Source organism: Plecotus auritus, assembly GCF_963455305.1.
Source record: "Plecotus auritus genome assembly, chromosome: 11".
Taxonomy (NCBI): domain Eukaryota; kingdom Metazoa; phylum Chordata; class Mammalia; order Chiroptera; family Vespertilionidae; genus Plecotus; species Plecotus auritus.
The window spans coordinates 11,467,713-11,589,608 of NC_137777.1; the positions used below are offsets into that span (position 1 = coordinate 11,467,713).

Here is a 121,896-nt window from a genome sequence, read left to right on the forward strand (position 1 = left end):
ACACATACCCCTGTTAAATTTCATCTTGTTTGTTTAGGCGCATGTCTTCATCCCCTAGAAATCTTTGGATTTCTTGGTTGAGAAGCCTGAGAACGTAGTCCAGGCTGTTTCCTATCAGAAAGTCCAGAAAGTCTGGGTTGAATCAAACCTGAAAGTTATTGGCCAAGCCAGCAGCTCACTCCACACTGAAGAGGCCCCTCTGACCTGATGCAGCTCAAAGAGGAAAGAATGAGGAGCTGCGGTCTCTGCAGTTCATGGTAGGAGAATTATGGTTCCTGTTAGAAAAACTGTCCTGATCCAGAGCAAGCCTGTGAGAGCCGATGCAGATGTGTGGTGTGAGTCCACCCAGCGGTCCCCTGAGGATGTAGGCCTCAAACTACTCAGAAAGCAATGCAAGAGGAAAGAAAGGAAATCAAAGAACTCAAAGAGTGGAAACAGTGAAGGGATAAATCAAAAGGAAAAATCCAGAAAAAGAAAGAAATTATCTAGTGGCAACATTTATTTTTACAAAAGGGAAAAAAAGGATGTTGATATATGAAACAGAAAGAAAAGTGGGACAAATCTCTGGTGCATTTCCTGCCTACTCTTGAGAATGCAAAAGCTGCTATCTATTTGGAAGACTGCTTTACAAGGCCCTCCTAATTCCAGTCCCAGCAGGTAGAGATTGTAAGGGTAAGGCTGTCTGATCAACTGATGGAATGGGCAGTATTAGGAGACTTCTGGGGAGCCATTTCCCTCTCTCTTCTGAGGGGACCAGTTACTGTTCTATCCCCACAAGAATACATTCTGAAGACCAGTGGTCTAAACCACACTAAACTGAAATTGTTCTTCATAGGAAGCCTTTGTACAGACCAAAGCTGCTGTCTTGGATCTTAGGGATCTCGCTGTTGGATAAATATCAAACAAAGCTTGACATCACATTAGCTCTTTTAGAAGCCACATCTACCACTGATACTGAACGTACTTACCTTCTGAAATCCTAAATGTGTCATCCAACAGGATTTGTTGATAGATGGGATATAAAGTAAGCAAAAAAGAGAAATCGAAATGAATCAAAGGATTTGGGGCTGGACAACTAGAATGATAGAGTGACCACTTACTGAAGTGAGAAGACTATAGGAGGAGCAGATTTAGGAGAGAAAAATCAGAAATGTTATGTTAGACATTAGGCACATACCTGGGTTGCAGGTTCAATCCCAGTCTCAGCTGGGGTGCTTGTAGGTTTAACTGCCAAGTGGCTATGTTGAAAAGAATATATAGAAGTCTGAAGTTCAGAGAAGGAGCCCATTGTCATTGGGTCTGACAAAATTATTTTCCTTATTTTACTTCATTTTTCACAACCACTACACTGCACAGCGCAGTTGCATTTACGTTGTGGTTTTTGTGAATAGTATCCCCTAGAATTAAGCAATGCACAGAGCAGTATTTCTTTTATAGAACTGTGCAGGATTAGGTCACTAGATACAGTGCTGATGTGCTAATCTTGGATGACCCACGTAGGACGAATTGAAGAGTCTGGGCTATGAATTGAGGAGAGGTCTACTGCCAACTCTTGGATGTGCATGAGCCTGTGTGACAGCTCTCGCCCAGCTGTGCTCGGACTGCAATGCCACCTCAAGTTCACAGCAAGAGATGGTAACAGGCATCTATTACCCTGCGTGTCCCTGCAATTTGGTACCCAGGACAGTCATCTACTCCCTGAGGCTCCACTCCATGCGTCCCACAGTCCTCAGAGGGGACACGCCTATCTCCTCTAATGTCTTTCTGAGGCAGTTGCTCTACAGCACCCATAGACACTTCCAACTGATGGCCTCTCCAATCTCAATCAATGTAGTGATGGCATGCTCTCCCAAGTTGATCTTAAGTTATGTTGGATGGCGTGGGATAAGGAGATGTTCTCGGGGGGAATGATATCACCCTTTCTCATTCCACTCCTCTCCTCTCCCTCCTCCTGGATGGCAGTGTGTGCAGGGCAAGGGTAGGTCAACACTGAAAGAAATCACATCCTAGGCATGCAATGATTACATCCTAACGTGTTCAAAAGAAGACTGTGTTGCTCTATGTTCATTCAATAAACTTCTGAATGGTAATTTAACATGACCAGAAAAGAAAGGATCGTTCACATTTCCCAGCATGCTCTGGGTGATACTTGCATTTGTGATGGTCGGCAATGAAGCACGGTAATGACCTTAGAGAGAGTCATTGGATGCTAGTATTCACAGGCAGCATGATGTTGCCGCTTCATGAATAGGATAACTGGGATTAATAACTGGTATGAAGGAAATGCAGAGGCAAGAAGATCAATACTGTTGTAATACAAGCAGGTTATGAAGAGCCCTGGCAAAGTAATTACAGCCTTGCTACCTTTTCTTATAATAGGAAATGTGCAAGAAGCCAAAAGCATCACATTTGACAATAAAAAACATAAAGAGATGGTCCCTGGATCTGAACAGAAAGAGAAATGGTGCCTGGACACCATGAAGACTCTTCACTCCCACTGATGGGACAATAAGTAAATACAGAACTTCTCTGTCTGTTATCCTAAATCTTCATCAATAAATCATTGTTAAAAAAATAAAAATAAATAAATCATTGTACTTCACATGGGCCCATGAATTTGAAATACATTTTAATCAGAAATTTTACATAGACTTTCCCTGGCCAGTGTCCTCAGTGGTTAGAGCATTGACCTGTACACTGAAGGGTCATGGGTTTGATTCCTGGTCAAGGGCACATACCTGGGTTACAGGTTCAATCCCAGTCTCAGCTGGGGTGCTTGTGGGAGGCAACCAATCGATGTGTCTCTCTCACATAGATGTTTCTCTCTCTCTTTCCCTCCCTTTCTCCCTCCTTCCTCTATCCCTTCCTTCCACTCTCTTTAAAAAAATCAATGGAAAGAATATTCTTGGGTGAAGATTAATAACAAAAAGTTTACATAGACAGAGGCACACACACACACACACACACACACACACACACACACACCACTCAAAATTGCAATGTCCCTGAGCAGATGAGAGGGGATTGGAACTTGTGCTAAAGTGGAAGTACTCACATGTTCATAGTTGGAGCATAGACAACTTATCTGCAGAAGATGGCAGGCAGAGTGTATAGACACACATGCAATTAGGTGGGTAGATATGGTGATGAAAACACGGAAATCCTCTTCTAATTGCTTCTTCTCTTCGTGACATAGGTAGCAAGATGAGAGTAAGAATTGTGGAGGAGACTTGAGAAGAGAGAAAAAGATGTGAAATAGCTCACATGGGGAGCGGGAGCGTAATGGACTAAGAAAATGTCCTGAGACTGCCAGGCAGCCATAAAGACCCACATGAGGTTAGTGGCCATGAATCGAAAGGCGTTCCAGTCAGCATGCACATGCACTTCTCTCCAGTCAGGCTCAGCTGAACAGACACAGAATCAGCAGAGAGCTGGATTAAAACAGGGTTTTGCCAAGAGAATATGATGAGAAGGAAAGAGAAAGGAAATTAATAGTATATGTGCGGGATCATATTCTAATTGCACCACGGAATCAAAGTAAGGTAAGGAGGGCGGTGAGGAACTGAGAGACTGCCGCAGACTGTGAAAAGTGGTAGGCGTTGCGTTGTACATGGCAGTGGTGCTGAAGCAGTTTTGTCATTGGGAGGCTAGAAGGAGTAAACTGCAAAAAAACATGAAAACTGGTATTGTGGACGTGGCATGGTTACTGGTAATGGCGAGGTCTAGCGGAGTCTGAGATAGGGTAAAGACAACATCATTGGAAGAAAGGAAGTCATAGAACTGAGGGGTGAAGGTAGTGGAATAGTTATCTGGATACCGAAAACCTCCAAGATTTAAAGCGAGTAGCATTATTCCTGATAGAAAGCATGACATTGAACATGCTTCAGGGAATGAGGCATAGGGGGAGGTAGAGCTGAAAGATGTCTGCAAAGGGAGAAATAGGGCTTGCAATCTGATTGAGATTCAAAGCCAGGGTTTTCAGGGAGAAAACAAGGAGAATAATCTGGAAGTGGCATTGAGGAAGAAGGAGGACATCAAACCCATCTCTAGCCTCTGTGTTATGTAAGGTATAAAAAAGAATGTAGCCACTGTGTGAAAGGAAGGCAGAGGGGGGCCAGGGTTGAGTTCTCAGAGATAGAAAGTGAAGGGAAATTTCAGAGAAGCTGGGGATGCAAGGTCAATGACTAACCTTGAGCTCCAGAAGGCAGAGTACAACTGATTTGAGAATTTGGAGTTTGGGGCAAAGAGATTAGGTCGGAGTGTCCTGGGGAATGAGGGATGATGAGGGAGGCTGAGATAACTAACTCCAGGATGATTCATCCTGCCGGTCTCCAGGCAGGGAGAGGCCAGAGAGCTGTGAGAGCTGCAAGGGGCGGGAGTGGAAGGGGAGTTTGCGGGGTTCTTGGGATCCCAGGTCTCTCCTGCCAATAGAGGAAAAGACTGCAGTGGGCCAGGCCTTACCTGACCATGTGGATTTGTGGAGTTCTTTATCATTCAATGGGCAGCGACACTACGGATGATTTAAATGCCCTTTTTGTTCATCTGATTCTATCATAAAAGCAGAATCCATTGGTGATAAGAACATTTTTTTCTAATCCCAGAACCTTCCAATTTTTTTCTACCTACTGTGTGACTTTGAACTAGTCATTTTTAAAATGTACAGATGGTCTTTATTTGTTTATTAAAACAAGAGTGAAATATTAAAGGGGTCCATATGTATATACAAATAGAGGAGAGTGTGCTGTCACTCACATAGACAAGGCTTTCACACTATGTAAATCTACATTCCAGAGTCATTACCAATTGGCCTAGAATCTAGTCTCTCCCTGCTGTTACTAAAATATGTAACCCCTAGAAGCAACAGTCCTCTATCTAGTCTTTAAGTGTGCTCATTTTTTTTTTTTTGTATTAACCCATGAAAGTCAAGATAATTGAACCTGAACAAGATCACAGAAAACCACCAGGAGGAAGCGATTCGTTTAATCCAATCAACCCTCAGGAAGCTGTACCAAGTCTCCCAGGTATCTTTTTCCCGACTCTGGGAGGAATTCATTTGTGAGAAACCAGCATAAGCCTCCAAATTATTTTTAAAGCATTATGAGGTAGATTATTACTAATACCAGGAGAAGCTATTCACGCAGCCCCAGCCCTGTTAAAGCTAAAGACAGGCATTTCCTTCTTAGCTAATGGCAAGAAGGTACACTGTGTTGCCCCGTCCCCTTGTGAATTCCTTCCCACCAAGAGAAGCCCAAAATCACTCCCGTAAAATCCATTTCCCGTATAACCAACAGACTACTCGACTCTCCAAATTGCAAAAAAGGCTTCTAAATGGGTCTTTTAAAATAAAATGTGTTTCCTGAAGAAGAAATTAGAATGGCAGCTTGGAGTATTGAAAGCCTGTATTTATCCAGGGAACATGAACTTCTTTTGAAATTACTTTCCCCTTATATGTTCCGTCTTGCTGCCACATTTTTTTAAAAAGAGAAAAAGAAAGGTAGAAAGAAAACCCTCTCGGCCCTCTATTTACTAGCCCGTCAGAACATTTACAAGGACAGCAATGAGGCCCCTGCCTGGACCGGCCGTCAGCGACAGGACACCAGTCCCAGGCTGTGTGCCATCTTTAAAAAGACCAACCTGACTTTACCCCAATTACTCCAAGTCATGACCCAAAGCCCATTAACCTCGGCTCCCTGTCAGGTCCACTTGGGCCGCATGTCTAATTCCAAAGGAAAGTGTTCTGGTCAAGAGATTATTTCCAATATTTCCTCTTTTTAAGTCGTCTAAGTTCACAGACTGATGTAGTTACACAGCGGGAAGGTCCCAGGGACAAGACAGATGCCCATCGGTCTAGTGAGATGTAAACGCTGTTTACTGGCCTGTGATTCTCGCCCGCACCCAGTGGGCCAGAGGTTACTTCCACAACATGCTTCTATTCTATTCCCTTGCTCAGTTTAATTTAAAAGGATCGGAGCAAGGGGCCTCTGATGCTTCCTCGGGAGCAAGAGTGACGCAGGTCTTATCATGAAGACTCTTCCTGCCCCAACCTAAGAAGTTGTTGGCTCAGCATTGATGCACTTTTCCTATATGTTTCCTCTTGGCGCTCAGTTAACTGTTTACCCCAAGCATTTGCAGGTGATTTATACCCCTCCCCCCATCCCTGTTTGGCTGCATTGTAAACATACCAAACCATTTCATTTCTTAATCTCCCTGACCCCTGTCCTGCCCCTATATCTACAGTATTCAACTAGTTGTGGCTTTTCCTGAATTTCCTGTTATTTTTTCAAGTTTCCTAAAATTTGATGACATGTAGTTGCACTAGCCGGATGTTGCTGTGTAACAAATAACCACAATAGCTTAGCACTGGCCTGCAGACTGAAGGCTCCCGGGTTTGATTCCGGTCAAGGGCACGTGCCCTGGTTGTGGGCTCGGTCCCCAGTAGGGGATGTGCAGGAGGCAGCCGATCTATGATTCTCTCTCATCATTGATGTTTCTATATATCTCTCTCTCTCCCCTCTCCCTTCCTCTCTGAAATCAATAAAAAAATATTTTTTAAATAAATAAATAAATAAAAAACAAAGATTGTGCCGTTCAAGTTGTCCAAGTAGTCTGGGAACCAGCACTCTGATGCTCTGTCCTTCATTAAAATGTCCTCCCCTATAGTGACCACTGAGGGAGGAGAAGAGGGTAAAAATTACTGATCTTGATCATGAAAACCTACATTCATTCTTTGTATCCATGTACAGTTTTAGCCTCCTAAATTGATCTATTATTTCCCACACTTTACTCTTGTAGAAAATAATTTTTCAGTAGGCATTTGTTATTAAACAACTACCTAATCCTTATACATAAAATACATCATATGTGCACATGTAAATGCATATACAATGCTTAGAAATAAAATCCTTCTAAATAATAGAAAAATACATTTAAAAAGACACTTAAAAAAAAAACACCTTGGAGGTCTCTTTAATGGTACAAAACAAGCTAGTTCCCAGAGGCTGTTTCTGAGTAAACATCTACGCTTGTTTTTAAGACCAGCCCACATCCTGATGTTCTGGTCATTTGCTTCTCCGAATCCAGATCAACTCCAAAACCAATTGTAAGACCACAAGTCAAGATGCAATGCCTGCTTAGGCAATTCCCGTAAACCCATCGTCTGCTTACAGCATTTAGAGTTGCAACAGATCCCCCAGGGCAGGGAAATTAGATTGTTTATGCTGGACTAATGAACAGTGTTGGAGTGTCAAAGAAGTAGTAGGCCACGGAGTACCTAAGAGCTGGATCCAGTTCTTGGCTGTTGTCCCGGGGGAAGTGGGTGAGTGCACATGTGTGTAAGCATGTTGTTGTTTTCCAGACCACAGTTGACTTTGGAGCAAGTTCTTCTAAGTTACATGGGACACTAAAAGCATCATGTGTTCTCAAGTCATCTTTTCCTGGAATCTTCAATAGAAGTCGTCTGAAATTCGTCACATACTATATTTGTCTCCCATTCACAAACTTTATTCAAAGTCCAGAAGCTGTTGCACAAAAATAGCACTGAGACTTGCTGTCCACACAAAGTCCAAAATCGATTCCTGCTGACTATCAGCTTAGCTGTACTTCAAAGCTCTGGGAGTGAGACGAGCTCATGCAAAACTGAGAGTCACAATTGCAGTGTTTATTTCTCCTAAAATCTTCTCTTATCCTGTTCGCATCATTTGTGGAAGAGGCAGGGGGAAAAACACTCCTGGGTCCTTGCATTCTAAACCAGGAGGTTCTTCAGAACTTTCCCTCACTAGTTAAGAAGCAGGTAGGGTTGGGCCAGTGTGGCTCAGTGGTTGAGCATCTACCGATGAACCAGGCGGTCACGGTTCGATTCCTGGGTTGCAGGCTGGATCCCCAGTAGGAAGCGTTCAGGAGGCTGCCGATGGATGATTCTCATCGTTGATGTTTTTATCTCTCCCTCTCCCTTCCTCTCTGGAATCAATAAAAATATATCTTTTTAAATTTTTTTTAAAGAAGCAGGTAGGGAACTGCTACCAGGTGGAGGAGCTAAGTAAGAGACAAAGGTAGGACTCTGGCAAAACGCCTGCAATCCGGAGATGTCGATTTCATCATGACCCTGCCAACCAGGTGCTATTTGACTGTGAGCGAATGACCTGTTTTATTTATGACTCAATTCACCTTTGTATAATCGGGCCTAATGTGTGGGGAAACACTTTGAAAGGGTAAAAGGCCATGCATATGCAAGGTCTGGTTAGTCCGGTTCCTTTATCTCCAAGCATTTCTCTGAAATCACTTTCTCCCTCCCTCACTGGCACGATCAGCTTGTGCCCCTTCCGTTGCCCTGCAGACTCACCCACAGGCCGGGTCAGGGGAGGCTAAGCATTCTTCCTGCTCCCACACACACAGCTGCACCGGTTAGCCCGCTGGTTGTTAATCCTGACTGCACATTAGAATTGCCACTGGTGCTAGGCCCCAGCCCAAAAGCTTTCATTTAATTGGTCGGGGCCAGTGGTGGGCAAACTGCGGCTTGCGAGCCATATGCGGCTCTTTGGCCCCTTGAGTGTGGCTCTTCCACAAAATACCACGGCCTGGGCGAGTCTATTTTGAAGAAGTGGCGTTAGAAGAAGTTTAAGTTTAAAAAATTTGGCTCTCAAAAGAAATTTCAATCGTTGTCCTGTTGATATTTGGCTCTGTTGACTAATGAGTTTGCCGACCACTGGTCTGGGCTATGAGTACTTCATAGTTTTTAAAACACTCCTGGCAATTCTAATGGGCAGCCATGGTATTTTTTTTAATTACTGTTTTAGAGGCTCACAAACTAAAATCACAATAATAATAAATATTTATTGGGCACGGAAAATGCCACATCCCTTGACACCCTTCCACGGCATTCCAGTCCAAAGCCAGCTGGGACAGTTTGTCATCCTTCTGGCGAAGAGGTTCTTGGTGGCTGGGGACATTGTGAAGACAGTGAACACTTCGATCACGTCTGTGGCAGGGTCTCGGCAGTGAGGGGGGATTTCCAAAGTCTTGATCTGAGTATGGAAGGAGCAACATAAATTTGCCCGGGAGGACGAGGGCATTCCTAGAAGGAGCAGCCTATGCAAAGGCATGCAGTTTACTCCGTCTGAGTGAACTAGAGGTCCAAGGAGCAGCAGGACGGCAGGAAGGTGAACATGGAGGGGTTTCTAATTTTGGAAAGAGATTTATAGTTCTGGAGAGAGATTTTTCAGTAACAAAATAGCAGATAATATTCATGTTCATAGGCAAGTCATAGTTACTGAAAAAAAAAATTTTTTACTGCCAGTCTAGAATAGCTAGGTTCTTGCTCCCATGTATTGCTGGAAATAATCGAGAACTTGCAGAATTCCCCACTATTCCCACGGGAGAGTATGGTCTGAATCAGTCTGACCTCATATTCTCATCCTGTTCGTTCCTACTGTTAACGCGAATAAGTAAGAAATGTGAAATGACTAGACACCACCACAGGCCGCACGGTGTAGCAAAAGGCTAATTTGTTTTTCATCTACCCCTTATGGGTAAACCTCTGACTCAGAGCATCTTGCCTTCTCTATGGGGCTCCAGTAGCTAAGTGCATGAAACACCTGAATATCATGCAGCAGAACTTGGATTCATTTCTTCTCTCTTCTTTTCTACCTCTTTGCGCTAAACATCTATTTTCCCTGTGGAAGCCTGAATTCAGCAGCAGCAGAACAACATAACAATCAGATATAGATTAGTTATAGATATAGATGTAGATGTAGATGTAGATATAGATATAGATATAGATATAGATATAGATACAGATAAATATAGATATAGATATATAGGTATAGGTATAGGTATAGGTATAGGTATAGGTATAGGTATATGTATAGGTAGAGGTAGAGGTAGAGGTAGAGGTAGAGATAGAGATAGAGATAGAGATAGAGATAGAGATAGAGATAGAGATAGAGATAGAGAGATATTCGTATTCTTGCCTATGAGACTTCCACACCTGTGTAGTGTTCTCCTACTCAGTATGGCGTCCTGAGCAACCCTGCTAATCAAGTAACTAAAACTAGTATTTCTTCGTGTGACCACAGTCCAGCAAAATAACTACCTACTTCTGCACCATAGTGACCTGTGCTGGCTTCGTGAGGCAGGCATTGCTGGTTGCCTACCAAATGCCTATTCTCCTTTCTTCCTTTGTAGTATAACCATTTGGTATAACACAGCCAAGTGCTTCAGGGGAAGTTGACTTCTGCGAAGGGCAATCCCACTAAGGGTAATGCCACTCCATCCCATATCCCAGATCTCTGCCCTAAAATTGCATTTAATCCGGTGCTATTAGATACTGAAGAGTTAAAGTGGCTAACACTCTCCAATAGTAGCCTGAATGTTAATAGATGTTGGGAAGGAAGGTTCTCTCTTTCCACCAAAGGATTTCCATGTATCCTTTTTTTTTTTTTTTTTTTAATGTGAACAAGAACTTTAGCTAGCCCCCTCTTTGAAGACACCTAATCAGGTCCCATGGTGCACCTGAAGACACGGGTGAAATAGAGTATTTCAGTGCAAGACTTACAGAACACAGACACTATCATTTGTCGTTTGTCCCAGTAACAAGCACTGTGACTGGTGTGTAGAGAGACAATAAAGAGTGACATTAAATGTGATTGAAATTAGTTGAGAATCACAAGTGACAGCTCAATCACTGCTCCTTAAGGTTACCTAACAGAAAAAAAAAAGAACTGCATGGGGCATGGCTAATGGACTTGTTGGTTTTTCTAAGTGAAAGAGTCAGTCTTTTATTGGAAAGTAGGGAAAACAAAATGATATTGTGGGGAAAAAAATATGATGGCAGAAATCCTTTCAAGTCCATGGATCAAAAAGCAGAGTATATATGATTAATCTTCAGGGATTGTGGGGAGAGGATATTTACACGTTCATTCAGCAAATATTTTTAAGCTCCAGTGCTATGCCAGGCTCTGTGCTTGGCACAGCCACACAAACATGCGTAAGACATTGCTCCTGGACTAAGGAAGCTCTACCCTACAGAAGAGATTGACAATGAAATAAAAAAACCTCCTGCCCGCTAGTGTGATGAAGGTGTGCTGTAATGGAGATGTTTACAAGGTGGAATGGGGTCAAAGAGGAAGGAGCAACTATTTAGGCAGCTCTGAGCTGGCTGCAGTCATTCGAAGGTGTGACTGGGTCTAGGATCCAGTTCCAAGAGGGTTCATTCACACAGCTGGCAGGTTGATGTGAACTGCTGGCCAGGGGCTTCCATCCCTTCCCATTTGGATCTCCCCAAAGGGTTGCTTGAGTGTATCCCTGTCTCCATCAACTTCCTCATTATTTGTATAATGTGGGAGGACTATGAAGGACACCATGGGAACCTACGAAAAGTCATCTACATGTCTGCTGACTCATATGACAGCAGCCCTCCCCTCCCCCAGCAAGTGACCTAAAAGAGAATAAGGTGAAGTGGTCATTCTTCTTATGACCTAACTTAGAAGCCACACACCACCACTGCTAGTATATTCCTTAGTCACATAGGCCATAAAAAAATGCACATTTTAGGAGGTGAGCATAATTGGGGGCATCTTGGAGCCTGACTACCACAATGAACAAGATAAATAGAGAAGCTGACTCTGAGATTTCTAGTTTGATGGGATTCAAGGATGGGATTGAGCAAGATACAAAATACAAGAGAAAAAAAATCAAATTAGGAAGGGAGGGAGGAGATAATTAGTTCAATTTTGGATCTGCCAGGTGGAGAAACCTAAAAGACTTACAAAGGTGCCTAATTATCATTTGAAAAGAGGAAGTTCCCAAGGAAGGTCAGAGTTGAGGATGTAGAAATCAGTATCAAGTGGTGGAGAAAAGCAAGGCAGAAAGAATATGACCCAGGAAGGGTGTATTAAAAAAAAAGGGGGGGGGGAACCACAAAATCAGGAACAAAAACTATGGGGAGAGACCTTTCTTTAAGGAATGGGATAGCGGGGGAAGGGTCAGCCAATGACACAGGGAAGAATAAATCGGGGAAGGAAGCAGAGAATGAGGGTTGTCTAGACACTGAAGGCAATGGAGGAGAGGGTTCAATGAGTTTCAGCAGCAGTGCCCAGCGATACAAGCAGTCAAGAAATGTGAAACTGAGGCCAGCCCATTGGACTTCACAGTTAAGGTGGGTGGCCATCGGGGAATGGTCTCAGTAAAGGTGGGATGTGGGGCTTGCCTAAATGCATGCCTTCACCCATTAGATTAAACCCCTCCTGTGATGCCAGACACAGCTAGGCTAAAATCCTTTCTGGAATAAATAGTGTTTGCTGTTGGTTTTGTTCCAGTGAAGACAGCATTATTTCATCCCTGTCTCCATCAACTTCCTCATTATTTGTATAATGTTGGAGGACTATGAAGGACACCATGGGAACCTACGGAAAGTCATCTACATGTCTGCTGACTCATTTTTCCTCCCATGAGGAGTGATGATGACAGTTACTAAGCAATCTCACCTACACCTCCAGCAAGTCATTTTATTCTAAGAATATCTAGGCCCTAGATTCTAGGGGCCATAGTATCTAAGTTACCAATTTATGGGGGTGAGGGGGAGCATCTGCGCTTAAGAAGGAAAGCTCCATTCCCCTATTTTGGCGATATTTTCCCAGTTATAATTCAATCCTCAGGATCTTGTAAGAAACTTAGGATAGTAATGGATAAATGAATGGCTGCAGTACATTAAATCCTTATTTTCATTCTAAGAGCTCAGTCTGGCTGGTTACCATTTCTTAGCTTTTCACATCATCTGTAGAAACAAATCATGATACCGCAGAAACTACTTAGGACCTAACAAGATATCACCACTGTTGTGTGCATTTAGAAAATAGTCCATTGATGATACAGGTGCTATCAGATGGTTAAACTTTTGCAACATTTTTCAAAGACCTTCAATAAGGCCTAGTACCTTAAAAATAAATGAGAGAAAAGAAGAATTTGCCTGTGCTAAAATTCTGGCAAAGAAGCATCTGAAAGTTACCTTTGAACCCATCAAACAACCCCCTTCTGTCTTTTTTTTTTTTTTTTTTTTCTTTTTAAGAGAGAGTTGGAGGAAAGGAGGAGAAAGAGAGCGTAACATTGATCCGCTGCCTCTGGCACGCCCCCTACCAAGGACCGAGTCTATAATCTAGGCATGTACCCTGACCCGGAATCCAACCAGCAACCTATTGGTGCACAAGACAACTCCCAACCAGCTGAGCCACACTGGCCAGGGCAACCCCTTCTGTCTTTACCTCACCAAGAACTCTCTCTACTTCCTTGGAATTTTAACTTCCTTCCCCATATCCATAGGACTTCCCTTCATTCCCCAGGTGGGCCCATTGTCACTAAGACTTCTTAACATGATGCATTGGCTTCCTTGGGCTGCTGTAGCAAATTACTACAAACTGGGTGGTTTACAGCAGCCTACATGTATTTCCTCACAGACCTAAAAGGCTAGAAGAATGAAATGAAGGTGTCAGCAGGGCTATGCTCTCTCTGAGGCTCTGGGGGAGAATTGCCTCTCCCAGCTCCTGTGGTTGCTGACAATCTGTAGCATTCCTTGGCTTGTGGGTGCATCACTCCAGCTTCTGCCTGTTCTTCACATGGTTGTCTGCCTCTATGTGTGTCTCTCTGTCCCCATCTCCGTCTCCTCATAAGGACACCAATTATGGAGATTGAGGACCCATTCTAATGCAGTATGACCTCATCTTAACCTGATGACACCTGCAAAGAGCCTATTTCCAAAAAAGGTCACATTCACAGGTACCAGGGGGTTAAAACTTCAGCATATCCTTTTGTCATACACAAGTCAACACACAAAAATGCCCAAACTCTGAATCTTCCAATATGAGAAAATTCTACCCACTGGCATTTTAAACATGAGCCAGCACTTTAGGATCTCTGGGCCTCCTCTCTGAAGCTAGAATGTGCTGAGCCGGCACAGCCGTGGGTGAACCTGAGAGGGGGCAGTGAAGGATGGAGAAGACAGACAAAAGAATAAAGCTAGGGCTAGGTGGGACGCTGCTTCTCTGATAGAGAGACAGCGCTACAGCCTGCAAGCTGAGTCTTTATTTTGTGGCCAGATTCCAAGAGGCAAAGTAAGGGCGTGGTTAAAATGTTTACAATATTCTCGTGGGTTTCGAATCTACTCAATTACATGCACCTGATCAAGCTTTGTTTACTTGCTGCACCTCCCGCAGCCCATATCACTCAGCCTTGTGGGACCACAGGTTCGGACCATAAGGTCAAGCTTACAACTATAGCCTTTGGCTATAATTGTGCTGGGAGGGCTTTGCCCTCCAAGCTGGGACCTGCATGTGGCTTTTGCCAGGAGAGGATCGTGCCCTCTCTTCAGTCCAAGGCTTGAACCTGTCCAAATGCTATAGCCACTCTCCACACTAGAATAATCCCTGTCTTCCTCCAAGTGTGTTGCAAGTTACAATGAAAAATTGCCTTCCTTCCCTCCGCCTTCCCTTCTTCACTCCTCTGCTTTTGAGAAATACTTATGAGTATTTACTGCGAGGACCCAATGTCAGTGCTGTGGAGGATAGAAAGGTGACGTAAGATTCCCACATTCATAAGATTTACACCCAGTACGAAGACTCAGCTGTCTGTATAAATTCTAATAGAAGACAAGGTGTGATCATTGCTGTGAGAGTCATAGACACAGTGACACAAAAATATAGAGAAAATAGATCAATTCCCGCTGGGGAGAATCACGCAAGGCCTGTGAGCTTGACCTTGAAGACTATCTAGGACTTGGATTTTCAGAAATTAAGAAGAGTTCTCCGTGGAGCCGGGTGAGCACAGAGACAAGAAAGTATGGCCTGTTTATACATTCCTGTGTGCCAAGGACCCCTCGTGTGTCATTGCTACTGATACTCTGAGGAATTTCCGTGGAAAAGAGATTAGAAGAACAAGCACCAAAAGGCTAGCTAACTGGGATTGTCTTGGGAAGCTGAAGTTTTCCCTTGCGCTTTCATTTTCTTTCAGATCCTCCTCTGTGCTCATGCATTATTCTTAACTAGAGGCCGGATACACGAAATTCGTGCCAGGGGCTCCGCCCTCACAGCCACGGTCCACAGCCCCAGCTTCGTCCAGACGGTCCTTCCGCTGTTCCACCATCCGGTCTAATTAGCATATTGCACTTTTATTATTATAGATTAGGAAAAATATTTTTCTTAATTTTTCAAGAAAGAGTTCCTGCCCTAGCTGGTTTGGCTCAGTGGATAGAGCATCAGCCTGCGGACTGAAGGGTCCTGAGTTCGATTCTGGTCAAGGGCACATGCCAGGGTTGCTGCCTCAATCCCCAGTGGGAGGCATGCAGGAGGCAGCCGATCAATGATTCTCATCATTGATGTTTCTATCTTTCCCTCTCCTTCTCCTTTCCTCTCTGAAATCAATTTTAAAAAATTAAAAAAAAAAAGAAAAGAAAGAGTTCCGAGTAGTCTCAAAATAGTTGTTGAGAAAGAAGGAGGGAGGGGAGGGGAGAACTCAGATCTTTCCAGATACAGAATTGTAACAGCAAGAGGCGATGTTAATCAAGTCAGGTATGACCAGAGGAACAGTGATGGGAGGGCTGGAGGGGAGCTGGCTCAGCAGGGCTGTGCTGGCCTCTGGTCTCCGCCTGAACGCAGAGCTACAAGCTTTCCTTTAGCTGAGCCATGTCTGCCCTCTGCTGGGGACCCAAAAGTTATCAAAGACAAGAGTTTTCCTTTCCCATCTTCATAAGACGGTGACGAAAAGACAAAAAGTGGAAGATCGTCATCCCGATCTTAGCATCCTGTGCATTGTCACCCTGAGCGGGCTTTCCATCTCCTTACTCACGCTCCCCTCTGGGGAGAAAAGCCCATTTGTTGCCTCTCCCTTTGGAGCCAGTAGCACAGCCGGTCCTCAGGCTCAGATTAAAAACCATTTTGTCCCCAAATCAGAGGAATTTGTGCAGTCGGCAGGAGGGTGGGTTTGGTTTGGTTGTGAGGGGTAAGGGCACAGGGGGTGCGTGGTACCTCAGGGCGTGGGGAGTAGGGGGGGAGAGATGCAGTTTGCATGAGTGACATGGAGAGACACCAATACTACAAGGTGCCCACTGGTCCCCTAACTCGAGAGGTCTGGTCAGCGTGTTTTCTGGATGAGGCTGATGGGACCCTTAAACCAATGTCTCACCTCAGCACTATTGACTCTCAGGCAGGCTCCTTGGCCACTGGGCTGTCCTGTGCTTTTATGGAAGGGCGCTCCCCAGCATCCCTCACCTGCTCACTAGAGGCCAGCAGCCCTTCCCCGCAGGTTGTAACCATCAAAGATATCTCCCCTCAACCCCCAGAGAGGGGACGAAATCGCCCCTTCCTGAGAACCACTGCTTCAGACCCAGCTTATTTGCCTTTTAAAACAGGGCTGGGGAACCTTTTTTCTGCCAAGGGCCATTTGGATATTTATAAGAGGCCATGCAAAATTATCCACTTAAAAATTAGCCTGGCCCAGCCGGCGTGGCTCAGTAGTTGGGCGTTAACCTATGAACCAGGAGGTGGCGGTTTGATTCCAGGTAGGGGCACATGCCGGGGTTGCAGGCTCCATCCCCAGTGTGGGATGTGCAGGAGGCAGCCGATCAATGATTCTCTCTCATCATTGATGTTTCTATTTCTCTCTCCCTCTCCCTTCCTCCCTGAAATCAATTTTTAAAAAAATTTTTTTAATTAGCCTACTATATTTGCTCAAACATTTAGTTAACTCACCCCTAAATGCCTTGGCAGGGCCAGACCAAATGATTTCCTGGGCCTTCCTGGGCCTGTGGGCCAGAAGTCCCCCAACCCTGTTAAAACCTGGATGCATTTCCAAACCATCAGTCATGTTGTGTGCAAATGAGCAGGGTGGCTGCACAAAGTGCTGGAGACTGGAGTCACCCTGGGCCAACCCCCTTACCTCCTGGGACTCAGTTCATCAACTGTGAAATACAGCGGTCATAGCTTTTATCTTGCTAGACTGCTCTGTGTTCAGCCCACAAACACGCACTACCCACCTGCTGTGCGTGGTGAGGACACATATGGAACAACCAAGTCAGACATGAAATCCCTGTGACAAGCGTGAAGCACTAATCAGACGTGCTGCTGTGGTACAATGAATACCGGACCTGAGGAAGGTGGGACTTTAAGGAAGACCAAATTAAGGAAGGCCCACAACCTAATTCGAATTTCTGAAACCCTAAAAGCTTTTTATTTTTTATTCCTTCTTGTTTAATGTGTTTGCTATCCAAATCTCTTTGGTGGCAAACCTGGCCTGATACAGTCCTCATTGGCCCTCCTGAGCGAGAACATTCATATTTTTCTGTATAATGTTTGGTCGAGGGGTGCTTCCCCAGACTGTGCTGAGGGCATTCAATTATATATGCCGTGTGCACTCTTTTACCTTTCTAAAAGGTAAACAAGCTGAAGCACATGGCCCCAAGGGTTTTGAATAAGGGATTGTGGGCCGAGATATGCAAATTGGCAGGGAAACTAGCAACACAGGAACAAACATTTTCACATAGAAGTAGCTGTTAGTTCTCATTTGCATCTGGTACCATGCTAGGCAAACTGTGAGCTTATAATATGAGATCAATGAGGAAAGATGGATGTGTGAGTTTGCATGTAGCATGTAGGCGTATGAATTTTGTCCTGTGATCAGCATGAGTAGCCCTTCTCTGAAACCAAAGACCCTCCAGCTCCATCTAGTGGGGACCAAGTTCAGCTCACCAAGTTCACCTGCTCTGTTCTCACACTTCCTTTCCGCCTGTTCGACCCAGCAACCTTAGACAGAGATGAACAAGATCCCCCGACCCTGGCCTGGGCTCTTCTCTTTGTGAGTGTGAGAGATGGGGGGTTATTTTATCCTAGTGCTCAATGTGCAGAAGATTTTATAGGAGACATGGATTAATCTCTCAGAAAATAAGAAGAGAGATTTCTGATAAATTCAGGTTTCACAACCACTCAAGCAAATTTTATTTAAAAGGGTTTTAGCCCTAGCCAGATTGGCTCAGTGGATAGAGCGTCAGCCTGCAAACTGAAGGGTCCATGGTTCAATTCTGGTCAAGGGCACATGCCCAGGTTGTGGGCTCAATCCCCAGTGTGGGGCATTCAGGAGGCAGCCGATCGATGATTCCCTCTCATCATTGATATTTCTATCTCTCTTTCCCTTTCTCTATGAAATCAATAAAAATATTTTCTTAAAAATATATAAATAAATGGATTTTAGTTCAAACCAGAGCTTCAATCTCTCCACCTTCAAAGGACTTGTTACCTCCCTGGCTTGGTTCTTTACTCCCATTTAATTTATTTGAAAAACTTTGTGGTGTGAACACACAATACAATATACAGATGATGTATTATAGAATTGTACAATTGAAACCTATATAATTAACCAATGTCAACCCAATAAATTCAATAAGAAATGTTTTAAAGAAACAGAAGCATATAACAAAAAAGGAGAAAAAAAACCTCATGGACAAGGACAGCAGTGTGGTGATTGCCAGGGGAGGGGTGTGGGGTGGGATGGATAAATGGTGATGGATGGAGACTTGACTTGGGGTGGTGAACACACAATACAGTGTACAGATGGTGGGGAAATTGTATCCTATCTAATAAAAGAGTAATATGCAAATTAACCATCACTCTGCTGCACCCACAAGCCACACCCACCAGCCAATCAGGAGCGAGTATGCAAATTAACCCAACCAAGATGACTGCGGCCATGGAGTGAGCAGGAGGCTTGGGTTTCCCAGGCAATGGAGGAAGCCAAGCTTTCAGCACACCCTAGTGGGCCCAGGCCTCCACTCAAGGCTACAAAGTTTCAATTATAGAAGATAAATAAATCCCAGATCCCAGGTCCTCCGCTTGGGTCGCTGGGGGGCGTGGCTAGCCTGCAAACCACCACAGGCCCCTTGCCCAGGCCATCCCACGCCCCAAGGGAACCCCCACCCTGATCCGGGACACCCTTCAAGGGCAAACCAGCCAGCCCCCACCCGTACACCAGGCCTCTATCCTATCTAAGAGTAATATGCAAATTGACCATCACTCCAACACACAAGATGGCTGCCCCTATGTGGTCAAAGATCCTGCTTCCATGTGGAACAAGATGGCCACCACAAGATGGCCAGCAGGGGAGGGCAGTTGGGAGGGACCAGGCCTGCAAGGGAGGGCAGTTGGGGGCGATCAAGCCTGCAGGACAGGGCAGTTAGGGGTGACCAGGATGGCAGAGGAGGGAAGTTGGGGGCGACCAGGCCTGCAAGGAAGGGCAGTTGGGGGGGGACCCCAGGCCTGCAGGGGAGAGCAGTTGGGGGGGACCAGGACTGCAGGGGAGGGCAGTTAGGGGCAATCAGGCTGGCAGGGGAGCGGTTAGAGGGTGATCAGACTGGCAGGCAGAAGTGGTTAGGGGCAATCAGGAAGGCAGGCAGGTGAGCAGTTGGAAGCCAGCAGTCCTGGGATTGTGAGAGGGATGTCCGACTGCCCGTTTAGGCCAGATCCTACTTGAGGGGTCCCATATTGGAGAGGGTGCAGGCTGGGCTGAGGGACATACACCCCCCGTGCACGAATTTCGTGCACCGGGCCTCTAGTAAATAAATAAAAGACACAAGGAGAGATCATAAAATGATTATTGTTGTTTGAAACCAAAATAATAGCAACAATAATTTATTTGGAAATATATGTTGAACCTGTATTATGTGCCAAATGGTGATGAGAATATACACATGAATAAGACACAGTCCTTGCTTTGGGAAAGTCATGGTCCCAGGAGAGAGACATCCTTGGACAACAGGCTGATCCCAGGCACTTTGGGAACAAAGGCTATGTCTCATCTTTCCTAAGTTTGTGTAGTAAAGAAGGGGTCAGCGAACTAAGGCCTGCGGGCCAGCTGCACATTCTTATAAATAAGTTTATCTGGAACACTGCCACACATGCTTATTTGTGTAATGATGCCATCCTTCCACCTCCAACTGACCTTTGCTGAGGGGTAACCAGGTGTGATTTCTGCCAGCCCAGCTGCCTTGGGAGGCGTCAGAGGCTGTCGCCCTCTGCTGACCCGTTCTGTTACTGCAGAAAGTAAGAGTCATCCCTGCAGCTCAGCCAGTGCCCACCAGGGGCCAACCCAGCACATCCTTCCCATTTCATGGGTCAGAACCAGGCCTCGGCGCTCCCCTCAGCTGGGGATGGAGCAGAGCTGGATTGGGGATCAGGACTGTCTTTGTAGCTGATGTGTGTGGTCCCCATTTTCACAAACCCAGGAGGCTCCAGGGCCCTTTGACTTTTGACCCTTGACCTTTTACCATGACCGTTGACCCTCAACCTGTGGTCTTTGACTCCTGATCCTTTATCTTTGACCCATAACCTTTGACCCTGACTTTTGGTCAAGGTTTTTTCCCTCCCTGACCTTTGACCTTTGACCCTAACTCTTGACAACCCTAACCTAGACCCTGGTGCTCCTCAACTGCATTCTCTTCCTTTGTAAAATGAGAACAGGCTGGACTGGAGTGAAGGATTTTACTTTTTATTTTTAAGTGAAACACTTCTGCTCTAATGGGAGTGGAATATTCTATCAATATCCTAGTTCTAGGGAGATGGCAAAGGTGTCTCATTTGGTTTTACCCAAACACAGGAGATTTTTCCTACCACACTGCACCACCTCTCCAGGTCTCCAGACCTCATCCCACATCCGTCAAGGGGTGGGACGCACACATGTGGACGCATGCATGTGGGACAGATGTTCCAATGCCAGTTGTCCACTTGGAGTCAGAGCCATGGGCGTGTCGCACAGGTCCTCAGTTACATGTGTCAGAATCCAAATAGTGGGTTAAGTGAGGGGTTTATTTCATGAAACGAGGAAACTGAGTAGTGGGTAAGTCAGCCTAAGGTGGCTACTCAAGGATCAGGCTCCTTCTACGGCGCTCTTTTGCCATCCATAACAAGTGGTCACAAAGTGTCTGGACACCCTGGGGCATCGTGTCTCCATTTCAAGCAGGAAAAGGGGGTGGAGGGGAGAAGAAGGCAAAGAGTCCATGCCAGCTGAGTCTGTCCATTTTCATTAGGAGAGCAGTAACTTTCCTGGAAGCCTCATCCAGTCAAAGGTGACCTTGAAGGAAACCTATGAACTTTTTGATGGGCACACTGCCGTCCAGAACCAAATTTGAGATACAATAGCAAGGGGAAAGAGGTGAATGGAAATGGAGTAGGCTACCAGCTGCATATGCCTTAGGACTGAGGAAGGATGGGGACACAGATAGAGATCCTCTGGCTAAGTCATTGGGTGACCCAGATGGCTGTGAAGAGGGAGTCCTCACCAGATATCAAGAAATCCATTACCAAAGCTCCCCCTAGTGGCAGATGCAGAGCTCAGGCCAATGGAGACTTGGACTCCCTTGACATTCCACATAGGTGAGCCGTTCATCAATGGCTTATGTGCAAGGGGAGTTTTGCCATCTCTAGATGCTGGCTCTGCACCTATCAGAGCCTGCTCCCTCACCCATGGCCCACTGACCTCCCTCCCTGTTCGCCCTATCCCATCTTTCCCTTCCTCCCAGCTCTGAGAGTCCTTTGAAGGCAGCAGACTTTGCTTTTCCTCATTTCCCAAATTTCTAATCTACACACAGAAATCTGCCCTTTCTGAAGGCTAGGGGTTTTTTATTTGTTTGTTTGGGACTTGGGGTGTTTTTGCTTTTCCATTTACAACCAAAGAATGCTCTCCTTTCTTTGTCTCTCCTTTCTCGGAGTCATCTTGCTCTTAAGGCAATGAATACAGAATGCCATGCTCACTGACTGGGGCAAGGACCCAGGGCTATCACAAAATACCAGAAACAAAAACAATTTAGATTTTAAAATATCATCCCTCTGCTTTTCATGTGAAATTTTAACCATAAACTCATCTATGAAACAGATAAAAATAAGAGCCAATATGATTAAAGGGGGGATGGGAGGGAAGGATGCCAGGGCCCTCTCCCGTGAGGCCTAAGAAAATTTGGCCAAGGAAAGTTTGAAAATTCGTGAAATTGGAAAATCTCTATGATCTCTTCCATCCTGAAAGTTCTAAGATTCAAAATAGGAGCAAACTTTTAGTCTATTTTCCCAAAATTTGAGAATAATTCCACAGAATAAGTGTGACAAATGAAATAAGAGTGATGATTAATGTGGGTGTGTTCCCACCCTTGCCTTGATCCTGACCCTACCCCTTGGTCTGCTTCAGACTTTTTGCTTCTCTGTGCTCCAAAAGCAGGATTTGTGAAAAGGAATAAATATGGAAGGATGAGAAACAAGAAGGGACACCAGCTTAAAAAGCTAAACACAGAAACAACACATAATCCAGCAATTCCACTCCTAGGTATATAACTCAAAAATGAAAACATGTACTCAAGCACACACTGTACACTCCTGTTCAGACAAGCACTATTCACAATACCCAATGTTCATCAACACATGAATGGATAAATAAATTGTGGTGTATGTATATACAATAGAGTATGACTCAGATGTCAAAAAAAATAAAGTACTCATACATGCTGGATGAACCTCAAAAACATTATATTATTTGAAAGAAACCAGGCACAGCCCTAGCTGGTTTGGCTCAATGGATAGAGCATCGACCCTCAGATTGAAGGGTCCCAGGTTCAATTACAATCAAGGGCACATACCTTGGTTGCAGGCTCAATTGCCTGCTTCTGGTTGAGGTGTGTGTGGGAGGCAACCAATCAATGTGTCTCTCTCACATCGATGTTTCTCTCCCTCCGTCTCTCCCCCTCTCTTCCACTCTCTCTAAAAATCAATATAAGAAAATATCCTCAGATGAGGATTTAAAAATAATAATAATAAAGAAACAAGACACAAAAGGCCACATATTGCATGATTTTATTTATATTAAACGTCCAGAATAGGTGAATCCCTAGAGACAGGAAGCAGATTGGTGGTTGCCAAGGGCTGGAACAATCTCGAGGGAACAAAAAAACCTTCCTTCTATGGACGCATCTCTCAGTCAACGCACTAAACTTTGTACACGTACTATTAGTGATTGGTCACGTTTGGTTCCTCTGCTGGTCTATGAATTTCTTAAGCGTAGGGAGTATACCATAGTCAACTTTGAAGAGTAGAAGAATACCTAATGCCTGCCATGGAGACTTCAACAGATGAGAAAAGAGAGGAAGAAAGCGAAGGAGGAAAGTAAAACTCAAATATCTACTGGTTCAACAGCCCCCACCTCTGAGTGACACGGAGCCCTCAGTTGTTTCTCTCACATGGGCTCCCATCTTTGCCTCCATCAAGACTCTGCTCTGACTGCCAATAGCCACTCTGAGCCCTGGCTGCAGTTGGCAAGTGCCTGCAGCTTCTAAATGAACTCCCTCTGACCAGGACACTGAGTCTGTGATGGCCTGAGGGTCATAGCTCTCCCCATCACAAGGCCATGACCTAACATCAGCCCTTTCACTGATTTCCTACAGCTCAGCCTAATGCCCACATACATCGTGGTAGCTAAGCCTTATTGAGCACTAACTATGTGCCAGGCACTATTCTATTCTCATACACATCAGCTCATTGGCACCTCACAATTATCCAATGTGGTAGAAACTACTGTGATCGCTACTTGACAGATGACAAAACGGAGGCCTAGAGAAGTTCAATAACTTGACCAAGGTCACAGTTACTTCGTATGGGAACCAGATTGTGAATCTAGGCAACCAAACAGCTGTTAAGACAAAAGTATCCAAAACTTGAAAAGAGCTCAAAAGATGGCTACTCATCTTTTCAAAGTCATACTGGAACATTAGAGACCCACTCCAGGAATAGCCTCTTCTTTAGGGAGCTTGCCCTAATGACTGACCCCTTACAATTGATTAGGGTATTCTACATTTGTGTAAGGGTAGATGTTAACTTGTAGAAAGCTGAAAGTGATTCAAATGATTCTTGACCTATGGCAATGCAAATGAGTTTCTCTGCAGTGAGAAAGATAACTCCAAAGGTTTCAGTTTTATTGCTCTAGGGAGATTAGCCAGTTTTGTATCTAAATTAGTAATCTCATTTCAGCACTCTCAGGGACTATGACTACTTCTGTCTCAACTGCAATCCTTGAACCATGTTTATCATCCTGTCAGTTCCCTCAAGAATATAATTAAATCGGTGACACATGCTCATTCTGTATTTATATGAGAGTTATATTTTTAATGTTCTGAAATTTGTATGTGGCACACATGCCTAACCACTACACTAGAATGGAAGAAAGTTGAATCAGAAAATACATGTTGATTACGTTTAAGAAGGGAGTGCAACCCACGACTGAACCCACCAGTCCCTGAAAGAGTAATGAGTAAACTAGTGCAAAGAATGTTATATATATACTAGAGGCCTGGTGCACGAAATTCATGCATTGAGGGGGTGGTCCCTCAGCCCAGCCTGCACCCTTTCCAATCTGGGACCTCTTGTGGGATGTCCAACCACCCGTTTAGGCCCGATCCCACCTCTCACAATCCAGGACTGCTGGCCCCCCTACCGCTTGCCTGCCTCTGCCTGATTGCCCCTAACTGCTTCTGCCTGCCAGCCTGATCACCCCCTAACCACTCCACTGCCAGCCTGATCAACGTCTAACTGCTCCCCAGCCAGCCCAATTTCCCCTAACTGTCCTCCCCTACTGGCCTGGTCACCCCTAACTGCCCTCCCCTACCAGTCTGGTCACCCCTAACTGTCCTCCTCTGCTGACCTGGTCTCCCCCAACTGCCCTCCTCTGCCAGCCCGGTCATCCCTAACTGCCTTCCCTGCTTGCCTGATTGCCCACAACTGCCCTCCCCTGCAGGCCTGGTCCCCCCAACTGCCCTCCCCTGCAGGCCTGGTCCCCCCAACTGCCCTCTCCTGCAGGCCCGGGTTTCCCCCCAACTGTCCTCCCTTGTTGGCCTGGTCTCCTCCAACTGCCCTCCTCTGCCAGCCTGGTCATTCCCAACTGCCCACAACTGCCCTCCCCTGTCAGCCATCTTGTGTCCACACGGGGGCAGCCATCTTGTGTCTTGGAATGATGGTCAATTTGCATATTACTCTTTTATCAGATGGGATACATATGTATTAATATATGCATTATGCTCCCACAAAAGACTGAGTATGCCACAGAACAGCAGAACCTGCCCTGGGGAAATCCTGTCAGTTTCTTTGGGAATTTGTTTGAAATGAAACAGAACTTTGAGATCAAGACTGGGACTTAACCAAAGAGCCAGATCACCCAGGAGAGCAAACCCTGTCTCTCAAAGGATGTGTCAAAAGACAACATTCAACTGAGTAAATGTCAGATTGTATTGGCTCCTTTCAGCGATTCGGGGATTGGCAGCATCCCATCTAGCAGATAAGCGGGAGCTCCCAGGAGCTGGACCAATGGAAGGCTTTTATGCGCAGAAGGAACGGGAACAAGGAAGTTACACTAAACAGCACGTGGGCTGGCTATTGCAAAGTCACTTTCCTTTAGGCTCAGGGGTGGGGAACCTTTTTCTGCCAAGGGCCATTTGTATATTTATAACATCTTTCACGGGCCACACAAAATTATCAGCTTAAAGATTAGCCTGATAGCCCTAGCCGGTTTGGCTCAGTGAATAGAACGTCAGACTTCAGACTGAAGAGTCCCAGGTTTGATTCCAGTCAAGGGCACATGGGTTGGGAGCTCGATCCCCAGTAGGGGGCACGCAGGAGGCAGCCAATCAATGATTCTCTCTCATCATTGATGTTTCTATCGCTCCCTCTCCCTTCCTCTCTGAAATCAATAAAAATCTATTTTTTTAAAAAAAGATTAGCCTGCTATATTTGGTCTAACATTTCATTAACTCGCCCCAAATGCGTTGGCAGGGCCAGACCTAATGATTCCGAGGGCCAGACATTCCCCACCCCTGCTTTAGAGGCTGGCAGAGGCCTCTCAGGCAGATTACCTAACTAGCTAGTGCTGATCAGGTGATTCCTGGTTGACTGGTTAACATTCGCTGGAGAGCTGAAACTGTAATTAAGTTGTCTCCCTTTGGTCACATGGAGCTTAGCATTATCGACTTTCTATTTGGCCTGTTGTCTTGTTTCTAATAGGTGTGACCTCCTGAGGATTCTCAAAAGGAAAAACAATTAGCACCTTTACCCAGGGCATGATTCAGTGCAAACCAAGTACCCCAATTCAAGACTGCTAATAGAACTTCATAAGTGAAACAACTACAGGTATGACTTTGTTGCTTGGAATATATCAGATGCTTAATAAATATTGAATGAGTTGAAAAATTGTCCCCCGACGCAGAGAAATCACTTCTGAAAAACACACACACACACACACACACACACACACACACACAAATAAGTTGAACCAATTCGATCAGAGCTATTAAAGTTGTTTTCTTTAGTGGAGGAAAGATCATGACACACATACTTAATTCCAAGTCACTGCTAATAACTAGCTAATGGTGCTAATGGAGTTCTTAATTATATGGGAAAGACTACGAATGACCTATTTTTCAAGTGTTTGAAAATGGAAACATACATTAAAAACCCATTGCATTCTTCTGTTTCTTTCCTGGGGTGGTGATGGGTGTTTGTGGTTTCTGTTTGTGGAAGGATACCGCCAGCACACCACTGGGTAAGGGATGCTCCAGGCAGTGTGAAGTGCTGATCATATAAAATATTGGTAGAAAATGATATTGAATGTCAACTGCAATTCAAAAATAAATAAAGTATTGGTAGGCTTCCTGAAAGGAGCCATCAGTTAGACAACACACTGATCATGCAAGGCACTTGTCCAGGCCATCAGCGATAAACGGAATGCTCAAGCTGGCTTGCCATCTTGGAGTTTAGATGCTGGTGGGGAGAAACAGACATGAAAAAATAAAAATGAAATGCATGTAGTAAGATAGATTATGACATGCGCTGCATAGAAAAGTTATACAGGGACAGGAAAGAGGGAATTCAGGTGGGTTTGGGGGAGGGGCTTACAATTTTAAATGGGACAGTCAAGCAGGACCTCCCTGAATAAAGACTTTAAGTATGTGAAAGAGCAAAGGATTATGGGTATCCGGAAGAAGCGCATTCTAGGACGAGAAAATAGACAAAGGCAATGGAGTGAGGCAGGAGCACGCCTGGTGTGTTCAAGGGACAGTAAGAAAGGCCGTGGGGAAAACGGAGGGGAAAGTGGTGGAGTGGGGATCCAGTAGGGTTTGGGGTAGAGAACTGATAGAGTCCCCTGATGTCTTACCAGGATCATCCTGGCCGCTGGGTTCAGAATTGATTGGAGAGGGCTTGGGACAGAACACGGGGATGGGTTCAGAGGCTGTTGCCCTCCTGGACGGAAGCCACCCTTCCCGACAGCCCCCTCCACGGGTCAGGCCACGTGAAATGTGTCCAGCCTGCTCCTGCAACGTCATCTTGCAGTAATCAGATTGCATCTCTGCTCTGTAAGGAAGCCACAAAAGAGAAAAGAGGAAATGGGGCTGGACATGAAGGTTATAGCTTCCCAGGAAATAAGCAAAAATAAATAAAATTGCAATTTGCGTTTTTGACAGTCAAGGAAATTGAGTGGACTTCAGTTGCCTTAGGAAGGAAAAAAAAAAAAAAAGCTAATGTGGAGGAGTTAAAAATAACAATGCAATACTGAGTGCGCTGGAATAATTAGCTGGGAAGAGGGGTTGCCCCAGTGATCCCGTTACATCTCCTCAGATGACTTTCCCACGCAGGGGCAGGTGAGCAATAGGAAACCACTGGGTGGCCAGGAACAACGGCATAGTTTTCAAAACCTCTAAGTTAATGTTGAAATAAATGTCAGAACCCAAACACATCGCGATGCATTGTGTGATCATTAAGGAAAATGACATGCATTCGTGTTCCAGAAAGAGCTCTCTTGAGATGTACTATCATGCTGTCCTTCGCCATAAATCAAGACCAGGAGCTGAGGGTATCCTTGGACACCTGCCAAATACAGGAGGGCGGAGGTTCGTGTCCATTTAAATTGTACAGCACCATCCAGCTAGGATGAAGAAGGTCGGAGAGCTTTTTGTAAACTGCACTTATGGAACCTGAGGTCCCTGCTTGGGAAGCCATTGCTTTGTGGCCGGTCAGTGCTTTTTCGCCCGGCCTGCTGACTTTTTCCCTCCGCCTGCTGACTTTTTCCCTCCGCCTGCTGACTTTTTCCCTCCGCCTGCTGACTTTTTCCCCCTTCCTGCTGATGTTGATCCAGATGTTCAGATGCCTCAAGAGCAATTTTAATTTAGTTCTCAAGTCATGGGTGGCTTTCTCCCTCCTCTGTCGGTGTCAGATATATCCAAATTAAAAGCATTGCCAAGTAATGGAAAGTTCCTTAAATCTCCCTCTTATGACTATTCCCTATTTACAACCATTTATGATCACTTGCTGCTGGCCACAAACACATTTCTTCTAAAATGGAATCCCCAGTGGCTCATTTTGAGCTATTTTCCCACCCCCTTTATTGACCTCCATCCCCTTTATCTCATTCCCTTGGACTCCTGAACCTCAATTCTCTAAATACATTAAAAACAAAAACTGATCCTATTTGGATTGAAGTCATATTGTTGAATTGATTCCCAGATTTCATCATGACTTAAACAAGTTTTGTTTTTTCTCTGTAATATGCTTAGAATTCAGATGTGTCCAGGCTCAATCTCTTGGCATCCATAGTGGTCAAAGGAGAGCTCTCAAGTTGTGCTATACTATTCCTTCTCCATCCCAGCTGACCCCACGTTGTGTTCCAGGATCAGCTGCCCTGCGCTGTCTCCTGGACCTGACCCACTCAGTGGCTACCAGTAGTCACCAAGTATGGCACTGCCCCCTGCCTGCTCTCCTAACTTGACCTAATTCAACATCGAAGAAACCAGCCTCTGTAGACAAGTGGCTTCCAACCTCAATCAACACCTCAGTACTACCAAAGAACTCTTGTACGTGTGTCTGCTTATTAATTTATTTTATGGAGCACCTACTGTGTGCAAGGCATTGGGCCAGACAGAGAGTCCGTGGTCTACAGACACCTCCATCTCCTCCTACAGCTCTTCCTCACCTACACTGCTCTCCTGGAGCCCCAACCCCCAACACACTCCACATTTCTCTTAGCAGTGACCTAGCCAATTTTAGATAAAGACTCCCTCAACTTTCTATGCCATTCTCACATCTATACACATATCAGCACTTTACCCACTTTGTCTCCTTCCCTCCTACCTAAATTAAATTTCCTTAGAGGTCTTGCTCCATCAACTCTCCTCTCTTCTCTGCCTTCAATCTCATTCCTGCTAGTGGTTCTTTCCCAACAATATTTTTACATGTTGAAGTCTATACCAAATGAAAAATTCATAAATAAGTGAACTCTCGTCTAAGTCCTTCTCTAGCATCCAGCATATCTCTGTCTCTCCACAGCCAACCTTCTAGAAAGAGGAATCTATCACTTCTATTCTCACGTCATCATCTCAGCAACACTTACATAATTGGTTCTCAAATGTAAATCTATGTCCTGGATTCCTTCAGATATGATCAAATATGTACTGGATATATCACTGGTTGGATGATCTAAGGCACTTCAAACCTCACATGCCTGAAACCGAACTCATCAACTTTCCTACAGTTTGGATCCCACCTCCACCACCTCCTGGCAAGTCATTGAACCGTTCTGTCATTCAACTTCCTCATTCATAAGCACCAAGAACTGTGAAGACTCTGAAATGTTACCCTAATTGCAACTAGCAAGTTAGCCTGCCATAGTTTCACGGGTGCTGGTAGGAGATATAAACTCTTGGGTCAGACATGAAGGTGCCAATCAATTTTGACCAAGAACAGCAAGGTAAACAAAAGCTTTATTTGGGGTCTTTAGTAAAGAGTAAAAACCAAACTGTGTTCTGGGGAGGGGGAGGGGGGAAGACAAAATTTATAGACAGAGAAAGAGAGGCTTCCAAAGTGGTTACACAGTATTTTTTTTAAAGAGCTGTGACTGGTGCTGGCAAGCAGACTTACACTGATTGATTGCTTATGTCTATTTTGAGGTAAACACACACACACACACACACACACACACACACACACACATACATGCACACACACACAAAAAAAACAAAACTCTTATTTTTTAATAGAAAGTTCAGTTATGCAGAGCCAGTTCCAGGATGTAGCCCAGCTCAAAAGCTGCAGGGCTGGGTGAAAAAGGTGAAGGGACTAAGAAAAAACAAACTCATAGGCACAGACAGCAGTATGGTGATTACAAGAGGGAAAGCGGGTGGGAGGAAGTAGAAGAGGGCATAAGGGGGATAAATGGTGATGGAAGGAGAGTTGACTTGGGGTGGTGATCACCTGAAAACTATATAATTTTATTAGCCAATGTCACCCCAATAAATTAAATTAAAAAGTAAAATAAACGAAAGTAAAAAGGAATTCGTAATGTATATATTATATTACTTTATGTTACAAAAAAAAATGTCAGATTCACAGGGAGGCTCCCAGCTCCACCTTAGATTTATCTCTTGATAATATCAACCTCTTTTTGCTATTTTTCTTTCAGAAAGGCCAGTTGACTGCTGACAACTAGTGGTCAGAGTATCAGCAAGTTTTGTGCTGGTCCCTTGAGCCCCAATTTCCACAAGGTGGCGCAAAAGAGCCAGCTGGCACCTGCACCTGGAGCGTGGATGCAGAAGAGCCCCGAATTGGGGACGCTGCTCTTGGCTCCAGCGGGAGGCAGCGTGTCTCCCCAGGCTGTTGGCTGCACGTTAACACAATGCAGGGAATGTTGTCGTAGCTAACTCATCAGGTTTTTGTGAGTATTAAATGTTTTGTTGTGTTTTTTTTTTTATACTTTATTACTGATCAGAGAAGAAGGGAGAGGGAAAGAGAGATAAGAAACATCAATGATGAGAGAGAATCATTGATAGGCTGGCTGCCTCATGCACGCCCCACACACTGGAGATCAAGCCCACAACCCTAACATGTGCCCTGACTGGGGATAGAACCATGACCTCCTGGTTCATGGGTAGACGCCCAACCACTGAGCACACGGCCTCGAAGTTTCCTATTCCGCAGGCCCAGGGCTCTCCCCACTGAATCACCTGACTGCCCATCTCTCAGTTACAGCACGTTTTCTAATTAAACCCCCTGGGGCTTCCTCTGGGCTCTCATTCCATCTGACTATAGAAAGACACAGGGACAAGAAAGACAGACGTGGGAGAGAAGCGCTAAGAACAGCCTGAAAGGATCGACAAATGAGAAAACATTGAAACTATTTCTCCTTCGGGTAAGGTGACCAGTTTCATAGCCTAGGAGACATAACCTCATAAAAATGGAGAAGAAAAAGGTAGAAAGAAAAAAGCACATGCACTAATTTCAGGTCTCACAAAATCTTGCTTGGGTAGCCATATCTGCCAGCCACTATGGTAGGTGTTAATAATACAATCGTAAATAAGGCAGAGTTCCTGATCTTAAGAGCCCCACAAGGAAGTCAGATCAGTAAAATATAACACCCCCCAAAAAATAAAAGTCAAGTTTAAAAAAATCATGCTATTAAACTGTATACACCTATCACACTAATTTTATTTACAAAAATGTGAAAATTAAATTTACTTAAATGGTCCCTAAAAGGTGGTTTTGCTGCTTAATGAAATTACAGGTTGTTTTCTTTTTCTTTAATATAATGTTCATTCTTTATTATATTTATACTATGTATTACATTAATAAATGACAAAAAGTTAATGTTTATACCTTTTGACAATGTATAGAATTTCAATTAATCTATTCCCTAAGGAAGTGATCTTAAATATGATCTTGTTTAACGCAGAGTATAGCCACTACAATTCAGAGATGGCACACAAGGTGGCGATAGAGAGTCTCTGACGTTAGTCCACCTTCAAGGTTAGCTTGCGAGCAGTCAGAGCCCAATGCTTGTGGAATATGTGTTTAGAATCTTTGTCAAGGTAAATAACAATGTTTTGTTGTGGCCAGCGGAAGTGGCACCAAGGTGTTACAGACAGTGGGGTCAGACTAGACCTGTGTTCAGCAACCTTGGTACTTGGGTTCTGGCTAGGAAAGAATTCAGAGCGAAGACTCAGCCTATAAGAAAACATTTATTTGGAAAGTCACAGAGGGAGAATAAGTAATTAGTAGAAGAAATGGGCTTAGGAAACAAGTGATAGGGGCAAAGGGAGGGCCCTTGGAGCTTAGGAGTGAGGAAGCTAATGTAACATCCGTGGAGAAGAGGGGTGGGGGAGTGAGAGAGATCTGGGTCCTGTCCTAAGGGTTCTAAGGGTGGAGATTTTAGGGGAGGTCCCAGGGGAAGATCTCAATAGAATATTCATCAGCTTTCCAGGTGTGTCCTTTCAGGGTTGAGGTCTCCACTGATGGACTGTGGCACCAGGGCAGGGGGTCTTGATTCTATGCAGCTGATCCTGAGGTCACTTGTCTGGTTTTGCTGCTTTTCTGGGCCTGAAGCTGAAATACAACTGAGGCCTAGATGTTATCTCTAGGAGGAAAGTTCACCCTGGAGGTGAGGTCCCACCCTACAACTGTCCTTTGCTAGGCCTCCAGGGCTCTCCACCCTGGTGACCTTCTGTACCTGGCCCATCGTCCTTGCTCTGCTCAGGTCTATCTAACTGCCTACCACAGTTACATGCAAAAAAAAAAAAAAAAAAAGGTAATAAATGAACAAAGATGAATGTATACAATAGCAAATTATTTGAAGCAACCTAAATGCCAGCAGTGGAAGATTGAGTACATACATTATGTATGACACCTTATCAATGATGAAGATCTATATTGACAGAAGGATGTCCATTATATGTTATTTTTAAGTGAAAAGAAAGCAGATCACAGAACATTAATATGGAAGATAACTTGTTAAAATGGTTAAAGCACTGGATCAAGAGTCACATGATCAGCCCTGACCGGTTTGGCTCAGTGGATAGAGCGTCGGCCTGTGGACTCCAGGGTCCTGGGTTCGATTCCAGTCAAAGGCACATACCTTGGTTGCGGGCACATCCCCAGTAGGGGGTGTGCAGGAGGCAGCTGATTGATGTTTCTCTCTCATCGATGTTTCTAACTCTCTATCCCTCTCCCTTCCTCTCTGTAAAAAATCAATAAAATATATTAAAAAAAAAAAAAGAGTCACATGATCTGGGGTCAAATCCCAACCCTTAGCTATGTGACCTTGAGTAAGTTTCTTAACCTCTCTGGAGGATTTCATTTATAAAATGGGAATGATATTACTACCTCGCTGGGTTGTTGTAAAGATTAAATGAAATATTACAGGGAAAGCACTGAGAATAGTGCCTGGCAATGCTAAGCTCTCAGCAGGTGGTAGCCACCAATATAATGTACAGTGTGATCCCACTGCTTTTTTAAATATCTAAAATATCTATATGTGGACTCATGCATTTTCTGGAAGGATACATATCAAAATGTTACAGTGGTTATAATATCTGGGTGATGAGATTGCAGATGATATCTATAATAATAAAAGCATAATGTGCTAATTAGACCGGACGTCCTTCCAGACGACCTTCCGGACAAACCCAGGGCTGCAAGGGAAGCCGGTGCCAGCAGCCAGGGGAAGGAAGGCCTACTCTTGCGTGAATTTTATTCAACGAGCCTCTAGTTTTAATTAAAGTTCTTAATAATTTGGGGAGAAAAATTCCGATGGTGGCTCTATATGCTCAACTACACAGAGATCTGTAACACTGACTTTCCATACCATATTTCTAAGTGGGGGGAAAGATATTTTATTTTTTTATGTAATAACAAAAATCATTGTTTAAAACAAAGTCCACACTGTTTAAATAAACGAGGCATGCGGCCTGCTGCCACGAGTTTGACACGCTTGGTCTACAGTGTATCTAATACTTTTCCTTTTCCCTTTTAAAAAGATTTGATTCCATCTCTCATCTCACCAGAGCTTGTTTCAGACCTTTCTTTATACCCACCCTTGATTCTAGCTTGCACTTCTAGGCCCCCCTCCCTACCATGGGCTGCTCTGAAGGCCCAAGGCAGCCCTGCTCTCTGCTCTAGTCCCACAGCTCATCCCCTCCAGCCCTCCAGGGGTTCCTCCCATCCCATTCCTACTTCCTCTCTTACTACCCAGGGCCCCAAACTGCTCCTTGTTTTGAGAAAATCTAATTCCCCTAATTAGGTTCCCTCCAGTCACACCATCTCTGCCTTTCTACCGCCATTTCCCCTTTTGTTCCCTTTAGATTTTAAAAAAAAAAAAAAAACCCACAGCTTCTCCTCTGTCGCACCCCCACTCCCACCCCCACCCCTCAGAGCCCCTTCCTTCTTTGTCTGTTTGCTCCCTGGAATGAACCCCTTCTCAGCTGTTTCACCTTAGGTTTTCTCTTTACAACCTTGCCAGTTCCTTCAGAAACCAAGGGTAAAGAGTCAAAACCCTGGCTTACACCTGAACATTGTGTTTAGAGCATTAACAGTGAATCAAACTGCTTTTATTACTGCAGTTCGTGGCATGAGCTTTCACTGCACCCCCCTCAGTTGCTGACATAAACCTGACACTGGTCATTGAGTGCTCTCAATGAGCCTTTTTACTTATGTCCGAGTTCTCAGTGCAAAGAACAATTAAATGGTCTCCAAATAGCAGCCTCTACCGCTGACCCTTTGGAAGTAGAAGTCAGCCTATTCTCAGCAGAGAGAAATCAGAACTGAAGTTGGCTTCCTCTGCTGACGCAAAAGGGCCCAGGCTTTGCTGACACAGAGTCTGACATTGGCTCTGGCCTCAGGCAATGTTTTGCATTGGCTTAGTGCTTAAAGCGTTTGGAAGCCACTGCTACTGCGTGTCTTTAAGTGAATTAAAACGCACTTAATGAACAGAACCAGTGTAAATGTGTATTGCAGGTAATATAATGGTACACTTTTATATGGATAAAATACAGTAAATGATAATAACTTCTGACTTTATTCCAAACCAGCATTATAAATTTAGACTGGTTTAAAAATAATTTTTTAAGTTAGCTTTATAGTGTTTTATTCTAAAGTGTCTACTTTCAAGGAGTTTACAATCGACTTAGAGAGCAAGATATACACATAAAATAACATGGAAAATTTGGGAAGCAACATAATAAACATGTGTGACAATGCTCGGAGGGTATCTGTTTTTCAAGACTTTTAAACTTGAGTTTTCAAATAAAATACAAGATCCCCAGGTAAATTTTAATTTCATGAACAACAAATAATTTTTAGTATACCAGGTGTCCTGGTTAATAATGCGGATTTTTTTTCAATTGATGGAGTTACACATATGTTGATATAATGCGGTACACCTGGTAAACATGTCCCATGTTAAAAAGAAGGGGGAAATGCATTGGCTATTTATCTGAAATTCCAGTGAACTGGACATCCTGTACTATAGTTTTCTAAATCTGAAAACCCCCAACTTGAGGCACATGGGGTCCAGACATAATAGTGGGGAGTTGGTCAGATAAGATTCCTGAAGAAAATGAGTTTTAAGCCAACTGCTGACAAAAGCAGCAGACGGAAACGGAAGACATTCTACATGTGGGAAGTGCGTGTCCATGGCACTGAAATCAAGATGAGCAAGTCATTCCTGGTAGGATGCAACCAGATTAGTTTAGCTGTGGAAACATTTTCAAGATGGGCAAGGGAACTGAGACCTGCTGTGCTGATGTGAGTGGTCACTCTTACCTGAATTTTTTTCTAGGGAGTTTACTTAAGGAATAGTATTCCTGGCTTCTTTGTCAAAAATTATTTGTCCATCAACATGTCGTTTTATTTCTGGCCTTTCAATTCTCTTCCATCGGTCTGTGTGCCTGCTTTTTATCCAATACCTTCCTGTTTTGCTTATTGTAGCTCTGTAGTATAATTTGAAATAAGGTAGTGTGATACCTCTGACTTTGTTCTTTTTCTCAGTATTGCTTTGGCTATTTGTGGTCTTTGGTGGTTCAATTCCCAGTCAGGGCACATATCCAAGTTGTGGGTTCAATCCCCAGTCAGGGTGCATGAGGGAAGCAACCGATAAATGTTTCTCTCTCACATTGATGTTTCTCTCTCTCACTCTCCCTTCCTCACTCTCTAAAATCAACAAAAACATACTTTTTAAAAAACTAAGAATAGAGTTACCATATGACCCAGCAACCACTCTTCTGCTATCTACCCCAAAAAACTTGAAAACATTTATTCGTGAAGATATATGCGTCCCTATGTTCACTGCAGCATTATTCATGGTGGCCAAGATGTGGAGATAACCCAAGTGTCCGTAGATAAAGGACTGAAAAAAGAAGATGTGGTATAAGCCCTGGCCTGGTAGTTCTGTTGGTTAGAGCACTGTCCTGATATACAAGGTTGCAGGTTCTATTCCTGGTCAGGGCACATATAAGAATCAACCAATAAATGTATAAATAAGTGGAACAATAAATCAATCTTTCTCTCTCTCCCTTCCTCTCTCCCTAAAATCAATAAATATAAATAAAATTTTAAAAAGAGGTGGTACAGGTATACTGTGGAATACTACTCAGCCATAAAAAAAGATAAAATACTGCCATTTGCAACAACATGGATGGACCTTGAGAATATTATGCTAAGTGAAATAAGTCAGTCGGAAAGCTGAGAATAATATGATTTTATTCATATGGGGCATGTAAAACCCAAACTCATAGACACAAACAGTATGGTGGTCACCAGAGGGAAAGGTAGGAGGTGTAGTAAAGGGTAAAGGTGGCCAAAATGTGGTGACAGAAGATGATTTGACCTTGGTTGGTGGGCACACAATGCAATATACAGATCATGTATCATACACTGAAACCTAAATAATCCTGTTAACCAATGTCAGCCCAATAAATTAAATAAAAATAAAAACATTAAATTAAGTCTTCTAACATCTATATTGCCCACTAATAAATAGCTGCAATTTATTGAAAACATAATATGAATTCTTTTATTTGATCCTGGTAACTTTGTGAGGTACTTACTATTACCATCATCTCCATTTTATTTATTTTATATATTTATGTATTTATTTTATATACTAGTGGCCCTGCACATGAATCTGTGCACCAGTAGCTCTCCAGTAGCTCGCTGCTGCCCTCCAGTAGCTCTCCACCCGCTGCCCCCGCCCTCCTATAGCTCCCCTCGTCCCCCTGGGCCCCCCTCATAGCTTGCCCCCTCCTGTAGGTCTCCACCACCCGCTTGTAACTCACTGCCCCACCCTCCTGCTGATCTGTGATCTGGTCATTACGTCATTACGCTTCACGGGGTAACAACCACTTGCATATTACATCTTTATTAGATAGGATTTTTTTATTGATTGCAAAGAGGAAGGGAGAGCAAGAAAGAGAAAGAAACATCAATGATGAGAATCATTGATTGGCTGGCTCTTGCATGCCCCCCACTGGGGATCAAGGCATGTGCCCTTAATCGGAATCGAACCCAGGACCCTTTGGTCCGCAGACCAATGCTCTATCCACTGAGCCAAACCGGCTAGGGCTCATCTCCATTTTAGTGATAAACTGAGGCTTAGAAGGTGAATTTATGTATAGAAGGTCCCAGGGCCAGAACAAAGATTCAAATTCACCATATTGACCACCCTATACGTGGGCTTTCTGGACACTGTATATGGTGCTGAGTCCTGTGTCTAGGGTTGCATGAAATGAGAACAGAAGCTGTCCTTGGGGACAGTTTGCATGTGGGTTCAGTCATTTAAAGAAATTTTAGCCCTGGCCGGTTTGGCTCAGTGGATAGAGCGTCGGCCTGCGGACTCAAGGGTCCCAGGTTCGATTCCGGTCAAGGGCACGTACCTTGGTTGCGGGCACATACCCAGCGTGGAGTGTGCAGGAGGCAGCTAATCGATGTTAGTCACTCTCTATCCCTCTCCCTTCCTCTCTGTAAAAAAAATAAATAAATAAAAATAAAAAATAAAGAAATTTTAATTTCCAAAATATATACCAAAAGTAATTGGGAAAACAATAGAGTGTTCAAGCCATGCCAAGGAAAATGTATCTCTACTTCTATTCATAATAAAAAACCTATTTAAGCCGACATGTTATCCCCCCAAAAAAGTATTCCTGAGCCTTTTAATGAATAAAAAAAAAAAAGGAGAAATAATATATGTAGACAGGCAAATAGACATATGGTCCTTAAGGGAATATGAATGTGAATAGAAGAACTTGAACAATGGAGAGCAGTCTGCTTCTTAGAACTTCTGATGTATGTATGACGTTTGGTGCGTTTCCAACAGCGATCAGAAGGTGCTGGCAGCGGCCCACCTGGCTGGCCTGCAAGACCATCTGGAAGAAAGGGAAGCGTGGGCCACACGCTGGTCCGCCTGACACCGGGCACTGGTTGTTTGCTCTTTTTCGCAGTGCATGGTTAGCGAGGAGTGAACCAACTCCCAATCACCCATGGCTTCAAAGGATTTAAAGTGTCTCATCGAAATATTAAAGGGGACTTTTCAGCAACAGAAGGTGTCAAGCTTGGAATGACGTGTTACCAAGTCTTTAAAAATTGGTCTGAAGTGTATCCCTCGGTCTAATTTAAGGCCAGTGTTATCTTTTCCTCCAAATGTGACTCAAGAAAGCCATCTTTATCATGCTGCTTGTATCTAGTGACCCAGACTTCAAGTCTCTGACTGAAATATATAGCTTTGAGGTTGAAAACTGTTATCTCCCCCTAACATTCTATTCTGGGAGGAAATCACTTTGTAAAACAGCAAGAGACCAGCCTAATTCCTTGCTTCTTTCTAAAAAACAAAGATACAATATGCACAAGGATTCTTCAGACACCAGAGATAAAATACTTGATCGTAAAACAGGTGATTTTTAAATGTTACAAGGTTCGTGGGCAAAGTGGGTACAGAATAGATTTTCAATAGCCCTGTCCCTATCTTGAAGGATTTATAACCAGTGTTGTTGTTGTTGTTTTGGGATTTTTTTGTTTTATTTTTTGTGTTTTGTTTTGTTTTTTACCTTGTTTGAAACTAGCCCAAGACTACAAGCACTGTGAGGCCACTTCACTATTACTTTTCCTGCTTTACGACCACCACCAGCATTGTTTTATCACAGTTTCACTGAATTTCAAGCCTGCCACATGGGAATATGAAGCAAAATATTAAAAGACTAGAGAAATTCATAACTAATCACAGTTTAATGCAAATGCTCTTTCTAAAAAATAAAAACTTTAAAGGAAAAAACTCACATAGATTCTCTAATACAACCCAAAGGGGTAAAATGGGGAAAAATAATGAAAACTGAGAAAATATGAAGTAATATAAATATAGGTAAATTAGGAAATCTAAAATTGTAGTAGTTATTTCATTTTATCAATTTTTCCACTGAAGAGAATATGTCAATATTTTGTACACAATCAGAGAAATAACATAATAACATATGTTAAATTGCTAAAAGAAAAAACTTATCACTGAAAATGAAGTCCACCATCACTCTTTCACATTACTGACACTAGAGGCCCAGTGCAGAAATTCGTGCACTGGTAGGGTCCGTAGGCCTGGCCAGCGATCAGGGTTGATCAGGTTCCCCGCCTCCCCGCCTCCTCCTTCCCTTGCTCCCTCAGCGCCCCGCTGCCACCACTGGTCACCCACCATGGTCCGCATCGCCCCCTGGTGGTCAGTGCATGTCATAGCGAGCAATCCAACTCCCAGTCTCCTGGTCGAACTCCCAAGGGGACACTTTGCATATTAGCCTTTTATATATATAGGTTATAGGTGCTGTCATACTTACTTCAGTCCTCAAAAGCACTTATCACTCACTTACATGTCCCTTCTTCACTATAAATCAAAGCAATGTATATTATAGATTTTTTCATTCGTTTAACAAATATAGCAGGGAATTTGACAAACTACTGTGTATATGCCAAGCACTGAGCTAGGCACTGAGAATAAGCAGACGGTCCTGGCCCACAGGAAGTGTTGGGAGAGACAAGTAACTAAAGAGACAATTTGAGTGTAATCAGATTAGGAACTAATATAATTACAATTATGATAACTCCTAGAAAGGATAGGGTGCTATGAGAGAACATAAAAGGGGAAGCTAAATTTGAATGTTTAGCTTACCAGAAAACTCACTAAGATATTTAGTGTTGATAAAATAGACATGTTGTTTTGCAACCCAAATTTTCCATCCTTCCTTACAATTTGGCAGGGTCATGTGATTGGTTCTGGCCAATGACATGGGCTGCAAGGAGAAATGTGTCCCTTGTGAAAGGAAGCATTTAGGAAACATTGCTACTCTCCAGCTCTTTTCTCCCCTGCCCTGAAGGTCATGGAAGCCACGTGTTGAGATAAAGGTTCACAAGATGGGAGCAGCCTGGATTGGCAGGTCACAACAAGGAAGACAGATGCCCTGGAAAGTCACCAATTTTTATCAAATTTCCTGTGAGTGAGAGATCAACTTTGCTCTACTGAGCCGCTGAGATTTTGAGGTTCACCGATTATTAGAACATGACTACTCTTCCTTGACTATATTCTCACAGAAATCATGCTCATTCTCATGACATGTCTCCATTTTACCAATGAAGAAATGAAGATACAGAACAGTTAGTGAGTTGCCTAAAATTAGTCAATAATGAAATAGAATATCCTGCCTTCTTGTGGAGAGCTGTATCCAAAAGACAAGTATTTTCCAAAAACAGTTTGAGACCTACAAACTCCAAAATCAGTATAGTGGAGCACGACCAGGACATTTATTTAATTTTTATTTTAATTTTTGTTGTTAATCCTCACTTGAGGATATTTTTTCCATTGATTTTTAGAGAGAGTGGAAGGGAAGGAGGGAGGATGAGAGAGAAACATTGATGAGAGAGAGACACATCGATTGGTTGCCTCCTGAACAGGCCCCAACTGGGCCAGGGATCGAACCTGCAACCCAGGTACACGCCTTTGACTGGGAATCAAACCCACAACCCTTTGGTGAGCGAGCCGACGCTCTAACCATTGAGAAACCCTAGCCAGGGCACGACCAGGAATTTTTAAAAGATAAAATAAAACAGACTAATCCAGAGTAGAAAATATTATGGTGCATTCCATATATTAAGTATTGTTTTGGGAAATTTTTGTTTAAAATATAGAAACACACATATATTGCCTAACGCATACACACACATATGAGTACATAAGCATTGGAGAGTTGTCATTTAAATGCTTTTTTTACTGTTATAGACAAAAATTTTGTAAAAATGCTGCATCACACTGCACAGTGAGTTGCTTAATGAGTCATTTAGAAACAGCATAAGAATATTAATGAACAACTGAAACTAATATAAAATTACTGAATTTTAACTATAATTTTAAAATATTTTTAATTAAAAATTTAAAAAAAGAATTGGATGCATTGTTTTGATACCATTTAACCAGAAGCTTTGTTATCAGAGGAAAGATTAAAAAGCATTATGGATTCATTCTAAGATGCCAAAAAAAGAAATTGCAAAAACTGCCATTAAATGTTAATTAGAATAATATTAAATGTAAGAGAAAATATAAGGGAATCGTGGTCAGTAGGAAGATGAAATTTAGGATTTGAATTCACTCATTCATCCATCTCTTCATTCAGAAAATATTTATTTAGCACCCACCACATGCCAGGCATTGGGCTAGGCTCTGAGGAGAGAGCTATGATAAGCCAGAAATGTTCTCTACCTCCAAGAGCTAAAGTTGGTCCTCTTTTCCAACTGACTAGGACAAATAGCTGGGCACATGTACAGCACGGCCTGAGGCGGCACAAAGACAATGTCTGCACAATCTAAACCTGTGTTGTGCTTTTTACACAACCCATCATGATGAAGGAGTGTCCCCCGCGGAAGAGCCAACAAGTGCTAAAAGGGTTACTCACAGTAGTTATGACAAATAAATTTCCACCTCTAAAAATTTATGTGATAGCTTTTTATTACCCTTTTCTCCTATTACATTGTAATTATTTGTGTATATGTTTGCTTCACCAAGGAAAGAGATTCTATTTTATTGATGTGTCTATGTGACATATAGAAGTACCAGCACAGAGAAGGGACTCAGAAAGAGGATCTTGCCCTAACTGGTTTGGCGCAGGGGTCCTCAAACTACGGCCCGCGGGCCACATGCAGCCCGCCGAGGGCATTTATCCGGCCCACCGGGTGCCGCTGCCTGACCTGCTTAGCAGCCGACGCGTCCCGGGCCCGCAGTGCGCATAGGAATTTGCTCATAGTTTGTTTGTTTTTTAACTATAGTCCGGCCCTCCAACGGTCTGAGGGACAGTGAACTGGCCCCCTGTTTAAAAAGTTTGAGGACCCCTGGTTGGCCTGTGGACTGAAAGGTCCCAGGTTCGATTCCGGTCAAGGGCATGTACCTTGGTTGCGGGCATATCACCAGTAGGAGGTGTGCAGGAGGTAGCTGATCGATGTTTCTCTCTCATCGATGTTTCTAACTATCTCTCTCCCTTCCTCTCTGTAAAAAAATCAATAAAATATATTTTAAAAATAAAAATAAAAAGATAGCTATCGTAATTTTTTAAAAAAAGAGGATCTTGAAATAAATGGGGAAATATATATCCTTTTAAAATATGTTTTTATTGATTTGAGAGAGAGAGGGAGAGAGACATCAGTTGCCACCTGCTTGTCTCGGAATGAGACTTCTAGCAGTTCTGAGATTCTCAGCTTAAGATCTCCAGTGGGATGAGATGACCACTCAGGTGTTGGTGTCCTTTTTAAATAAGAAATGTGAATCTTTGAGTTAACCCTTAAGTTTAGCAGCATAAAGGTTAGTAGGTAATGCCTGGTAAGGTCCTTCCCATCGTGGCTGAAGGGTATCTTTATGGATGTGGCATTCCAATAGGCAAAAATCTTTGGGTTGGAGATAATAATGTTGCAGATCTTTGTCTCCCAGGAGCTTACTATGGAGAAATTGCTACAGGAGCTGTGAATTAGTCTTAAGGGCCCTTACATGTTTTGTTTCGTTTTATCGTAAATCAGGAGGTCTCCTTTCAGCAGTGCTGGTTCATATATTCCTTGATCTAATATGATGGGTTTGCCGGTCATAATTTCCAAAGGAGACGGTCTATGTTTGCCCAAGGGGGTACATCTAAGGTTGAGCAATACCAAGAAAAGAGCCCTAGGCCAAAGCAGATTAAAAGACTTTATGAGTTTTGCCAAGGGAGTTTTCATTACCCCATTGGTTTGTTTGAGAAGACCAGAGGACTGGTGATGATAAACACAACGGAAATATTGCAAAATCAGCCAGACGTGAGATTGTGTAATTTGTGCTGTGAAAGGAGCACCGAGGGAACTCCCCAAGTGGGGAAGATAATGTCTAGGAGTCCTTTACTGGCTGCTGAGGCTGAGTCTCTGTTGCATGGGAATGCTTTCACCCGATGAGAAAGCATGCCAATCATTACTAACACATATCTGCATCCTTGACAAGAGGCAACAGGATAAAGTCCATTTGCCAGACCTCAAAGGGTCTGAAAGGCAAAGGAAAAGCCCCATATGGTATGAATGGGTTTTCAAGGATGTGCTTTGGGCAGACTTGGCATTTTTGTATACGTAGGAGTCTATCTTTGGAGATAGCTTTCAGTAGTATTGTTTTCTCCATAAAACCATTTGTCAGCATTCCAATGAGTTAAGTCATGTGTCTATTGTAACATATGATGCTGTATGCAATTAGAGAGGTGTGGTGAGTCATTTGGACCTACCCATACTTTTCTTTAAGGGTAAACTTTACAGCCTTGTTCTAACAATTTCTTTGTATTTTGTTAAGCAGATAATATTTCATAATGTTATTTTTAAGTCTTCAGTTGCTTTAGCCAGTAGCATCAGAGTTTCCATAAAGGGCTGAGCTTGCTTTAATGCTGCTAACTTAGCAGCAGTGTCAGCCAAATAATTACCTCTACTTTCCATAGTGTTTACCACTGAATGTCCAGGGATTTTTATGATTTCTAAAGATTTAGAAAATTGGATTAGCCTCTAAGACTTCTACACCATATGAACTTTTTAAATCTTTTGTTCAGAAGTAGTCAAGAATCCTCTCTGTTTCCAGAACATACCAAAGTCATGGGCAATACCAAAGATATACCTGCTGTCAGTGTAAATATTAGCTGTTTTACCTTTGACCAAATTGTAAGCTTGAATTAATGCATAGAGCTCTGCTTGTTGAGAAGAAGTTGCCTGAGGCATTGGATTGCCTCAATGATTCCATTTAGAAAGACAGTATATATATATAAAAATCAGTAATACATATATATATATATATATATATATATATATATATATTGATTTTTTTACAGAGAGGAAGATAAAGAGTTAGAAATATCGATCACAGAGAAACATCAATCAGCTTCCTCCTGCACACCCTCTACTGGGGATGTGCCCTTGACCTGGGACCCTTCAGTCCACAGGCCGGTGCTCTATCCACTGAGCCAAACCAGTTAGGGCTTGAAAGACAATTTCATAGCCTGCTTGATAGTGGCCTGTTTCATCTATTAGGTAAGAACCATCAGTAAACCACACTAATTCAGCATTTTCAAAAGGCATTTCCTGTAAATCAATTTAAGAAGTTAGTAGTCAGTCTATTAATGTTAAGCAGTCATGAGGGCTTTCCTTGAAGGGCAGAGGAAAGAGAGTAGCAGGATTCAGAGTAATGCAGCGAAAAATAGTCCCAGTAGATGAAGACAATAAAAGAACATCTTAGAAGGTTAGTCTGCTGGCAGAGAAGAACTGAGTATTATGAGAGTTAGGTAAGACTTCCACTGAATGAGGCACGTAGTCAGTGGAGAGCCCATTATTATCTCTCTTATATGTTGTAGTAAGTTGGCAGGGGCTGCAATAGCTCTCATTCAGGGAGGTAGACCTTTGGCTACCAGATCCAATTGTTGACTCCAGTATCTAATAGACTTATGTTGACTTTCATGCCATTGAGTCACGACATCTATCACATTACCCTCTCTTTAATGCACAGAAAGGGAAAGGGGCTATCAAAATTAAGATGTCCTAAAGCGGGGGATCATAAAGACTGCCTTTTATTTCACTGAAGGCTTTCTGGAATTCCTCTGTCTACCATTTGAAGGGCTCTGTCTCTTCAGCCTTGGGAAGGGATAATAAAGGTTAAGCCATGACAGAAAAATTAAGAATCCAATTTCTACAAAATCCAGTCAAGCATAGGAAACGCCTGAGTTACTTTTCCAGTCTTGGAGATAGAAAAAGTTAAAATACCCTGGGTCCTACTTGAATCCAAGAGGAGACCTTTATCAGTAACTAAATATCCCAGATATTTAACTTAAGTCTTACAGAACTGAAGTTTCTCTGTAGATACCTTATGCTCATGCCCCCATTTTTGCTAGTTCTTGAAGGAGCTGGAGATTGTCTTCAAGTAAAGCTTCCTTTGAAGATAAGCGGAGGGGGAGGTCATCCACATATTATAAAATAAAAGGCTGATAAAGGAATTTTATGTCAGCAATACCTACCATTATTTTTATCATTTTTCAATTACATTTGCATACAATATTATATTAGTTTCAGATGTACACCCCAGTGATTAGACACTATAAAACTTACTTGCCCATGGTTAATGATATTGCCTGCCATTCAAATGATCGAGTTTGATTTCTTCTCTGTTCTCAGATCCAACTAGGAACCAAACTTTGGTTCTTCCAAAATTTGACTGCATGATGGTGGCAGGGAAATGGGAGTACAAGCTACCACCACCCCCATTCTCACTGCCACCATCATACAGTCCAGCCTTTATTCTTTCAAATATGGAAATATTTAGAAGTTCAAAACCTAAGGTGAGAGACATCTCTCTCTTATTTGCTGCAGGATTTAATTCAAATAAAAGGTTAGTTTTGCTTTTCTAAGGTAGTGTCTTTTGCCGTCAGCAGATTTCTGAGGAAATAATATAGTAACTGCATATGGAAATACTAACTTGAGAATTCTGCAGTTCTTTTTCTACCTAATCTCTGGTCTCCTGCTGGATATTAGTCCTTCCCATGTCAATCAGATATCCCTCCTAAAGCCATCAGAGTACACCCTGGGGCTGCCCAAGTTTTTCTTAGAATGACCAGCTCAGCCTTTAAGGTCAGGGCCAGAACCTCCCAAAGGGGCCTTCACAGACAATCAGCTGTTTCTTCTGGCTCTGGTTCAGTCCCAACCTGCAGTTTATTTAAAGGACTAAAAGTTAAAACTGAGCCAAAGAAATAGCTTAGAGGTGACAGCAGCTAATCCCTTACGGCTTTAAATAGAGTAAGACACCACATAAGGAGAAGCATCCCTTGAGTGTTTCTACATGGTGCAAGGGATCTTCCATGAGAGTCATTCTCTGTGCATCACTCATGATTGCATGGAGTTCAAGGCCAGGTCGCAGCCAAGTTAAGCACAAGATGGGGCAGTGATGCCTGTATTTACCAGGAAACAGATTTCTGTCACTGTAGTATGGGAAAATACCATTTGTTATGCCAGAGGAAAATATGTTTTAAAAAACAAATGAGGGGAATGTATCAGTGGATCAATTATTATTTCATCTTACTGTAGGAATGCTGAACTTCAGATAATGATTCTTCACCACAGGAGATTTCATTTCCTGCAGAGGCAGGATCAGGCAGGCCCCTAACGTGGGAAATAAGAAGGTGGAAAATAGGGGTTAATTGGCAAATTCACTACCATCTAATAACATTCAAATTTTAAAACATTTAAAAACACGAAACTGGCCTTAAATAATCAAAACAGCTGCACGCGAATCTGGCGCACATATGCTGGCTTGCCTTGCTGGCTCTCAGGTTAAGCAAAGAGATTATAAAAATCATCAAAAGTTTGGAAATGGTGCTACTTTTTTTTTTCTTAACTATGTGGTTTAATTTTAGATGGCAGGAATTGACTCACTGCTATGAAAGATGAGGATGAAACACTCTTGCATTTCTCCTACCCACACTATTCCATATTTCATTTTTCATTGCTTATATTATGTTTTACTTTGCCAGGTAATAAACCATCATATTGTGTTCTGTAATTGCAATACTCCTACTTACTTAGTCCTTGTTCTTTTTAAAAAGAGAGCCAGGGTTCATTTCCAGTTCTTTTACCACGCCTAAATTCTCCATCTTCATTCATTTCTTTGGCTGGATTTCAATGCCTTATTTTTCAAGAAGGGCTCACAGATTTTATATCTCTTATACACTAGATTCTAAGTACTGCTTTCCCTGTTTTTGTTTGTTTGTTTTTTAGTTTGAGAAAGTCTGATTACTGACTTTATAACCAAACAATCATTTGGCTGGGTCACACTTTCTTGTCCCCAGAAGTTTGTAAATATTGCTCCATTGCTTTCTGTCTTCGAATATTGCCGAGAAGTCTAATGTAAGCCTAATTTTCCTCCTTACGGTGACTTACTTTTTCTTCCTGGACAGCTAAAGATTTCTTTTCTAATCTTTGAATGTCTATAACTGGGGATCAAGCCCGAAACCCAGGCATGTGCCCTCTCTCTGGAATCAAACCAAGGACTTCTTGGCGCATACAAAGATGCTCAATCCACTGGGCCACACAAGCTGGGCCAGGTCCAACGCATTTTCCGTTGATTGACAGCTTCTCTTAAATTATTAAAGGAGCCCTAGCCAGTGTGGCTCAGTTGGTTGGAGCATATCATACACCAAAGGGTGGTAGGTTCAATTCCAGGTCAGGGCACATAACCAGGTTGTGGATTAGATCCTCAACTGGATGCATGTGGGAGGCAACCAATCAATGTTTCTCTCTCACATAAATGACTCTCTCTCTTCCCACCTCATCTCTATAAAAAAAATCATTTAAAAAAAATTAGCCCAGCTGCGTGGCTCAGTGGTTGAGCATTGACCTATGAACCAGGAGGTCATGGTTCAATTCCCGCACACATGCTAGGTTGCAGGGGTGTGCAGGAAGCAGCCAATCAATGCTTCTTTTTCATCATTGATGTTTCTCTCTTTCCCTCTCCTTTCCTCTCTGAAATCAATAAAAATATATGTTAAATATATATATTAATGGAATCCTCTTTAATCCCATGAAAGCTAATAAAAACTTTATATAAAGAAATGTAGTTGGATTTTTTAACTTGTTTAAGTTAGAGACATATCAGTAAAGTTTCATACTATTCATAAGCTATAAAGATACATACACTAAGCTCATCAAAGGTTTGCTCCTGTCCATACAACTATAATATAAAAGTTTTAACCCAAATTTGTAATTCATAATAATATATTCATTTAAAAATCGTACTTTTGAAAATGTAGTGGTGTAATTAGGTGAAGAAAATCATGCATCCTTACAGGAAAAATATGTAATATATTAAACCACAGTGACTTGGGCCACCATAAAAATGAACATTTCTTCCAACCCAGACATTCTAAGCCTAGAAGAATCCAGAGTAGGAGCGGTCTTGGAAAACATGTTTCACTGGATGAAACTTGTGCCACTGGGGATCAAGCCCACAACCCAGGGATGTGCCCTTGACCGGAATTGAACCTGGGACTCTTCAGTCTGCAGGCTGATACTCTGTCCACTGAGCCAAACCGGCTAGGACGTGAAAACATATTTTTAACATTTTGTTAATGATGCATAATTTTCCTTTTGTTTTTTTCCTTCACAGTTGAATCTACAGTCAACCAGCTTAGTCCAATGAGCATTCATTTAAGACTGAAGAGTCACAACTTTTGGCATGCCATATCCATATTCTCAGATTTTCTTAAGAAATAAAATCCTGAGTTTTAGCCAGGCATATTTCCCAGACTCCCTTGCAGCTAAGTGTGGCCATTTGACTAAGGTCTGGCCAATGGAACATAAGCAGAGTTATATATACACTTTTTTGGTTGTGCCCCTTAAATGGAAGCTGTGTCTTTTTATTCTACTCCTTCTCTCATCTTGGTGCTTGGACATAGTGACAAGGTATCTAGGACCAAGATGAGGTTAATATTTTAGGGACACCGATAAACTATAGGATGGAAGGAGCCAACATACCAACATTATGTGGGAAATGAATCACATTGTTAAATGAGGAAATTCTACATTGTTTAAACCTCTGTAAATCTTTGTTAAGGCAGCTTAATCTGTATCCTAATTGAAAAACCTTACATTTCAATTACATTACATTTAGAATTTATGCTTTGGGTTACTAATTGCTATTTCATTGTTGCTAGTTGTTACAGAATACTTAAGTGAAGGAGCAATAATATATTAAAAAATTATATACATTTCTGTACAAAGAAGGATGAAAATTTGCTAAAATTGATGCAATAGTTCAACACAGACATTTTATTGGCTAACTATAAAAATTCAAACCCAATGAGCAAACTCTATTCTCAAGGTTATGCACAATGCTGTCTACTCATAAAGAACATTAACACAGTCTGTTAGGGGGAATGCACCTGAACTTTGAACTTGGCTCCTTTTGGAGTAACTAGGGCAAAAGTTAGAAAAAGTATTCCAATTATTCATGAAAAACAAATAATCCGGTTGCTAAATCCTCTTAGCAGCTGTAAACAGATTACTCTTGGTCTATATTTAACAACCTTTTGAGTTTCAGTTTTAAAGTTGGCTAAGAATAGTTTGTTCAGAAGAGATACAGTAATGAAGGTATTCAAAAGTTTCTGATATAAACTGAGATTGTTGTAAGTATAAGCAATCTCAGACAGTAGATTGTTAGTAGATGAAATTTCCACTCATAAATAACTCAGCTAGAGAACTAAATTAGAAAGTTTTGAGCCATTTCCCTTAAAATTATAAAGAAAAGGAAGCAGTCAGGAAGAGAGATAATTTTGAAATGAAGACTACTAGTGCCTAGAAGTTTTATTTCATTGTGATGCTCAATCTCACCATAACTTCCCTATCTACTGTGACTACCACAAATAAAAGACAGTAATAGTAGAGGTATATAATTAGAAGAGGAGAAGAAATGTATGTGTGGGCTCTTTCTAATTCTCTTTGGGCTACCAAAATTGAATGAGACTGGTAATTCAGAAAACAGAAGCCCTCAGAGGAAGAAACCACATGATCTCCAGAAAGCGTTAGGGAGCCTCTGGGAGAAGCTATGAGGACTTTCCGTTTCACAAACTATGAATAAGTCATCAGCGGCAACTCATTTCAAAAAGAACATTCATAGTAGTAAGTTAACTCCTCTCAACTTCTCTCTTTTCACTAATGGGGTAGCGGTCACCATGTTACTCAGTCAAAGAATATCAGTCATCTATGATTCTTCCTTCCCCTTTATCTCTCCTTTTTATTGTCCCCCTTTCACTTCATTTCCACCACTGCTGAATCTAGGCATGTGGTACCTCACATTTCAGACTATTTAAACAGTCTCCTTTCCACCCCACTCTCTAATCACCAGGCTCATTAATTCATTAGTTGAACAAATATTTATATTAATAGGAACTGCAGTAAGTGCTAGGGGTGCCCCAGTGCACAAATTAGATACCCTTCCTGCCCCCATGGGACTTATGTTCTTGTAAGCCTTACAATGTAAGGGATACTAACAAATCAATTTTCTTACATTCTTGCCCTCAAAGACTCTATGGAACAATCCCAGCTCTTGTCCTGTGTTATGGACTGAATTATCTCACTTCCAAAACTCGTATATTGATGCCCTAACCTTCAATGTGACTACCTGTGGAGATTTGACCTTCAAGGAGGTCATTGAGGTTAAATGTGGTTGGTCATAAGGGTAGGCCCAAATCTGATAGGACAGGAGTCCTTATAAGAAGAGAATATTATGCTAAGTGAAATAAGCCAGTCAGAGAAAGACATGTATCACATGATCTCAAGAACAAAATAAACTGATGAACAAAATAGATTCAGAGACACAGAAGCATGGAACAGACTGTCGAATCTCAGAGGGAAGGCAGGGATGGTTGGGTGGGTTGGAAGAGATCAACCAAAGAACTTATATGCATATATGCGTCACTCATGGACACAGACAATAGTGTGGTGCAGGCCTGGGGGGTGGGAGAAGAGGGCGAGTGCAGGCTAGAAGAGGTCGATGCGGGGAAAAAGAGATATATCTGTAATACTTTCAACAATAAAGATTTAAAAAGGAGGAGGGGGAGAGGGAGAGGGGGGAGGGGAGAGGAAGGAGGAGGAGGGGGAGGAAGAGGAAGAGGAGGAGGAGAAGGAGAAGGAGGGACACCAGAGTTCTCTCTCTCTCTCCACATGTGTACAGGATAAGGAGAAGGAGGGACACCAGAGTTCTCTCTCCCTCTCCACATGTGTACAGATGAAAGGCTATTGGAAGACACAGAAGGTGGCCATCTACAAGCCAAGGAAAGTGCCCTCGGGAAAAACCAACTCTGCCTCCCTGTCTGCAGTACTCTGTTCTAGCAGCCTCAGCTGACTAAGACATCCTGCTCCTCTAGTTTCCATGAGGCAGGCACTATTCTCTAACATCAGCCTCAGCTCCAGTGAAGGAAAATTCTCCAAAGACACACCCCTTCTTTCTACTCCAAACCTTAGCTCGTGTTATTCCTCATCACTGGTATTACCCTACTGCTTCAATAAAGAAGGCAGCATTTCTTAAAGCATAACTCTAGGCAACGTTTGTTAAGCTCTCTTAGATCTTGCTGCCTGTGATAGAAGTCTACTTAAAAGAGGAGGCTATACCCGAAGCACTAATGGGGATTTTCTTCCTCTAATTGCAAACAAAATGCACATAAGGAACTAAATAACCTCCTAGGAACAGGAATCATAAACTTAAAGTAATTGCCTGCTTGATGAATGTGCATCTGTCCTGCTCTTTCACACACGTTCGATGATTCATTTGATTTCATTTGATGCTCACAGGAGAAGAGTAGGAAGCTGATAATAGTCTTGGCCAAAACTAACTACAACTGTGAAATGTTATTTTAAAGTAATTAGGTATTCCATATTACAGATTTTTGTGTCCTTATTTTTCCAAGAAAATGATGTCCTAACATATTTATCACAAAACGATATCTATCAAAAATTTCTTTTTTTTTGGTAAAGGTGATAAATTTGTTCTGAAGCAAAGTTCTCACACATATTCATAAAATGGTTCATCAGGATTAAGGGTCACAAAAGAAATTTCTCCGAAGAGTAACCATACCTCATACTTGCAATTCACTTGCACCATATTCTGAGAGAAAAAGGGGGGAGGGGGCGGGAAAGAGAGAGGAAAGTTGGGAGGGAGAGAGAGTCCATTGAGTTCAAGTAATTCATCAAATTTAGGGTACATTAGATGTAGCAAGGCCACATTGGAGTAATAAACTTACTGTTAAAGTTTTGTTTAGATTACTCTTTAGATCACCACTTTTGTCAGCTTTTGAGTATCTAAGGTTACTAATCTGTATAAACACTTTGGTCTTTCCGGCAATGACACCTGTTTCTTTGTTTTGTGCTCAGCCACTAGAAGAGGTACTTGTTTTTACGAATATTGGGTCTCAAATGATTTTTGATGTTTCTTTTTTTTTTTCCTCTCTCTTCCAACTGCTTAGCAACTTCTAAAGAAGTTTCCCTCTTAGTAATAAAAGTTTCACAGGTTCAGAAATACATCTTGAAATGTAACTGGACCCTTAGAAGCACATGGATGGCATACCTTAAATTTTAGTAGTGGCACTATCTGGCAAAGTGGACCTCGATGAAACACGACACTGAAATAAATATTACAACTCTTAGGAGACATTTCCTAGGACAGCATTTTAAATTTAAATTGTACTAACTCATATATAGTATATCACTGCCCCCAAATGATTATCCTCTTGGGAAAAACTTTTCTATGGGTCTATAATAAGCTTATTTCCAATTTTCAAAAGAGTACTAAAAATTTATTTTAGAAAGAAGAAAAGAATATTTCAGAAGACAGAGTTGGCCTCTCTGAACAGATTCCTTCGGTGCCCCTGCTCATGTGTGAAGTCTGAATGAGTAACATACAAAATAGTTCCCCTGCTTCAGCTTTACCGGTACAGATAATGATTTTGTATAATTCAGTGTTTATAACCCACTTGTAACATTAGTCACTGTTCAGACTTAAAATGTCACCAACACTCAACAGCTTTTTTGGGCAAATGGGCACAGCTGTGCCATTCTGTGTCTGTGATGTTTGAGCATCCTTATAGGATGTGCTGCAAGGTTACTCTGTAGGTAAAATTACAACAAAGAAAAAAAAAAAAACACCTTATTTTATTCTGATTAAAAGGATAATACATTTTTATATAAAATATTCTAACAATTCAGAAGAGTATATTTAAAAAGTGGGGGGAAAACAAAATTCTAGTTCCTATCTATGGTTATTTGTTTTGTAAACTAGTGTAAAAACTTGGGGGAATACTTTTCCAATGTCTGTCTCTATCCCTGTATATACATATACATATTCTAAAATTTTAATGAACTAATACGTTATTTTTTTCACTTACCAGTGGCTTTTCACATACATATACATATATAATATTCTTTTTTAAAATATATTTTTATTGATTTCAGAGAGGAAGGGAGAGATAGAAACATCAATGATGAGAAAGAATCGTTGATCAGCTGCCTCCTGCACACCCCACACTGGGGATCAAGCCCGCAACCCAGGCATGTGCCCTGACTGGGAATCTATCTGTGACCTCCTAGTTCATAGGTCGATGCTCTACCACTGAAAAACACTGGCTGCCCTCAGTTTTTTTAAAATACGTTTTTTATTTTTTGAGAGAGAGAGGAAAGGAGAGGGGAAAAGATAGAAACATCAATGATAGAGAAACATCAATTGGCTGCCTCCTAGGGATTGAGCCCAAAATCTGGGCATATGCCTTGACCAGGAATTGAACCAGCAATCTCTTGGTGCATAGAATGATGCTCAATCCACTGAGCCATGCCAGCCGGGCTGCCCTCAGTTTCTTGTCACATATGTCTCTCCAACATGGCAACTTGCTTCATCAAAGCCTTCAAGGGAGAAAGTCTGCTAGCCAGATGGAAGTCAGAATCTTCTGTAATCTGATCATAGAAATGACTTCTCTCAATGGTGAAGGTCTACTGGTTCATAGAAGCAAGTTACTTAAGGGGATGGGATTACACAAAGCCATAAATACCAAAAGGCAGGAATCCTTGGGGCCATCTTGGAAATGCCTACCATAGTCCACCTTCTGGTACCCAATAATTAATATCACTTCCACATGCAAATCACATTCAGCCTCTCCTAAGGCCTTTAAGAGTTTCATCCCACTATAGCATCTGCCCCAAATCCAGAATCTCATTATCTAAATCAGGTGCAGATAAAGCTCCTTAGATGTACAGGCATAACTCATTTTATGGCACTTCACTTTATGGCAGCTTCTCAGATGTTGCCATTTTTACAAATTGAAAATCTTGCCTTCTACCAGCAGCAAAAAGATTATGACTCGCTTTATTGGTATGCTAGCTTTATTTTCAGTGGTGTGGAACTGAACCTACAATATCTCCAAGGTATGCCTTGTAGTTTTATTAAATACTAGAGGCCCGGTGCACGGGGAGGGGCGGGGGGGCGTGTCCCTCAGCCCAGCCTGCATCTTCTCCAATCTGGGACCCCTCAAGGGATGTCCTACTGCCCGTTTAGGCCTGACCCCACCAGCCCAATTGCCCCTAACTGCCCTCCCCTGCCAGCCTGGTCTCCCCTAACTGTCCTCCCCTGCAGGTCTGGTCCTCCACAACTTCCCTCCCCTGCAGGCCTTGTCCCTCCCAACTGCCCTCCCCTGCAGGCCTTGTCGCCCCCAACTGCCCTCCCCTGCAGGCCTGGTTCCCCCAAACTGCCCTCCCCTGCTGGCCACCTTGTGTCCACATGGGGGCAGCCATCTTTGACCACAAGAGGGCAGCCATATTGTGTTGGAATGATGGTCAATTTGCATATTACTTCTTTATTATATAGAAATATCTCCTGGAGAACAATTCCTTGCAACTGAGGGGAACTGTGAAAACTAAAGAGATGAGTGTTCTTCCTCCTAGACACCCAACATGCAATGGTATGACAGGCAAAGGAAAATTTCTCCTGGGTAAGAACTTCTCTACCTTGGGCTCCCACTGATTTTGCTGAGGATCAAAGACCTGTGCTTTAACTGAGAGGTTCCTTGAGGCACACCTCTAATCTCTCTCCAGCCTCCTTTGTGTGACTGCATATTCTGATCCTTTGATCTTTCTGAGGCTTTAACAAAAGGCTGCATAGTCACACTCTCCTCTTTTCTTTAGGTCACTTTTCTAGTCAGTGCTTGGAAGCCACTTCTGAGTTTTAGCATCTTTTCTTATCTGAAGATACTGAGAACTTTCAAAACGATCGAGTCATGGCTACTTTTAATTTATTGCTCTTTTTTTTTCTTTTTCTCCTCTTGTATTTTACCATAAATATTAAGAAACTCACTTTTGCTTCGAAATTTTTAGATTAGTATATTAGCCTTTTATATATATAGATGAGAGAACATGTACTTGTTGTTCCACTTATTTATGCATTCACTGGTTGATTCTTGTACCCTGACCAGGGATCAAACCCATGACCTTGGCAGCAAGGTTGGCATATTGGGATGATGCTCTAACCAACTGAGCTACCCAACCAGGGCTGGAAGTGTCTTTAAAGTTTATACTTCTACTCTCAGTCTGTTCAAGGCAATTTAGGCTATATCATGCTCCTCAAAATTCTTCCAGTCTCTGACCACGGCTTGGTTTCAAAGCCACTCCCACATTTTTAGGTATTAATTATAGGAGCACCTCACTACCAGGTACCAAAATCTCAAAATTAGTTATCTATTGCTACATAACAAACCACAAATTTAGAAGCTTAAAACAACACACATTAACATCTCAGTGTCTGTAAGTCAGGAATATGGACATAGCTCCACTGGCTGCTCTGTGTTCGGGTGCCTCTGAAGGTGTCAGCCAGCACTGGGGCCTTATCTGATGCTCAATCAGGGAAGAATCTGTTTCCAAACTCATATGATTGTTGGCAGGATTCAGCTCTTTCTGGGTTGTCAGACTGAGGGTCTTGCTTTCTTACTGGCTGTTAACAGGAGACACCCTTGGTTATGCCACAGGGGCCCTTTCTCATGGAAGTTTATTCCACCAAAGCCAGCAAGAGAAAGAAAAGAAGAGTGTATTAGCAGGTGGAACTACAATTTTATGTCATATAAAGCATGGAAGTGATAGTACATCACCCTTTGCCATATTCTACAGGTTAGAAGCAAATCACAGGTCTCTCCCATGCTCAAGGGTAGGGATTACTCAAAGATGTGAGTACCAGGAGCCAAAATATCTGGGGTGAAGGTGCATCTGAGAGTCTTTCCTGCATAAAATACTGATGCCTTCAATTAGGGATATATCTTTGTTTTGCACCATGTGTAAATAGCTATTGGTTTTTTTATTCTCATCATTCACATTTCAAATATCTTCTGAACATCTACCATGTGGTAGGCATTATGCAAGGTATAGTTGATTGATGAGTAAAACCAGACACAGTTTCTGTTCTCACAGAAATATAGTCAGAAGGAGAGAAAATAATTATATCAATAAGTGTGAAATTACATTTTGAGAAATACTACAGAAATTTGTGGTGCTATGAAAATATGTAACATGAGGAAGTGACCTGATCTAGTGGTTGGGCACAACCTCTGGGAGAAAATGATGTTTCATATGAGATATGAAGCCTGATCAGGAATTAACCAGGAAAAGCAAGTAAATGAATTCCATGCCCTAGGAAGAGCAAGTGCAAGGGGCTTGTGAGAGTAGAAGCATCAAATGATTGACAAATGAAAAGGGTGATTGAAGCAAGGAAACCAAGAGGTATCGCCAACTCTCATTTCTCCTCGAGTTCACACCCATGTATTATTTGATATCTTCATCTGGATATTTTAGCATTCTCAAAATTAATGTATGTAATAGCAAGTTACTAATCTTGACTTGCTAAATTTAGTTCTTTCCTAGTATTCCCCATTTCAGTGAATGGCACCACCATCTGTCTAATTGGAGATGAGAAACCTAGGAGTCATGGTTGACAATTCCCTTTTCTTCAGTCCTTCACCAAAATGTTAAGGACTTTATCACTAGTTACAGAGCAGTACTCACCATTTTCTAGATATACTAGTGGCCCGGTACACAGATTCATGCACATTGAAAGGAAAATAATTAGGAGAAATATTTTAATATTGCTATTTGCCCTTTCTCTATAATGGAAGTGGCAGAGCTGCCGCTGGTCGCTGTCTGTGGGGCGATCCTCATCCTTTAAGACTTAACCTAAACATACTGCATTACAAGTGTTCCGCTACCCCTTTGCAGAAATAATCTCTCCCTCCTTGGTGATGTTAAAGATTTTGTAAACACCCTATTATCCCTGGCAGCCATTTGCTGGCAGGGGCTTCTCAGGTACGCTATATACCAGGAAGAACCTGTTTCAACTCCTGGCTTCCTGCACTATGCCCTGCTTGATTACCCAGCTGAGTTTACCCAGCTGAGTCAACTATTATATGGAGCTCTTGGTTTTGTCTTTCCACCAAGGGACTAAGACCTGCCCCATCCAATCAGAATTGCTCCATAATGACCAATCAGGACTACTGACTCAGACCAATCGGAAGTAGACAAATTTGGATATCTCATTTATGTCAAATGGACCTGAGAACCTGGGGAGGAACTTTCACCATAAAAAGCAGCCTCCCCTCTCTCTCCCTGAGACATAATTTAGGTTGCTTCCTGAATCTGTGTCTCTGGGCTGCAGTTCCTTTTGATCAAACAAATATTTTTATTCTTTATTATAGCCTTAAACGAATAACTTGGCCATTTCCACAGAATTAGGATTCTGAGTTTACTCAGGCTCAGGTTTGATATTAACTCTTTCACACAGTCTGCTTTGCTTTGAGTTTTTCAAAACATTGCTTCATTTAAATTTTACCTAAATTTCATTCTGCTGCTCACAGGTGTGTTCCTGTGAGTTTTATCAGATGGGTTTTATCAATTCACATGAATGTTCATGACCACGTTAAGTGCAAAACAGTAAATAGTGTATGACACCATACTTTGTTTTTAAAATATAATTATGTGAGCCCTGGCCAGTTGCTCAGTGGTTAGAGGCTGGCCCTCAGACCAAAAGGTTTTGGGTTTGATTCCCAGTCAAGGGCACATACCTCGGTTGCAGGCTCGATCCCTGGCCTCTGGTCGGGACGAGTGCAGGAGGCAACCAATGGATGTGTCTCTCTCACATCAATGTTTCTCTCCCCCCTCCTCTCTCCCTTCCACTCTCAAAAAAAAAATTTAATGAAAAAAGACATCCTCAGGTGAGGATTAAAAAGTAAATAAAATATATATGATTAAGAGAAAGGATGACAATAAAGTTGTGTAAAAATGATAGTATCGGCATTACCAAATACATAAATGTGTCTTTTATTTTTAAGGTTAAAGGACAGTCATGGAAAAAAGATAATAATGGCCCTGGCCAAGCAGCTTGTTTGGTTGGAGTGTTGTCCTGTGCACCGAGGGATTGATTGCAGGTTTGATTCTCAGTCAGGGAACATATTTAGGTTATGGATTCAATCCTTGGTCAGGCGTGTGCTGGAGGCAGCCAACTGATGTTTCTCTCTCCCTTCTACTCTCTCTAGAATTAGTGGAAATATATCTTTGGGTAAGGATTAAAGAAAAAAAAAGGTGATAATGATTTTACATAATCAATCCTTGCTAGGCTGCCAAAGTTAAGAGGCAAATCCTGATATCATTGTACAATAGCTTAATTCATAAATCCACTGGTGTTAACCTACAATCGATACCATTCTAATCAGCTAGTTATTAATAACAGGAAAGGAGCAAAAGGGAAGCCAGACATTATAGGCATGTCATTTGGGCAGCTTCACCAGGAAGCTTCAACTTTGCACTCCCCAGGGAACCACCAGCCCATCCCCTGCAGAACCCTGGGGGATGGGGTCCAACAAAGGGGAAATAGACGCACGCACGCTCTGTGAAGTTGGAGTGACTACAGAGGTGTCTGTCAGTCACACCTGGGAACAGAGATCTTTGGCCAGAATAGGCATGGCCCACTGCAAGCCCCTAAAATTTGAGAATACATAATCCCCTAAACCAGAGGTGGGGAACGTCTGGCCCGTGGGCCATATAAGGGCCACAAAATCATTTGGTCTGGCCCTGCCAAAGTAGTAGGGGTGAATTAATTAAATGTTTGACCAAATATAGCAGGCTAATTTTTAAGCTGATAATTTCGTATGGCCCACAAAAGATGTTATAAATATCCAAATCGCCGTTGGCGGAAAAAGGTTCCCCATCGCTGCGAAAGGAATTCTCTCTCTTGGCTCCCACAGCCATGCAGACGCCACATGCAATGGATTGATGGACTGCAGCTGGGAACACAAATTAAACTAGCCTGACGCAGGAGTGGACTATGCCCTAACGCCGGCTTTTATTTCAGCCCTATTGAAGCCACAGCCACACTTCTTCCTCGGTGGGACAAAGGGAAGGGGCCTTGGAAACTCAGGGGGATAATTCCACAGAAATAAAGCTTTCTTCAATATTTCATCCTCCCTTGCAAGCCTCAGAAAATTATTTTTCTGGGATATAGCAGAATTCCACTCCCACAAGCAACAGGTGAGGACGAGGACCCTTCCTCCCCCCCTGCGCCCCGCCCCCCCCCCCCCACACACACACCCTGCCCCAATTACAAAACGGGCAGTGGAACTTCTTGGCAACGTCATCACCCTCATGACTCTGAAAACAAAACATAAACGTAGGCTTATAAATCTAATTTCATAAACATAAATAAAATTTGGAGCCTTTTAGAGTTAAAGCAGATCCTGAAAACATCTAAGTTTTGGGCCTTGTAAATGTCAGTCTTTATAAGTCTATATAAAGCTTAGCAGTAATTTTTTTTTTTTTTTTTTTAAATATATTTTATTGATTTTTTACAGAGAGGAAGGAAGAGGGATAGAGAGTTAGAAACATCGATGAGAGAGAAACATCGATCAGCTGCCTCCTGCACACCTCCTACTGGGGATGTGCCCGCAACCAAGTTACGTGCCCTTGACCGGAATCGAACCCGGGACCTTTCAGTCCGCAGGCTGACGCTCCATCCACTGAGCCAAACCGGTTTTGGCAGTAATTTTTTAAAGTATGTTTTTTTATCTTATTTTATTGACCTTATAGTGAGAGAGGAAGGGAGAGGGAGAGAGAAACACCTATCAATTGCCTCCTCCAAGCACCCAACCAGGAATCAAACTGCCAACCTTTTGGTGTATGGGAGACTCAATCAACTGAACCACACCAGCCAGGGCAGTAATTTATTTTATTTACAAAACTCCCACCATTAATCACAACATGCATTACAGCACTTGCCAAGTAGGTCAAACTACTCTTTCATACATTTTTGGCATTCAAGGTCTTATTAGTCTTTGAGAAAGCCTGCATTGTATTTAGCTCACTTAAGACCCTTTTTACATGCTAATTATCATTTAATGGAATTTTAAAAAACCTAATGTAATCCCAAAGCATCACCTTTGTAATTAAAATCTGAAAAGGTAATTCATTTCCTCCTATCCTTCAACACAGCTTATAAAAATAGAATTTTTTTACAACTCCTGTGTGGTCTTGGATAAAAGCTTAACGTGCAACCAGGAAGCCACTTTTCCGTGTAAACACAATCTAATGTGATTCTCTTATTTCTAATTAAAGCTATAAATTAGTAGGAAAACAGTGCCGCCCACGAGCTTTTGAACCCTGGGAGTAACAACAGCCAGAGGCGAGAATGAATGAGCAGAAGGACGCGAAGCGCCCTAGCCCGCGGCGTGCTGGCCCGAGGAGGGACACCCGTACACCCGTTTGTGAATTAACCCAGGCCCTGTGCTGAGTGCCCGGCCTCAGACTCCGCTGAGCCCCTTTGGGAGCAGCTGGCCCGCCAGTGACTCAGGGAAAACGTCCACTTCCCTTACGGCACCACTCCCCGAATCAGAATGAAGAAAACCCACTCTGTTAGGGAGACTTTGACCGAGACCCTGCGACCCAGCTGCTCACTCTGCACCCTCCTCCCCTCTCCCTCCACCCGCCCCTCCCCCCCGCTTCCCCGGGAGCCCCTCCCCTGGCCTGTCACAGCGCCACGTCTCCCAGCGCCGAGCCACCAGCCACCCGCGAAGGCTTCCTCCAGTTAACCCCTCCTGGGCCCCCGTCCGTCACCGGTCCCCGAGCCCGACTCCTCCGCCAGGCCCCAAAGAGTCGCCGCCAACAGCCACAGGCGCGCCCTCGCCCAACGGCTCCCACCCCGCCCCGCCTCGCCCGCCCCTACGTCACACCGCCCCGCCCACCGCCTCCCACGTGACCCGAGCCCCTCGCCCGCCGCCCCGGCGCGCGGCTGGATCGCGGCCGAAGCCGCCATTGTTCCGCCGAGGGAGGTCAGCCCGGCCTGGCACTGGCGCCCGGACGCCGCTTAGCGGCCGCCACTGGAGACACTCCCTCCGCCGCCCCCTCCTCCCGGCGGTGGCGGAGCGAGGCTGACGAGGGGGAGTTGGGAGCCCCCTGACCTCCCGGTGGCGTCAACGGCCGATCCCCGGCTCCGGCGCGAGGGGCGGCTGCGATGCGCTCGGCCTGAGGCCGTCGGCCCGGCCCTTTCTCGCTTCCCTTGACTCTCCCACGGCGTCGTGCGCCCCAGCGTCATCCCTCGAGTCCCTCTGACGGGAGGGAAGATGGCTGCACGGAGCTGGCAGGACGAGCTGGCCCGACAGGCCGAGGAGGGCTCGGCTCGGCTGCGAGAAATGCTCTCGGTCGGCCTCGGCTTTCTGCGCACCGAGCTGGGCCTCGACCTGGGGCTGGAGCCGAAGCGGTACCCGGGCTGGGTGATCCTGGTGGGCACGGGCGCGCTCGGGCTGCTGCTGCTCTGCCTGCTGGGCTACGGCTGGGCCGCGGCGTGCGCCGGCGCCCGCAAGAAGCGGAGGAGCCCGCCCCGCCGGCGGGAGGAGGCGGCCGCGCCGGCCTCGGCCCCCGACGACCTGGCCTTGCTGAAGAGTCTCCGGAGCGACGAGCAGAAGAAGAAGAATCGCAAGAAATTGCCCGAGAAGCCCAAAGTAAGTAGGGAGGAGCGGCGGGAGAGTAGGGCGAGGGGCCCCGAGCGAGCGGGGCCGAACCCCCCGCTCCAGCCGGCACTGGAAAGGGAAGAAGAGGTGGGTCGGTCGCGAGCCGGGACGTAGGTTTCCCAGGAGGGGCGGTCGGTGGACACGTTACTTGGGGGAATGGGGGAAACTCGGGAAGTGTCGAACGGGTGGGTGAGACAGTCTCCAGGAAGGAAGTTAGACGGTCCGGGGTACGTTTCAATACAACAGCCCGGAGGTCAAGCCGTTTCGGGAACCTTGAGGCCTGCGGGTCGGCTGCGTGCGTAATGGGACCGACCCTAAGGTGGCGGTGGGAAGTTATGGAAAGACTGCGCCTGGAAGACGATGTCTGGTTCAAGTCACGTTGAGACAGTAGCCACGGAAGGAAATACGGTGACCTAAAAACTACGGGGCTTACGAGGATTAAAGGTGCCCGGGTCTAGACGCTTCCATTTTAGTAGGAACTGGTAAAGGGAAATGGTTGCCCACGCTTACTCCTGGGACTGGCCGATGGAGGCCGGGACAGGAGCGAGGCGAGAGGGAGCCGGTTGTCTGATGTACTTTCGGGTACGTGGCCCTATGAGACAGCGGAGGCAAGTTCAGCAAAGTGGCGTGGGAGGGTTAGAAATAGAGTAGACGGGGATGACGGGGCAGAATGGTGCAGGCTGACAGGTTTCCAGGCTCCGGTTTACCGGGCCACGTGCAGAAAGGCAGAGAGCATCACCTCCGTCTTATCATGCCTCGGGTTTTATTTCTGCATTCATGATTGCCATTTCCCCGTGGTTCTTCCATTAAATGTTGCATAGTTTTACTTATTTTAAAAATACTTTACAGTTGAGCAATAGAGTGTGAAGGGGTGTGCAGAACTAGAACCCGCTCCTAGCCTATTTTTATACCCACTTGAATTAAGCTCTTCACCTTTTCAATGCAATCAAGTAAATGTAGCCAAAGCCCTCGTATGTGAAATTCGCTCTGGTGTTTGGTGGACAGTAGGAGCTATACGTTGAGGTTTTAGAGTCAATCATGGAGACTAATGTAGGAGACAGATTCATAATTCCAATATTGCATAAACGGATAGGTGCTGTGTAAGTATGAGCAGTGTCAATGAGGTTGGAGGGTGGAAGACTAATTCCATGGGAAGCATTTAGGAAAGTTATTAGAGGAAGTGGGATTTGAATTCAAACTAATGATAGTACAAAGAATAAGCTGCATTAGAGACTTGACAGGTCACAGGGCATTATTAGGCTTAGATAAATATTAACATTTTGCGTGCTGATTAAGAGAATGCCAGATACATACAAAACCTAGAAAGGGGTACAACTTTGTCAGTAGGAATACTAACTAAGTAATAGAAAAGAAAATAGTACTTATTTGGAGCATATGTAGCTATATTTAAATTTGTAGAGAACATCAAGGATTACCAGAAAGTAAGGTTATGGTGGAAATAGAGAACCTGGCCCCAAGATGAAGAAAGATGATCTTGAAACAAACCCCACATATACTAATAAGCCTCATCCCTGTGTGGATGAAGCGGGTTGTGAACATTTCAAAGCCCTGTTGGGACGCCTAAAATGCAGATAGACGAGCCTTGAGTCAAGAGACAGGTGCTCCAAGAGCCCATCTGAAGTGCATGGTAACACTCAGATGACTCATCTGGAGAACACGGACTCCTGTGAAAAATGCTCATCAGACCCAGGGCATATCCCTTCTCCTTTTCCTTTAAATAAAGGAAGGGGGAATGAGTAAACAAATCTATTAGCGTTGGGAAGTGGAGAATGGGAAGAAAAAACAAATGGTTGAATGTTAATTGGGTGAAAAAATATCTTTGCCTATCTAATGGTAAAAATGTGTGTTGGAGTTTGTCAACATTTACAAACTTGTGGCTTTCAAACTTTTATGACTGCAACCTACAATAAAAAATATATTTACCTTACAGTACCCTCCCATACACATATCTACCTATTCTGTTTGTTTTTCTTTAATGATATTTGTGACCCACTAAATTGGTTTCACATGTGAGTATGAGACATGACCCACAGTTAGAAAACACTGCTTTATAGGGCTAAGAAGTAGAAATTGCTGGGTTTTTTTTAAGTACTCATACACTTTGGAGAAAAGCAGGATACTGTTTGCAAATTCCTGTGAAAAGGAATACAGTATTGATACTTCGCTGTGAAGGGGATATAAAAGTAAAAGCTCAGTTCCTCCCTAGGGAGCTTTTTACTCCAGTTGTGGAAAAAGATATACTCAGAAAAATTAACAATGCAACCCCATTGTGGGCCCAGGTGGCAATGAAAGACATAGTCACAGAATTTGACTTTGAAAGTGGGTAGGAGCAGGATAGTGGGAGAGGCTGAAGAATCAGCAGAGGCCCAACTCTGTCAGCCTGGCAGAGATGGGGAACTCTAAACTTGAGTAAGGCATTTAACCTTGCTCTGTTTAGCTTATCTTGTTTATAAATTCAAGGTCTTAGTTAAGTTAGAACACTGCAGGATTCCTCAAAGTGTTAACCCCTGACTACTTGTAGTAGAGTCACTTTGAATGCTTGTTAACATTTGTAGACTCCTGAGCCTCTCTACAGATCTTATAAATTCAAATTTTCTGAATGGATCCAGGAAATCTGCATTTTTAACAAGCTCCCTTGGTAAATCCTTACCTGTTAGTTTGAAAATCACTCATTGAAATAGGGCCATAAGAACTGTATAGCGTAAGGGGTTTCTAAATTCACTCAGATTTAATCTTATCCATTTCTTTATTACTCTGTCATTCTCATGGGCATTTTAGGATACACTTATTCAAGTGGATTCAGTTATGTAAACCACAGTTTTATTTTCTTCCTTTTCCCCCCATTATTTTTAATTTTCTCTTAAATCATTCCAAATTTTGCAACACAAATTTTCAAAATTTATTTCTAGTAGGTTGTTTTGATTTTTAGAGTCATAAGTGGTGTTTTTTAAAAATTCTTATATTAGGTTGGTTTTTATCTTCTAATATCTTACCATGGGTCTTTTAGGGCATGAATTGCAGTTTATTTAAAACTGAAGGGGGTGGCACTTTTCACTGGGCTTAGTTCTTGGTATTTTTGGAAGTCATTGTTATCTTACATGCATTTTCCATGACACCTAGCTCAATGTGAGTGTTAAACAGGCACTCAGTAAGAATTTGACTTAATCTGAGCAATTATTTAGATGGATGTGAGATCTCAGATAACTGGTCTTTAACAATTATTCCTATTCCTCATGCCTGGTAAACAGTCATATGAACCATCTTTTTGCCCCATCAGGCTAAAATTTTGTAAGGTCCATCTATCTACAGCCAATAGGTCATTCTAATAGTATGCAGTATCTTTTATAGTTATTATTTCCTTTCCAGTTTCACTGCTACTACCCTATATTTGGGCTTTGTTACCTTTTGCTTGGACTGTCCTAACAGATCCTCACTAGTTTTCCTGCTTTCGGTTTCTGTTGCCAATCCATTGTACCCACTCATGTCAGTTAAATTTTTTAAAGCCCAACTGTAATCATGTGACTTTCATGTTCACATCTTTCCAGTAGTTTCCCCATCACCTTTTGAATAAAATCCAGCCTATGTCATGGCACTCAAGCCTCTTCATGATCTGTCTCATCTCTTACCATTACCCCACAGGCATTACCATTAATTAGCTAGACTTCTGCATCTCTTTATTTATATTACTAGTGGCCCGGTGCATGAAATTCATGCACATTAAAAGGGGATTAATTAGAGGAAATAATTTAATATTGCTATTTGCCCTTTCTCTATAATAGAAGTGTCAGAGATGAAAGAAAATTAGTAAAATGTATATAAAAACCTTCCTCCTTTCAGAGTCTGGGGTGCACCACGGGACCCAGTCAAGTCCCCGCCCACCCACATGCGCCTCAAAATCGTGAGACCCAGACCCGGCAACTCTCCCCCCCCCCCTCATTGGGCTAGATCCAAACCCAGCCAGTCCCACCCTTGTCAAGCCCCGCCAGGCAGGGGTTGTAGCGTCAGGTTCCCTGACCCGGCGCCGGTGCGGGGGGCACAGCCTGAGGTCCCCTGTCAAGCCCTGCCAGTTGGGGGATGCGGCCTGAGGTCCCGTCAAGCCCCATGGGGGCGGGGGAGGGCGTAGCCTCAGGTCCCTGCTGATTGCTCATTAAGGGTCCTTATGAGAACTTGGCCTCAGCTGTGGGTGCAGCCATCTTTGTGATGGAGTGTTGGTCAATTTGCATATTCCCTCTTCATTATATAGGATTTTCTCCTATTAAAAGGTTCTTCTTTTTGTGTCTCTACCAATTTCTAACTATCCTTCAAAAAGGCCCAATTACGGTGCTACTTCTACTATAAAACCTTTCCTAGCTCCCCAATTAGAGTTAGTCTTTTTCATGTGTTTAATTTTTATATTTCATGAAAGCTAAAACAAAAAGGCAGAGTGTTGCCTGTGGGGTGACTCAGATTTTTTTATTTTTATTTTTTAAAGCTCTGTGTGTGTCCACAAAATGATCAGGAAAGCACCTCAAGTATTGGGGTTATGATTAAATTTTAGTGAGTAGGCTAATTTGCCTGTATGGAATCCATGAATAATGAGGATCAATTGTATATTAGTCAATATTTGTAACTGGACCATTCCTCTCATCTTCAAACCTAATGTCTAGATGTATACTTGGTATCTCCAGTTGGAAAGCTGACATTTGTCTCAAATTTTAACATCTCCAAAACAGTTCATAATTTCCTGCCAAAACTCAGAATCATTCTTGATTCTTCCCATTTCCCCACATCCTTGTGTCTTCTTCTCCTCATAATTTAATCCATCAGCAAGTACCATCAATTTTACCTCCAAAATATATATTCGATCTGACTACTTATTTTACTGTCACTTTAGCTTACAAGTAGCTTCTGTTGACTGCCTCCAATCCTTTCTCAAGTAGGAGTCTTTAAAAACACATCACCTGATCTTGTCTAAAACCAACATTTCAGTAGCTTTTGCATTTTAAATCTAAACTTCTTTTGTATATGGCCTAGCATCTCCTTTTCTTTCTAAGCGGATTTTGCATTAGTTTCCTCTCATTTGCTACCTCCAACTATAGTGATCTTTTTTCAGTTCTTCAAACATTTTCACAACCCAGTGCTTTTACATGAGCTATGATTAACACTTGTGGAACAATCTTGTCCCACTCTTTTTATAGCCTTTACATAAGTTGATGTTACAAAGAAGAAAGTAAAATTGGCACAGGGTTTGGCTTGCCTATCATTCCAGAGCCTATGAGATGGAAACAGTGTTCCCACTGCTTTTCACTGATTGAGGACTTCAGACTTTATATTTGTTTAAAAGGAAAGATTGTTTCATCTTTTACCTGGGAGGCTGAAAGAACAGTGTTCACAGTTTTTCTCAAAGGAATTGCATTGAATATTTTAATAGGTTAAGATAGTTTTTAACCACCTAATTTCTCATCTTTTAGCAGTTAGTAAGTAAATTTAAATGACTCAGTGCAGTTTTTGTCATGAGTAAAATGGAGGTGCTATATAAGTGACTATGATGAAAAGTTTCCTGAAGGGATTAGTTAAATGAAGTGTTTGCAGATGTAAGCTTTGTGAGCTGCCAGTAAAAGAGATGGGAAACTTCAGTTGGAGCTGCAAGACAGTTCAGTTGGCAAGGCTTTCATAGAACGGTGAGGCTGACCACAGGAAATCAGAAAAAGTAGGCTTGGCTAGAGAGGATAATATGAACTAAGAAATAGCATGAAAATTGACAAGTAAGATGGTGATATTGGGAAGCAGAATTATAGTTTTATATTCCTGATATATATATTCCTGATGTGGATATGGCTCTAAGTCCAAACTCCTTTTTGGAGCTTCTTACCTTTCTTTGTGCACTGCCTCTCCTCCCAATTCCAACACCTTCCCACATACATACACTCAGAAATTAGAAGAGGCAGCATTAAAATGGCAAAAGAGCACAGAAAAAAGAAAATTAGAAGAGTGAGGAGACCTGGTTGTGTCATTAGCTGTCTGACTTTAACAAGTTGTTTAAAATGCATCTATTTGACAGACCTGACGCAGTTACTGTCTGGTGCTTAGATTCCAGTGCAGATGCAAGAAAAAAGGGTCCTCACTCACGCTTTCTGTCTGTCTGATTGTGTTAGCTGAGATTTAAAGGGGTAACACACACTCAAAGAGTTTTTACAACTCAAATTACCTTGTAAACAATTGAAGAGCTGGCTTTCCTCCAAAAGAAGACTCTAAAATCTGAGGGCTTTTATTAATGTTGCTTAAGACCCAGGAGATTAAATTTGGATTAATTAGGAATTTAATCAGCAAAAAGACAGCTTTTGTTTTGATTTTTTTCTGCTTTAAGTCTTTGGGAAGCTTATAAATTGGGCTTTAGAATATTAATGGTCTCTTTTTCCAATTGCATATCCTATATAATAAAAGCCTAATATGCTAAGTGTCCGGTCGTCTGGTCATCCGTTCAACCAAAGCGTAATATGCTAAGGTTGCTCAACTGCTCACTATGACATGCACTGACCACTAGGGGGCAGATGCTCTGACGAGTAGGTTAGCTTGCTGCTGAGGTCTGGCCAATTGGGACTGAGCGAGACAGGCTGGGCATGCCCTGGAGCCCTCCCACGTCCCTCCCCAGCCCCGAGTGCATCGGTGGGGTCCCTCAGCCTGGCCTGCGCTTTCTGCAATCCGGGACCGCTCAGGGGATGTCAGAGAGCCAGTTTGGGCCCGATCCCGCAGGCCAGGCTGAGGGAGCCCACTGGTGCATGAATTCGTGCACCAGGCCTCTAGTTCCTGACAATTTTCTACAAATGCAGATAATGTCACATTATAGAAACTGAACATTCATGTTGTTTTCTTGAGTATAGCTCTGCTATAATTAGTAATCTGAAAGAAGTCTATTCTGCAGAACTGGAAATAAAGCAATTGAAAATAGTATATTGATTTTTTTACTTATTTACTAACTTACTGTTTTGAATATGAGGAGAATGGGCAGGTTGAAAAAAGTAGTAGTACCCAGAAAGAAGAATTAGATACCTGAGTCCCATTCTTCAAATTCCTGAATATAAATAGGGGGGAGTGGGCTCAGAAATGCTTATTTAAAAAACAAAACAAAACAAAACTAGTGATTATGATTACTTAATTCTACTCATGAACACGTCTTAAGTGCTATCATTTTATTTTAGGAGTGTCAGGAAAGCTGAAGTAGCCTTTTTAAACTATGGCAGTGGGTTTGTAAAAGCTTCTAATCCCAGAACAGTAGCACCATTAGATTATAGAATTACAGGGGACATAGGGATTACCTAATATAGAGGCCAACAAACTATGGTCTATAGACCAGATCTGGCCCTCCATCTGTGTTTTGGGGGGACATAGTCATACTTATTCACTTACGTGTCGTCTATGGCTCTGTCTGGCCCCTTACTGAAAAAGTTGGGTGGCTTTAGAATAGATCAGACCTATCATTTTATAGATGTAGAAATAAGATGTAGAAAAAGGATAATGAGTGAAATATTCTGAGACTACACCGATGATTAGTGGTCAGAGTGCAAATACAGTTGAGTTCTTTTTCCTGCTTTCATTCTATTATTTTTTAAGGAACTGATACCTGGGTGAGGTCAGAAAATAGATTTGTGGTACAGAATTTTGTTATAAGTTTATTGTTATATTATAAAACACAGTTATTGGGTTAGTAAATGGTCCATCAAGTATTAGATAACAGCCCTAACCGGTTTGGCTCAGTGGGATAGAGCGCCGGCCTGCGGACTGAAAGGTCCCAGGTTCGATTCTGGTCAAGGGCATGTACCTTGGTTGCGGGCACATCCCCAGTAGGGGGTGTGCAGGAGACAGCTGATTGGTGTTTCTCTGTCATCGATGTTTCTAACTATCCCTCTCCCTTCCTCTTTGTAAAAAATCAAAATATATTAAAAATTTTTTTTAAAAAAGTATTAGATAACATGGCTATACAAAAACCTTTTTTTTTTTTTTTTTTTTTTAATCCTGACCCAAGGACATGCTTAGAGAGAGAGAAACATCTATCAGTTGCCTTCCATACATGCCCCAACGGGGCATCAAACCCGAGACCCAGGATGTGCCCCGTCTGGAAATCGAACCAGCGACCTTTCCGTGCACAGGACGACACTCAACCAACTGAATCCCTACAGCCAGGCAGAAACCTTTTTAATTTGGGTTGGGGGAAGAATTTGATTGTAGTATATTCTTTTTTCTGAATACAAATCTTTGGTTTGATCTGCCAAGCAATTTGATAACAAGCGTCTTTTTTTTGTTCCTCATGCAGCCAAATGGACGGACTGTTGAAGTGGCTGAGGAGGAAGTTGTCCGAACTCCTCGAAGTGTAACAGCAAAGCAGCCATTAGAAACAGATAAGAAAAATGAAAAGGTAAGTTGGGAGCATATAAAATTAGATCCAAGACTCTAAATAGAGTGACATGTAAAAAAATTATGCTTTTTTTTTTTTTTTTTTTCACAAAATTGTACATAGTACTCATTCCCCCTTCAAGGAAAACTGAAGATCTAAATTTTTCAAAGTGGATGGATAGGTGGTGAAGGTTCCAGATATGTAATATACCTCTTATTTGAAAACAAAATTGTATTACCTTTGTTAATAGTGCATTTCTGGCATAAAAAGCTTAGCAAAATTGTCCTTTGGTATTGTGTTAGATTTCTGTTGTGACATAGTTTGACTTTTTTAACAAAAGAAAATGCTCTGTACTCAGGTTATTATTAAAATGTTTGGACGTGCACCCCTAAGTTTTAAAATAAGACAATCTAACAAATCCTGGGATTTTATTTATTTTCCACTTGCCAGTGTTAGGACTGACCATTTTATTTGACTTAATTTAGTTTGTGAATAGGCAAAATATACAAGAAACAGTTAACAGTGTTTCCTTCTGCCCTGGAAGAAAGATGTTCCATTTAATCCCTTTTGGTACTCCCCCTCTCCATTTTTTATTAACCCTGTACATGCATAACTCCTTCTCAGAAAAAAAACAAAAAACAATTACAGATAGGTAACTGATTTCTAAGAACCAGGATGTAGCTCCAGCTCTGTAGCATAGTGAAATGAAATAGTTGCTACAGTTTCTTAATGCTTGCATTTTCAAAATAACTGAAGAACTGATGAAATCAGTTCTCCCCCTGTAACCTAATGAAATTGGCCTAGGCCCTAGGGCTAAGATAGCTGCAGGTAGGATGGCTTAATATGAAGGGTAGTTGTGGGAAAGAATTACATTTATGTCTGACTTTGTCTTTGGGAGAAAAATAAATAGTAAATGACTATATTAACAAATAAGCATACAATTTAAGGGTTGTGACTTTATACCATGAATAGTTTATATGCTTAATATGGAATTATCCTTCTCCCCTTTAGTGTTTCCTTGTTTCTGGGCTTTCTCTCTACTAGCAAGCATTTTATACTTATCCCTGCTTCCATTCTCTGAATTATTCTGGAAAATTTGTAATTGGACTAATTAATGAACTACCATTTAACTCTGATTGACTAATCATATATAGATTGGGTGTATCAGATGTAAAACCAGTTTGAAGTTTATAATCTGAAATTTATGATAGGAAATAATTATAACATTGACATTTGTTAAGTATCTATAATGTGGCAGGCATTGCATAAGGTGAGGTATATGTATATGTGTGAATATCCACACTAATAAAAGAGAAACATGCTAATTGACCATACCTCCATGACACCCACAAGCCAATCAGGAGTGGGTATGCAAATTAACCCAACAAAGATGGTGGGATGATTTGCATACGCAGGCGCTGAGCGCCATGGAGATGACACAGGTGTTCCGCACTGCCCCCAGCCTCTTGGGGTCTCTGGGCAGTGTGGGAAGGCGGAAAGGGGGCTCTGGCCAGAGTGAAGGCGGTGCCGGCAGCCAGGGTAAGGAAGGCCCATTCTTGCACAAATCTTCGTGAATTGGGCCTCTAGTATTTACATATATCTGGTAGGGACAAGTTATTGAGCATTTATTGGGTGTACTTTTAAGACTTTATAGAATAGTTATACACATTGCTTTATTTATCCTCACAAGAGCATTGAGGTGGCGGTATTACACCTATCTTACAAATAAGAAACCTGAGGCTTAAATTACCCAAAGCTAATAAAAGTATAGTCTGTTCTAACCCAGACCCATCTGACTACAAAGTCTGTGCTTTTTATTGCTCTATCTACCTAATCTACCTATTATTCCTGATCCACAACCTGTTAGGTAGATAATGGCCCATTTTGTAGATAAGGGCTCTGAAGCATAGAAGGATTTTGTGGTTTCACTAATTTCATACAGTTTCTGAACTAGGATTTGAATCCCACTCATTCTGATATGAGAGCCCATGCACTTTTTAATCATTTGACAGTACCTCCTTTCAATTGCTGTTGCTCTTTCAGTACAAAGCTTCTACTTTGGGTTTGTTGCCTATTTTCTTCATTTTTTGCATAATGCTACAACTCATGGCTAGTGTTTCTGTTGATTATCTTGCATCGTGAATTTATGCTTTTTAACTTGGTTCAGTCCAAGTGAGACTCGTTTCAGGTAGTTTTTTATGCTATTGCACTGTATTTTTGTGTGTTTAAAGTAAGTGATATTTTTAGACTTCCTATTTTTCTTTGTAAACAAACATTATCTTAGATCTACTTATTTATCTTAATATACATTAGTGTATATTTGTCTTTCTCTCAGAGCCACATCTTGGGCACTTTGAGGAGTACAATTTGCCCATACAGTAAATAATTGCACTCTAAGCTGTTATAGTGAACAACTTGTCCTATCAGTTGAGTAAGGTTCATAGATAAAACGTCTGAAAATTACATATGACAAGAGTTACAGATCTTGGCTCTGTAAAGGTCTTTATTTGGATATGAAGGTCGATGCTTCATTGATACTAGCAGAGTACACGTAGGGCCATGATCCAGGCTGAATGCGTTATGGTATTAGATGCTGAAGGGGAATAAAGAGAAATGTAAGATGTACTTACCCTCAGAGAGATTACTGTCTAATTAAGGAAAAACAAGCACAAGAGAGAGATCAGGTAACAAGGTACTGAGTGTCAGGTATTCAGAGGAGTTAGATTATCCTATCTGCGTATCCAGAAGATTGACTAATTGGACTCTTAAGGATGGGGATGGTATTTCAGTAAGTACAAGGGGTAAGACCAATTTTGGCAGGAGAGAGAAACAAATGAACACAATCAGACATTATTCAGCTGAATCAAAAGAACATATTCAGACATACTCCAGGGAAAGCCCTAGACAAGTTTGACTGCTCAGGGTGGAGTGGGGATAGGTAAGTTTTACATACAGATTTTGGGTGTATCAGGATGTAAAGCCTGGCACAACATGTATGAGTAACAAATCATTCTTACTTCTATGCTTGTAAGGGTCTGAATTAAGATAAAAGTGTAAAGATTGCTGGAAGCAGAAACAGCAGACGCAAAAACATAAAATGTGGTCTCCATAAGGTTGTTCAGGATAATGTCGGTGGTATCTACTAAAATACTATTATCATTCATTATATGTATCAATGAGCTCTTACGTTTTTATGATGGTGTACAAAATGCTTTCATCTGTCTTAACGCTGATTAACAACCTGATGGGGGGATAATTATTTTTTTATGCAGCTCATTAAGAAGTTTAGTGAATTGCCCGAGATCACAAGCTAGTAAGTAATACACCTCAATTTTCCTGAGGCAGCAGTTCTAAGTGTGGTCTGTGGACTCCTGAGAAGGGGTCACAGAACACAAAACTATTTTTATAATAATTTAGACATTATTTGCCTTATTTATTGTTTTGATATTTGCACTAATGGTGCAAAAGCAATAGTGGATGAAACTGCTGACTCAGCACAAACCAAGGCAGTGACATCAAACTACTAATAGTGGTTTTCTTTACTGCAATCCACTTATAGTAAAAATAAATAAATACCAGTTTCACTTAAGAGTGTCCTTAATGAAGCATTGAAAATAATTATTAGTTTTATGAATCTTGACCTTTGAATACATGCTTTTTAATTATTCTATATGATGAAATGGGAAGTATGTATGAAGTGTGCTGGGTACTGAAAAAACACTTGTACAATTAACTTGCAAGCTGGATTAGCAGCTTCATTATGTTCACTTTTACTTGAAAGGACAACTGGCTATTTAGACTTGGATATTTGCAGACATTTTCTCAAAAATAATCAAGACAGTCCTGTCACTTCAAAGAAAACAACTCATAGTATCTGTTACAAATGATTTGTTGCCAAGTGAAAATTAGAAATTTGGAAAATTTATATCCACCACCATGAGCTTGACAACATACCAGTACTTAAAGAATTTCTGATGAGATCAGTTATGATATTAACAAATGTGATTTTTAAAAAATATTGTGCGTAATGGAATGTTTCAACATTTTGGGAGATGTATATACTTAGTGAACCAATATTTTCCAAATGACCAATGCTTGCATATTACAAAATCAAGTGTAAAAGATTCATTCAAAGTGCAAGATAGACCAATGGATATTAATGTAATAGAGTATGGAAAGTTCGTTGATGCAGTCTCAGATTCCATATTGTAACAATTTTTAAGAAACTACCAACTGACAGGTTTTGGTGTAATATTTTGTTCTTTTTCAACCTAAAATCCTTCATGACTTCCTATTGCTTTTACACCACAATCTGACCATAACCTAAAGGCCTTGCCTGTGGTTCAGATTTCTTTGTTTACCTCTTGCCCTCTTTAAGCTCTAAACACATTGGTTCTTTTTCTTTTTGTTAAACACCTTTATTTTTAGATATTTTATGGTAGGAAATTTTACTTTTTAAGTGTACAATTTTAGTGTATTTGCAGAGTTGTACAGCTATCACCACAATCTCTAATTTTTTAACATTTTCCTCTTCCCAGAAAGAAATCGTCTTCATTTGCTATGGCTCCCCATTTTCCCTTCTTTTCTCCTTAGCCCCAGCTCCTGGCAACCACTAATCTTTGTAATGTCAAATAATATCATAATTATCTGAAAAAACTATTCAAATACTCCTCCATTTTCCAATTACACATTTATATGTATGTAGCCAGTTTTTTTGTGTTTTTGTGTTGTTGTCTTTAATTTTTCAGGTACAGTTTACGTTCAATAATATTTTGTACTAGAGGCCCAGTGCATGAAATTTCGTGCACGGATAGGGTCCCTAGGCCTGGTCGGCGATCAGGGTCAGTCAGGGGGCCTTCCTTTCCCAGCTGTTGGCCAGGGCCTTCCTTCGTTCCATGTCGCCCCCTGAGAGTCAGCACACATCATAGTGAGCAGTCGAACACCCAGTCTCCTGGTCGAACTCCTGAGGGGACACTTTGCTATTGGCCTTTTATATATATAGACTAGTGGCCCTGCGCACGAATCCGTGTACGAGTAGCTCTCCGCTGCACGTAGCTCGCCGCCCTCCTGTAGCTCTCTGCCACTTGTAGCTCGCTGCCCCGCCCTCCTGTTGTTCGGTCATTATGTGACAGCATCCTGACCAATTTGCATATTACCCTATTATAAGTATAGATTAGTTTCATGTAGACAAACATATACTTTATAGAGTGTTCCCCTCAATATTTCCAATACCACCTGGCATCATACATAGTTATTACATTGTTATAGACTACTTTTCCTATGTTGTACTTTACATCCCCATGACTATTTTGTAACTACCAATTTGTACTACTTATTCCCTTCACTTTTTTCACCCAATCCCTCAACTCCTTCCTTCTGGCAACCATCAGTCTGTTCTCTATATCTATGAGTCTGTTTGAATTTTATTAATTTTGTACTTTAGATTCCATATATAAGTGAAATCATATGGTATTTGTCTTTCTCTAACTGACTTATTTCACTTAACATAATACCCTCTAGGTCCATCCATGCTGTCATAAATGGTAAGATTTCATAATTTTTTATGGCTAAGTAATATTCCATTGCAATATATGTACCACATATATTGCAATGGAATATTACTTAGTTTTAAAATCTGTAGTTTTAAAATCAGAGATTGATGAACCATGATCTGCTGGCCATTCTGGCTCTCTTGTCTGTTTTTATTTTATTTTACTTTATTTTTTCCTCATTGATGTTTTATTTACTCATCTATTGATGGGCACTTGGGTTACTTCCATATCCTGTGTAGCCAGATTTTGTTCATGTGCTTCAATCAAATAACATCTGTAAATTGAATGCAAAGCAGATATGTGAATCCAGCTGTCTCTTATGAAGCCAGACACTAAAGATGATTGCAGCCCTAGCTGGTTTGGCTCAGTGGATAGAAAGAACGTCAGCCTGCGGACTGAAGGGTCCTGGGTTTGATTCCAGTCAAGGGCACATGCTCAGGTTACAGGCTCGATCCCCAGTAGGGGGCATGCAGGAGGCAGCCAATCAATGATTCTTTCTCATCATTGATGTTTCTACCTCTCTCCCTTCCTCTCTGAAATCAATAAAAATACACTAAAAAAAAAAAAAGATAATTGCAAATGTAAAACATGCCACTCTTCTCGCTAAAATGTTTTTTGTTTGAAAAATATAATTGTTTATGTATAACCATACAATATGTAACCATTATTTTGAAATAAATTAATACCTATCTAAATTTTTTAGTTTATAATATGGTAGAGTCAGTAGTTATAAACAAAGGCTCTTTGATATCCTCAATACATTTTAAGAGTATCCTATGACCAAGAAATCTGAGAACCACTGCTCTAGGAATGATCATTATTTAGAAGACCAAAGACAAAATTATTGAGGCAGCAAAGATGTTAAGCATAAATGATAGCAGCTCTTAGCAAAATAGAGAATACCTACATTCAGAGAGCTTATATACGTTTGTATTGGACCTTCCATATTACAGTCCAGAAACTGTAGTTTTAAAATCAGAGATTGATGAACCATGATCTGCTGGCCATTCTGGCTCTCTTGTCTATTTTTATTTTATTTTACTTTATTTTTCCCATCACCATGTATCCCCTCTCTGCCCTCTTCCTCCTCCGCCCACCCCCTCTACCCACAATCACCACACTGTTGTCTATGAGTTCTCTCTCTCTTTTTTTTTTTTTTCTCAATCCCTCCACACACACCCCAACACCACCTCTATCCCCACCAGAGCTGTCTACCTGCTCTCTATCAATGAGTCTAGCTATCTCTATTTCGCTTGGTAGTTCAGTTTGTTCATTAAATTTCATGTATGAGTGAAATCATGTGGTACTTGTCTTTCTCTGACTGGTTTATTTCACTTAGCATAATACTCTACAGATCCATCCATGCTGTCACAAAGGGTAAAATTTTCTTTTTACAGCTCTCTGCCTATTTTTGAAAGTGTGGAGAATACAGCCACACTGTGGCTACTTTAGCACTACAACAGCAAAATTGTGTGGTCGAGAGGCCTTATAGTCTGAAAAGCCTGAAATATTAACTACCTGGCCCCTTTTTGCTGAATCCCTGTTTTAAATTCCTAATAAAGTCTTTTGGATTCATTGAAATGTTACGTTATCTGGAGTGCTTTGGTGTGGTCTGGTTCTCTAGGTCTTGGACTCTTGGCTTCTTGGGCTCCTTGTGACACAGTCTATAGCTTTGTGATTTCTTAGTTATACACCCAAGGAATTAATGTTCAAGGTCTCCTTTAAGGTAAACAACGTAGCATTATATAAAGGAAGGAATACCTTACCAAAGAAACCTTATTTCTATCCCTAAACTTTTTTGTCTAAACTCCTAACAAATAGCAAAACTGAGACCAGAACCAGAACTTCTGCTCTAGACCAACAATGGTTGTATCAGGCAGCAAGTGGCAAGAGGGGATTGAAATACAGTGAATTTGGTTTTAAACATGCAAAGATTAGGCAAGAAGGGATCTCCAAGTGGAATTAATTTATTAGGCTTTTGAAAAGATGAGAACCATATATAGTAATGTGTTCAGGGCTAGATAAAAGGAGTTCCTAAGGAAAGTTTCTTGTAAATTTTTTAAGATTGTGAGTTGATATCATAACATGTGTGGTGTACCATAACTTAGGAGCTCACACCAAACATTTAAGTAATTTAATGGCTTGGATGTTGGATCAGGTATACAAATGTAATAGCTCAGAGGTTTTATTTGGGGAGACAGTGAGAGTTGGACAGACAGGGCTATATGTAATACAGTGTAGTTTTAGGCTCTCATTGATTAACCAAATATTAATCTAATGCCTTCTATGTGCAAGATACTATTCTAGGCAGTAGGAATATAACAGCTAAACAGGATAAAATGGCTGAAAAAGGAGTCCCTAATCTCATGAAATCTAGTGGGGCAAACAGCTAAAAAACAAGCAAATATATTCTCTACTGTCAGATGGTGATTAGTGCTGTGGAAGAAAATAACTAACCAGGGTAAGGAAAAAGAGGTAAAAAAGTGACAGTTGTGGGCATTTACCTGCACCTGCAATTGTACTCGTGTGTGTGTGTATTTAATGTATTTTTTATTGATTTTTTTTCTTTTAGAGATAGGATGGGAAAGGAATAGAAAGATAGAAACATCAATGAAAGAGAAACATCATCGATTGGCTGCCTCCTACACACCCCCTACTGGGGATTGAGCCCGAAACCCTGCATGTGCCCTGACCGGGAATTGAATGTGTGACCTCTTGGTTCATGGATCGACACTCAACCACTGACCCACACTGGCCGGGCTGCAATTCTTTTTATTTCCATTCAGGAAAATGTATCAGAATAGTAGTGAGTACAATAATCTTTTTTTTTAAAATATATTTTATTGATTTTTTACAGAGAGGATGGGAGAGGGATAGAGAGTTAGAAACATCAATGGGAAAGAAACATTGATCAGCTGCCTCCTGCACACTCCCTACTGGGTATGTGCCCGCAACCAAGGTACATGCTCTTGACCAGGACCGAACCTGGGACCCTTGAGTCCACAGGCCAACGCTCTATCCACTGAGCAAACCAGTTAGGGCGAGTACAATAATCTTGACTATAGTTTAAATTATATCCCTTCCCAAAGGGGATAATCAGTTGCAAACCATTGTGCTTTTAAAAAAATTTGTGATGCCTTTTTTTTTGTTTGTTTTTGTTAATCCTCCTCACCCAAAGATATTTTTCCATTGATTTTTAGAGAAGGTGGAAGTGGGGGCAGAAACAGAGAGAGAAACATGAATGTGAGAGAGATACATCAATCGGTTGTCTCCCACATGCGCCCCTGGGGATCAAGCCTGCAAAGAGGTACGTGCCCTTAACCGGAATCAAACCCGGGACCATTCAGTCTGCAGGTCGATGCTCTATCCACTGAACCAAACCAGCAAGGGCAAGATTTGTGATGCATTTCATAATTAATCTTATCCTGACATTGTGTCACCAGATTACTAGGATTAAGAATTACTGGTATAGACAGAGTAGAGAAATCGAAATTGTATACCCCTTGAACCATCTATTTTTTGCCATTTAACCATGCCCAACTCATCTATGTGTTTGAGACAAGTGAGGAAAACAAGTAGTGCCAAAATGTGGAGCAATATAAAATAGGGACTTGGCATATTTTTGAAGCAGAAAGTGGATGAAATTAATTCTGAAGCAATGGTTTTCAGGCTTTTCAAGTGGCAGTTGCTAAATGTTCAAAATAAAAAGAATAATTTTGACACAATGAAAATAGAAAGAATAATAATTTCAGAAAACAGAACCGTTTTGCTGTGAGTTAGTTAGTGAAAAACATTATACACCAGCCACTAGCCTGCAGACCAAAGCATCATCATCATTCATTTCTAACTTTTAGAAAATACTCAGCATTCCTATTTTCTCATGTTCCACTTCCTTTATTACTCCTGACTTTATCAGCAGAGACTTTAGGTGAGTATAAAGCTATAAATATTATAGATGTCAGTTCACCAAAAATTAAGGACAAGTACTTTCCAGAATAGAGAATTAATAAATTGACTAAGGACTACATTCAGAACCTATTTACCTGGTGTGTTAAGTAGCTAATTGCAAAATAAAATGTCACTTGAAATTTGTACAGTATCCCTTTTGTGATAGCTTTGATGCTATACAAATAATTAGGTCATACTCCCTACGTTGATCTTTTCAGCATGAATTGGGCACTGCCCAGCCTTTCTGTATTCTTTGCCATTGTTTAAAATAGCAAAATCTACTAAGAGAGCAGTTAGCCATTTGAGTAGATCTACTTTTGCTGCCAACATATATCTTTTGCCACTCTAATAAGTGATAATACTTCCATTTTGAGTATTGTCTAGTCTTAGGAATATTCATTCATGTTAAGAAGCTAAAGGTAAAGGATGAGCTTAATTATGGAAGTCATTTTTGTGTGTTTTCTTTGATGACCAGCTTAAAATTTTGTGATATTTTAAGTTCTGTGAATTTGAGAACAAATTACTCTTTGTCTTAGAACTACTTTAGCATGTGCTTTTAGGACCCTGGTCTCCAAAATGGAGTGTATAGGAAGATCCATTGGGATGAAGGGGGGGGGGGGGGAATAAGACTTTCTATGTGTACTTAGTTTTATATTGAAAAAGCAAAGTAAGCTTTACTCATATGTGACTAGTCATCAACACCCTCACTTGGGATGTTAGATGGGGTAGTAAGACACTATATGGGAGGGATTCCGAGAAGAATGGAGTTACAGTTAAAAAAGTACTCATTGGTTCTTTGCTTATAGCATATTCTGACAGATTGCAACATATGTGTGCTCCATTCCATGGGTTAATTGATTGTATTACCCAGTTTAAACTTTTAGTAAACGGTCTACCAAGAAGCTACAGATTGCAGATGATAATAATGCAAGTAAACAACTAGAAAAAGAGTAGGCATTAGTATTCCTACAAGAACCCTGTCAGCCACATCATCATGAGGTTAAGATGATTTAAACAGGGGGTGGAGAACCTTTGTTCTGCCAAGGGCCATTTGGATATTTATAACAACATTCAAGGGCCATACAAAATTATCAACTTAAAAATTAGCCTGCTATATTTGATAAAACATTTAATTAATTCACCCCTAATGCCTTGGCAGGACCAGACCAAATGATTTCAAGGGTCTTACACCTTTTACGGCCCACGGGCTGGATGTTGCCCAACCCTGATTTAAACAGGTCTAATTACACATTGGTTACCCAAAATTGAAATCATCAAGGAAGATTTTTGAAATGGGAATATAATTCTACTTTTGCTTAAGATGAAGTCAACAACTCCATAGAATATACCAGAATTTATTTTAGGGTAATTTAATAGGGGAAGATTGGGCCAAAGTGAACAGATGTCCCAGCAGTTTTGCACAAATTATTCTTCACTACCAAACCCTGTACAGTCCTTTTTTTATAGTATAATTCATGTTCTCATGATTGAAAAGACAAAGGGGCCATACCTCCTGGTAGCCTTGTGATGGATGATTGCTTAAACTTGATACTGTTACCAGTTTGATATTTATCTCAGTTGTCATGCGATTCTGGCTGTTGCTAATCAAAATATTTATGGCTACATTTTAAGGAACACAGATAATCATCAACTAAAAGGCTTTGATATGCTGCTTGTTAAGAACAATGGAATTAGTCAGAGGTCACAGCATGAAACTTAAAAAGGAAATGAAATCCAGGACACAGATATGGAGTTGGTTTTGTTCACATCTACATCTATACACTCATTCGTCTCTCAGAAGTACTTTATTTATTTATTTATTATTTATTTATTATTTATTTATTTATTTATTTATTTTCATACATACATATATATTTAACATGAAACACTGACAGATTTCTTCTAATGAGACTATTATAGTGTAAATTTTTTGTAATACCTATATTGTGTGTATGAGATGGAGAAAAGACAAAATGTGAGATTATAAAAGAAGCCAGTAGGAAAAGATTTACTTTAGAAACAGATTTTTCTAATCAATTCTAATGTTTTAAGTGACATCTATTTCAAATAATGTTGGAAGTTTTTAGTTAAGGGTAGTTTGCTTCATGCTGCATCTGAGCTCCTCCCTGTGTCTGATGGTCTACAGACTTCCTCAAGAATAGGTTTTTTTTCCTTCTTCATCTTTGTATATCAGTATCATGAGCTATTCAAATGAAGCAAACTAAAGATTATATTGAAAACATAATAGCCCTATTGGTTCGGCTCAGTGGATAGAATGTCAGCCTGGGGACCAAAGGGTCCTGGGTTCGATTCCGGTCAAGGGCACATACTTTGATTGCAGGCTCCCCCCTGATCCCCCCCTGATCAGGACACATGCAGGATGCAACCAGTCGATATGTTTCTCTCACATTGATATTTCTGTCTTTCCCTCTCTCTTCCACTCTCTCTACAAGAAAAAGAAATCAATGGGAAAATATTCTCAGGTGAGGATTAAAAAAAATATATATATATATATATATATATAATGAAATGTCTTATTTTCTTTCCTTCAAGAAGTTCACATTATCATTAGGAAAACAATGAACACTTGCACACTATTGGGAATGTCACAAGAAGTTTGTGACAAATGGTAAAAATCATGGCAGTTTTAAATATTTAAAGATTCAAGATTATGTAATGAGGGGTGAGAAAAAGGGAAAGTGACATGGATAACACAAATGCGGTGGAACTTAAGCTGGGTTAAGGAAAAATAATGAGACAGATCATTTTGTGCGTTGAACATCAGTACAGGACTAGATGGTTCAGGGGGCCAAGAAAATCACCCTACACCCTGGCTACAGCACTTTATTTTAACAGAAATACACAGTCAGTGCAGCTTGGGCAAAGACAGGCATGTTTCCAGGTGACAGTCTTGTTGGATCCAAATGGTTATATGTGTGAATAAAAGACTACAGGTTGAGATTAATTTGTGGAAGAACTTAAATGTCATATAAGGATATTATTAATGACCTCTTAGCTGGTAGGGAATGTTAGCTAATTGGACTGGTATAGATATATTGGGAGATGAGCATTGGGAGGGAAGCCCTTGAGGATAAGAATTTATCCTAATATCTCATTTACATGTCTGTTTATCCTATTCGATTATAGCACAGTTTCCGTAAGTAGGGACTTTTGTTCAGTTCTCTATACTGAGTTCCTAAAACAATGTCTGGCACATAGTAGGTATTTAATAAATCTTGATTGCCTGGAGACCATTCAGGAGAGACTAGTTTAGTAATCCACCCAGATTCTTGGTGGAGCCTGACAACAAATTGGAGTTGAGGGCTGGAGGCCGAATTATGGTAACAAGGAAGCCAGAAGAGTGTGTGTGTGCCCAGTTTTCTTTCAAAAGTATTAGTTGTAGTAGAGCTGCTCAGAAGTAAGACATTCACTTCAGTTGGATGGCTGGAACAAATTAGTAGTATGTATGCATGTTTATTTAAAGCTTTTAATAATACGTTTTTAAGTCTCTTCTGAGTATTTTGTTTAGTTAGCTACTTTTAAAGATAATAGTAAAATCAAATAAGACTGAAGCCTAAACAAAGATAATTTTTTGTTTTTCTGCATATTTTAGTGACAAATCACAGTATATGTCAGTGTGAATGTAAGTTTTTTCCTTTTTATATAGTTTTCTAACAATCTGCTTTCACATCTATTTAATCCTTAAAAGAAGCTTATTATGTGAAGTTAGTAGGAATTTTTGTCCCAAATAACAGTTGGGGAAAAGGGTTTAGAGTGAGTTAGCCCCAAATCATATAATTAATGCATGATTAAATTTGTATTTGGAGTTAAATGTAGAAAGAGAATAGCAGAGTATTTGTAAGAGCAGGCTCTAGAGTCAGAACTGGATTTTAGTTCTGGTTTTACCACTTAATAAACCCTATGATCTTAGCCAATGTTTATGTCTCTATGGCAGCCGTGGGCAAACTACAGCCCGCGGGCCGGATCCGGCTGTTCTATCCGGTTCTCTTGCTCTCCCCTTCGCCCCTTTACTTTGAATCTATATTAGTTCACACAAACACTCCATCCATGCTTTTGTTCCGGCCCTCCGGTCCAGTTTAAGAACCCATTGTGGCCCTCGAGTCAAAAAGTTTGCCCACCCCTGCTCTATGTCCTCAGTTTTCTTATCAGTAAAATGGGGTACCACTTTTAGTTAGTTCCTGTAGTTTTCCATTGTCCAGTATGGTAGCCACTTGCCACATGTGGCTATTTAAGCAGTCTTGCTCATACTCTTAATAAGTGTGTTTTTTTACTGATTACATTTCAAAATGATAGTACTTTGGATGTGTTAGGATAAATGTATTATTAAAATTAATGTTATCTATTTCTCTTCACTTTTTAACACGTGTCTGTTAGAAAATTTTAAATTACATATATGCATTATATTTCTATTGGAGAGTACTGCTCCAGATCCGTGGTTGACAAACTCCAACCCTCCAAATCGAGCCAGGTGTCCATTTTTGTTAATAATATTTTATTGGAACACAGTCATACCCATTCAGTTATATACTGTACATCGCTACTTTCATGCTACAGTGGCAGGGTTGTGTGGTTGCTACATGTATAACCATATGGTCTACAAAGCCTAAAATATTTACTGTTTTTATAGAAAAAGTCTGCCAACCCATTCTCTAGACCAGTGGTTCCCAATCTTTCTTTTTGGCCATGCCCCACCTAAGCATCTCTAAAATCCTGATGCCCCCCCCCCACCTGTGACATGTAATTCTTATTATTCAAAAAGTGAACTCCTATTCATGTGGAGGAAGCCTAAAAGGCCATCAACTTGGTCTAAACAAGCTTCCAAAGAACATGGCATCCATGAAAGAGGAAAATAATAAAAGAATGAAAGGACAGTTAAAGTAATGAGGACGAAATCACTAAGAAATTGTTAAAGAAATAATAATAATATGAAGTGATATGAAAAAATAGCAAATAAAGTTTCAAAACATATAACAGAGAACTGAAATGCATAAATATGTCACAACTATAGGCCTGATGCACGAAATTTATGCAAGGGGCTCGGCCCTCACGGCCCCTCCCCCACCCACCCACTGGTCGTTCTAGAAGGTCCTTCCACCGTCCAGTCTAATTAGCATATTAGCTCTTTAATATATAGGGTATATATTTATATACTGTATCTGAGGTCCCTAGAACCATAAGAAATGCAAAAAATTCACTGTTAATAATTCATTCTCAAATTGCCCCCCTTAAAAATCAAATTGGCCCACGTTGGGAACCACTACTCTAGACTGTGTATTGACAAATGCTCAATGTTGCTATCTTTACTTAAGAGTGGATATCAGAGACCGTCAGAAGATTCATGGTGGGTGCCACTGAGGAAAAGGTGGCAGGGAGGGACTGCTAATGGGTGTCATGTTTCTTTTTTGAGATGATGAAAATGTTCTGGATTGGATAATGATGGTAGTTAATGCAACTTATGATCTCTGAATTTTTAAAAAGTGGATATGAACCTGGTTTGGTAGATGTGATAAAACAGGATATTATACATGATACATGTTAATGATAATAAGAACATACAATGAAACAAACAAATGCAAATGAACTATGGGGAATAGTAAACAAAATTTAGTAATTTTTATATGCTCCCATTATCAAAGATAATTTTTAATCACCTTTAAGAGGTCATGTCACTTGAGAATATTTGCAAGTAGTTTATTGATAGAAAAAGCAGTTAGCTGTCATTTCTTACCTTACTCAGTCTGTTTACTGCTTACCCATAAAAAAGACTTATGAAGATACAATCTCTTTAGTTATAAACTTAACTTTAAGATAGTGTGCAACAATAGTTAATCTCAATAAATAGTTAAATGAGTGAATACAAAGTATAAATAACATCACTTATGACTATTAATTTTCTGGTAACAATCTAAATATAGAAATTGTGGCTTTAGAAGTTTATTAGCAAGCTTTTGAAATGAGAAAATATTAGCAGAAGGGAGTTGGCAGGCCATTCCAAAATGTCCATATCTTGTGTGTTTTTTCTTAAATGAATTATTAAGCATCTACTACAGGTTGGGGCAAAGTAGGTTTACAGTTGTGAGTACACAAAACACAGTTCATTTCTTGTATTCTTTATTATTGTAATACTAGTGGCCCGGTGCATGAAATTTGTGCACATCAAAAGGGAATTAATTAGAGGAAATATTTTAATATTGCTATTTGCCCTTTCTCTATAATAGAAGTGTCAGAGGTGAAAGAAAATTATTTATTTTTTTTTAAATATATTTTATTGATATTTTACAGAGAGGAAGGGAGAGGGATAGAGAGCTAGAAACATCGATGAGAGAGAAACACCGATCAGCCGCCTCCTGCACACCTCCCACTGGGGATGTGCCCGCAACCAAGGTACATGCCCTTGACCGGAACCGAACCCGGGACCCTTCAGTCCGCAGGCCGACGCTCTATCCACTGAGCCAAACCGGTTTCGGCAAAATTAGTAAAATATGTATGAAAATCTCCCTCCTGTCAGAGTCTGGGACCTAGAGTCAAGTCCCTGCCCACCACCCACACGCGCTTCAAAAACGCAGAAGACCCAGACCCAGCCGGCCCCACCCTTGTCAAACCCCTCTGGCAACTGGGGGGAGAATGCGCACAGCCTCAGGTCCCCCGGCCCGGCGCCGGGTTGGGGGCGCAGCCTCAGGTGCCCTGGCCCAGTGCTTGAGCGGGAGGCACGGCCTGAGGTCCCCGTCAAGCCCCACTGGATGGGGGGTGTGACCTGAGGTCCCTGTCAAGCCCCACTGGGCAGGGGGCGTGGCCTGAGGTCACTCACTCTGGCCAGGCACCATGCAGCCTCAGGTCCCTGCTGTTCGGTCATGACATTATGGTGTCTCAGCTAATTTGCATATTCCTCTATTATATAGATAGATTTTCCATATGAACAACTGTAAACCTACTTTTGCCCCACCCTGTATATACAAATTCTAGGTATTTGCACAGTGCTTTTAAACTGACAAAATATTACCTACTTTGTACAATTGACTCAATTTATTATACATAGGGTATGCCAACAGTCTTTATGAGATCCAAACCCATTAATCGGTACATCATTTTTCTTCTGAACACTAGCAATAGGTTTTTATTTTAATGCTCTAAAAACACCAAATTATAGCACTTTATTTATTTATTATTTAAATTAGGATAGCATGATGTCTAAGGGCACAGACTTTGGAGCCAGATAGACCTATTTCCAAATTTGACTCTACAATTTACTAACTATGTGACCCAGAACAGCCTCTTTTATATTTAACATCTCTAAGTCTTCATTTTATCATCTCTAAAATAGGAATAATACCTTCTCCATTGAGTTTTTTTAAGGAATAAAAAAAGTAGTATAAAGTACTTAGCACTTAGTAACTACTCAATAAATGATAACCTTGTATTATTGCCATTTTAGTATGTTAATTTTTTAAATCAAACATTAATTTTTTTGGTTGCCAGTATCATACATTTATTATGTATTTTACTGACTCCTACCTTTTCAAAACATGAAATATTAAGTAACATTTTATTTTACTTTCAGTCAAAGAAAAATAAGAAGAAATCAAAGTCAGATGCTAAAGCAGTGCAAAACAGTTCACGCCATGATGGGAAGGAAGTTGATGAAGGTACTTGAGCAAGTGAAAGGACTATAGAAAAAAAATTTAATCTTTTTTTTTTTTTTTAACCAAGGTGCATTATATCAAAGCTGCGTTTGTTTTGTTTAATCTTGTATCTAGCTCTTCTTTTTAATAACTATAGATCTTAATGTACAGATCTGTGACATTGTTAGGAAACACTTTTTTATCTAAATTATTTAAGCATCTAACAGTGCTTTTCCTAAAAGGAACTGCCTTGAAACTTAAGGTCTAATCTAACTCAATATCTTGAGCAATTAAAAAGCCATTTGTTTTGTCTTTGTTTTCTAGAAATATAGTTTAGGTTTTCCCTCATTGTTCTTAAATATGCTATCCCTAGAAGGCTGTGCACAAATTTTTTGAGTGAGCATTTATTGTTATCGCCTAATAAGCCCATTTATTAGTAGTTATGTACAACACTCTCCTATCAGTTTTATTGAGCAAAAGAAAAATATACAAGATGACTTCTGTGTCATTATTTTCTAAGCCATAGGAAATAGATTTGATAAAAATTATGAGAATAAATAATGACAATTAGCTGCCTAAAACAATATATTGAGATTAGGATAAATCTTAGGATAAATTGTTATAATCAGCACTCCTATTAAATAGCATATTTAATATCTAAATTTATTATGCTATCTTGTGTGCACTGCTCCATTCCCCTTCCTCCCCCCCCCCCAAACAAATAAAACAAAACACGACACTACAACTTTTTGTTTTCCCCTTACTGAATAACGTTTTTTTTCTGGGGCTATGTCAGGAGCCTGGGAAACTAAAATTAGTCACAGAGAAAAACGACAGCAACGTAAACGTGACAAGGTACAGACTGATTCTGGTTCATTGGATTCAACTATCCCTGGGATAGAAAATACCATCACAGTTACCACCGAGCAACTTACAACTGCATCATTTCCTGTTGGTTCCAAGAAGAATAAAGGTATATTAGTGGAACATAAGAGTGATACATCAAATCCAACTCCTTTAAATCTAATGCACAAAATATCATTACGTCAAAATCTGATTATTTTGAACTAGTTACATCATTGTGCTGATAGACCCTTCTTTGTGAGAGCATTGTGGACCACGTCTTGGTTTATCTGATACCAACAGTGGTTATTTGTTATATACTGCTTAATGAATGGCCTGTTAAATTAAAATTGCCTTGAGTCACATGAGAAAACGATGTTATCTCTTTTTTTCTCGTGTATATTGCTTTGCCCCAACTCTCTTACATCTCCATTTCTTATAGTGGACAATATGTTAAATGCAGTTATTTGTCATCATTCTGCATGTGGTGCTTTTACTCCAAGATGAAACAAGCATGTTCTGGCAGTGCAGGTTCTATCTGGATTTCTCACCACCCCAAATATTTGAGAATGCCATAGGTGTTTGATTAGAACTTCAGAGGTTCTTCCCAAGTATCTCCAATGTTCAGATTATCTAATAGTGATAACTTCTTGGTAGCTCTTTACATTGCCATCATTTTTACCCTGGAGACATCAGTCGGCAGAGTTATACTGCTCAGCTTGCTTTAAGGCATTGACTTACCTTCTTCACCTTTTTATTAACCGCCTCCCCACCCCACATTTGTCTTAAGACCACTTTCTTGGGTTTGTTCCCTTTTTACATTTTTGCTTGATGAATTGGTGGAATTTATTGCTTTGGTACAGAAATGACATCTACTTATCCATTTTAACTGTTACATATTAGCCATACTTTAGTGTTTCTGTTGGTCACCCTTTTTCGATTGTCTTATGCATGCCTTCCTTGCTAGCACAATCCTGTGTCATGCTGGTTTTGTGATACATTGTGATCATTATGCTTTTTAGTGTCAGAGAAATTGTATGTTTGTTAAAACATGTATTCTCACCTCGTGCCACATTTTCTAAGTCCTGGTCCCAAATACCGACAGAGTTCTTTAGTTGATGTGCTTGCTTCCAGGATTGTTGAAGTGGCAGCTGGTATTGTGGTAGCAAAATGAGGTGGCAAAGTTGAATTCAATTACAGAGCCCAGTTCTCTAGTTCCTACTTAAAAGAATCTTGATTAACCATTATATAAGAGCAGGCTCTATTTACTTGGGAAATTTTCCAGGTCCTTTGTTGGCATTTTCATTGACTCAGAATATGGTAACTAAAGAACTAAATTCCTTAAGGACATGTGAAATTACATTGTGAGTAAAAATGGCTCTTTTCCAGTGAAAGAATTTAGTGCTTAAAGACACAATTTATTATAAATAGTAAGAAAACTGATTTGTATGTTACTCCTAACTTAATGTGCATAGTGGCCTATTTAGTATTAAATAAATTTTATTTCTATTTCAACCAGGTGAATCTCATCTAAATGTTCAAGTTAGCAACTTTAAGTCTGGAAAAGGAGATCCTACACATCAGGGTGAGAGAAATTACATGTAACTTAAAGGCCCATCAAAATAGAAACTTACAGGCATGTCTCTTTCCTCACATGAATGACACAGAAAGGGAAAGGGGGCTTAATGGTTTTTAATTACTAAAGTAACATAATCACAGTCTAGAGATTTTGGAAAAGAGATAAAAAGTAAAATCACTCCCATTTCTAATAGTATTTGGTATGTTCTAGTTGTTTCCCCCTCTCCTCCATATGTGAAAACATTCTTTTAATAACAGTTTATATGCAGTTTTGATTCTTGCTTGCCTCATTTAAGCCAGTGGAGAAAAGAAGGATTTTCTTGGACTTGGGTTTAATATAGGCATATAAAGGCTTTTCCACTCTTTATTACGAAAAAATCCTTAATACCTATAACCTTTGAAACTGCTTCCTTAACACTATCAAGTATTTCACAATAAGTATAGTCTAAATTATACAGTGCTTCACAAATAGAAAACATACTTTATTTACTTGTTTTATGATAAATATTGAATTAAATTGGTGATATACCTTACTTAAAAACTAAAGTGTTATAGTACAACTTAAATTCAGAAATGAAAAGGCACCTTCTCATTTTAGGCTTGTTCTTAACACTGTCAGCTTTCTTCTTTCCCATGGTCCTGAGTCCTGACTACACATTAAAATCATCTAGGAAGCTTAGAAAAACAGCAATCATGTAGATAAAAAGGAACATGGACTTTTATATGCACACACTCACACACACACACACCTATGAGCATTTATATATACATACAGACACATAAGCACATGTAACTGTATACAAATACATATGTACATACATACTGACGTCTGGGTTCCACCCCCAGAGATTCTGATTTTAATTTGTCTGGGCTGAGGCTCCAGTGTCTACTTTTTAAAATATATATATTTTTATTGATTTTAGAGAGGAAGGGAGAGGGAGAAAGAGGTAGAAATAGAAGCATCAACGATGAAAGAAAGTTATTGATTGGCTGTTACCTGGGCATGTGCCCTTGACTGGAATCGAACTTGGGACCCTTCAGTCCTCAGGCTGACGTTCTATTTACTGAGCCAAACCAGCTAGGGCTCCAATGTCTACTTTTAAGAAAATTTTCACATAACAAAAAGGTCTAGAAGCAGGCTGGATGTAATGTGAGGTTACTTTTCATTTCTAATATTATAAACAATGTTGCAGTAAACATCTTTCATGCATGGAAAAAAAAGGAAAGAAAAATTTTAGTTGATTTTAATGATTTTAGAATTACTGCTTTATACATAGTATATATGTAAATATTTAAGTAAAGACCCTGTAACTAAGACGAAGTCTTTATATTTTTAGTGGGTAAGTATTCTGAGTATACAGACTAGACTATGTTGTTTTCCTTTTTGTTCTGTTGCATTTCCTTTGAACAAGTCATTCTGCTGTTGAAAACATTAGTGAATACATATTAAGGCCAAATCTCCCCTTAGTTTTTAAATTAAAAGCCATTCATGCTGGTCATGTCACTTTTTAAATTCTTTATTTTTTTCTTTTAAGCTCAGGCTATTTAGAGGGCAGTATGGGGAAATAATGAGTGATAAATATAAACTGAGCAATCCTAGAAATTTGAAAATATCCCAGTTTTAACAAAGAGTCATGTACCAGTTTTTAATCTTTATTTTCTTTCTTTAAGTTTCTTCAGGATTGAATGAAAACCTCACTGTAAATGGAGGAGGATGGAATGAAAAGTCTATAAAACTCTCCTCACAGATAAGTGCAGGGGAGGAGAAGTGGAATTCTGTTTCACCTGCTTCTGCAGGCAAGAGGAAAACTGAGCCATCTGCTTGGGGTCAAGACACCGGAGATGCTAATGCGAATGGAAAAGACTGGGGAAGGAGTTGGAGTGACCGTTCGATTTTTTCTGGCATTGGTAAGAAATGTTAGAAATTTTTAAATTCATTTAAAATTGTTTATCTGGTACATTGTGAATTTCCCAGGAATGAAAAAAGATCCATGAGTATAAAAATTAGTAATACCATACAGAAATAATAGCAATAATTAACTCATCTCAGGTCCTTCTTATGGAGCAAACTAAGTAAGTAATAGCATTTATTATTTGCTCTTGACTAGTGCTTTCACATTCTTTATCACATTTGATTACCCATGTAGCTAACTGGTATAATTATATTTTTAGTGATGTAATAAGTGTAATGTGTGACCAGTCTTTTTTATTAATTTCAATAGTTTAATGCCTCTTTGTAACTAATTTTTCCCCTGGGTTTTAAAGACAAAGATCAGTAGTTTAGCTTTTTTCTGTTGAGAGCCATCAAATTAAAAGCAACTTAATTTCAGGGGTGGGTGGGTGTAGTATGAAAAGAAATGCATGTTTAATACGGAAAACTGCAGAAAGAAGAAAAAACTCAGTGTTACTACACCACCCAATGCCAACCACTGTGCTTTTGTGTATTTTATGGCCTTCCCTTGCCCCCTCCCCGCCATGTACAATTTTTCTTTTACATAATCCAAATCAGATAGGCATTTTTATGTTCCCACCTTCTACTTAACATTGTTACATAAACATTTCCCATTTTGTGTTTTTATTTAATGGCCCTGTAATACATTGTATAAGCATAGCATAAGTTGCTAAATACTTTCATGTTATTAGAGAAATAATTTTTCTATTTTTTTAATCATTATAAAATTGCATTGAATATATTTGTTTTGGTATTATTTATTTAGGATAGATTCTTGGGAGTGATATTATATTAAAGGGAATAATATGAATGTTTATAATGCTACATGACATATATCAATGTATTTTCTAAGAGAGTTCTAATTTATATATCAGTACCAGTATGAGTGCCATTTGTCATATGCTGGCTAAGGTTGGGTATTCTTATTTCTAAAAATCTTTCCTAATTGATAAGCAAAAACAACATACATTGTTTTTGGGTTAATTTTTTTAAATTATTAATGAGGCTGAATATTTTTCACAACTTTTTTTATTAAATCTTTATTGTTAAAAGTATTACATATTTTCACAACTTTCTTGATCATGTCTATTTCTTTTATGAATTTCTATTCATGTTCTTTGCTTCTTAGTGGTTTTTTTATTAAGTTGTAATTTCTGTGCATCAAAGATATTTTTTTCTGTTGTGCTTGCCAGATAATTTTTGTTAGTATATTCCTTTTAGTTTAGTTTAAGTAGAAAAAAATCGCTTCTTCCTATGTTATTTGCTTTTCCCATCACTTTTAAGCTTAGAAAGACTCATGTTGACTAATGTCTCCAAGAAGCAAACTTCAGGTCATTTACTAATACTGTTCTTAAGCTTGCTCTCCCCTCCTCCCTCTACAATATCCAAAAATTGTAGGAATACCAAAATTTGGAAGGAGAAACAATCCCTAAATTCCCAGCTAATTTCAGCAGTGAAGAAAGCATAAATTTCTATGCTGTAAAGCAACCAATGGTCAAGTTTTATCAAGTAATGTTAAGAACTGTGACCTATTTGCAACTTACTTATAAAAGCTATGTGGCATTTTCATAATTAGGACATAAATTAGGTGGTATTTGCTTAATGTTGTTACAGATGAAATTAAGCAGCAGATTAGAGTTCCTGCTTAGATGGATTAGGACCTTTGTTGAAAGAGAACTGTGAAATTAGGTTTGCTCAGGAGTGTCTGACATCATAGATGTATATGCTCCTTAAAATATTCACATAGAAGTAAGAAATCTCTTGGAAATGTTGAGAAGATAGCATGGTGTAGTGGAATAAGCATGGATTACTTCAAATAGATCAATTTGGTATGAATCCCTATTCTCCCACTGGCTTTTGTGGAAATTAGGGTAGTTTATTTAACCTCCTGTATGAACCTCATATTTAAGTACTTGTGAGGATTTGATAAATGAATGTCAAGTATAAAGTTCAGTGCCTGGCCCAAAGTCGTAGCTTAATTGTGGTAGATAATAAGGTAGTTTGCAATGGTAGAAAGAGCATAATAGGCTTTGGAAATCAGCCTAAGTTCCAGTCTTGGCTCAGCTGTTTTCTAGCTGTCAGCAAGTTACTTAACTACTCTTAAACTTTGCTAGCAAGTTTGCCCTAAAGATTAAAAGTGGTTGGTGTAAAGAGCCAGTACATAATAAACATTCACTAAATAGTAGCAATTGCTATATTAAGTGGTTCTAATTTCTAAGGTTATATAATATTGATAACATAGTTTTAAATCTGTACAAATCTTTCAAGTTTCATTGCAAATCGAAGATTCCAAGTGACGTTCTTTATTTTAACAGCTGCTTGGTCTAGTGTGGATAGGGGAATGAATACCTCTGAACAGAATTCTGCTTCTTTTGCATCTCTCACACTTAACTCTGCTGTTCCTGGTATGTGAAAACAGTCTTTCATTTAGTTAACAAAAAATTTGTTTAATTTAGCTCTTGCTATTTGAAAAATAGTGTTAAGTATTGCTATCAATATAATAATATATAATATCACTGACAGAGGCCTTAGTAAAAGGGGAAGAAAGACCTAAGTTCTTAATCTGCAAGTGACTGAGTTCCTTTCTGCAGTGGACATAAGATTCTGTGGCTTAACATAACTGGAAGTGCTTTGGCACACAGACAAGTACAAATGGAAGGCCTTCCTTTCAGGGTCAAGATACTCTGCTGTTACTAGGGTACTCCTGCCATACTTGTAATTGGCATTTTGTTTCTATTTTCCCTTATTTATCATAAGTTTATAGTGAAGCTTTTCAGATTATATGGGCCCTCACATAATCACTCTACTTGAGTATATATTGGATTAGAAAGTATATTATTGCTAGTAAACTTCTAAAAATTCAGCATAACTTAAATGGATATGCCTTTTATTAATCATGTAGAAGCTATAAGTACCTAACAAATATTACTTAAACATGGGAGACGTTTAGTTTGTAATGCTTGGTTGATGTTGGAATTCATGGACCTAGTGTACTAATTATGTGGTTCCACAGTGTCTGGAGTCACTAGTCTAGAAAAGGGGTCAACAAACATTTTCTGTAGAGAGCCCAATAGTAAATGTTTGAGGCTTTGTGAGCCATACTATCTCTGTTGCAACTACTGAATTCTATCACTATAACAGGAAAGCAGCCAGAAATGATACATAAACAGAGGAGTGTCTGGTTCTGAAATATTCTTTTGATTTTTTTTTTCCCCAACCACCTAGAAATCTGATACTATTCTTAGCTTATAGGGTATACAAAAGAAGGAGTGGCTGGATTTGGACTATGGGTAATAGTTTGCCAATTCTTGGTCTCAGAATACATTTTATTTTCAGAGGTACAAGTTAATTGCTTCCTTCATTTGGTGACTTTGTACAATATAGCTGCTACTCCCTTCATATATTCAGAGAAAGTAGCATGGGCTGCTAAAGAAATAGCAACAGTGTTACTATAGCGCCTCTAAGTAGTACATGTGCTAATTATATATGAATTTTATAGTGTTACTCTGTTAAAATTTACGTAAAAATATATAACTATTTTGAGCATATCAAGCAGTTATATTAGTGGAATGCTAGTAAAATTTGGTAGTAAAGACTTTGATCAGAGGAAGTGATTATATCTTTTATACTAACAGGTATTTTTCTTAACCAATTCTTTATATCAGTGGCTCTGAATCCAAAGTGAATATCAGAGTCACCTAAGGATTCTGATACATACAGAGATTCTTATTCAGAAGGCCTGGGGTTTATATATCCTGGATGAAGAACATTAGTATTCTGAAATGAATTTATGGCTGTAGAGCAGGGTGTTTTGACCTGGTACCCATGAATTTATATGTCCCTAAAACTATATGCAATTTTTTGTGTAAGTTCTGGACAGTAGTCTACCACAGCTGTATCAGATTCCTAAAAGACTATATGACACCCCCCACACTTCTTCTCCACTCAAAAAAAGAAAAGTAAAAACAGAAAACACTTAGAATATAGCTGACCCTTGAACAATGCAGGAGTTAGGAACACTGACACCCCAACACACACACCCCTGCACAGTTGAAAATACGCATGTAACTTGACTCCCCCAAAACTTGACTACTGATAGGCAACTGTTGACCGGAAGCCTTACTGAAAACATAAACAATGTGTTAACACGTATTTTGTATGTTTTATATATATTATGTACTGTAGTCTTACAATAAAGTAAGCTAGAGAATAGAAAACTGTTGCGAAAATCATAAGGAAGAGAAAGTATTTACAAAAATTTTACTGAAAAAAAAAATTGTGAATAAGTGGACCCACGCCATTCAAACCCATATTATTCAAGAGTCAACTGTATTCTCTTTTCATTAAATGCACCTGAATTTAATTTGTTCTCTAAACCACCAGCATAACTCTTATCTCTTTGGCTTCTCACTGCCTTAACTCTCTAGAATAATCATCTCTCTCTTTCTTCTTTAACATTTCCTTAGGCAAAAGGTTCTAGCAAACTCAGACATTTTCTAGTTCTCTCCTTCAGGGTTCTAAGGATATAGACTACCCTGAAACATCCAGGATTTCTTTTGTGCTTGATCATTTTTAATTAAGAAGAGAGATAAAACTTTTTTTTAATTTATCTTTATTGTTGAAAGTGTTACAGATTTCCCCACTGACCCCCTCCATCCTGCACCCGTGCCCCCAATAAAACTTTTTTGACTTTTTGAAATATATAGATAACTAGTTTGGAGAATTATATTATAAAAGACAAAATCTAATGGAAAAATATATTTCTTATTAGTGAATTGGATCAAATGATTATCATGTGTAATCTAAAATTACCCTTAATTCTACTTTTCCTTTATCTTAACTCTTATAATGTCTGAGTTTTTTCTTTTAGGAGAAATTTTAAAAAATTAAGTCTCCGTATGCAAAGTATAAAATTGTTATGAAACATCATTAGAAAATTCCATTTTTAATTTTATTGCATTCGTTTTCATTTAAGGATCTACTGCTGAGCCAGTTTCTCAGTCTACCACTTCTGATTATCAGTGGGATGTTAGCCGTAATCAGCCCTATATCGATGATGAATGGTCTGGGTTAAGTATGTCCTTTTAAAAATTATCAGTTTGGGGGGTTTTTCTGTTTGTTTTAATTTCTTTTTCAGAATTTCTAACTTCTGAATTCATGCTTTATATTTTAATTTTAATCCTAGTTTCTAACCTTTTAGGTCATAGTAATGTAATCTAATACCAAATGTATTACTTGTAAACTAATTATTGAATACCTATAGAATTAAAACTAAATTCATTTTTTATGATTGAGATGATATTTAAACATGAAATTGTCTTATAGTTGCTCTAGTTTTACAATATTTGTTTTACGTGAATGTTCTAAAATATATTGGCATGGCTTTGAATTTGTGAGGCGTGCAAGTTTTTTTATTGGTAGAAAACCATTTGTTTAGCCTAATTTCTAATAGAAGCATAAGAAGGTTAAAGGCAAGAGTTATTTAAAAAAAAAAAAAAAAAAAAGACGAAGGGAAAAACATAATGGTTTTTATGTTAGAAAGCTCATACTATCTTTTTTTTAATTGGATTTTTTTTTTTAAACTCCAAACCTCAGAATTTACTCCTTTCTCAGAATTTTTACAGCACATTATTTTCTGTTATTTATTTAGCATTTACTTTTGGAATTTTCTACCATTTTTGCCTTGATTAAAATTTTTTTAAAAGAATATATTTTGGCCCTACCCAGTTTGGCTCAGTGGATAGAGCATCAGCCTGCGGACTGAAGGGTCCTGAGTTCGATTCTGGTCAAGGTCACATGCCCGGTTTGTGGGCTCGACCCCCAGTAGAGGGCATGCAGGCAACTGATAATGGTTCTCATCATTGATGTTTCTATCTCTCTCACCCTCTCCCTTCCTCTCTGAAATCAATAAAAACATATTTAAAGAAAAAAAAAGAGAATCATTGATCGGCTTCCTCCTGCACGTCCCCTACTGGGGATCAAGCCCAAAACCTGGGGATGTGCCCTGACTAGGAATTGAACCCATGACCTCCTGATTCATGGACTGATGCTCAACCACTGACCCACACTGGCCAGGCAATGCTCTAAAGTCTTGTAAATACTGTTAATTTAATGCTTATAACAATTCCATGAAGTAGGTGTTATTTTTTTTCCCGTACTTACCATATTAAGAAACTGAGGCAAAGAAAAGTTATCTAACTTCCCCTGGCCACACAGCTCAAGTTAAGTGGTGGAGATGATATCAAACTTTCGTAGTCTAGCTCCAGAGTTCATGCTTTTAACCACTACACGGTACAGCCTTGGTGATGATTGTAATCGTGAAGGTAAGCTCGAAACATAGCACAAGGATCAGTGTGTTCACTGATTAGTCTCTATATAAATTAGTTGAAGCACAATTCTTACAGATTAAGGGAGATGAAGTTGAAAAGGTAGATTAGGGAGGACCACATCGTGAAAAGCCTTGAATTGCTGGCTAAAGATTAGGAAGCTGGGCCTTGGGGTTTCTGGTTTAGAACGTGTATCCTAGTTCTAGCCCTGATTTTTAAAATGTAGTACCTCATATGGCTTGGACTTTTTCTTGTCACTGATCTTGGAATCTAGATTAATTGAGTTGTAAAATGGAGCAAAAAAAAACTTTGGGAAGAATGATCAAGTTTATGCCCAATAGAATTGAGGAGAGATTAAAGAACAATAGGAGTGATTGTAAGAAAATAGCAGGAGTGAGGTGGAGATGTCTTGGCAGCTGTGGTATGAGGCTGAGGAAAACAGCAAACAAGACTCTAGACTTCTCAACTTGGATAGAACAGCTCCTCTTTCATCTCTTTAACAATTCTTATAATACGAAAAATATGATTGGCTGCTAAAACAAGACTGAAAAATGTATGCACATGACTCTGTACTTAAAGTAGTAAGTATCAGGAATACCATCTTTCTCAAACTTGTTATGCTGTGTTGGCAGTCTTTTAAGTCCAAAGTTTCTCTTTAATCTCATTTCCTATGTGAATTTTATTTTGTGCGTTGTCATCTTTAATGTGGCTTATGTTGGTACTTGGTGAATTTACTTATTCCTTCTAAATTTGTAGAGGGCATGATTTAATATTTGAGATTACTAATCCACAAAGTGTGTACACACATACACATACACTAGCTTTACATTTAACAGTGTAATATGATTAATTTATTGACTCTTTGCCAGCTGGTGTGGGTCAGTGGTTGAGTGTCAACCCATAAGCCAAGAGGTCACATGCCTATGTTGTGGGCTTGATCCCCAGTAGGGGGCATGCAGGAGGCAGCCAATCCACAATGTTTCTATCTCTACCCCTCTCCCTTCCTCTCTCTCTAAAAATCAATTAAATCTATATATATTGACTGTCTGGTTTGAGGCATAGACAACATTATCTGACAAAAAGGCATTGATTCTACTCAGGCACTTGAATATAAGGTTAAGATGCTACAGTAACAGGGGTGGGCAAACTTTTTGACTCGAGGGCCACAATGGGTTCTTAAACTGGACCGGAGGGCCGGAACAAAAGCATGGATGGAGTGTTTGTGTGAACTAATATAAATTCAAAGTAAAGGAGCGGAGGGGAGAGCAAGAGAACCAGATAGAATAGCCAGATCCAGTCCGCAGGCCGTAGTTTGCCCACGGCTTACATTTTAAGGGCAGATGTTAATCTATCAGTTTTCTTGGTCATAAAAAAAACATTATCATCATAACCCCTATAAAAAGTGAGATTTTGAATAGAACTTTGTTTTTGTTGGCACAGCATAATGAAGGGGTTAAGAGCATGAGCCTTGAGGACTATGTGGGCTTAAATCTTCTTTGTCTTTGCCCTAAGACATGGCTCTATGCCTCAGTTTCATCATCTGTAAAAATAGTAGTTCTCCTCCCTCCCTCCCTCCCCTGGCAGAGTTGTTGAGAGGCTTAAATAATATAATACATATTAGAACATTATAATACACTTAGAACACTGCCCTGTGTTCTAATATTCTAGTAAATATTGAGTATGTGCTTCTGTGCTGTTGTTGATGTCTTCTTCTAGAGGCACAATTAGTCTGTTCTGTGGGGTTAATTAATTAGTATGATGTGTTTAAAAACTGAAGAATGTCTTTCTAACGTAATTGTTGTGTCTTATTAAAGTTAATGAATTAAATTCTGGTAAGAAACAGCTAATAGCCATTTTCTTGCTGAGATAAAATAGAGATTAGCTATGAGATGTTTAACTCCACAAGCAAGTTAAATGGAGACACACATTGCTTACCATTTTGAAGATAGCTAATATGGTTCTTTGAAAAGATATTGGCATCCCTGGTCAGTATTGTTCAGTGGTTAGAGTGTTGGCCCTCAGACTGAAGGGTCACAGGTTCGATTCCCGGTCAAGGGCACATACTTGGGTTGCAGGTTTGATCCCAGACCCTGGTCACAGGAGGCAACCAATCAATGGGTCTCTCTTACATGGAATTTTTCTCTCTCTCTCCCTCCCTCCCTCCTTTTCCCTCCCTCCCTAAAAATTAATGGAAAAAATATTCTCTGGTGAGGATTAACAAACAAACAAAAAAAAGATATTGGAAAACTAATGGGGAATTTTGAAAAATAGGAAATTATTTATAAACTAGAGGCCTGATGCACAAAATTGGTGCAAGATTAGGCCTTCCTTTCTCCGGCTACTGGCACCAGCTTCCCTCTGGCACCCAGGACCCGGGCTTCCCTCGCAGCCCCAGCTTTGTCCAGAAGGTCATCCAGAAGGATGTTCAGTCTAATTAGCATATTACGCTTTTATTATTATAGATAGATGGAGAGACCTATATTATGAATGAAGCTATACTATGCAGTTTTAAGGAAACTATGTCTTAAGAAGTTAGCAGATTAGGCCCATGAATCTTAAGAATTAAGTGTTGAGAAGTCTCCTTCTGACAGTGTTTAGGTTTAGATGATTGATCTGTTGTTTTAAAATAGTTTCATTTGACCTAGTTAATTTAAAAAAAACCTGAGATCAATAAACATGGAAACATCACCAATAGTTTTTTTTTTAATATGTTTTTATTGCTATTAGAGAGAGAGAAACATCGATTGGTCATCTCCTGAAAGCCCCCCACAGGGGATTGAGCCTGAAACCCTGGCATATACCCTAAACAGGACTCGAACCGTGACCTCCTAGTTTATGGGTCAACGCTCAACCACTGAACAACACCAGCTGGGCACCAATAAAGTTTTGGGAAGCCAATAGAAATTATGCTTCTGTTAATGTTCTTATGAAGTTAAACCATAGTACAGTTACTCTCCAAACTTCATGGCCATTTAAGCCTTTAAAATATATAATTTTTAAAAATATATTTTTATTGATTTCTGAGAGGAAGGGAGAGGGAGAGAGGGATAAAAACATAAATGATGAGTGAGAATCATTGATTAGCTGCCTCTTGCAAGCCCCACACTGGGGTTCAAGCCCGCAACCGGGGATGTGCCCTGACCAAGAATCGAAGCATGACCACCTGGTTCATAGGTCAATACTCAACTACTGAGCCACACCAGCTGGGCTAAAAAATATATTTTCACTAAGTACTTCACTAGATTTTAATCCCCCATACCCACATACCATATTTATTAAGAGAATAGTTTATATGTTAGTATATTTCCCATTCACTTGCCTAAACTTGTTTTCTTAAAAGAAAATAAATTTTCTGGCAAGAGGCTTTAGAGATCTGGCTTATAGACAGTAATTTTCCAAATCTGGGTTTCTTGTCAAGTTTAAGCAAAACCAATGACAGCTTTGTCATTCAAATCTCCTAATAGTAGTATTGTTAATGAATGCTTGGTGTAAAATGAGCAATTGATTCTAGACATCTACTAGACCTTTTATACTTGTAAAAATGATTTCTACATTGGGACATACCAAGTATGTCTTATTGAGAGATTTATCAGGATTATGAAAAATCTTTTTTCTTTAAATATATTTTTATTGATTTCAGAGAGGAAGGGAGAAGGAAAGAGAGACAGAAACATCAATGATGAGACTCATTAATTGGCTGCCTCTTGCATGCCCCACACGGAATTGAGGCAACAACCTGGGCATGTGCCCTAACTGGGAATCGAACTGTGACCTCCTGGTTCATAGGTCAACACTCAACCACTGAGCCACACTGGCTGGACGAAAAGTAAATTATTTTTTTATTAAATATATTGTTATTGATTTCAGAGAGGAAGGGAGAGGGAGAGAGAGAGAGAGAAACAACAATGATGAAAGAGAATTATTGATCTGCTGCCTCCTCTACACCCCCTACTGGGGATCCAGCCCACAACCCAGGCACGTGCCCTTGACTGGAATAAAACTTGGGACCCTTCAGTCCACAGGCCAACACTCTATCCACTGAGCCAAACTAGCTAGGGCAAAAAGTAAATTCTTAATTGTATATGCCTTATAGCTTGAAAACTGGCTTTCTGTTGTAAAAACAATAGCTACCATTTATTGACCACTTACTGCATTGTTATGAACTTCTTTACATGTATTTCATATAATCCTCTCATCAGTCCTATGAAGTTAGTATGTAGTTCATTACAGTTAAGAAATTTAACAAAAATAACATAGTTTTTAAGTGTTAGAGCAATATTCACATGTAGATATATAGAACCATATATATATATATATAAAATGCCTAAGCGACCATTATGACTGGTCGAACGACCAGTCACCCAGTCGCTATGATGCGTACTAACTACCAAGGGGCAGACACTCAATGCAGGAGCTGCCCCCGGTGGTCCGTGCACTCCCACAGCCAACCTCATGTGGTCCCTCCCCCAGGCTGGCTGGCCCTGATCTGCCCCGAGTGGGACTGGGCGAGACAGCCCCTATCGCCGGCCAGGCCAAGGAACCCCACCCGTGCACGAATGCATGCACTGGGCCTCTAGTTTGACTATAAGATACTTTTTTTATTTTTGTTTTTTTTTTAAATCCTCACCCAAGGGGGAGAGAGAGATAGATCGGCTCTCTCCCATACTTGCCCCAACCAGGGATCGAACCCACAACCTAGATATTTGCCCTACACCCGCAAACTTTTGGTGTATGAACGACACTCAAACCAACTGAGCTATCTGGTCAGGGCTGTAAAAGGTCCTTCTTACCCTCTCTGTTAATGCTGTGTAATAGTGGCCCAAGTTATGTTAATAAATTTCAAAATATAGGAAAGGACTTCCTTTTTTATAACACATTTCACACTTGTAATCACTTGTTACTTGTTTTACCTCCATTAGACTCTCTCTTGCTTACACTTTCAGTCTCTCCTCATCCTCTCCTGGTTTAGCCCCTCTTCTCTCTCTCTACACCCTGTGTGACAGAATCTAATATCACTCTGCTGTTGTATTTACCTATCTCCATCCCTGAGTAGACAGACTGAGCGTCATGGGGGTGAGCGGGATTAGGTCATACTGATCTTTGTATCTCTGGTACCTACCTAGCTCAAGTTCTAGTACATAGTAAGTGCTTAATAAGATGAAATTCCTGTAATTCCACTGTTAAGATATATCTGTTATGGATTATTTTCTTGTATATCTTTCTCCTGTAAATTTGGGATCATATTGTACAGACAGTTATGTCTATGATTTTTTTCCTGTGAGATTTTTTATATGGAAAGCACTATATTCTTTCAAAATATAGATTTTAAAACCTTCATGAAGATGTGTCATAATACCTCCCCTTTAAACAAAAACACTGTTACAGAGTTCACATGGAAAAATAAGAATAGAAAGAAAATGAGAGTAATGCTGACAGATTTGTTTTCCTGGATACTAAATATATTGCACAGTTATATCATGTATATTAGAGGCCCGATGCACAAAATTCGTGCAAGGGGCTCAGCCCTCGCAGCGCCGGCTTCACCCAGAAGGTCATTCGGAATGTCGTTCTGCTCTTCCGCCATCTAATTAGCATATTACCCTTTTATTATTATAGATGGCACTATCCCAGCAATAGATCAGTGGAATAGAATAAAAATTCTAATAACAGACCGAAATGTATGTGAAAGAATTTAGTGTTTAATGAAAGCAGCATTTGGTATTAGTGGGGAAAGAGTGGATTTTTTCAATAAAGCAGTACTATATTAGAATTCTAAACTCATTAACTATTTAGAAATAAAGTCTAACTTAAGTTGTTGTTGCAAAAGTATATATGCAAGCCTATAGGATATCCTGGAAGAGGAGGGAAGGATTAATTTGAGAATTAGTTGCTTAATCAGGGTAAAGCCAAAGAATGTTTTTCCCTTTTAGAATAAGCCAGTGCCTCCTAGAGTGAAAGGAAGGAATTTTAAAAGTCTAGAATAAAATGTTATTCATGACAGTAGGGTGATAGAAGCCCAAAAAGTGACCCATATTTTGGAATAAAGGTACAATTATTAAAAGAGGAGGGGAAAAGAAGAGGTTAAGTATTCTGTAATGACACTTAGTGAATTTAAAGAAGAACCTAATTTTGAAAAGCTCATAAAGTGGGGAGGTAGTATAATTTTGGTACTACTGTTTAAAGATTGACTAATTCTGTATTCTAGAAATATAATCAACTACAAAAATGTTGTAATAATCAGGACAAAGAAATGACCAGATTTTACCAGGTTAGACCTAAACAGCAAATTCAGGACACTGATAACAAAGGAGGTAAGAAGAGTAGAATTAAATAGTTAATTCATAAGTTTTCTGGAGTTCCTTAGAAATTCCACTTAAATAGCCATATGATGTGCCCAGTAGAAGTTGGGCAAAGGTGTGTTTTTTTTACCATCCTGTTACTGGGGTTTTTTTCTAGCTTTTAAAATGTGCTCGGGAGAAGGAACAATCGTTAAAATTACAGCTTAGTGTAACATAAGTGATTTTAGTTTTTGCATTTTAGTTTTTGGCAGAAATGATAGATACCTAATTCACAATGTTAAATTTTAGATGGTCTGTCTTCTGCTGATCCCAGCTCTGATTGGAATGCACCAGCAGAAGAGTGGGGAAATTGGGTAGATGAAGAAAGAGCATCACTTCTAAAGTCCCAGGAGCCAATTCCTGATGATCAAAAAGTGAGTAAAGGGATTGGCGGGTATGTTTATTTCTTTACACCCAACTATATTAGAATTATTAGGGGATACAGTCTGTATTATTATAAGTATATCCAGATTGCTTCAGGGAGACATTATGATCGTATTTATTTCATTTATCTTTTGCCTGCATGCCTTCTCCATATCACTGTTGTTTTTTGCCCCACAAATTATGGAGGGCTTTATATGGAAAGCACTATTAGACATTGATAGGAAAACAAGCAACACTTCCTGTCTATTTATCAGAATTATTATTATAGCCTACCAACTCTTAATGTGTTTTAGAAAAAAGTAAATTGGTATCCAGTATAAGATTAAGGAAGGCTTCATAGCAACAGACAAGACTGAGAACATCATGAAAAGGGCACCAAGGCAGGGAAATAGGTAACATGCTTAGTGGAGAGGTAAAATAGTACATAGCTGTGGAACCAACTAGTAACAGGATCAATTATTTACATGTCTGTCTTCCCCCTTCTAGGCTACATTCCTTAAAGAAAGGGTCCATGAAGTTCTTGTTTCTGTAGCTCTAGCAACATGCTTGACATTCAGAAAAAGGAATAAATAAGTGAAAGAAAAAATATATATACACATGTATATATAAAAGATCTAAAAATATATTTTTAAAATATATTTTCCTCTAGCCCTACCATCATTTATGATAACTGTAAGATTCACATAATTGAATCAATCCACACCTTGAGCTATCAGTACAGTTCTTTTTTTTTTTTTTTTTTTTTTTTTTTTTTTTTTTAAGAGAGGAAGGGAGAGGGAGAGAGGTAATCAGCCCTGGCCGGTTTGGCTCAGTGGATAGAGCATTGGCCTGCAGACTCAAGGGTCCCAGGTTCGATTCCGGTCAGGGGCATGTACCTTGGTTGCGGGCACATACCTAGTGGGGAGTGTGTGGGAGACAGCTGATCGGTGTTTCTCTCTTATTGATGTTTCTAACTCTCTATCCCTCTCCCTTCCTCTCTGTAAAAAATCAATAAAATATATATTTTTTTTAAAAAGAGAATCATTGATCAGCTGCTTCTTACATACCCCACACTGGGGACCGAGCCCACAACCTGGGCATGCGCCCTGACCAAGAATTGAACCATGACCTTTTGGTTCATAGGTCAATACTCAACCACTGAGCCACTCTGGCCAGGCTATAGAAGAGATTTTAATGCAGGGTCGGCAGGTTTTTTAATAAAGAGCCACACAGTAGTGCAAAAGTAGCCATAGGCAATACAGAAGTGAACTTTATTTACAAAAACTGGCATTGGGCTACATTCGTAGTTTGCCTACTCCTGCTTTAACACATCTGTAGACAAAGAGGCAAAGGATCCTAAGGTAAATTAAATATATATGAGAGATTTCACTAACAGAATAAGATCCTAGCAATAGAGTTCAGGGAACCTTAGACACAAGTGGATTGTGGGTTAGCCTTTAATTGGATATACAGTACCTCTCATCTTCAGGGACCTGAGAAAGGGAGAGGTCCTTAATGAGATTTACTACTAAGGGTGTAAATAAATGTAGAGGGGGACAGTTACCAGTAAAATCAAAGTCTGGGGGTGGGGAGAGAAAACGAATTTTAGGTTGGACCTACAAAAGCTTCCTACAGTTGCCAAGAGCTGGAGGAAAAAGGGACAAATGGGCAGAGCACAGAGGGTACTTGGGGCAGTGAAACTACTCTGTGTGATACTGTAATGGTGGATCCATGTCACATACATTTGTCCAAACCCACAGAATGTGCAACTCCAAGAGTGAGCCTGATGTTGGCTATGGACTTTGAGTGATAATGGTGTGTCACTGTAGATTCATTGCTTGTAACCAATGTGCCACTCTGAAGGAATGTTGATAATGGGGGGTAGGGGGAGTCTGTGTTTGTGTGTGAGGGCAGGGAGTATATGGAAATCTTTACCTTCTGCTCAATTTTGCTGTGAACCTAAACCTGCTCAAAAAAAAAAAGTCTACGTTTTTTAAAAAGCTTCTTAGTATATGGTATCTTAGCACAAGAAATCATTCTGATACTAATTGAATGTTCAGTGAATGTACAACTAAAAGTCTGTTTCTCTTAAATGGAACTTCCCATGCCTGTTCATCAGAATTTAACAGTGGAAACACTGAGTAGAGTAAAGACTATCACATATCATAGCAGTTCTTTTTCTGAGTAGATTCAGAGATCATCTTTACATTTCTAAGCAAAAATGGGAAGCCATCTAAATGCCTATTAGTTGGGGAATGGATAAATAAAATGTGATCTGTTTGTACAATGGCATATTAGACAGATTTTTTAAATGAATTAAAGCTAAATTAGTATATCAATATTACTAAAATCTCATATATATATATACACATGTACATATAAAATATCTAAATATATTTTTAAAAAGATAATATATATGATGAGCAAGTTTCAGAAAGATAACAATGATGATACCATTTGTGCACATTTTGTGTGGGGAGACACATAAATTTATAGAAAAATTGATTAGATGGATACAAAAGAAGTTCATGATAATGGTTACCTCTAGGGAGGTAATGTGGGAATGGGATTGAGAAAGGGGATAAAAGGAATTTTCGGTTTTTCAGAATATTTGAGTTAAAAGATGGTATGGAGTTGATTTCCTCCTTTTTCCCATGAACAAAAGTAGTGTTTTGCCATGCAGAACTACCTTTCTTTTATGGCTGAGTTACAGTTAGCTAAAGCTAAGTGGTACAGCGTTTTATTTTGTTTTTCTCTCTGATAATAATTTTGTAAACTATTTGGTGGTTCATGAGACCTCTAAAATCATCCTGATGACTATGGTGCTGAACAAAGAAATAGCAGGTATCCATATCATCTCTTTCTCTAAGAATAAATAGTCTAGGGATCTTGGCTGTCACCTGTGCAAAATAAACAAAAGACACTTTTCTATAGAAAATTCAACTATATGTGATGTGTGAAGAGATATCATCAGTACTAATAATACTGATTTAACAGTCCTAATTCACTGTTTTTATCATGCAGAATGTTATTTTCAGTGACTTTCTCAGATTTAATTTTTTAATTAAGCCTTTTATTTTGAGATAATTAGGAAGTCACATTTACTTGTAAGAAATAATACAGAGTGATCCCCTGTACCCTTTACCCAGTGTCCCTCATTGGTAATATTTTGGAAACTAGGACAGTATCACAACTAGGTCTTGGCATTGATGTAGTCAAGATACAGAACATTTCTGTCACTTCAAGGATCCCTCAGGTTGCTCTTTTTCATACCATCTTCTCTTCCTTCCTATCTCGACCCCCTTTTTAAATCCCTAGCCAACCTGGAAGTAAGCTGTTCATCATCTCTATAATTTTGACATTTCAAGAATGTTCTATTTAAAGAATTATCTAGTATACTAGAGGCCCAGTGCACAAAATTTGTGCATAGGTAGGGTCCTTAGCGGCTGCTGGCTGCTGGCCAGGACCTCGCTTCCCACAGTTGGCCAGCTGGCCCCACCCCCTGGTCGAACTGCTGGTCAAGGGGACAATTTGCATATTAGGCTTTTATTATATAGGATAACCTTTGGTACTGTTTTTTCACTGAGCATAATCTCTAAAGCAGCGGTCGCCAACCTTTCGGACCTCATGGACCACCAGTTGGCAACCACTACTCTAAAGATTCTTCCAAATCATTGTATGTATCATTAGTTGCTTCTTTTTACTTTTGAGTAGTAGTCCATGCTCTATGCAGTTTACAGGCATACCTCGTTTTATTGCACTTCACTTTATTGCACTTCACAAATGTTTCATTTCTTTACAAATTGAAGGCAAGACCCTCCACCAGAAAAAAGATTGTAACTCACTTTATTGCAATACTTGCTTAATATTGGTGGTCAGGAACTGAACCTGCATTATATCTGAGGTAGGCCTGTATTTAATCATTCTCCTGGTAAAGGACATTTAGGTTGTTTTCATTTGGGAGCTGCTATGAATAAAGCTGCTGTAGACATTCATGTACCAGTTTTTATGCAAATACAAGTTTTCATTTCTCTGGAATAAATGCCCAGGAGTACAATCCCTGGGTAGTAGTTTCATATTTAATATTTTAAGAAACCGCCTGTTTTCCAGAGTGGCCATATCACTTTATATTTCCACTGGGAATGCATGAGCGATCTAATTTCTCTGCATCCTTGCAAGCACTTGGCTGTTGTCACTATTTTTTTTCTTTAATTTTTTATAATTGATTTTAGAGAAAGAGAGAGAAACATCAATTTGTTGTTCCAGTTATTTATGCATGCATTGGCTGATTCGTGTATGTGTCCTGGCCAGGTATCAAATCAACAACTTTGGCATATTGGGATGATGCTCTCACCAATTGAGCTACCTGGCCAGAACCACTCTTTTTTATTTTAACCATTCTGATAAGTATGTGGTGATAACTCATGGTAAATTTTTAGTCTGCATTTTCCTAATGGCTAATAATATTGCACATCTTTCCATGTGCTTTTTTGCCATCTGTCTGTCTTCTTTCATGAAATGTCTGTTCAGATCTTTGCACATTTTCTATTTAGACTGCTGGGTTTTCTTACTGTTGAATTTTTAGTGTTTTTTATATAATCTAGATACAAGTCCTTGGTGGATATATGGTTTGCAAATATTTTCTCCCACTCTGTAGTTTGCCATCCTCTTAACAGGGTCAAATTCAAATAGTTCTACATTTAAACTCTTAAATAAAACAAAATTAGCTATCTAATGAATTTTTAAAAACCAAGATTTGCACAGCTCTTATAGTAAGTAAGGAAAGATGTAAGGAAAAAGTGGTCAGTCATAGACAATAGGAGAATGAAGTTCCATATACTTTATTTTTTAAGATGTAATTTTAGATCAGTTTTATTGCTTGTTACTAATTCTTATTTAGTATTTAAATAAAGACTAAACCTAATAAGTGAAATTATTTCAAAATATTTTCAGAATAATGAGAACTAAATCAATTGGTTCACTTTAACACTTTTGCTTTTAAAATTAGGTTTCAGATGATGATAAAGAAAAAGGAGAGGGTGCTCTTTCAACCGGGAAATCTAAAAAGAAAAAGAAGAAAAAGAAGAAGCAAGGTGACGATAACTCTCCTGTACAGGTAGAATATCAAAACAATAAGCTTCGTTCAGTAAGCACCTACTGCAGCAATGTGAAAAGAAAATGCTAAGACTATGTAGAGATAAAAGACTCATCAAATTTATTTGAAAATTCCCTAAATGTTTTAAAGATTTTATACATCATACTATTAAAAAAAAACAAACACCTTTGTTGCTTTAAAAAAAAATCCAAGTTGTAAACCCAAAAGTAAATAAATAAAATTCTAAATTAGTCCAGATGCATTTTGTGCTGAAATGGAAAAGGAGGTTCATACAGTATTTCACACCTACAGAAATTCTAACTTTCCGTTGCTCCTCCGTTTTCCTTTTCTTTGGTCTTTCCTATCAGGGGAGAATGTTTTAGATTATATTGTAGATCAGTGGTTCCCAATGCGGGGCACACTCCCCACGGGGGGCGGGGGGCGCAATTTGAGAATGAATTATTAACAGTGAATTTTTTGCATTTCTTACGGTTCTAGGGGCCTCATATACAGTATATAAATATATATTGTGACATTTATGCATTTCAGTTCTTTATCATATGGTTTTGAAACTTTATTTGCTATTTTTTCATATCACATCATTTTTTTTTTTTTTTTTAACAATTTCTTAGGGATTTCTTCCTCGGTACTTAACTGTCCTTTCGTTCTTTTATTTTCCTCTTTCATGGATGCCATGTTCTTTGGAAGCTTGTGTAGACCAAGTTAATGGCCTTTTAGGCTTCTGCCACTTGAATAGGAGTTCACTTTTTGAATAATAGAATTACATGTCACAGGGGGGCATCAGGATTTTTGATGGGGCATGGCCAAAAAAAGGTTGGGAACCACTGATATAGATGAAAACAAATATATTTTAATTTCAGACATGCTATATTACTGGAAATATACATGGGGTTTATTTTTTAAAATATATTTATTGATGTTAGAGAGAGAGGAAGGGAGAGGGATAGAAAGATAGAAACAACCCAGGCATGTGCCCTATCCAGGAATTGAACCGGTAACCTCTTTGTTCATGGGTTGATGCTCAGCCACTGAGCCACACGGGATACATGGGTCTTTTAATTTTTATTTTAATCCTCACCTGAGGATATTTTTCCATTGATTTTTAGAGAGAGTGGAAGGAAGAGGAAAAGACAGAGAGAAACATCGATGTAAGAGAAACACTTCGATTGGTTGCCTTCTGCATGTGCCCTGACCAGGGCCCGAGTAGGGGAGGAGCCTGCAACCCCGAGGTACATGCCCTTGACTGGAATCGAACCCGGTACATGCCTGGGCAGGCTGACTCTCTATCACATTGAGCCAAACCGGCAAGGGCTGGATTTATTTTTGAAAGCAGCATGTCACCATTACATTATAATATATGAAAATCTTATTTCTTACTTACAACTATGCTAAATAATTGTTTGAGAAATGTTATTGACAGCTATCCTTTGTTAGCAATACCACCTGAAATCCATTTAGCCAACTTTTTCTGGATTTCTGTGTTGATTATGGCCTTCCTGGGCTTGTAGATAGGTGAATTCCTTTTAAAGGAAATTTTGAGAGATTAATGTATTCTGTAGATTTCAACTTATTGGAAAAGGTCATTGTGAAAGTTCTTTTGATATTTTGATGATATTCCTTTTTTAAAAAAAGTTTTTTTTTTGTTTTTTTTTTGTTTTTTTTTTAATAATGATTTTTTTTTAATTTTTTAAATATATTTTATTGATTTTTTACAGAGAGGAAAGGAGAGGGATAGAGAGTTAGAAACATCGATGAGAGAGAAACATCGATCAGCTGCCTCCTGCACACTCCCCACCGGGTATGTGCCCGCAACCAAGGTACATGCCCTTGACCGGAATCGAACCTGGGACCCTTGAGTCCGCAGGCCGACGCTCTATCCACTGAGCCAAACCGGTTAGGGCTTAAAAAAAGTTTTATCTGTTTTTTTAAATACCGTGAAGCCCGGCCAGCATGGCTCAGTGATTGAGCGTCAGCCTATGAACCAGGAGGTCATGGTTTGATTCTTGGTCTGCACTTGCCCAGGTTGCAGGCTCAATCTCCAGTGAGGAGGGCGTGTAGGAGGCAGCTGATAATGATTCTGTCATCATTGATGTTTCTATCTCTCTCCCTCTCCCTTCCTCTCTGAAATCAATATATATATATATATATATATACACACACACACACACACACTAAGCAACTGTTCGACTGATAGCTATGACATGCAACTGTTCGACTGATAGCTATGACATGCACTGACCACCAGGGGGCAGATGCTCAACACACAGGCATGGAAACATGGAACAGACTGATGAATCTCAGAAGGAAGGGGGGCGGGGGGAGGGCGGGAAGAGATTAATCAAAGATCTTATATGCGTACTAGAGACCCGGTGCACGGATTCGTGCACAGGTGGGGTCCCTCAGCCTGACCTGCGGGGATCGGGCTGAAACCGGCTCTCCGACATTCCCCAAGGGGTCCTGGATTTCGAGAAAGTGCAGCTCAGGCTGTGGGACTCCACCGATGCGCCTCTAGTAAGTATATAAAAGCTTTAGAGTCAAGACTAAAGATTTTTAAAATTACTTCAGATTTTAGTTTCTTCATTGTTTAAATGAGGTATCCATGAAGTTCTGTGTGAAGTATATAGCACATGATCCTACCTGTAAATGAACACATTTTTAAATTTGTTCTTTTTTCAGTAAAATTCTATTTAGTTTATGGTATGTGGTTGGTGGGTTTTTTACTGTTGAGTTCAGCTTAGCATAGAACAAACTGATGTCTTCTCACTAACTTTGTACAGATTGCAAATCGTAACATACATACTTTCAAAGCTACTTGCTCAACTTAAACTTTTGAATAATTGTTTTTTTATATGCTCTTTTAAGCTGTTTGAACAGGTTCTGAACTAAAGTTATTTTTTGGAATATCTTCTGGACGTTAGTACAACAAACCAAATAGATTTTAAATAGTAAAAATGGGTGATTTATATCATCTAATAGACTACTTTTCTCTCTAGGACCCAGAAGAATTAGAAAAAGTGATTAGAGAAGAGCTTCCAGTGAATACCTCTAAAGTCCGTCCAAAACAGGAAAAAGCTTTTTCTTCGAAAACCATAAGTACTAGTGATCCAGCAGAAACACTCGTCAAAAATAGCCAGGTGATTTTTTGATATTTAAGAAGTAAAATTTTGATGACTTGAGAATTATAATTAATATTTTATTAAAGTATTGTGCTAAGTATTTAAAATACTCAGAATAATTTATTCCTCACAAAAAAAACAAGAAAGGTAGGACCATTATGTAAATGAGGTTAGAGAAGTTGAACAAACTTGTCCAAAGTCGCATAGCTATCAATGGCAAAATCAGATCTGCTAGTCTGTATTTTCTCCTATTAACTGTCTAGGCACGCAGGGATCAATAGATAGCTTAGAGAAAATGTGACTGGTTGCATTTTTCCCAAAGCATGCACATAATATGATTATGGTCCAACCTCTCAAAATGGAGCATTTATTAAATTTGGTAACAGGTTCTTAAAACATGTGCCTTTTGTGGAAATTTTTGATGTGTCAGAAGGCACCATGTTACAGAAGGTCTAGGCCAGGGGTGGGCAAACTTTTTGACTCAAGGGCCACAATGGGTTCTTAAACTGGACCGGAGGGCCAGAACAAAAGCATGGATGGAGTGTTTGTGTGAACTAATATAAATTCAAAGTAAAGGAGCGGAGGGGAGAGCAAGAGAACCCTCCGCTCTTTCGGCTCCGCGGGCCAGATAGAACAGCTGAACGGGCCGGATCCGGCCCGCGGGCCATAGTTTGCTCACGGCTGGTCTAGGTCACTGACACAGACTGATTTATATTTAGGTGAATTACATCATGTTGAAATATATTAAATTCTACTGGAGTTGAATGGTTCATTTACCCATTGAAAATATATATATATTGGGTACCATATGCCACACACTGTTTTAGATTCTGGGGATACATCCGAGAACAAAGGAAACAAAAGCTAATCTCTGCCTTTGTGGAGCTTACTTGCTTAACAAAACAGCTTTAGACAAGAACCAGGATGACCACTAAGAGAGAGAATTCATAACCGTCTTGTCCTAAAACACAATTGTAACCATTCTTCCTATTTGGATTGGGTGTTTTTATTTCCCTGAGAGTACTTTGAGATAAAAGGATGCAATCTCAACACATTTGTAGGTTTAATAGGTCTACAAAGGGTCATTTGACATTCTAATGTTTTGCTTAAATTATTTTCAGAAGCCATCTTGTAAAGAATATTAATGTAGATAAGTGAGAGAACAGAGGAGGAAGGGAGATTAAAAATCAGTAGTAAAACAATATATTCGGTATGAAATAAGTACAGGGAACCTTAAGAAAGTTGAACGGAACCATAATGCTGCTTCAGATCCCTGAAATAGGAAGAAAGAACCCCAGTAGTTATCTGGGCGCACACAGCTCCCACCTTTTGTTTCCTTTTCCTTGGTGCTTTCTTGAACCAAGAAGCCTGAAAGCACAAAGGGCAGGAGAAACATTACTTACCCTGGTTTCTAGCTATACTAATAAAAGAGTAATATGCTAATTAGACCAAACGACCTTCCACGAGTCATTCCAGACAAAGCCGCGGAGGCTGAGGCAGAAGCATTTAGAGGCAATCAGGCCGGCAGGGGAGCAGTTAGGGGGTGATCAGGCCTGCAGGCAGAGGCAGTTAGGGGCGAGCAGGCAGGCAGGCAGGCAAGTGAGCAGTTAGGAGCCAGCTGTCCCGGATTAGAGAGGGTGCAGGCCAGGCTGAGGGACACACACACACACACACACACACACACACACACACACACCACCCCACTCCTGGTGCACGAATTTCATGCACCAGGCCTCTAGTATTCAAAATAACAATCACAGGTAAAGCTAAAGGGTGAGATGATCTCTTACTCATCTGTTGAAGCCTCGGGGAACTCCAAATATTGGGTATTCTGTTATTACCTGGTTTTGACAGTTCATTGACTTCAGTGAGGCAAATCAATTTAACTCCTTTCTGCTCATAGGTTGAAGAGGAGAAGCAAGGCTCAAGAGTCTAGGCCAGGGGTGGGCAAACTTTTTGACTCGAGGGCCACAATGGGTTCTTAAACTGGACCGGAGGGCCGGAACAAAAGCATGGATGGAGTGTTTGTGTGAACTAATATAAATTCAAAGTAAAGGAGCGGAGGGGAGAGAAGAGAACCCTCCGCTCTTTCGGCTCCGCGGGCCGTAGTTTGCCCACGGCTGGTCTAGGCCCTAGGCATTATGATATCACCACCAAACAGGATAAAACTTGGAAGATTTGGACCTGAGTTTAAGTTGCTTTAATTGGCAGAACTAATAGCCATAGTCAGCTTTTGCTTGAGGTCATGTTTTTTCTTAGGTAGGAAATAGAAGCTATTGCTGCTGCTGTTTGAGGTACACCTACCTCTTGAGAAGGAGAAAGGGGGGTATTGCCTACTGGTAGTTCTGAAGTTCTGAAATTAGTGGTTTTCTTTTGTCTTTCACATGAAAAGGTTTTGAGTTGAGTTGGTGGGAAGTGGACAGAACCATTGAATTGCTAACAAATATATAATCATACAATTTAAAAGTTAATGAAAATTATTTACTCCTATTTGAGATTCAATAAACATCTTGTAATTTTAAATCTTCATTTTTATCTCAACCTGTATTTGTAGATAAAGATATATTCAGTTTTGTCACTAGAGGGCAGGTATGAGTTGTGCTTCTGGAAACCATTTTTGTATTTAGTTGCTGCTAACTGGCCTCTTATTATTATGATATTTCCTTTTATTTGAAATTTCATACAAAAAATTTAAAATAATTGTATTCCAAAATAGCCTATCAAGACTCTTCCACCTGCTGTTTCTACCGAGCCATCTGTTATTTTATCAAAAAGTGATTCTGACAAGAGCTCTTCCCAAGTGCCACCGATGCTACAAGAGTCAGATAAATCCAAGTCAAATATTAAGCAAAATAGTGTGCCTCCTTCACAAAGTAAGTCATCTCATTTTTGGTTCTTTTGTGTGCTCTCTGTACTGTTTATAAGTGTTACTATCTTAGAAGCCTAAGATACTTAGACTTCTAATCGTAGTTTTTAGTTGATTTTTTTTCAAGGGAAAGGGAGAGGAAAAAAGAAACATCAATGATCGATGTGTGAGAGGAGTATCATTGACTGCCTCCTGCATAGCCCCTACTGGGGATCAAGCCTGAAACCTGGGCATGTGCCCTGACTGGGAGTCAAACCAGCAACCTTTCAGTGCACAGGACAATGCCCAACCAACTGAGCTTACCACCCGCCAGGGCAGAGGGTGCACATGTTCTTGAAACTGCAGATTGTTCATTTTTCTAGGTCAGAACTGGTAAAATGTCATCCATATGGTTAAACCAAATAATACATTGGAATTGAAAGAAAAAGAGGAAGGCAGACATAGAATAACCTAAAACATGTAACCAGAACTTGAAAACTTAAACATAAAATCTAAGGCATTCTTAGTGGATTTCAAAGCATGTTTTCAATGAAGCTACTTTTATATTTTTGAAACATAACTATATTTATTATCCTCCTAACAGGACCTAACTTTTCTCTCTCCTGTTTTTTTGTTTTGTTTTGTTTTTTAATTTTTGTTTTAATTTCTCTTTCAGCCAAGTCTGAAACTAGCTGGGAATCTCCAAAACAAATAAAAAAGAAGAAAAAAGCCAGGAGGGAAACGTGAATTTTCTTTTCCTGAATAGGACGTGTTTGCAGACACTGTCTTGAAGATTATGCTGTTTATGCAATAATTTGTGAACATGTACAGAGTTTTATATAAATTTAAACCAATTTTTAAGACAAAACTGTGAACACAACCACCATAAAAATGGAATCAAAGGAAAGTTAATTTATGAAATTAAGAGGTCAGCAGAATATATATACTACATTGCTGGAAGACACTTGGGAAAGTCTTTTCAATTTAATGAGAACGTTCTTAATTCAAGAATATTATCCTGGTTTTACAACAGTGCCCTGTTTACAACAGATTGTGCCCTATTTCTTCTGCAACTGAGGAATAAAGGATTCTGATTAGAGAGAGAGGGTTGCCTACAAATTCGTAGGCAACTTCTCGGACCTTATGCACGGAACTTATACCATTTGAATCTGTTTTATGCTTAAATCCAAGTGCTTTGATCAAATGCATAATCTGCCATATCTTTACATATTTGTTGGTAGCAATTTGTATTAAAAGAATCACAAGTGCAAATAAAAAGTCATTTATCATTTATTTAACTAAACTGTCATGGTTTAGTTTACAATTTTTAAAAAGTTCTTAATTAAAACATTGAAAATGCAGTTGACACTTATGGCTTATGAACTTATTTTTGATAGTCTTACATTACTTGAATTGTTCAAAGTACAATATATTTTAAATTAAGAATGGTAAACTGTATGTCTTTGTTTTATACTTTCAAAGATGAGACTCACAAATAATGCTCTTGTTTATGATTTGAAAACTTTCAAGCAAAATGTAACTTATTTTCCTTTCCCTAGCAATTTTTTCCAGTGTCATCTCTTCATTACTAACACTTTTTGACTATAAAAATGAAATCTTTCACAAACTAGTTCTACAGACAGAACTTTGAGTATATGATGGAGAATGGAAACCTAGAGTCAGACAGCTTTAATTGACATTGTCAAGACCTCCAGTTATCAGGAATACATTTTTTACTGCCTTAACCTGTAGTGCGTAGAATATGCATCAATTTCTTGAAGGGGATTCGTGTTTTTATAAGAATTTTCTTGTAATTATTGCAATCATGGTCAAAGAAGGAATGTTTCCTGCTTGAAACTATTAATTTAAATGCTGTGGGAGCTGTTTCACCATTTCAGGCACTGTGTAATTCTATTGTGATAAACTGGCAGGTATCTTTGTAACTATAAATAGTGCATGCTCAGCCATGTACACTGTAAATAGCCTTTACCAAACGTGTTTGACAAGGACCATAATTAACATCACTTAGTGAATTGTGATAAAGAAAAAAGCCATGATTTATTTGATGTGATTGGCTTAATTGTTTTTATGTGGCGCCAAGAATGAACTGTTTAGCTGTAACCAATGGTACTGATCTATCCATCCAACGTTGTCTTTATTCTCTTTGATTGTGATTTGATAGTATTGCATTGTCAGTCCAGGAAAGCTAAAGAAACAAAATGGTTTTAGTTTTGCTGAAGACTGGCCTTATTAATGGACAGCTTTCCTAACACACGATTATTAACTCTTATCGGGTGTTAACATCTGTTTCAGGAACACGGCAGTATGTTTACATGTCAGAAGTTTTGTTTATGATATTTCTAAATTGATTTGTTTTAAATAAATTCAGCAAATGGATAGCATTGTTTTTATTTGCTTCAATATTGGGATAAATATGCTAACATGCGAGGAATGGATTTCTTCAAATGACTTTATTCTGTTAGCTTTTCACATAGATGATTCCTAAGTAGTAGATCCAAGGATTCCTATGTTGCCAGCACTCTGTAAAGGTCTGACAAAGCAGAATTCAGTAGGGAGTCTAATTTTAGGATGTGCCAAAAGATGTGTGCTCAAAAAACTTAATTGAACTCTCTCAACTCTACCTCACCATTTCTTTATCCTAGAATTTTGTTGGCTATGTCAAGTGTTGGACTTTGTTTCTCCAGTTTAGTATCTCCCAGTCAGCCATTTATGCCAGGTGTTAAAGACACTGTCTTTGAAGGAGAAATGAATTGTGGAGGTGGAAAAGTAAGTTTATTCTGGTTCACATGCATGAGGTGCAAACTCCTGCCTGATTACAGTATTATTGTTGCTTGCTCTTTACCTGTCCCAGAAGTCTTTATGTGACATGAAAGAAGTTTCTCGAATCTGAACACAGGAACTGTTCCCCATCATCGACTCACAAGGCATAAAATCAAGTAGTGATTCAGGGAGGAGGAGAGAGAAGAGGAGCCCATTGTCCCCTGGGGCTTGGATTAGTTGCTCCCCAAACTGTCAGTAGGGAGATGACTGATCCCTTTGGTCTTCATCAGGCCTGGAGGGCACTGTTCTGAGGAGCAATTAAGGCTCCTGTAGAAACTACTTTAAAATCATCCTAATCCCTTCTGTCTCTGTACACTGAAAATTCCTCCCTGTTCTGGACCAGGGAGTAGTGGTTTAGGGTTTCCCCAGGCGGAAACCTCATCTAACAATACTCTGGACTAAGCGAAACAGTTGAGAGAGTCCAAAAAGTATTAAAATAAAACGTCATTCATGTAATTTACCATATTTACTTTGTGCATGCATTCTGTTGGGGGGGACAGTGAAAATAAGACATTCAAATCTAATGGTATTATTTCATAGACTAATCCAGTTTGTATTTGGTTAAAAAATATTGAAGGGCAATATTTAACTACAGAGTTTAGTTTTTCTTCATTAAAAACAGTCCTCTATTAATATAAGGTCTTTCAAAACTTAGAAATTAGGTTTAAGATGTCTAATAGATGTCTTAAGTCTTTCCTGTAAATTCATTGCACAAACTGGAATTACTTTCCAAAAGACTTAGGGAATGCAAATGTGTTGTTTGTAAAATGCATTGAGTATTGTAAATAAAGCCATTTTTGTTTTGTTTAAATTGCTCATTCTAGATCTCTTATGGGGAGGGATTTCTCAGTCCTTTTGCATCTTAAGCAAGTATAAAATCAATTACTTTTTGATGTTCTGGATGTTTCTGTCTAAAACCATAGACGCACTTGTAGGCTTTACCAGTCAAATATTTGGAGTTAAGCACCTCTTAGAATGTCCCTGTTCGTGACACTGGGAAACAGCTTCCATCTTACCTCACGTTAGCAAGAGACGTAACTGCCACCAGGTGCATATACCAATCGTGTCAACCTTTTAGGCTAGGAAGTTGACTCCCCTTTGGCATTATGTGTTAGTTTGGCGAGTCCCCCAACAATAACAACTTAAATAAGATAGTTTGTTTCTCTCGCATGGAAAGGCAGCCCAGCGCTACGTGAGGGTCAGGGCTGCACCGTCCCTCTGCTGCCCCTCCCTGTCCTCAACACGTGGCTTTCGCGTCAGGGCTGCAGAGAGTTGTAGCAGCTGGAAATGTCCTATCAGCATTTCTGCCCCCTTTAAGAAAACCTCTTACAAATTACACCACATAGGCTTATCAACGCAAACTTAATCACTTGATTCCTAGCTACAAAGAGGGATGGAAAATAGTCTTTATTCTGTGTTGTCATTGGCCAAATGAACATTTCAGGACCCATTACTGAGGAAGCAGCGGAGGCACAGCTGGTTGTCTCTGTCGTAGGGTTGACATACACTAGGTAGGCTGCTGTACCCAAGCATTTTTAAGATCAGGTTTAGCTTATCCAACTGAGTGGAAAGTTTGACATCTCTTAGATGCTGCTTCAAGTAGCAGCTGATAATTTATATGTTGTATGTTCTGGGAGAAATTTCTTCCACTCAATGAAAGCTTTAAATTCCAGAGAAAAGCTGAAAGAAGTAGCCTATCACACGTATACTGCAAGTATGAGATTATAACTAGTTACGATAGAATTATTGAAATGTGTGTAAAATATTTAATCTTAAAAAAAAATAAGGCATTACTACTTTCTAAATAATTTAACAGGAGAGTAATTTCTAACCCTAGCATCAAGACAAGTATATTAGGTGCATTGTAAATATTTGTTGACTAATAATCATTACAGTATTGAGGTTTATGAACAGGCTACTTTGAAGAAAAACTTAAGCAAATTCAAGGTCATCCCCATGATAATGGCATTCTTATTTGTATATGTGTGCTTTCCTTTTTTATTTATTGTATCAAAGCCTTTAAAATGAATATATGTAACCTGTATATAAATTATAAAGCATAATAAAATGAACACCTAAAACCGCCATTCTGCTTAAGAAATAGAACATTACCAGTGGGATTTTGGGGGTGAACTTGACTTTTGTTGTTGTTGTTTGGAAACAGGATCCAAAAGGGAAAGCCATGGATGAAAATAGCTCTCAAATGCCCCAGCTTGTCCCAGGTCCTTCTTGGTGCCGGGACTGGCTAAGGGTCCCAAGTGACATCTAGCCTCCTCGTGGGCAGCCTCCCTAGTGCTCCTCCTCAAGTCAGACTGACGTTTTGGAAATGGTGCTACTTGGGGACGATGAATGCACGTGAATTGTGACCCCAGAGCTGTGTGGTGCACAGGGCAGCCTTTCCATGAGGAAGGAGGATGACGAGGCCGAAGAGCAGCAGGTGCCCGGCTTCGGGGCAGGGTCCTCGTGAAGTTTGTTGAGAGGCTGCAGACTTCCTGACAAATGCCACGGGGGCGGGAGGGGGGAGGGTTATGGCAAAACAAAGAGCTGTTAGTCACTCAAGATGGGGGAAGTATGGGTGATTTATTTCTCTTCTAAATCTTCTGTAATTACATATATATGTGGGATTACCAGGAAAAGTTGCTACTAGTCCCATTTCTTATCAAACGAGGGGAGGATGCGTTTCTGTTGTTAGCAAATAAAATCCAGGAAATTATCAAAAGGTGCAAGTGTCAGCCGGTATCAGAAACTCTGTTCAGCCGAAACCGGTTTGGCTCAGTGGATAGAGCATCGGCCTGCGGACTGCAGGGTCCCAGGTTCGATTCCGGTCAAGGGCATGTACCTTGGTTGCGGGCACATCCCCAGTAGGGGGTGTGCAAGAGGCAGCTTATCGATGTTTCTCTCTCATCGATGTTTCTAACTCTCTGTCCCTCTCACTTCCTCCCTGTAAAAAATCAATAAAATATATTTAAAAAAAAAAAAAAAAAGAAACTCTGTTCACATTTTATCACAAAATTAAAACAGAAAAGGTGATCATGTCACTAAGTAACTTTATAAAAATCTAGTCGTCATTCCGAATCTAGATTTTTTCTTTAAACTTAAAATAAGTTAAATACTAAAGCCATC

General features: G+C 40.3%; 1 protein-coding gene across 5 annotated transcripts; it reads left to right on the plus strand.

The window, feature by feature from the left end:
- The first annotated feature begins 61,167 nt into the window (after positions 1-61,167).
- MTDH (metadherin) lies at positions 61,168-120,859 on the plus strand. 5 transcript variants are annotated; one of them, XM_080647060.1, is made up of 13 exons: positions 61,183-61,915; positions 70,236-70,337; positions 87,396-87,480; positions 88,253-88,429; positions 89,819-89,884; positions 91,549-91,785; positions 94,144-94,233; positions 96,804-96,902; positions 104,742-104,866; positions 109,864-109,971; positions 112,965-113,105; positions 115,804-115,960; positions 116,609-120,859. In XM_080647060.1, the coding sequence occupies exons 1-13, from the start codon at positions 61,538-61,540 to the stop codon at positions 116,677-116,679; spliced, it is 1,836 nt and encodes a 611-aa protein (XP_080503186.1). In that variant the 5' UTR covers positions 61,183-61,537; the 3' UTR covers positions 116,680-120,859. The 5 variants fall into 5 exon arrangements, with proteins under 5 accessions (XP_080503189.1, XP_080503186.1, XP_080503187.1 ...); XM_080647061.1 differs by lacking the exon at positions 94,144-94,233; XM_080647063.1 differs by lacking the exons at positions 94,144-94,233; positions 96,804-96,902 and having other exon boundaries at positions 61,168-61,915.
- Positions 120,860-121,896: the final 1,037 nt, after the last annotated feature.

Bases quoted from the DNA above. Each gene is read 5' to 3' on its own strand.
- MTDH (XM_080647060.1), top strand. From the start codon at position 61,538: ATGGCTGCACGGAGCTGGCAGGACGAGCTGGCCCGACAGGCCGAGGAG. The intron at 70,338-87,395 runs GTAAGTTGGGAG...TTTTACTTTCAG, and splicing joins CAGATAAGAAAAATGAAAAG to TCAAAGAAAAATAAGAAGAA. The intron at 96,903-104,741 runs GTATGTCCTTTT...GTTAAATTTTAG, and splicing joins TGATGAATGGTCTGGGTTAA to ATGGTCTGTCTTCTGCTGAT.